Here is a 116,521-nt window from a genome sequence, read left to right on the forward strand (position 1 = left end):
CTCTGGTGGGCGAGAGAGTGAGACTCTGTCTCAAAAAATAAATAAATAGGCCGGGTGCGGTGGCTCACGCCTGTAATCCCAGCACTTTGGGAGGCCGAGGCGGGCGGATCACGAGGTCAGGAAATCGAGACCATCCTGGCTAATACGATGAAACCCCATCTCTACTAAAAAATACAAAAATTGAGCCAGGCATGGTGGCAGGCACCTGTAGTCCCAGCTACTCGGGAGGCTGAAGCAGGAGAATGGTGTGCACCCGGGAGGCGGAGCTTGCGGTGAGCAGAGATCGCGCCACTGCACTCCAGCCTGGGTGACAGAGCGAGACTCCATCTCAAAAAATAATAATAATAATAATAGTAAATAAATGAAATTTAAAAGGTACGTGGTTTTGTATGTTGCTTCATAATATTGTTGTGCTTGTTTTATGTTGATAAGACTCTGAGACAGAGTCTTGTTCTGTTGCCCAGGCTGGAGTACAGTGGTGGGATCGTGGCTCACTGCAGCCTCTACATCTTGGGCTCAAGTGAGCCTCCACATCTTGGGCTCAAGTGAGCCTCCCACCTCAGCCTCCCAAGTAGCTAGGACTACAGGCACGTGCCACGACACCTGGCCAATTTTTCATTTATTTTTTGTAGTAACAGGGTCTCCCGATGTTGCCCAGGCAGGCCTCAAACCCCAGGGCTCAAGCAATCCACCCACCCCAGCCTCCCAAAGTGCTGGGATTACAGGCATGAGCCACTGTGCCCAGCCAATAAATGTTTTAAATGACTTGGCACCAACTAAAATGGACACTCCAGGAAGATTTACTAACTACATTTACCCTATGCTTTGTGTCTTCTCACTTACTTGTTTTAGACCAGTTATCAATTCAAATACAATCTAATAAAAAAAAATACAATCTAATACACGTTGTCAAAGGCATACCTGCAAAGAAGGCAATGCATAGGGAGGAGTTAGGAAAAGTTTTACTGAGGGAATAACACGGGGTGAATCTTTGTTGTTGTTGTTCTTTTTTTTTTTTAGCTGGAGTCTTGCTTTGTCGAGCAGGCTGGAGTGTAGTGGCCTGATCTCGGCTCACTACAACCTCTGTCTCCCGGACTCAAGCAATCCTCCTGCCTCAGCCTCCTGAGCAGCTGGGACTACAGGTGTGCACCACCACACCCAGCTAATTTTTGTATTTTTAGTAAAAACAGAGTTTTGCCATGTTGCCTGGGCTGGTCTCAAACTCCTGACCTCAAATGATCTGCCCACCTCGGCCTCCCAAAGTGCTGGGATTACAGGCGTGAGCCACTGCATCCAGCCTAGGTGAATCTTAAAGGAGGATCAGAAACTGTGGAGAAGGGAGGGAGCTGGGAGTGTGGGTAGGGGCTATCTAGATAGATAGTGGAATAAACATGGACAACAACACAGATTGCCAAAACTGGTGTGTTCAAAAATAACACACAGCGTATGTGGTGACAGCATGTTGGGGGAGTAACAGATGAGTAGGAGCCTTGGAAAGTGATGGAGCCAAATTATGAAAGGCCTGGAAAGCCAAGTTGGCAGCTTTGGCTTCGTCCTATGGAAAGGGAGCCACCAGAGGGTTCTTGGTACTCTGCACAAGAGGTCAACCACACCTGAGGATGCCTTTGGTTCTGGGTGCCCTGTTGGGAAGTCATTGTGGGGAACAGTTGTAGGAACTAGGGAAGAAGACAGGTAAGATCACTGCCTTAAACAGCAAAAAGCTGCCTTGGAAAAGAGAGGAAACACTCTTATTCTGGGATGCCTCAAAGTGCAGAGCCAAGACAAAGTGAACCATAAGAAGGCAGATTTATACTGAACAAAGAAAGAGCAACAGGCCAGGCATGGTGGCTCATGCCTGTAATCCCAACACTTTGAGAGGCCGAGGCAGGCAGATCACCTGAGGTCAGGAGTTCAAGACCAGCCTGGCCAACATGGTGAAACCCCATCTCTACTAAAAATACAAAAATTAGCCGGGCATGGTGGCACATGCCTGTAATCCCAGCTACTTGAGAGGCTGAGGCAGGAAAATCGCTTGAACCCAGGAGGTGGAGGTTGCAGTGAGCCGAGATCAGGCCACTGCACTTCAGCCTGGGTGATAGAATGAGACTCTGTCTCAAAAATAACAACCAAAAAAAAGAAAGAGCAACCATCAGAGCTGTTTCCAGAATGGTAGGGAGTTCCTCATCTCTGGAGGTATGCAAGCAGAAGCTGGGTGACCATTAGACAGGAATTCCTGTCGGATCGATTCAGAGGATTAGAGCTACTCATCAGAATCCCTGGGGAGTATATTAAAAACACCCATAACCAGGTCCCACCTCCACAGATTTTGTTTGAGTTGGGCTGGTGTGGAGCCCTGATTCAGATGCAGGTGGTCTGCACACTAACATTTGGGAACTGCTCCATTTAGAAGTCCTTCCAGTTTAGCCAGGCACGGTGGCTCACACCTGTAATCCCAGCACTTTGGGAGACTGAGGCAGGCAGATCACTTGAAGCCAGAAGTTCGTGACCAGGCTGGCCAACATGACAAAACCCCATCTCCACTAAAAGTTCAAAAAGAACTCAGCCGGGTGTGATGGTACATGCCTGTAATCCTAGCTACTCAGGGGGCTGAAGCACAAGAATCACTCAAACCCAGGAGGCAGAGGTTGCGGTGAGAGGAGATCATGCCACTGCACACTGCACTCCAGCCTGGGCAACAGAGTGAGACCCTGTCTCAAAAAAAAAAAAAAGTCCTTCCAGCTCTACTGTTCTGTGATTTTAAGATGACAGTTTTCCTCAGACTCAAAGATGGTAATTTTAGTATCCTAAGAACTGTTGGCTGAGAAGAGACACCTGGATGAGGCCCTATGGAAAATGACTAGGAGCGGGGAGCAGCAGGGAGTTGAGAATCTAATCAGGGCATTTGGGATGTGCTAGAGGGGCCAGGCTTCAGCTGACTCCATCTGTCTTCCTATCCTAGTTGGTCCCTAGACAACCCCAGTGCAGCATAATGACTCAACACAGTAAGGGGCCAATTGGCGAGAAGGCCTCTAGCCATCTCTCCTTGTCCCCAGCTCAACTGGCCTGAGGGCAGACTTGAACTGAAAACCCACATGGTTTCCAAAGGCTGGTGGAAAGGGAGATTTGTCTTGGCTGTCAACAGATTCTGTGCTAAAGACTGGCCCCCACAGTCCAGACAAGAAGAGTAAATTTTCACCAGGTACGGTAGCTCATGCCTGTAATCCCAGCACTTTGGGAGGCCGAGGCGGCCACATCACCTGAGGTCAGGCGTTCGAGACCAGCCTGACCAACATGGAGAAACCCTGCCTCTACTAAAAATACAAAAATTAGGCCGGGTACGGTGGCTCACATCTGTAATCCCAGCGCTTTGGAGGCCTAGGCGGGCGGATCACAAGGTCAGGAGTTCGAGACCAGCCTGGACAACATGGTGAAACCCTGTCTCTACTAAAAATACAAAAAATTAGCTGGGCATGGTGGTGCTCACCTGTAGTCCCAGCTATTCGGGAGGCTGAGACAGGAGAATCGCTTGAACCCAGGAGGCGGAGGTTGCGGTGAGCCGAGATCGCTCCACTGTACTCCAGCCTGGGCGACAGTGTGAGACTCCATCTCAAAAAATATATATACAAAAATTAGCTGGGAGTGGTGGCTCATGCCTGTAATCCCAGTTACTCGGGAGGCTGAGGCAGGAGAATCGCTTGAACCTGGGAGGTGGAGGTTGCAGTGAGCCAGGATTGCGCCATGGCACTCCAGCCTGGGCAACAAGAGCGAAACTCCATCTCAAAAAAAGCAAAAAAAAAAAAAGAGTAAATTTTCTACCAGCTTTACTGCCATCAGAACTGTTTAGGATTTCCTGCCCTAGATCCCTAGACGCTGCCATTCATATACACCCTGTCCTAACCCCTAACCTCTTCCCTTTTTCTTGACCATTCTTTCTGATCAGAGATTTTGTTTCTCTCCTTTTTTTTTTTTTTTTTTTTGAGACAGAGTCTCACTCTGTCACCCAGGCTGGAGTGCAGTGGTGCTATCTCATCTCACCACAACTCCACCTCCTGGGTTCAAGTGATTCTCCTGCTGTAGCCTCCCAAGTAGCTGGGATTACAGGCATGCGCCACCACGCCCAGCTAATTTTTGTATTTTTTAGTAGAGATGGGGTTTTACCATATTGGACAGACTGGTCTCGAACTCCTGACCTTGTGATCCACCTGCCTCAGCCTCCCAAAGTGCTGGGATTACAGGCGTAAGCCTCTGTGCCTGGCCTGTTTCTCCTTTTAATATTTGCTCTGGAGGTGAGATTTGGAAGATAGTTAGTTAAAGGAAATAACTTACAGTAATGGCAGTAAGGAGGCAAGAAGAAGTAAAAAGTGTGGGTGGAAGTTAAAGAAAAGAGGGGTCATAGTTCCTGAAAAAGTATGGGCAGAAGTTAGACACTTCTGCCGTGCAAGTTGGCTCATATCTGTAATCCCAGCACTTTGAGAGGCCAGTGCAGGTGGATGGCTTGAGCCCAAGAGTTCTGAGACCAGCCTGGGCAACATGGTAAGACCCCATATCTACTAAAAAAAAAAAAAAAAAAGGGAGAAGAAGAAGGAGAAGGAGGAGGAGGAGAAGGAGAAGGAGAAGGAGAAGTTAGACACTTGTGTGTCTGCACATCTTTTCTTGTTTGGAAACCTATATTTCAGGCATCATCTTTTCTCTGAAGTTTTTCATTACTGCCTAATCCCAAGCAAAGTTAATTATTTCTTCCACTATTCTGTTTATGTACCTCATAGACACTATTGCCAATCTATGTATTGCTTATAACTCTGTTTATATGTTTTGCCTCTCCAACAGGCCTAAGAGTCACAAACTTAGATGCCAGTAGAGGCCAGAGAGGAAAAACAACTGGTGAAGCTGCTGAGTTTAAGACAGTGATCAGTGGACAATGCCACACTGTTGGCCACTGTATTAACCTCAGGTCTTTATCCCAGGGCTTTCTTGGGCACACCTGTGCCATTCATGTTTGCTTCCAAAGCTCCTAACACAATACCTGGCAGAGTAACCAAACCGAAGTGACCCAGAAGTGTTGAGCTCCAACTCAGCCCCTAAGGTGCTATGTAACTGTAAAGAACTCAGTCAGCATCTCTGCCCTTCAGGTTCTCCCTTTCTTTCTCTCTCCCCTCTTCAGAAAAAGGCACCTTGAAGATCATCTAGGCCAATGGGTTTTCTACTTTGTTCGTTAGAGGCCTTGGACTGAGGAGCTGATTTTGGAGGCCTTCACAGAAGGCAAGGGCACATTGAGAGAGCAGGTTGCTAGTCCTCTTTCCCTATACAATCAGACAAGTTCTACTTTTTTCTGTTTTAGAAATGTATGCTTTCTTTTGAAGAAAAGGGTCTACTGTTAGAAAAGTTTGAAAACATAACAAATGGTATAGGCAAAGTTGTTCTGCCTGGGATCAAATCCTATTCTATGACTTCCTTGTTATATGACCCTGAGCAAGTGATCTAACCTCAGTTTCCTTATCTAGAAAATGGAGATGATGATAATAGCACCTACCTCAAAGGATTGTAGTGAGGTTTAATGAGTAAATACATAGAAATTGTGCTTGGCACATCGTTTTTGTTTTTTTGGGTTTTTTTTTTTAGGCAGGGTCTTGCTCTGTCAGCCAGGCTGGAGTATAATGGCACAATCATGACTCACTGCAGCCTCAAATCCCTGGGCTCAAGTGATCCTCCCGCCTTAGCCTCCCAAGTAGCTGTAAGTACAGGCTTGCACCACCACACCTGACTAATTTTTTAACAATATTTTTGTAGAGACAGGGTCTCGCTACATTGCCCAGGCTGATCTCGAACTCCTCAGCTCAAGCAATCCTCCCACCTCAGCCTCCCAAAGTGCTGAGATTACAGGCATGAGCCACCACACCCAGCCTGGCACATAGTTCTTGATAAGTGTTGGCTACAGTGGTATAATACAAAAACATATTTGGTCTTTGTCCCTGGATCTTGGGAATTTCCTGAGCAATAGGAGTGTTTTTTCTTATTCATAAGCCCCTTCTATCACACTTGAGTTTACCCTAATGAGGTGACTTAAGTAGAGCCCCTAGATCTAGGGATGGGACTAGTCACCAGAAAGACCAAGTGATGAGAAGGTTGGAAATTTCAGTCCCACCCACTGACCTCTGAGAATGGGGGGTGGTGCTGAAGATTGAGCTATATGAAAACTCTTGAACAATGAGATTCAGAGAGCTGGGTTGGTGAATGCATCCACAGGCCAGGAGGGTGGTGCTCCCTGACTCTTCAGGGACAGAAACTCCTGCACTTGGGACTCTTCTGGACCTCACCCTGTATACTTCTTCATCTGGCTCCTCATTAGTATCCTTTAAAATAAGCAGACAAATGTAAGTAAAATGCCTTCCTGGATCCTGTGAGCCATTCTAGCAAACTATTAGAACTGAGGAGGGGATCGCAGGAACCCCCAATTTATAGCCAGTTTATCAGCAGTATAGCTGGGTGGCCAGAGACTTGTGACTGGTCTGAAGTAGGGGCAGTCTTGAAGAACTGAGTCCTTAACCTGTGGGGTCTACACTAACCCCTAATAGCTAGGGTCAGAATTGAACTGGATTGCTGGCCACCCAGTTGGTGTGAAGAATTTGGCTGATGTCAGAAAATATCCCAGAGGCTGTAATTAGTGAGCATGTTCAGTCCTCTAACTTGAAAGCAGGGAAATTATTATGTTTAACAACTCAGCTATCTTATAAGTGAACTTTCTCAGAAGCCTTTAGTGTTTTAACCCACAGAGAGACTAATGGTGGAAGACTGAAACACTGACAAGCCTTGGTTCAGGGCAGGGGAGAAAGTTCTTAACCCTCTAGAAATCTCATCACCTCAGCAGAACCTACCATGCTTCTCTCCGGGCTGACCATGCCTCTGTCTTCTCGCTCAGGAAGTGTGGATATATTCTGAATCATCTCTCTCCTTTATTTCCAAACCCTGCTTCATTCTCCCCACAGCATTTCTTTGGCCCAAGGGTTAGTCATCCTTCAAGGTGAATATTGATGTCATCCCCAGCTCCTAGCCCCTCCAACTTCTTGCCAAAGATGTTTCTATCTGTTCCTACAGTTAGGCTGTCTTCCTCCGTAGAACCCTGACTTCCAGGTGGTAAAGAGGGCACAAGATATGCTGGGCACTGAAGCAGGAACGACAGGAGTGCTGGGTGTGCAATCATTCATTTGCTACACATTTGCTGATTCCTGCCCTGATCCTAGCCCTGTAGGATGTAGAGATAATTTATGACGTAGTTGCTTAAGAGTGGAAGTATGAGAGGGCATCCTGTGTGCGTGAATTCGTCAGGGCAGCACTTGCGGGAATGAGCCAGAGGCAGAGGTTAATTCTACTGAGGTCAGACAGGCCATCCCCACTCCCACAGGACAGACTTATAAGTGAGTCAGCCAGGCCTTGGAATAGAGGTTACAGGCATGACCAGATATAGTCAAGAGCCGGCAGGGGTGGTCAGAGCCCCAGTGGGAATCCACTGTTACTATAGGAATTAAATGAGATAATGCATGTAGAAGCTTGGCTCAGAGTAAACACTCAATAAATGGTAGCTATTATTGTCTTTTTGTTATTGAGTTGCATTGTTAGCCTCACAGAGGTAACTGGCAGAGATTATATCTGGAAGAGGCCCAGCAGAGGATCTGGTAGAGAACGTTACATCTGGGCTGAGCCTTTGTGGAGGTGGTTCTATTCTTTTGTGGGAAATGGACTCTTTGGAGAACCTGACGAAAGCTGTGCCTCTCCCCAGAAAAAGGCACAGCTGCTCACATGATGCTTTGCATATTATTTCAGGGACTTCACAGACTCCTGGAAGCCTGTCTAGTCACGGAACCTGGTTGGACACAGCTGTTATTTGCCAAGCATGGCTGAGAAAATTTCCTGCTGTTCTGCCAGGCACTGTGGCTCACACCTATAATCCCAGCACTTTTGGAGGCCGAGGCAGGTGGATCGCTTGAGCCCAGGAGTTTGAGACCAGCCTGGGCAACATGGCAAAACTCTGTCTCTACAAAAAACACAAAAATTAGCCAGGCATGGTGGTACACGCCTGTAGTCCCAGCTACTTGTGAGGCTGAGGTGGGAAGATCAAATGAGCCTGGGAGGTCAAGGCTGCACTGAATTGTGATCTCTCCATTGCACTCCAGCCTGGGTGACAGAGCGAGACCCTGTCTCAAAAACAGAAAAAGAAAAGAAAAGTTCCCACTATTAGCTTATTGACCCAAGTGAAAACTTCAGCACACATAGGATATTCAACGGTGGGGATATTCTGTGTCTTTTAAAATACAAAGTGGTATCCTGCAGAATGGGTGGAAGAGGGAGACCTGTGAAGAGACCCATCTTTTTTTTTTTTTTTTTTTTTTTTGAGGTGGAGTTTTGCTCTTGTCACCCAGGCTGGAATGCAGTGGCACGATCTTGGCTCAGTGCAACCTCCGCCTCCCGTGTTCAAGTGATTTCTCCTGCCTCAGCCTCCTGAGTAGCTGGGACTACAGGCGCCTGCCACCACATCCAGCTAATTTTTGTATTTTTAGTAGAGACAGGGTTTCATCATGTTGGCCAGCCTGGTCTCAAACTCCGATCTCAGGTGATACACCCGACTCAGCCTCCCAAAGTGTAGGGATTACAGGTGTGAGCCACCACGCCCGGCCAAAGAGACCCACCTTAAAGTCCAGGGAGAAGACACAATTGGCTTCATGGGCATGTGACCTCTGCAGTCACACAGGACCCTGCATGTTTTGTTTTCTGTTCTTTGTTTTTTTGAGACACCATTTCACTCTGTCACCCAGGCTGGAGTGCAGTGGCACAATCTCAGCTCACTGCAACCTCCACCTCCTGGGTTCAAGCAATTCTCATGCCTCAACCTCCCAAGTAGCTGGGATTGCAGGCACATGCCACCACGCCCAGCTAATTTTTGTATTTTTTTAATTTTTATTTTTTGAGATGGAGTCTCACTCTGTCACTGGGCTGGAGTACAGTGGCGTGACCTTGGATCACTGCAATCTCCGTCTCCTGGGTTCAAGCGATTCCCCTGCCCCAACCTCCCTAGTAGCTGGGATTACAGGCATGCACCACCACGCCTGGATAATTTTTTGTATTTTAGTAGAGATGGGGTTTCACCATGTTGGACAGGATGGTCTCGATCTCCTGATTATCTGCCCGCCTTGGCCTCCCAAAGTGCTGGGATTACAGGTATAAGCCACCACGCCTGGCCTAATTATTGTATTTTTAGTAGAGATGGGGTTTTGCCATGTTGGCTAGGTTGATCTTGAACTCCTGACCTTAAGTGATCCACCTGCCTTGGCCTCCCAGAGTTCTGGGATTATAGCGTAAGCCACAGCGCCCGGCCCCCTGCATGTTCTTGACTTCAAGTTCTGCTGTGTTGCCATCTTGAAATTCTTAATTTTTTTTTTTTTTAGATGGAGTTTTGCTCTTGTTGCCCCAGGCTGGAGTGCAGTGGGGTGATCTCAGCTCACCACAACCTCTGCCTCCTGGGTTCAAGCAATTCTCCCACTTCAGCCTCCTGAGTAGCTGCGAATTACAGGCATGTGCCACCACATCTATCTAATTATTTTTTGTATTTTTAGTAGAGACAGGGTTTTTCCATGTTGGTCAGGCTGGTCTCGAACGCCTGACCTTGTGATCTGCCCGGGCCTCCCAAGTGCTGGGATTATAGGCATGAGCCACTGCGTCTGGCCGAAATTCTTAATTTTTTAACAAGAAGTGCTGCATCTTCATTTTGTGCTGGGCCCCCAAACTATGTAGCCAGTCCTGGAAGAAAACAGGGACACATTTATTTGCATGCTTACTATGTGAGCAGCAAACAAGTGACAGTGCTGGAACCGGGACCCAGGCTGTTTGGGTCCAAAACCACGGGTCCTAACCTACATCTTACCATAATTCCTGTCTCTCGAATCAAGAGGGCTAGTGAGAGTGGAGAGGAAGGGAAAGAGTAAGAACCTTCTGTTTCTCCCACCAGAACACTCTTCACTCCCCTGCCTCTCCTTCCTTCCTATTGTCGTCTCAGTATCAGTTTCATTTCCTCAAAGAGGTGTTTCCTGATCCCCAAACCTAAATTATGCCCCTCTCATTCTCTCTTTTCTCCCTTAGTATTTTATTTATTATTTATTTATTTTGACAGAGTTTTGCTTTTGTCGCCTAGGCTAGGGTGCAATAGCATGGTCTTGGCTCACTGCAACCTCCACCTCCCGGGTTCAAGTGATTCTCCTGCCTCAACCTCCTGAGTAGCTGGGATTACAGGTGCCTGATACCATCCCTGCCTAATTTTTGTATTTTTAGTAGAGATGGGGTTTCACCATGTTGGCCAGGCTGGTCTCGAACTCCTGAACTCAGGTGATCCACTCACTTTTGGGAGGCCGATCTCCACTCAGGTGGAGGTTGCAGTGAGCTGATTCGGCCTCCCAAAGTGCTGAAATTACAGGTGTGAGCCACCGTGCCACGTTTCTTCTTTAATATTCTTTAGAGTATTCATCAGAACTTTGTGTATTTATTTGTATATTTCCTTGTTTTAATGACAATCCCTCACTAGACTGTGTGCTCAATGAGGGCAGAGATTTTGTCGGGTTTTGTTCCCTTATCCCCAGCAGAGAACCTGGCACATAGTGGGTATTTCATAAATGTTAGTTGGAAAGTACAGTTTATAGAATGTAATGACAGATCAGATGTAATTGTAGGGAAGCCTGGAGGATGACCTAGGAAATTCCACTTGGGTGATGCTAATTGCCAAGGTGAATATAGGAAGTTAGGAGTGGGACAGGAATGATTATGTGGATTTGAGATGTGTCCAGTTCGAGGGCTTTTGGGGGTGGCTTGGAGAAGGCAATCTTCTGCTGGGAAACTTCTGACTCTGTCCCTACTGCAGCCCAGGGTAGGGGCTCCCTACCTCCACCTGGGCAGATCTCTGCCATCACCCATCTCACTGGCATGCTCTTGGGAGCCTATCTGTTCCCTGGGCGGTGCAGCTCTACGGGATTTGGAACAGTGTTGCAGGTCTCATCTCTGGCTCGCAGGGCCCCCAGGGGTGTGTATGCAGTCAGGGCTCAATAAATGCCAGTAGAAGGAAAGAAGGAAGGCGAAAAATGTGGCCAGGCACTCAGGGGAGAGGCTGGGGTGAGGAGCAGATCTGGGAACGTAAATAGAACTAGAAGTCCAAGTTGGAACCCTGGAGCGCTAGAGACAGGGTGGACAAAAAAGTGTTCCAAGCCAGGCCAGGCACAGGGCTAAGCGCTTTATTCACATGACTGCATTTCATCTTCATATCTACACTAAACAGGCATAATTATTCCTACTTTGTTCATGAGAAAACAGGTCCAGAGAGGTGACGTGATTTGCCCAAGGTCACACAGCGAGTGAGCAGCAAAGTCTGGATTTGACTCAGGGCTGTTGTCCCCTAAGCCCGCACGCACTCTTCCACTTCACTCCCTGCCTCTCCAACCCTCCACCTCCCTATCCCTCTCCCCTCCCCTCCCGCGGCTGCCCCGCCCCACCCCTCTGCCGTTCCCCCCCACTCCCTCCCTGTCGGGTGGCGGCGGCGGAGCCACGTGGTGGGGCCGAGAAGCCGCGGCCGACGAGAGCCCGGGCGTCTGCCCCAGCTGGGCAGTGCTGCTCTGCGCTGCGCCGCGCTCGGGGCTCGCTCTCCTTGCTCCGCGCTCCCCGCCAGCCGCCCCGGGGCAGGAGGCGCGCCTGACGGACGGCACGCTAGACAAAGGAGGCGCGGCTCGGCGGGGCCAGCGCGCGGACGGACGGACCATGGACTCGGAGCGCGGGCGGCCGGCCCCAGCCTTGGGGACCGGACACTCCCAGGCCCGGCCCTAGGCGCCCGGCCCCGCCGCCCGGCGCGCCCAGCGGGGAGGACGTGGAGCCCGCGCGGCGCGAGCAGGCGGCGGCCGCGGAGCAAGAAGGGCGCCGCGGCGGGCGGCCCGCGCAGCCCCCGGAGCCATGGGCAAGTGCAGCGGGCGCTGCACGCTGGTCGCCTTCTGCTGCCTGCAGCTGGTAAGCGTCGCGTGCCCAGGCAGTCGGGGCAGGGTGGGGCGCGGCGGGGCGCGGTCCCAGGGCGTGCGGGTGAGGTTGCGTGTGTCTCTGTGTGTGTGTCTGGTCCGTGTGCCCGGGCGGGGGGTGGTCTGGAGTCTCGGAGCGGTCGGGCGGAGCCTGCTCCCGCTGGCCGGGCTGTCTCTTTGTGTGCGCTTCTCGCTGCTGTGCCCGGCGCTCCTCCGGTCCCCAAGTGCGTCCTGTGCGCGAGTCCCCGGCCCGCCCGCACTGTACAAGTGGCCTCCTGTTGGGGGATGCGCTGTGGGACGGTGGCTTGCTGGGACGGGGGGTGTGTCTGAGGCTGATCTGTGGATCCGTTGAGGTCCTGCTGTGTGTTTCCCTGTAGATCCCTCGTTTGCATGGGTCTCTCCCTTCCTCTGGGTCTCTGCCTCTGATCACCACCCCTGTGTGAGCGTTTCTCACAAAGTCTCTGCTCCGGCGTGTGTCTCTCTGGGTTTCTCTTTGGTGTGTCTCTAGATCGCTGACCATTTCTGGCCCATGTTCATCTGTGTTCTGGGATCTTAGACTCCAAGAACCCTCCAATCCTTTGTGTTGTTTCTGCCTCCCTTCACCTTCCTGACCGGGCAGTCCTGGGAAAGGAGAGCCACCTCCCTGGAGAGGGTCACCAGGAGCTGCCAGATCCTGGGCCAGCCTGACCCAGCCTGGACCACACTTACTGCTTTGGTCTGGCCGCTGTGGCCATGGGGGTTCCATCAGTCATCAGTTCCACCCACCAGAGCAGCTCCTCTGCCAGGGCCAGCAACAGTGGGGGTGGGGACACTTGGGTGCCCTAGGGAGGACCAGAGCATCTGAGGACACTGTGCCTAGCCCCAGCATAGGGAACTCAGGTTCTTGTCTCAGGGAGGAGTGACTGTAGTGGACTAGAAGAAACAGCACTGCCCTTCAAATCAGGCCCTGGCAGGGGAATTTGGGAGGGTGGTTAAAGAGAGGCAGGGGTCTCCTACCTACCCTAGAGCTGAGATTGAACAACTAGGGAGGTTGAAGCTGTGCTTCTCCTCTAGGCAGAGGTGTATGGGGACCTCCATCGCCGAACCCAGGTCTGAGAGTGGGCAGCGAGGAGCCTGAGCCCCCCTCATGCTGGACTCCTTGTTCTGGGTTTCCACTCTTGCCTGCATCCATCACGCCCTCCCCACCACAGGAGCCAATGATAATGTAGAGTGAAGTTTTGAGCCTGGACGTGCAGACCTCCTCATTCGTCTTGCTTCTCTCCTCCTGGGGACACCAGCTTCAAACATGCCATCCACAGACCTGGCCTGGGCAGTGGTGGAAACAGCCCTAGCTCTGGAGACTGTAGCCCTGCTCCCAGCTGTGGGAGACTGGACAAGTGACTTCCCCCCACTGGCCGGCCTCAGTCTTCTTATCTGTAAAATGATTATCCCTGAGGATTGCAGAGGGGATTAATTAAGATCAGGTGGATTGGGAACTCCAGAAGGGCAGAGATTGTCTGTTTTTCTTTATCTACTTTGAGGAACATGAAATGCCAAGAAATGTTTAAACCTTTCAGAGGATTCTCCTGTGTTTGTTAATTTTTTAATTTTAAACTAGGGGTTTTTTTTAATTAGAAAAGTAATATACATATATTGTAAAAAATAAATACATACATAATCAAACAGGACAGATAAATAAAAAGTAAGTTTTCTAGGCCAGGCATCGTGGCTTATGCCTGTAACCCCAGCACTTTGGGAGGGCGAGATGGGCAGATCACCTGAGGTCAGGGGTTCGAGACCAGCCTGGCCAACATGAAGAAACCCCATCACTGCTGAAAATACAAAAATTAGGCATGGTGGCACGCATCTATAATCCCAGCTACTCGAGAGGCTGAGACATAAGAATCACTTGAACCCAGGAGGCGGAGGTTACAGTGAGATGAGATCACGCCGCTGCACTCCAGCCTGGACGACAGAGTGAAACTGTGTCTCAAAAAAAAAAAGAAAGTTTTCTTCTCTCTATAACTAGACCCCTCCCCAAAGGTGAACCTGTTAGCAGTTTGTCCCATGCTCATTCTCTGTTGGCGATAATAACGGTTAGCTTTGGAGAGCTCTTGACTAAGTGTCAGGTACTCTTGGAAGCACTTTTCCATGTATTAACTCATTTAATCCTAACAACCCTATGAAGTAACTTGTCCAGAATTCTACAGGAACTAGGACCCAGGCTTTGTTTTGGGGGTTTTGTTTTTGTTTTTGTTTGAGACATGGGCTCGCTCTGTCATCCAGGACAGAGTGCAGTGGTGCAATCATAGCTCACTACAGCCTTGACCTCCCAGGCTCAAACAATCCTCCCACCTCAGCCTCCTGAGTACCTGGGACTACGGGGGCACACCACCATGCCTAGCTAATTTTTTTGTGTTTTAGAGATGGGTCTCACTCTTGTTGCCCAGGCTGGTCTCAAACTCCTGTGGTCAAGCCATCCTCCCACTTCAGCCTCCCAAGTGCTGGGATTATAGGCATGAGCCACCACATCCAGCCAGGATCCAGGCTTTGAATCCAGGCAGTTGGCCAGGTCCTCTGTTGCCTTCTTAATTATAAAATAAGTAGTTCTGGCCCTGGTAAGTCTGGGGCCCCATGGGAGGAGCTCATGGCTCTAGAGAGAAATGAAGGTGGTAGAGAGTCTCTCTGCCTCCCACTTCCCTTCCTCCATAGTTCTCCCTTGCTAAGCTAACCCCACTCTTCCACTTAGAGGAGCTCACCAGCACTAGAGGCTTGAGTTAGATGAGACCTGGGTGGGATTCTGGTTCTCCCACATCCCGACTGGGTGGCTTTGGGCAGCTTGTGAAGGTTGCACGAGATCATTTGCGGGAGGGACTTGAAAATTGCTCTCTTGGCTCTGTTGCACTATCTGGGCTCATTGCAGAGTGGGCCCTCCAGTTGTCACTAACCCCCATGAGCCCCTACTGCCTGATAGCTTCCATAATGTGCCCCGGGATGTTGGAATTCACCAGCCTGAGGGGAGAAGAGAGTCTTGGTTTTCTCATCCAAGGGACTGAAGAGAAAAAAGAGGCTGTTAAATATCTTTCAGCTGAAAACTTAGGAGGAACTGTGTCATTTTTCTTTCTCAAATGGAGTTTAATCGTTACAATGAATCAGGCCAATTCGAAACATTCTTCCTCAGTTGGGATAGATGTGATTTGGGTGAGGGAGTGAGGTGTGAGGGTGCCATGGGGTTTAAGGGAAGCAGGTAGGGACTGTGCCTTTCAGATGGATAAGTGTAGGATAGTAGTTAAGGCTCTGGAGTTTGACAGGACAGACCTGGCTTTTAGACCTGGTTCTGTCACTTCCTGGCTATGCAATTTTGGGCAAGTTGCTTACCGTCTCTGAGCCACATAGTTTTGTCATCTGTTAAATAGAGAGAATATAAAACAGTTCCTAATCCTTAGGGTTGTTGTGAGGACTCAGTCCATATAATGAATTTAGCACTCTGGCAGGTACAGAGTGAGTACTCATTAAACTGTAGCTTATTGTTATTATCTTAATGATTCATATCATGGGATGTGTCTGTGGCACTGTAGCCCAAACATATCCAGGTGACCCCCTGCACTGTCCTTTGTGGACTGTCCTTTGTGGGAAGTAGCAGGTAGTTGGGCACTGAGCTGAGAGGCAAAAGACCTGGATTCAAGCCTGGCTCTGCTTCTGACATCCTGCAATTTGGGGCAGGTCTCTTCCACACTCTAGGCTTTGGTTTTTTCCATCTGTAAAATGGGAGGCATTATTGGTCTGGCTCGCTGGGATCCTGCCAGCTGTACTTGTCAGGAACTCAGGGTGATGCCTGGACTGGCATGTTTTGTTTATTTATTGTTTATTTTTTAGAGATAGGCATCTCACTGTGTTGCCCAGGCTGGAGTGCAGTGGCAATCATAACCCACTGCAGCCTCAAATTCCTGAGCTCAAGTGACCTTCCCACCTCAGCCTCTCAAATAGCTGGGACAACAGGTGCATGTCACCACACCTGGCTTTGGCATGGCAGTTTTGTTGCATCTTGATCCGGTTCCTTTCTGTAGAACATCTTGGGTCCCTTGCTTTCCAGAATTCTTTTTGGTGTATCATTTTGACAACGTTATTAACATATTCACCCTCTAATTTTTAATCCCGTGCCTTTTCTCTCTCCTGTCCAAACCCAGCACTTCCTTGTTACCTCCTTCCTGAAACCTTACAGGCCACTCTGTTCTTCCTGGAAGGGGATGAACCAGTGAGATTTGCCCTAGGGAATCCCCATCAATTTCTTCATCATCATCATTATCATTCCCATTTCAGGAGTCCTGTGCTAAGCACTTTATATGCATTACCTCATTTAACCAAATGAGCATACATATGTAAAGTGCTTGGCAAAGTGCCTGGTACATGTTAAACGATCAATAAACGTTAGCTCTTTTACTGCTTTCATCCTTCTTATTGCAATTCCACACAGTGGGATAGATGTGTTTATTATCCCCTTTTTCAGGTGAGGAAATTGAGGTGCGAAGGGGTGTGACGTTTGCCCAAGCTCACTAAGCTAGTCAGTGACAGAACCAAGATGTGAGGACTCTTCTGTCTGAACAGAGAGCCACCCTCTCAGCCCCGTGCTACTCTACTGCTCGCGTTTAACCAGTGCTTGACCCCAGACAGGTCCAAGCCTGCGTTTCCTCATCTGAAAATGAAGATGATCATATTTCGATAGCCTCATGCGTAGTGCCTGCACTGTGAGCCAGTGAGTGCCCAATAATAGATCACTTCCATGGTTGTTTCTGTCCCAGCTCTGTGTGACCTTGGACACACGCATTCACTCCTCTGGCCACAGTTTCTTCCTTTGTAAAAGAGGAAGAGTCATCTCTAGCCCACAGAGTTGTAGAAAGGGCTTCCTTGGCCAGGTGCCAGACACATAGTAGGTATTCAGAAAAATGTTGGTTTCATTCTTTTCCCTTCTAGAAAGCTCTTTGCTTTCTGGAAGGTGGGGGCGGGGGGCGGGATGTAGCTTCCAGCTGAGCTGCGAGTAATGGTGTGAAACATGGTCAACCTGATTGATGTCGTTATTAGCAATAGTGACGGCGAAGACCAAAGGGAGATGGGCTCCAGCAGGGGCCTGCACTCTGGAGCAGCTGCAGCTGCAAGCTCATGGCTTCCTCGGGAGGGCCTGGTTCTGCTTTGGGTGCTTGAGGTCCTTGGGCGGGGTATCAGAGTCAGGAGCGTGAAATTATGCAGGCCACTGGCCCCTTTTGTTCCTCATACCCCTTTGGACAGAGTTGGCAGGGATGATCAACTCCCTTTTGTGAATGAACAGACTGAAGCCAAACTGCCCTCAAGGCCCTTATGAGATGGGCGGAGCAGGGTAGAATGGAGAAGAAGGCCTCCAGGGGACCTGGGGATGGCCCTGGTTCTCCTCCTTTATAAGGGTAGGTGAGTGGATGGTTTTTAAATAAGCAGCCCATAAATGGCAGCTTCGCTGAGATCTGGCACAGGGGCTAGGAGCACTACATCTGGGATCAGGCCTTGCTTTGTGACTCCCAGGAAGTCCTGCACCCTCTCTGAGCCTCTGCCTTCTTACTTACAAAGTAGTCAGAAGAACAGCTTCTACCCCACGAACGAGCCCATGGCAGTTTGGGGAATTCGCAAGCTGATGCCGGGATAGCCAAGTATGGTCCCTGGCCTAGGAAAGTGCTCTCCAGGGCTAGCTATGATTTGCCTTGAGACTTGGACAAGTCACGTCAGCCCCATCTCTGCCTGTATTAGAGGATTTCGTGATCAGGGTCATTCCCACAAACACTCCAGCTCTTCTTTATGTGGAAAATACGGGGCTGAGTGGAAAATTAACATAATGAGAATTTCTTTTTGTTTGGTGTCTGCTATGAGCCAGGCATTGTACTAGGCATTTTACATATGTCTCTTGCTACTGTGTGGCTTATCCGTGGCCACATAAATGATAGGTACAGAATGAGTATTCAAACTCAGATCTGGGACTCCACAGCTTCTCCCTGCATGCCCCATTGCCCCCTGCTAGTATTGTGGGACGCTGGAGTGGAAGCAGGTGGAGAAATCCAAACCTTTCCTCAGCCACAGGGCTTGTTACCAGATGCCAGATCTAACTGCTTACACAGATGCCCCCTCTCCCCATTCTACCCACCCCCAAGCTCTGTGCTGGACTTAAAAGAGCTGTGATGCATGGCTGGGTGCGGTAGCTCACACCTGTAATCCCAGCACTTTGGGAGGCCGAGGCAGGCGGATCACTTGAGGTCAGGAGTTCGAAACCAGCCTGGCCAATGTGGTGAAACCGCATCTCTACTAAAAATACAAAAAATTAGCCGAGCATGGTGGTGGGCACCTGTAATTTCAGCTACTCGGGAGGCTGAGGCAGGAGAATCATTTGAACCTGGGAGGCAGAGGTTGCAGTGTGCCAGGGAGCTGTGATACAGATTGAGAAAACCAGGGAATAAACTAACCTGTATCTACAAGTGATCCATCCTCATAACAACTCTATGAGATAGGTGTGGTTTTTATACCCATTAACTGATGGACATACTGAGGCTCAGAAGAGTAAAATGACATCTCTCCAAGGAAACAGGAGATAATAGTCTGAGCCTCAGAGTAGTCATCAAGGGGAAAGGGCTTGAGAACAATTGTTATAAAATCTGGACCAAGCAGAGATAGTCAGCTCTGATCACTGGAACATGTTGTCTCCTCTAGTCAGTCCTTTTATTTTTTATTTTGTATTTTTTTATTCTATGTGGTAGGAGACTCCCAAACTACTCTTCTCTAGTATTAAGGAGAGATGGGTGACAGGAAGGCCGACTAAGGCTACAGGTGTATTTTTAAAAACTAGTTCCAGGCCAGGTGCGGTGGCTCACACCTGTAATCCCAGCATTTTGGGAAGGCAAGGTGGAAGGATCGCTTGAGCCCAGGAGTTTGAGACCAGCCTGGGGAACATAGTGAGACCTCCCCCACTCTCTCTCTCTCTCTCTCTCTCTCTCTCTCTCTCTCTCTCTCTATATATATATATATATATATATGAAGTAGGCCAGACATGGTGGCTCATGCCTGTAATCCCAGCACTCTGGGAGGCTGAGACAGGTGGATCACCTGAGGTCAGGAGTTCGAGACCAGCCTGACCAACATGGTGAAACCCTGTCTCTACTAGAAATACAAAATTAGCCAGGCATGGTAGCTCATGCCTATAATCCCAGCTACTCGGGAGGCTGAGGCAGGAGAATTGCTTGAACCTGGGAGGCAGATGTTGTGGTAAGCCAAGATCACGCCATTGCACTCCAGCCTGGGTAACAAGAGCGAAACTCCCTCTCAAAAAAAGAAAAAAAAAAAAGTAAAAAGTTAGCTGGGCATGGTAGCATGCACCTGTAGTCCCAGCTACTGAGGCAAAGGGGAGGATTGCTTTTGCCCAGGAGCTTGAGGCTGCAGTGAGCCATGATTGCACCACTGCCCTACAGCCTGGGCAACACAGTGAGATCCTGTCTCAAAAAAAATTAAAAAAAAAAAAAAAAAGCTAGTTCCAGCCAGGCACAGAGAGACAAACTTCAGATGTTCTTACTTATTTGTGCGAGCTAAAAATTAAAACAATTGAACTCGCCAGGTGCAGTGGCTCACGCTTGTAAATCCCGGCACTTTGGGAGGCCAAGGCGGGCGGATCACAAGGTCAGGAGATCGAGACCATCCTGGCTAACACTGTGAAACCCTGTCTCTACTAAAAAATACAAAAAAGTAGCCGGGCGTGATGGCGGGCGCCTGTAGTTCCAGCTACTCGGGAGGCTGAGGCAGGACAGTGGCATGAACCCAGGAGGCGGAGCTTGCAGTGAGCTGAGATGGCGCCACTGCACTCCAGCCTGGGTGACAGAGCGAGACTCCGTCTCAAAAACAACAACAACAACAACAAACAACAACAAAAACAATTGAACTCATGGAGATAGTGTGTAGAATGAGGAGGTTGGGCACTGTGGGTCACGCCTGTAATCCCAGCACTTTGGGAGGCCAAGGTGGGTGGACTGCTTGAGCTCAGGAGTTGGAGACCAGCCTGGGTAACATGGCAAGACCCTGCATCTATTAAAAAAAAAAAAAAAAAAAAAAGTAGAATAAGGATTACCAGAGGCTGGGAAAGGTAGTCGGGGAGTGGGGAGGTTGTATAAAAACATGGTTAGATAGGATGAATAAATCTTGTCTTTGATAGCACAACAGTGTGACTACAGTCAACGAAATTTACTGTACATTTAAAAATAACTGGATGGTGCAGTGGCTTCCACCTGTAATCCCAGCACTCTGGGAGGCCGAGGCGGGTGGATCACTTGAGGTCAGGAGTTTGAGACCAGCCTGGCCAACGTGGTGAAACCCCATTTGTACTAAAAATACAAAAAATTAGCTGGGCATGGTGGCGGGCACCTGTAATCCCAGCTACTCAGGAGGCTAACACAGGAGAATCACTTGAACCTGGGAGGCGGAGGTTGCAGTGAGCCAAGATCGTGCCACTACACTCCAGCCTGGGCAACAAGAGCAAAACTCCGTCTCAAAAAATAAAAATAAAAATAACCCAAAGAGTATGATTGGATTATTTGTAACACAAAGAGAGGATAAATGCTTGATTTACCCTGATGTGACGATTGCACAGTGGATGCCTATATCAAAATATCTCATGTGCCCCATAAATATATATACCTACTATGTACCCACAAAAATTAAAAATTAAAAACATTTTTTAAATTGAACACTAGATCCAGGCCATGGGGGGAGAGCTGGGTTTAGGCCCAGGAAGCCAAGTCCCAGTGCTTTGCCTGGCTTTCCTTGCCCTGGCCTGGAGAGGGATGTCGATTGATTCACAGATGAGGGAGAGCTTCAGACAGCAAAGCAAACTTCCCCTAGAGGCACTGAATGAGCACTAAGGTTTTAGAAGAGCTGTTAAGTGTGGTTGCAGGTTTTCCTGATTTACATTGGCCTCCTGGCCCCTCTCAAAGCAGCTGACAAATCCAGAGACAAGGAGGTGGACTGGGAACTGGGAAGAACCCGGGCTTTGGGGTCAGGCTGGGATTTGAGTTCCAGCTTTGCCTCTTTGTAGCTGGATGACCTTGAGCAAGAAGACACCTAACCTCTCTGAGCTTCCACTTGCACTTCTCTAAATCAGGATAATGATCATCTACTTCAGAGAGTTGTTGGGAGGCTCCTTTGAAATAAAACATGTGGAGTGGGAGCTCACAAAGGGGGTACACTCTTGAATGCCCAGGATATGAGGCTGCAGGTTCTGCAATCCGAGTACTGTGGGGTAGGAAATGAGATGACTCCCCTTTCTCAATGAATGGAAGGCTCAAGCTGGAGCAGCAGTTCTTCTTCATCTGTGTGGTCTTGGCATTGCTGGACCGTGGTCTTCTCTTCTGTAAAATGGGAATAATAATAGCACCCACCTCATAGGACTATAATGAGGGCAACCTGAGATAATGCAGGGAGAGCCATGGGCACAGGCTGCCACTCACTAAGAGGGGTTCCAAGATGAAGGCGTGGCCTCTGTGGGCCTCTCTCTTGCTCTGTATGGGGAAAAGGTTGGACTCATCATCTCAAAGGACCCTTCCAGCTCTGAGTCAGTAATGAGCTCCTTCTCTTCCCAGGTGGAGGTAAGAGGTGCTGCCTGGCCCACCTTGTTGCAGGCAGTGGTGACTGATGGAGTGTCAGGGCCTGGGGTCAGGAGGAGACTTCTGCCTCTGATGGCTTGCTCAAGACTTTACACCTGGGTGTCAGGTTGTCAGGGACTCTGGTGACCTCATCTTTCTCCTGTCTGTCTGTCTGTCTGGTGAGCTGAGATCACGCCATTGCACTCCATCCTGGGTAACAAGAGCGAAACTCCGTCTCAAAAAAAGAAAAAAAAAATGTAAAAGATTAGCTGGGCATGGTAGCATGCACCTGTCATCCCAGCTACTGAAGCAGAGGGGAGGATTGCTTTTGCCCCGGAAGTTGAGGCTGCAGTGAGCCATGATTGTACCACTGCACTACAGCCTGGGCAACACAGGCTGCACTGCTCCCACCCCAGATGCCCATGTAGCATATTTTGATTGTAAGATCAAGTCTCAAACTACAGAGATTCAGAGCTGGGAGGCTTGTGGCCCATCACTCACCTCCAGCTCACCATAGGTGAGCTTCCTGAACTACAGAAAGACTAATACTCTTGGGTCAGAGAATGAGAATTGCCTCTAGCTAACTCTACCTGGAGTTGAATCCAGCAAATATTTATCAAGCACACACAAACTGCCATGCATGATTCTAGGTGCTGAGTCACCTTAGGGTATGAAACATGCCCTCAGCTGCAAGACAGAATGCCTGGGTTCTAGTACTCACTGCTGTGCAACTTTGAGTTGGGCCTGGCCTTCTCTGGGCCTCATTTATCACAGCCTATGAAGTGGGAAATGAGAGGAGAGTACTGAACTCTGTTAGCAGCTTTCAGACCCTCCAGAGGCTCTGCAGGGGTGGGGGCTGATAACCAGGTGGTGAGTTTCCTGTCCTAGGCAGTGGGATTTATGTGTGGCCAGGCCTGGTGGCTCATACCTATAATCCCAGCACTTTGGGAGGCTGAGGCCGAAGGATGACTTGAGGCCCAGAGTTCAAGACCAGCCTGGGCAACACAGTAAGATCCCATCTCTAAAAAAAATTTTTTTTAATTAGCTGGGCATGGTGGTGCCAGCCTGTGGTCCTAGCTACTGAGGTGGCTGTGGTAGGATGATCACTTGAGCCCAGGAGGTCAAGTGTGCAGTGAGCCGAGATCATGCCGCTGCACTCCAGCCTCAAAAAAAGAAAAAAAGCAAGAAAGAATTTATGTGTAGGTCGGATGACTGCTTGGACATGTAGTGGATCTAGTGATGACCCAGATCCCTTGGAACCACTCAATGCTGGTTCTAGGTCCTGAGAGGACAGTGCTAACAGCACACAATGATATCTATAATTATGAACATTTCTGTGAGCTCACCATGTCCCCTCTCTTTAGCATACTTCTTCCCACCCCATACCTCAAATCACAGGGCCTGGTGAGCTCATGGTACAGGCAGTAGGGGAAATGGAAATCTATAGGCATTTTATCCCTTTGCCTGCTCTGGCCACCCCTTGCCCTAGAAGGACAAAAATTCTGAGATTTTCAGGATAAGGATTGGTTCCTAAGCCTGTTTTTTGGGAGGAGGTGGGCATGTTCCACAGCCCCAGCCTGAACCAGAGATGTGGGTTTTCAATTACACAATTAAATGCACAATTAGGTATAATTACCAGTGCTCAGAGCCCGAGACTGCTCATAATAGGCGTGTAATCTACTGCAGCCTCTGTTTATACTACTCAGCGCGCTCCCTAATGATGCCAGGATGCCTTCACACTGCACTGTTGCCATGGAGACAAGCCCGCCACCACCATGCAAAGCTGACAAATGGTGTTCTGGTCTTGGGCCTTTGGATTGTTTCTGAGGCTTCTAACAGCCAGCACTGGAGTGGAGGGGCTGGCCAGGGGGGCAGGAAGGTGGGGCAACCCTCCCTGGACTCTGACACACCCCACTGGTTCAGGCCAGCGTTGGAGCCACCAGGGAGGACAGGGGAGAGGAGCATCAGCCACCTCTCACCCCTAGAGTCCTCAAGCCATGAGCAGGATGGCCCGGGGCCATGAAAGGTCTTGTGGTTATCCATTCATACATCTCACGCTATCATGGAATCAAAGGTCTGGACAGGGGGTCCTGCCTACACCAGGTTCAAAGATAGGCCTGGCTCTGCTGTGAACTGGCTCTGTGACCTTGGGCAAGTCCTTGGCCCTCTTGGGGGCTGTGCTTCCCCGTATATAAAATGGACTGCAGGGTCTCTGCACATGGCATAGTCTAATAGAGAAGATTTACTGAGCACTTATGACCCACCTCATTCTGCTGTAACTGCTTTACCTGGAGTGGCTCATTCATCCTCATGGCACCCTGTGGGGTGGGCACAGCTACTACCTCTATTTCACCGAAGCAGAATCTGAGGCTGAGAGCAGTCACATCCAGCAGTGGCAGAGCTGCGCAAACCCAGGTCTTGCCCTTAACCCCAATGCCACATAGCTTCACATGTGCCACCTGAGGTCATCCTCACAACAGCCCTAGAGGTGGAACTTTGTCACACCCATTTCCGTTTCCTAGATGAGGACTCTGAGGCTCAGAGAACTGAAGTCACTTGGCCAAAGTCACGCAATGAGGCAGCGGCAGAGCACAGTGTGGCTGGTGCCAACAGCCAGGGTTCCTACCTTTGGCTTCTTAGTGGAACTCATAAAGGGGTAAAAAGATTTCCTTTGGCTGGGCACAGTGGTTCACACCTGTAATCCTAGCACTTTGGGAGGCCAGGGCAGGCAGATCACTTGAGGCCAGGAGTTTGAGAACAGCCTGGCCAACATGGTGAAATCCCGTCTCTACTAAAAATACAAAAATTAGCTGGGTGTGGTGGCGTGCACCTGTAATCCCAGCTATTCAGGAGTCTGAGGCACCAGAATCACCTTGAACCCGAGAGGCAGAGGTTGCAGTGAGACGAGATTGCAACACTGCACTCCAGCCTGGGCAACAGAGCAAGACTGTATCTCCAGAAAAAATGATTTTCTGGCCGGGTGCGGTGGCTCACGCCTGTAATCCCAGCACTTTGGGAGACGGAGGCGGGCAGATTACCTGAGGTTGGGAGTTCGAGAACAGCCTGGCTAACATGGTGAAACCCCGTCTCTACTAAATATACAAAATTAGCTGGGTGTGGTGGTGCACGCCTGTAATCCCAGCTACTCCAGAGGCCGAGGCAGGAGAATTGCTTGAACCCGGGAGGCGGAGGTTGCAGTAAACCGGGATCGTGCCACTGCACTCCAACAACCTGGGCGACAGTGAGACTCCGTCTCAAAAAAAAAAAAAAAAAGATTTTCTTCAATAAGCACATACCATGGAGCCCCGATATCCCCATCTGGCCTGGCCCCAGCCCCCGAGGAGTCAAGGAGTCCCAGGGTCCCTTAGACCCAGCACTTCACTTTGATCTTGAAGGAAATTTTGGTCTAGCTCTTCCTCTATCAGCTCACCCCCACCTTGGTCACTAGAAGTGGGGCTTGTTTTCACAGGATTTTTTTTTGCTGCATTTCTCTGTAATTCAGCACATTATTTATGGATACCTACTATGTGCCAGCCCCTGGGGACACAGATGGATCACACAGTGGGTTCAAATCCTGGCGCTTAACGTGGGATGCTGGGCAAGTTGCTTGATGTCTCTATACCTTGGTTTCTTCATCTGTAATGAAGGCGACAGCCTGTTCCTTGCAGGGTTGTTGGCAATGTTAGCAATAACAACTACCACTTATCAAGCACTATGTGCCAGGCAGTGAGCTAAACCTTTTATATTCCCTGGGTGAAGCTTCATAACATAATCTGTCATTCCCATTTAACAGATGAAGCAACTTAAGGCTCAAGAAGCATAAGTTGAGTGAGGTAAGTGGCAGAGCAGGCACCTGAGTCCAGAGCCCTTGCTCTTCCCCACCCAGTGTCCCACCAGCATGGAGGTGGCAGTCACCGAAATGTGAGTTTCTCCCACCTCTTCCCTACAGCCTCCAGCCAGCTTCTCCTGGAGGAATGAGGCATTTGAATGGAGGGGTAATCTGAGGGAGGCAGTGCCCACCTGAGAGGGGCATAGCCCAAGACTCTATCTGGCTGGATGAGTCCCCCCTGGACATCTTAAATTCTAGTTTTCTGAGAGGGGGGCTCTCACACATCACCTCCACCTTCACACTATGTAGCTGGGAAAACTGAAGTCCAGAAATGGACTATGAGGCGTGGTGGCTCGCACCTGTAATCTCAACATTTTGGGAGGCCAAGGTGGGTGGATCACTTGAGGCCAGGAGTTCAAGACCAGCCTGGCCAAGAGTGCAAACCCTGTCTCTACTAAAAATACAAAAATCAGCCAGGCATGTCGGTGGGTGCCTGTAGTCCATTCAGCTGGGTGAGGCATGAGAATCGCTTGAACCCAGGAGGCAGAGGTTGCAGTGAGCCGAGATTGTGGCACTGCACTCCAGCCTGGGCAACAGAGAAAGACTCTGTCTTTAAAAAAAAAAAAAAAAAAAAGGCCGGGCATGGTGGCGTATGCCTGTGATCCCAGCACTTTGGGAGGCTGAGGCGGGCAGATCATGAGATCAGGAGATCAAGACCATCCTGCCCAACATGGTGAAACCCCATCTCTACTAAAAATACAGAAATTAGCCAGGCGTGGTGGCGGGTGCCTGTAGTCCCAGCTACTTGGGAGGCTGAGGCAGGAGAATTGCTTGAACCCAGGAGGTGGAGCTTGCAGTGAGCCGAGATTGTGCCACTGCACTCCAGCCTGGCAACGAAGTGAGAGTCCATCTCAAAAAAAAAGAAAAGAAAAAGAAATGGGCTATGGCTTGCCCAAGACCACAGTCTAAGTCAAGGGTATTTGATCCACAAATCTCCATGTGCAGTGTCCGCTGGCTTCGGGTCCCACTCTCAACTCTACCCTTGTCAGGTGGGCACTGCCCCCCTCAGGTTGCCCCTCCATCCAAATGCCTCATCCTCCAAGAAAAGCTGGCCACCCTCCAAGAGAGGAGGCACTAGGGAAGAGGCGGGAGGAACCCACATTTGGTTGACTGTCACCTCCGTGCTGGTGGGACACCGGGTGGGGAAGAGCAAGGGCTCTGGATCCAGGTGCCTTCTCTGCCACTCACTGGCTCTGAGGCCCTGGGCAGGGCACTTACGCTTCATGAGCTTCAAGGTGCTTCATCTATTAGGAAACTTCTTGTTAACTTCCTTTTATCCCCCACCAGTCTGTTGGAGAGGGACATTTGGGGGCTGTGGTATGTTTCTGTGTTTGTATGTACAGCTAGCTGGTCCCCAGCTTACAGCTTACAGTGGTTCAACATGGTGTTTTGACTTACGATGGGTTTATTGGGGTGTGGAATGCATTTTCGATTTAGGATGGCTTGATTGGGACGTGGCCCCGTCGTAAGTCAAGGAGCATCTGTATTCGAAACTGCACACTGCTGCATGCCCCAGCATTTGTGGGGCGGACACTGGCACGTAGAGATTTGTGGATCAATAAACATCCCTTCCCGCTTCCTCCCTGTTCATGTATTCATGAACTCTGAACTCCTTGGCTCCAGAGAAACTGCCTGGAAGAAAGCAATTAGAGCATAATTAGAACCACTCCTATCATTGGCTCTCAGAGGGAGGGAAGGGGGCTGCTGGGGCATGGGGGGATGTCCCCAACCTCTGCAGCTGCCCATTCAGCTCCTACTCACCCCATGGAGCTCAGCCTCCCCAGAGTCCTGGACACTGGAAACCGCTTTACAGGGAGATGCCTCATCCCTGGAGGCATTCAAGCAATTGATAAGGCTAGGGAGGAGAGCTGTCTGTCTTGCATACTGAGTTAGAGTAGATGATCTCCAAGTCCCTTCCTTGCTGAGCTTCTTGGGTGCTGCCTGCCAGGGACTGGAACAGGCATTGCAGGAAAACTAAAAAGTATAACATAGCTCCTGCTTTCTAGAAAACATTCGTTCAGCAGATTGTAGTGAATGAAGACTACAAGGACAATAGGAAATGCAGATTACCTGGAGGAAGCAATTTACCAGGCAGGGTTCCATTCATTGCCAGGTGATTAATGGTAATAATAACAGTACCAGCAGTCGGCTGGGCGCGGTGGCTCACGCCTGTAATCCCAGCACTTTGAGAGGCCGAGGCGGGCGAATCACGAGGTCAGGAGATCGAGACCATCCTGGCTAACACGGTGAAACCCCGTCTCTACTAAAAATACAAAACATTAGCTGGGTGTGGTGGCAGGCGCCTGTAGTCCCAGCTACTTGGGAGGCTGAGGCAGGAGAATGGCGTGAACCCAGGAGGTGGAGCTTGCAGTAAGCGGAGATCGCGCCACTGCACTCCATCCAGCCTGGGCGACAGAGCGAGACTCCGTCTCAAAAACAAAACGAAACAAAACAAACAGTACCAGCAGTCAATGTTTATGGAGTATTTCTTTCTTTCTTTCTTTTTTTTTTTTTTTTTTTGAGATGGAGTCTTGCTCTGTCTCCCAGGCTGGAGTGCAGTGGAGCAATCTCAGTTCATGGCAACCTCCGCCTCCCAGGTTCAAGCAATTCTCCTGCCTCAGCCTCCCGAGCAGTTGGGATTATAAGCACCTGCCACCATGCCCAGCTAATTTTTGTATTTTAGTAGAGACAGGGTTTTGCCATGTTGGCCAGGCTGGTCTCAAACTCCTGACCTCAGGTGATCCACCCACCTCAGCCTCCCAAAGTGCTGGGATTACAGGCGTGAGCCGCCGCGCCTGGCCGTTTATGGAGCATTTCTGATCCCAGAGCTGCTGCTTTTCCCCAGCAAGTGTCCCAGCATCCAGGAGAGCAGGTGTTCCTCCCTCCCTAAAGAAAAGAGGACAAGACGCAGGGAGGTGCCAGGCACTGTGCATCTCACTTCAGATGCATTTCCTCAGTTGGTCCTGCAGTAACCCTAAGAGGTAGACACTATTATATGGATACTATCTCCCATGTACAGATGAGAAAACTGAAGCTCAGGGAGTGACAGAGCCTGCCCAACATCACACAGTATTGGTTCAGGACTCTAACCCAGGCCTTTTGGACTCCAAACTCCTTGAACTTTGCACTTCACCAGGTTTGAGGGTGCAGTTTGCTCTCTCTTCCTTTCCCCTCTCCTGAGCTTCAGTTTGGGCCTCAGTTGTTCTGAGCTTCCTTGTTGGGGAGCCTTGAAAAGCTGTTTAATGTGCTCCTCTGCATCCGTCTCCTGGTTGAAGAGGATGCATTGAGTCCTCCTGTTCCTCTTCCTCTCACCCTGCACCAGCTGAAGAAAGAATGGGAGAGTCCCACCACTGGTGACGGGTCACCACCCCCAGATGGGTCCATACCCTGCCTTGGCAAAGGAAAGTGAAGGCCTGGCAGATGACAGTCTCTGGCCTCTTGACCCTCTGTAGGACTGTGCCCCCTTTATCTGAGTGACAGGTGGTCACCCTGGCAACAGGCCCTTTGCCCAGCAGGGGTCCCTGACTTCCCAGTAGCCACTTCCCTTTCACGTGTGAAGATACACACATGTTCTGCAGCCACAGCAGCTCTGTCCAGCTGGAGGGAGTCTCCATGTCAGGCCAGCTTTCAGATGTGGGTTTTTACCAGCCCCTCACCAGACTGCCCTGGACCCAGCCTGCGCAAGCAATCTTAATAAAATGCAGTTCTGCTGGGCACAGTGGCTCACGCCTGTAATCCCAACACTGGGAGGCCGAGGCAGGTGGATTCCCTGAGGTCAGGAGTTCAAGACTAGCCTGGCCAATATGGCGAAACCCTGTCTCTACTAAAAATACAAAAATTAGCCAGGTGTGGTGGTGGGCGCCTGTAATTCCAGCTCCTCAGGAGGCTGAGGCAGGAGGATTGCTTGAACCCGGGAAGTGGAGGTTGCAGTGAGCCAAGATCGCACCACTGCACTCCAGCCTGGGTGACAGAGTGAGACTCTGTCTCAAAAAAATAAAATAAAATAAAATAAAATGCAGTTCTGATACTGCCTCGCCTCTGTTTAAACCCTACCCCTGGCCCCTTATTGCCTTCAGGATAAAGTCTAAAGCTGTGTTTCTCAAACTTTAGCATGCATCAAAAGCACTTGGAGGTTTGTTGAAATATGGATTTCCAGGTCAGGTGCAGTGGCTCATGCCTGTAATCCCAGCACTTTGGGAGGCCGAGGTGGGCAGATCATGAGGTCAAGAGATCGAGACCATCTTGGCCAACATGGTGAAACCCCGTCTCTACTAAAAATACAAAAATTAGCTGGGCTTGGTGGCGCATGCCTGTAGTCCCAGCTACTTGGGAGGCTGAGGCAGGAGAATCGCTTGAACCCGGGAGGCGGATGTTGCAGTGAGCTGAGACCGCACCACTGCACTCCAGCCTGGCGACAGAGCGAGACTCTGTCTCAAAAAATATATATATATATGGATTTCCAGGCTTCATCCCCAGAGTTTCTGATTTAGGAGGTCTGGGATGAGGGCCAAGAATGTGCATCTCTAACAAGTTCCAAAGTGATGCTGATGCTGCTAGTCCAGGGACCACACAATGAGAATTATTCGTCTAGACCAGAGAGACACTCAAAGCCTGCCCAGGCTTGCCTGCTAACCGAAACTCACCACTTCCGTGTCCCTAAACTCAGGTTGCATGGACCTAAACACCCTGGGTTGTTTCACACCTCAGAGCCTTTGCCATTTGCTGTGCCTGCCTCTCTGGAAGCTCTTTCCTTCTTTATCTCCTAGGCCTGCTAATCCATCATTTCCTCCTCGGAGCATCTCTGTACTCCCGCACCCTCACCACACTGACTTCTTCCTCTGGGCCCTGACAACTTGTCCCCTACCTCCATCACAGCAGGTATTATGCTGTTGTAATTCTGCTCTATTTCCACATCAAATCCCTCTCCCTAGACTGGGAGCTCCTTGAGGCCTGGAAGTGTCCACTGAGTGTGGACATGGAGTGTGGCCCTCAGAAGGAACTCAGTGAATGTGTGATGCTTGAATGAACCCCAAGAGCAGATGGAAGGCCCAGGTGAATAATCACAAATCACAAAGTTTCATAGTTTATCCAGTCAGTCAGATATTCACTGGATGCTTTTTTTTTTTTTGATGGAGTCTTACTCTGTCGCCAGGCTGGAGTGCAGTGGCACGATCTTGGCTCACTGCAACCTCCACCTCCCAGGTTCAAGTGATTCTCCTGCCTCAGCCTCCCAAGTAGCTGGGATTATAGGTGCATGCCACCACACCTGGCTAATTTTTATATTTTTAGTAGAGACAGGGTTTCGCCATGTTGGCCAGGCTGGTCTCAAACTCCTGACCTCAGGTAGTCCACTGGCCTCGGCTTCCCAAAGTGCCAGGATTACAGGCATGAGCCACCATGCCCGGCCACTGGGTGCTTATTCTGTGCTAGGTAGGTGCTGGGGATACGGTAGTCTGGGAGGCAATGTCCCTGCCCATGTGGACTCAGATGCTATCAGTGATCATGTTGGGACACAGATGGTGAGCGTTATACAGGAAAAGAAGATCGTAAAAGATCTGAATGTTGCCAGGTGTGGTGGCTCACGCCTGTAATCCCAGCACTTTGGGAGGGCAAGGTGGGCAGATCACCTGAGGTCAGGAGTTCGAGACCAGCCTGACCAACATGGAGAAACCCCGTCTGTACTAAAAAAAAAAAAATACAAAATTAGCTGGGCGTGGTGGCACATGCCTGTAATCCCAGCTGCTCAGGAGGCTGAGGCGTGAGAATCGCTTGAACCCGGGAGGCAGAGGTTGCAGTGAGCCGAGATCACGCCATTGCACTCCAGCCTGGGCAACAAGAACAAAACTCCATCTCAAAAAAAAAAAAAAAAAAAAAAATCTGAGTGTTCTGAAGCAGGTTTAGCAGCAGTGGCCAGGGTGGAGTTGAATAGCCTGTGCAAGCAAGGCACAAACATTTCACAGACCTTACTGCATTCATTTGCTCCTTCATACAACTCTGCTAGGCAGAAACTGTCATCCCTGTTTTACAGATGAGCAAATGGGAACCAACAGGGGAATTTGCTGGGCCACAATCACAGCCAGCACATGGCAGAGCTAGGACTTGAACCTGGATTTCCTGATCCCACGCTCTCCAAACCCTTGGGCTACTCCTGGAGTCTAGGCACCTGTATGGCCTGAGACCCTCCTTTGGGAATGTGTCTCCAGTGATGATTTACGAGTTTGCTCACAACAGACACCACAGCCCCGCTACAGGGGACCTGGGCGGTACCGGAAGCATTAGGGGGCCTTCTGTGGCCCTCCTCTGGCCATGCCCCTTTCCCCAGGGCGGGCAGTCCACAGGATCAGGGGGACATGCTCACTGGAAACCTATGCCTACGCTCCCACCCTAGACTCCACCCCAGATACTCAGGACCCCAGATTCCCCCATCCAGTCAACCCCAAGCCCACTGTCAGGGCCTGCCGGGGCTTCTCCAGAGGACAGCCTGCGCTGCCAGTGTGTGTATGTCCACCCATAGACAGCGCCAGCTGCTTGGAAGGAGGGGCAGGTATGGGCGTAGCTTACACATGTGTCCTAGGATTCAGACCTGCGTATGAGACCCCAGCCAGAAATGGGACTGCTAGCTGGGGCTGGCTTTCCCATATGCTGAAAGATGCTACTACCTTCTGGCTCAGAACTCCAAGAAGTCAGAGGAATTGAAATTCACAGCCTGGCCCACTAGACCATTAAGTCTATTAGAAGACAGAACATATATTTAGGAGGTTGTTAGTTTGGTTTGTAACTTAGATATTTAGGCATGTGAGGGGTAGACCCGCATTGGTGCTCCTGCCCTGGTCCACAAGGCCCCCAAATGTTAGAGAAGGGTCTGGACTTGAGGGCAGAATGCAGGCCAGGGCTCCCCTGGGTGTCTGATCAGCCTCGGGTGATGCCAGCTGCTCAGCCTGTCACTGCCTGTCTGCTGGTCAGCAGCCCCACGAGTCATCTGAGCGCACTGCCATCCCCAGGCTGCCGCTAGCTGTCATCCTCAAGACAGGCCACCAGAGACAGGGATCATCCACTGAACTGAGAGGCTGTCTGGGGCCCAGCCTGGGAATCACACTGTGGTTGTCGACTATGACAGGCTGGGCTGGTTGGTATCAGGGACAAGTAGGACAGGAAGTGGGGACGTGAGGAGGAGGGTACAGGGGCACAGTTTATCAAGGCCTGCTATGGCCAAATGCTTGATGCACCTGATCAACTCTCACTCTCCCAGCAGCATGAGGTGATGGTAAGATTTCCTCCCATTTTGCAGAAGAGGAAGCTGAGTGGGTGGAAATCCTGCATCTGTTACTTCCTAAAAGTGTGAACGGAGGCAAGTTGCCCAGCCTCTCTGAGCTCAGTTTCAAGTTTCTTCATCTGTAAAGTGGAGATGAGTGTACCTGCCTCTTAGAGCCATCCAGCAAATTCAGTGAGAGAATCCATGAAATGCACTCAGCACAGCAGCACCTGGCACTTAGTTAAGGCTTAGAAAATGGTAGCTGCGGCCAGGTGCGATGGCTCATGCCTGTAATCCCAGCACTTTGGAAGGCTGAGGCGGGAGGATCATGAGGTCAGGAGATCGAGACCATCCTGGCCAACATGTTGAAAACCCCATCTCTACTAAAAATACAAAAATTACCTGGGCGTGGTGGCACGTGCCTGTAATCCCAGCTACTCGGGAGGTTGAGGTGGGAGAATCGCTTGAACGCGGGAGGCGGAGTTTGCAGTGAGCCAAGATCGCACCATTGCCCTCCAGCCTGGGCAACACAGAGAGCCTCCATCTCACACACACACAAAAATACAAAAATTAGCTAGGCGCTGTGGCAGCCACCTATAATCCCAGCTACTCGGGAGGCTGAGGCAGGAGAATCACTTGAACCCCGGAGGTGGAGGTTGCAGTGAGCCGAGATGGTGCCACTGGACTCCAGCTGTCTCAATAAATAAATAAATAAATAAATAAATAAATAAATAAATAAATAAAAGTCAATGCCACAGGCGTTCCTAGGAGATCAAACCCCACTGATGATGGCCTCGCCCCTCCTTTGGAAGAAAAGTCCTCCAGCTCTCCTAGCAGGGCAGCAAGTCTGTTAAACTCATGAACATGAGCCAGGGGACCTGGTCCAAATCTTAATCTGCCATATGACCTCGGGCAAGTTACTTTTTGGTGTGCTTCGGTGCTTTCATATGCAAAGCGGGCTTGACCTTAGGCTGTACCTGGCATGTTTCTTTGAAGATTAAATGAATCAAAGTGTTCTAAACTTGGAGAGATGCTTGACATAGGGTAAGCATTAGCTATGATTCCCTCACAGTGTCATTCTGGGGATGAAAGGAAATGCCACCTGTGAAGAGCAGCGCTCGGCATAGGCACATTCAGACTAGGCCGTGAGAACCAGGCCTTCCTTGCCCTCCTCACTCCACTCCTGCTCCCACGTGCAGACGGCAATTGCTTCCTCCAGCAGATCCAACCAGCCGCCTCTGGCCCAGGGCCAGGAAATGATTGTTCCATTCCGTTCCCCCGTGCTCCTCTGCCCTCCCCTTTAATCTTCCCAGCCTGCCTGCGAGATAGAGGGAGAGAACGTCTCCTCCCAAAGCTGCAGTGGGGCCTGCAGGTATCTGCTTAAGAGCTCAGGCTCTGGGACCAGACCACTTGGGTTTACTGCAGCTGTGCCCCCACTCCAGCTCTGAGATCTTGTCCCCTTCGTAGAACAAGGGGGCAGTCGCCCATCCCTCATTTGTAGTTGTGAGAGCTGAATGACATGGGGCACAAAAAGTGCTGGCCCAGAGTCCATGTGCATATCTTAGCCATTGTTATTAGTGCTTTTATTATAGGTCAGAGCCAGGTATTCTGAAGAGAAACCCTTCTAGCATAGTCACTGGGGGTAACTCGTCAGAGATGCACCACTCATGGCCTCTGCCATGATTCCTTCTTACTGCTCCAGCAGTAACAGGCCCCAGGTGATCCCTCCCAGGGCCTTCGGTTGGGCCAGACACCCCCATCCCTCATATACGATGGATTACCAGGAAAGGGACTGAGGGGAGGGGTGGAGGAGGTGTCGTTTATTCCTTCGTGCTGCAGGAATCAGAGCAGGAGGCCTGTGCTGATAATCAGAGCCTCAGCATAGGAATGAGTAGTGCAGTGCCAGGGAAGGACACCAGACTGACAGACCCCCTACACCTGTCTGAGCCTCAGTGTCCTGGGCGGTCTGATGGGGATAACAGTCCCACATCACGGGCAGCGTAAATCACAATCTGAGTGGTGAAGCGCTGTCCAGATGTTGGTGCCTGCTGTGGTTCTCCACTGGAAAGAGAAGCGGGATGCTGGGTCGGAGCCAAGACTGGGACAGAAAGTAGGTAAGGGGGATCCCGAAGCCCTGGGTTGGGGGGAGTACTGCTGTGCAACTTTGCCCGAGGGGCTCCTGACACCCACTGCTGTTGCTAGGCAGACTTCCCCACCTGGCTTTTAGTCGGAAGGAGAAGTCAGAAGTGGTTGCTGTTGCCATAGCAGTGAGACTGGTTTTCATCAGAATTTCCTTCCTGGGAGAATCAGTACAAGGAGCTGCCGCTAAATAAGTCAGGGAATTGGATTTTTTTCTCCTCCCACGAGGTCACATGAAGAGTGGCCTCAGCCAGAACAAATGACCTCCGGGCTCCTTCCAGATGCTGACCGGGAACACTTGACTCCCCACCGTAGGTGCTTAATGCCTCCAGCATGATGTTTCGCCCTAGGGGGCACCCGGAGGGCTTAGTGTCCCATCCCAGGCTGCTTTCTCTGTTCAGGCCACAGGGCACGACGGCCCCTCCAGCCCTTCCCTTTGGTGTCCCTCCCTGGCATTCCCCCAGCTCTAGCCACCTGGGTCCTTTCCAGCGCCTGCTATTATGTCCACCTCCCTCCCTCCACAGGACCTTTGCACAGGCGCTCATCTCTGCCTGATTCTCCCTCCCTTTCCTCCTTATCCTGTTACCTCTTCCTTCAGATCACTTCCTCGCAGAAGTCTTCCTTGACCACTCTCATCATAGCTCTTGTCCTTGGCACCCTTCCTTCAGAGCACTGAGCACAACAGGGATTTTGTGCTGCACAGGTGTGCACACACATGCATGCACAAACACATGCAGACACACACATGCATGCACACATACACATATACACATACACTGAATGTAAGCTCTATGAGGCCAAGATCCGTTTCTGGTTTTTTTCTTTTTCTTTTTTTAATTTTATTGAGATATAATTCACATATCATAAAATTGTTCCATTTTAAAGTGTACAATTCAGTGGTTTTCAGTGTATTCATAAAGTTGTGCAGCCATCGCCACTATCTGATTCCTGAATATTTTCATCATCCTAAAAAGAGACCCCCAAACCCATTAGCAGTCACTCCCCACTCCCCCTTGCCACCGGCTTCTGGCAACCACTAATCCACTTTCTATTTTTCTGGATTTGCCTATGCTGGACATTTTGTATAAGTGGAATCATACAGTAGGTGATCCTTTGTGACTGTTATCCTTCACCTAGCATAATGTTTTCACGGGTCATCCATGTTGTAGCAGGTATCAATACTTCATTCTTTCTTATGGCTTAATAATATTCTGTTGTATGGATATATCACTTCTTAAATTATTTTGTTTTATTAATTAATTAATTAATTTATTTATTTTTATTTTATTATTTTTTTTGAGACAGGGGCTCACTCTGTGGTCCAGGCTGGAGTGTGGTGATGTGATCACAGCTTACTGCAGCCTCAATCTCCCAGGCTCAAGCAATCCCCATGCCTCAGCCTCCCAAGTAGCTGGGACTACAGGTGTGCACCACTACACCCAACTAATTTTTAAATTTTTTGTAGAGACAGGATCTCCCTGTATTGCCCAGGCTGGTTTTGAATTCCTGGGCTCAAGGGATCCTCCCGCTTCACCCTCCCAAAGTGCTGGGATTACAGGTGTGAGCCACTGCACCCAACTTGTGTTGCAATTTTTTATCCATCCATCAGATGATGGACATTGGGTTGTTTCCACTTTTTGGCTGCCATGAATAATGCTGCTATGAGCATTTATGTACAAGCTTTGTGCTAATTTTGTTTTCACTTCTCAGGTGTATATACCTAGGAGAAGAAATGCAGGGCCGTATGATATCTCTGTGTCCAGCTGTTGGAAGAACTAGCCCCATTTTCCACAGCAGTCGCACCATTTTACATTTCCACCAGCAACACATGAGAGTTCCAGTTTCTCTGCATCATCATTAACACTTGTTATTATCTGCCTTTTTTATTAGAGCTACCCTAGTGGGTGTGAAGTATGTCACACTTTTGATTTGCATTTTCCAAATGACTATTTTGAGCATATTTTTATGTGCTTATCAGCCACTTGTATACCTTCTTTGGAGAAATTCTTTGCAAATCCTTTTTCCATTTTTAATTGGGTTATTTATCTATTTACTGGCGAATTGCAAAAGTTCTTTATATATCCTGGATTTTGGACACTTATTAGATGTATGATTGGCAAACATTGTCTCATATTGTATGGGTTGACTTCTCACTTTCTTTTTTTTTTTTGTATCCTCAACAACTTTATCTGTACAAATTTTCACTTTCTTGATAGTACCCTTTGATATACTAATGTTTTTCAAAAAAAAAACAAAAGAAAAAGCTTTTTATTTTGTGTATTTATTTATTTATTTTTTGAGACAGGGTCTTGCTCTGTCACCTAGGCTGGAGTGCAGTGGCACAATCTTGGCTCACCACGAGCTCCATCTCCCGGCTTCACACCATTCTCCTGCCTCAGCCTCCTGAGTAGCTGGAATTACAGGCGCCTGCCACCACGCCCAGCTAACTTTTTGTATTTTTAATAGAGACAGGGTTTCACCGTAGCCAGGATGGTCTTGATCTCCTGACCTTGTGATCCGCCCACCTCGGCCTCCGAAAGTGCTGAGATTACAGGCGTGAGCCACCGCGCCTGGCCAAGCTTTTTATTTTTATGGCTGGGTGCGGTGGCTCACGTCTGTAATTCAAAAGTTTCGGGAGGCCAAGGCGGGCAGATTGCTTGAGCTCAGGAGTTCGAGACCAGTGTGGGCAACATGGTGACACCCTGTCTCTATCAAAAATCCAAAAAGTAGCCGGGTTTGGTGGTGTGTGCCTGCGGCCCCAGCCACTCTAGAGTCTGAGGTGGGAGGATCACTTGAGCCTAGGAGATGGAGGTCGCAGTGAGCAGAGATTGTGCCACTGTACTCCAGCCTGGGTGACAGAATGAGACCTTGTCTCCAAAAAAAAAAAAAAAAGAAAGAAAGAAACTATTACCTAATCCAGAGTAATACAGATTTATACCTATGGTTCCTTCCAAGGATCTTATAGTTTTAGCTCTTACATTTAGGTTTTTGACCCATTTTCAGTTAATTTTTGTATATGGTGTGAGGAAGGAGTGCACCTTTATTCTTTTGCATGTGAGTATCCAGTTGTCCCAGCAACATTTGTTGAAAAAACTATGCTTTCTCCATTGAATAGTCTTGGCACCCTTGTTGAAAATCAATTGACAATAGATGTATGGATTTGGTTTGGGACTAGTCTGTTCCATTTATCTGTATGTCTATCCTTATGCTAGTACCACACTGTCTTGATAACTGTAACTTTGTCATTGTAAGTTTTGAAATTAGGAAGTATGAGTCTTCAAACTTTGTTCTTTTTCAAGATTATTTTGTTATTTGAACTCCATATATATATTTTTTTGTTTTGTTTTGTTTTGTTTTGTTTTGTTTTGTTTTTGAGACAGAGTCTCGCTCTGTCTCCCAGGCTGGAGTGCAGTGGCGCAATCTTGGCTCATTGCAACCTCCGCCTCCTGGGTTCAAGCGATTCTCCTACCTCAGCCTCCTGAGTAGCTAGGACTACAGGCATGTGTCACCACGCCTGGCTAATGTTTTGTATTTTTAGTAGAGACGAGATTTCACTATGTTAGCCAGGCTGGACTCGAACTCAAGCAATCCACCCCCCTTGGCCTCCCAAAGTGCTGGGATTACAGGCATGAGCCACCGTGCCCAGCCAAGATTCCACATATTTCCATATGAATTTTAAGGCCAACTTATACATTCCTGAAAAAAAAAAAAGGTAGTTGGAATTTTGGTAGAGTGCATTGAATCTGTAGATCAGTTTGGGAAGTATTACCATTTTAACAATATCAAGTCTCCCAATCCATAAATTTGGGTCTTCTTTAATTTCTTCAATAATGTTTTGTTTTCAGCGTACAGGTCTTGCACTTACTTGGTTAAATTTATGCTAAGCATTTTCTTCTTTTTGATGCTATTGTAAATGAAATTGTTTTGTTAATTTTATGTTTAGATTGTTCATTGTCAATGTGTAGAAATTCAAGTGATTTTTGTATATTGATCTTGGACTCTGCAGCCTTGCTGACCTAAATTAGTAGCTCTAGTTGTTTTTTGGGGATTCTTTAGTTTATTCTACATACAAGATCATGTCATCTGCAATTAGCAAATAGTTTTACTTCTTCTTTTCCAGTGTGGATGCCTTTGATTTCTTTTTCTTGCCTAATTGTCCTGGCTAGAACCTCCAGCACGGTGTTGAATAGCAGTGATGAGAGCGGACATCCCTGTCTTGTTCCTGATCTTAGGGGGAAAGCTTTCAGTCTTTTACCATTAAGTATGATGTCAGCTGTGGCTTTTCTGTAGATGCCCTTCACCAGGTTGAGGAAGTTCCCTTCTCTTTCTATTTTGTTGCGTGTTTCTGTCAAGACAGAGGCTATGTCTGCTTTTGCCTTTGTCCACTGCTTTGTCTCCACTGTCTAGTGTTATGATTGACATCCAATAAATATTTATTAGTTGAACAAATCAGATAAGAATGGAGAGGACTCACAACAGCTGATGGAGCCCAGCCTCCCCAGGCCCTTCCTTCAGGGATTCTAAATGTCCATGTCCCTAACTTCAGGGTTGGACCCTTTCTCCTTACTCACCCCTGTCAACCTTTCCCTGGCCTGATGCACAGATGTAGGTTCTGTTAGAAATGATCTCCATTTCAGATGAGGAAACGGGCTCAGCTGTGTTGAATGACCTAATGTTAGGTTTGGTGCAAAAGAGATTGCATTTTTTGCCATTGAAAGTAATGGCAAGCCGGGTGTGGGGGCTCACGCCTGTAATCCCAGCACTTTGGGAGGCCAAGGCAGGTGGATCACCTGAGGTCAGTTGTTCGAGACTAGCCTGGCCAACGTGGTGAAACCCCGTCTCTACTAAAAATATAAAAATTAGCTGGGCATGGTGGTGGGCGCCTGTAATCCCAGCTGCTCAGGAGGCTGAGGCAGGAGAATTGCCTGAACCCAGGACACGGAGGTTGCAGTGAGCCAACATGGTGCCACTGCACTCCAGCCTGGGCAACAGAGTGAGACTCCATTAAAAAAAAAAAAAAAAGAATGGCAAAAACCACAATTACTTTTGCACCAAACCTAATAGCTTTGTGGCCCGTGGGTATGGCTGGCTTCTGAGGTTGCAGTTCTTGTACCTGCTGGCTTGGGAGAAGGAGGGCGCTGAGCCCTAAGAGATGTATTACTAAGACATAATGCATTTCTGCAAAGCATCATTCTACCCTGAATTTGGTGGGCGTGAACTAAGGAGGAGGCTGTATTTCAGAGTAGAATGCTGGATGATGTGTTGGATGATGCTGGATCAGCCATTGTGAGTCCTCTTCATTCTTATCTTTTTTTTTTTTTTTTTTTTTAATAAGACAGGGTCATACTCTGTTGCTCAGGCCGGAGTGCAGTGGCCCAACAATAGCTCACTGCAGCCTCGACCTCCTGGGCTCAAGGGATCTTCCCACCTCAGCATCCTGAGTAGCTAGGACTACAGACATGCGCCACCACACCTGGCTAACTTTCTTTTTCTTTCTTTTTAGAGACAGGGTCTCACTCTGTCACCTAGCCTGGAGGGGAGTGATGCGATCACAGCTCACTGCAGCCTTGACCTCCCAGGTTCAAGTGGTCTTCCTACCTCAGCCTCTGGAGTAGCTGGGACTACAGGCATACACCACTATGTCTGGCTACTTTTTTAATTTTTTGTAGAGACAGGGGTCTTACTATGTTGCCCAGGCTGGTCTCAAACTCCTGGGCTGAAGCAATGCTGCATCAGCTTCCTAAAACATTGGGATTACAGGCATGAGCCATCATGCCTGGCTATACGTATTCTTTTAGGATAAAAAAGAGTTCCAGGAGACTCCCTTTTTGCAGGAGACTCCCTGGAGGTGGACTCTGCTGTTGGGATTCTCAGCTGGGAGAGGGGTGGAGGCTGCACTCTGCTGGGCTGCTGGTTGTTTTTTTGTTTTGTTTTGTTTTGTTTGAGATGGAGTTTTGCTCTTGTTAGCCAGGCTGGAGTGCAGTGGCGCAATCTCGGCTCACTGCAACCTCCGTCTCCCGGGTTCAAGCGATTCTCTTGCCTCAGCCTCCCGAGTAGCTGGGACTACAGGTGCCCACCACCAAGCCCAGCTAACTTTTGTGTTTTTAGTAGAGACCAGGTTTCACCGTGTTGGTCAGGCTGGTCACGATCTCCTGACCTCAGGTGATCCACCTGCCTCGGCCTCCCAAAGTGCTGGAATTACAAGTGAGAGCCACCACTCCAGCCCTGGGCTGCATTTCTTGGCCCAGTCTTGGCCCAGTGGGATGGTCTTCCTGTTAAAGCCACGGAGGGCATCTTCCCTGTGAAGGGAGAGCTTGATGGCTCCCAGGATGTCAGTTACCCCATTGGATCCACTCCCACCCCCTGGGAGGTGAGAAGGGTAGGAGTTATATTGCCCAGTTTACAGATGAGAAAACTGAAGCCCTGGAACATCAAGTGTGATTTGCCCAAGGCCTCAGTATCACAACTCGCAGAGTCCGACAGCATGTTATAGACCCACACCAGAGTGTGGCACGGAACAGGAAGAGCCAGAGTTCCTGAAAGTCAGGAGGTTTGTGTAACGCCTCTGCTTAGACAAGGGCTGACCGCTCTCAAAGTCCGGGGCAGCTTCAAGGGAGCATTTTGAGGGAGGCCTGTGGCCTAACAAACTGTGCACTTACATCAGAGGTTTCCAGGGCCCCCCCCCCACTATGTGGGGGCCACATAGACCTTGGGTTAATTGCAGGATCCTGTGAGCTTTGGTGTCTCTGTGTCTGGGATCCCCACCCCCAGGGGTGCTGTGAAGGCAGGTAGGCTTCCCTGCTTGATAGGGTAGCAAAGGCCTGTGGGTAGGACTTCTGCATTTTCTCTTATTAGCAAGGAAGAAAGGCTTCTGGAAAGAATGGAAGAAACCTTCACGAAAGGAAGCCGGGAATGAGAAAGCTGCAGCAGAGGCGGATCTCCAACAGAACACAAGTTTCCATAAGCGGGGGGTGGAAGAAAGAATTGGACTCAGAGGAGACCAAAGAATGGCATTTGTTGGGTGCTTCTTCTGTACCAGGCATTATGCTTTGCATCCTTTAGTGTCACAGTGACTCTGAGGTTTTATTCTTTTCCTTTTTATAGATGAGGAAACGGGCTTAGGGAGATTTAAACACTTGCCAGAGGTCACACGGCTAGTAAATGATGGAGTGGGGATTTGAACAGAACACATCTCAGCCATCATCGGTGGCATGAGCGGATCCATTGGGAGAGTTTCCAGTTCCAGTAGTGCAGGGAGTCAGGCCACAGCGGTGATGCTTTGGGGGCCCAGCGGCCATCTGTGGACCAGGAGAGCTAGTGGGGAAACCTGGGGTGGTGGCAGACAGGCTCTAGAGCCTGCAGATCTGTGTTCCTGCCTCTACCGCTTCCTGACTGTGTAACCTGGGATCTGTTACTTCACCTCCCTGGGCCTCAGTATCCATGTATGTAAAATGACACTTCTCCAAGGGTTGAGAGGAGTACATGATATGGACATCAAGCAGCGTGTACAGGGCGGGCTCAGTGCAAGTCCCCAGAGGGTGGGCAGCGTCAGTTTCAGTCCTTGCCCTCTTCCTTGGGCTTGTGTAATTTGATAATTGAAGTTTGTCTGTGTCACCATAGATTTGGCACAGCTCGTGGCCAGGGCAGGGGCTGTTCCTCTTTGCACCCAGGGTCAGTGCCCATGAATGCTTCATGGGCAAAGAACAAGAGTAGGGCAGGGGGGTCAGGCAGCTGCTGGGCTGCTTGGGGATGAGTGGGGTGAAATACCACCTGGCCTCAAAGCGACCTGCACATTAGGACAACTGTGATCCTTTCTCCTTCAGTACATGAGTCCTCTGTATGAGCAACACAGGCCCAGAGTCTGCACTACAGGGAACAATCATCGTAGCTAACACTTCTATGGCTATGAACCAGGCAGTGTTCTGAACATTTGACACATATTCCCTACTTAAGCTTCACAACATTCGCTTGAAATGGGTACTGTTATCATCATCCCCATTTTTACAGTTGGCTAGTAAATGACAGAGCCGGGATTTGAAATTAAAGAACAGAGAGGTTAAGTGACTTACTGAAGGTCACACAGCTAATAAGTATTAAAGGTAGGATTCAAACCCAGATAGTTTGGCTCCTAGGCCATACTTTTAACCTCTATGGTGTACAGCTTCTTGGGGAACAAGCAGCAAGAATCTGATCTTGGTATGAAACCAAGGATTTAACAATTATCCTAATAATGGCACATGTGGGCACAGCACTACACATTTAAAAAGCACATACAGCCAGGTGGGATTACAGGATCACACTTTTAATCCCAGCACTTTGGGAGGCTGAGGCGTGTGGATCACTTGAGGTTGGGAATTCAAGACCAGCCTGGCCAACACGGCGAAACCCCATCTCTACAAAAAAATACATAAACTAGCTGAGCGTAGTGGTGCATGCCTATAGTCCCAGCTACTCAGGAGGCTGAGGTAGGAGGATCTCTTGAGGCTCAGAGGTTGGGGCTGTAGTGAGCCATGATCATGCCACTGCACTCCAGCCTGAGCAACAGAGTGAAACCCTGTGTCAGAAAAATTAAAATAGGCCAGGTGCAGTGGCTCACACCTATAATCCCTGCACTTTGGAAGGCTGAGATGGGCAAATTGCTGGAGCTCAAGAGTTTGAGACCAACCTGAGCAACATGGTGAAACCCCATCTCCACCAAAAATACAAAAAATTAGCCAGGTGTAGCGGTGTGCAACTGTGGTCCTAGTTCCTCAGGAGACTGAGGCAGGAGGATCACTTGAGCCCAGGAGGCAGAGGTTGCAGTGAGCCAAGATCACGCCACTGCATTCCAGCTTGGGCAAAACAGTGAGACCCTGTCTCAAAAAACTAAATACATAAAATAAATAAAAATTTAAAAAATAAAATAAAAATAAAAACCACATACTACTATATAACTTGCTTTCATGGTTGTGATTTACTCAGTTCTCTAACTTCTCTATGAAGAAGATAGGGCTTTATTGGCTTCTTTTTTAAAATGTTTATTTCTCATTTAAACCAGAGTTTATTTTTATTTTATTTATTTATTTATTTATTTATTTATTTTTGAGATGGAGTTTTGCTCTTGTTGCCCAGGCTGGAGTGCAGTGGTGGGATCTTAGCTCACTGCAACCTCCTCATCCCGGGTTCAAGCGATTCTCCTGCCTCAGCCTCCCAAGTAGCTGGGATTACAGGTGCCCACCACCATGCCCAGCTAATTTTTGTATTTTTAGTAGAGACGGGGGTTTCATCATATTGGTCAGGCTGGTCTCGAACTCCTGACCTCAGGTGATCCACCCACCTCAGCCTCCCAAAGTGCTGGGATTACAGATGTAAGCCACTGCACCTGGCCTAAACCGGAGAGTTTAAAATGCTTGTCTGGGCCGGGCGCGGTGGCTCATGCTTTTAATCCCAGCATTTTGGGAGGCCAAGGCAGGCCGATCACCTGAGGTCAGGAGTTCGAGACCAGCCTGACCAACATAGTGAAACCCTGTCTCTACTAAAAATGCAAAAATTAGCTGGGTGTGGTGGCACACACCTGTAATCCCAGCTACTTGGGAAGTTGAGGCAGGAGAATTGCTTACACCTGGGAGGCAGAGGTTGCGGTGAGCCAAGCCGAGATCGTGCCACTGCACTCTAGCCTGGGTGACAGAGTGAGACTCCATCTCAAAAAAAAAAAAAAAAAAAAAACGTGTCCGCTGGGTGTGGTTGCTCACGCCTGTAATCCCAGCACTTTGGGAGACTGAGGCGGGCAGATCACGAGGTCAGGAGTTTGAGACCAGTCTGGCCAACATAGTAAAACCCCATCTCTACTAAAAATACAAAAATTATCTGGGCATGGTGGGGCGTGCCCGTAGTCGTGGCTACTCAGGAGGCTAAAGCAGGAGAACGGCTTGAACCCAGAAGGCAGAGGTTGTGGTAAGCCGAGATTGTGACACTGCACTCCAGCCTAGGCAACAGAGCCAGACTCCGTCTCAAAAAACAAACAAACAAACAAACAAAAAATTAGCTGGGTGTGGTGGCAGGCACCTGTAATCCCAGCTACTCGGGAGGCTGGGGCAGGAGAATTGCATGAACCCGGGAGACAGAGGTTGCAGTGAGCCGAGATCGAGCCATTGTATTCCAGCCCGGGCGAGACTCCATCTCAAACAAAAAAAAAATTGCTCGTCCAATCCGTGATAATTTATTGAACAGTTACATGCAAAGTCATTCATTCACATTACCTCATTGAATCCTCCCACAAATCCAGGAAGTAGATATTATTGTTCCCATTTTACAGTTGAGGAAACCGAGGCATTAGGAGGTGGCTTTCCCAGATCCTACAACTTGTGAGAGCTGAGACTCACTTCCAGGCCTGCCCGAGTGCAGAGCCTGAGCTGATAATTACCGGGCTCTCCAGCAGCTTCAGTCCCATCCTGGGTAGATGTTACCTCCTGCTTGTTTTCATTCTGGCCTTCCCCCCATCACTTCCATCCCTCTAGCCACTCCTGAAATTCCGAACACTGCCTTAATTAATTCTCTCTACCTAAGTGCCCGCTTCATTAAGGTGCTTTCTGCCATGAGTTTTTGGCTTAATTATGTGGTGTTCTTCATTGTACTTAGTTGGGGAATCTGATTAATCACCATTTTATTTATCCAAATGTTCATTTATCTGCAGCCGGCGTCTCCTGGGAGAGCCTTGTTTTTGCTGAGGTTGCCCTTCCTGGATTGTCTTCCCCTTCACCCCTGTCTTAAGTGCTCCTCTTTGGAGGGCACCTTCTTTCCAGGCCTTGGCTGCCCACTCCAGAGCTTGCCGGGGTCCCGGCATCTGGGAGATGGGACTGGGGATGCCTCAGTAGTTTAGACGTGGGAACATGGGCAGAAGTAGAGTAGGAATTGACAAGAAGATGGGAGTCCTGGGAGAGTGGGACCTCAGGCATGGAGGATTCTGGGCCCTGTCTCAGCTTGCCAAGAAAGGCCTCAGCATCTCCTTCTGGTCTCCCACTTCCAGTCCATCCTCCTCCTGTAGCCAGACAGCACTGCGCCCAAAGCACCCAGCTTCCATGTCTCTATGCTCAGACCTTCCCTGCCTCCTAGGGACCAGCAGAATAAAGCCCTGGGTCCAAGGTCCAGCCACATCTCTTCCCCACCCTGCCACCCCTCATTTCATTCATCCAGAGCCACCCCAGGCCTCCAAGCTGTCCATACCCTCTCCATATCATGTGGCCAGCTTGTCCCAGTTTGCCCAGAACTTTTGGAACTTGTCCCTGAAAGTGCTGTGCTCTAAGAAACCCCATGGTCTCAGGCACACTGGGACAGTTGGTCATCCTCAGCTCAGGGTCACCCACAGTCTCAGGCAGACTCATGGGGGTGTGCTCATTTGTCGCCATCAGTTTTGTCTTTGAATGTGTTTGTTCACTTATAAAAATATTACTCATAGGCCGAGCGCAGTGGCTCACGCCTGTAATCTCAGCATTTTGGAAGGCCGAGGTGGGCTAATCACTTGAGGTCAGGAGTTCAAGACTAGCCTGGCCAACATAGTGAAACCCCATCTCTACTAAAAATACAAAAATTGGCCAGGCGTGGTGGTGGGTGCCTGTAATCCCAGCTACTCAGGAGGCTGAGGCAGGAGAATTGCTTGAACCTGGGAAGCAGAGGTTGCAGTGAGCCAAGATGGTGCCACTGCACTCCAGCCTGGGTGACAGAGCAAGACTCCGTCTCAAAAAAAAAAAAAAAAAATTACTCCTCGATGTAAAAACCTTGCAGAAATATATCTGGCTGAATCTCAAAGGCCCCCATAATCCCATTCCCTAGAGTTAACAAATTAACAGTTTGATGATTCTTTGTTTTGTTGTTATGCGTGAAAACAGCGTTGTCCTACTCAAGTGGCTCTGCAGCGCCGTTTCAAACGTGGTAGCTTGGCCCTCTTCCCACACTCCATTGTAATGGCTGCATTGTGTTGAATCGTGTGGAGGCACTGTCATTGACTGTGACCCCTTCTGAGGGACATCCACAGTGTTTTCATTATTTTTTATTTATTTTATTTTATTTTTTATTTTTTTGAGATGGAATCTCGCTCTGTCACCTAGGCCAGAGTGCAGTGGCGCAATCTCGGCTTACTGCAACCTCTGTCTCCCGGGTGCAAGTGATTCTCCTGCCTCAGCCTCCCGAGTAGCTGGGATTACAGCCACCATGCCTGTCTAATTTTTGTATTTTTTGTAGAGATGGGTTTCACCATGTTGGCCAGGCTGGTCTCGAACTCCTGACCTCAGGAGTCCGCCCACCTTGGCTTCCCAAAGTGCTGGGATTACCCGCGTGAGCCACTGCCCCTGGCCTTTTTTTTTTTTTTTTTTTTTTTTTTTTTTTTTTAAGACGGAATCTCTCTCTGTCACCAGGCTAGAGTGCAGTGGTGTGATCTCAGCTCACTGCAACCTCCACCTCCTGGGTTCAAATGATTCTCTTGCCTCAGCCTCCCGAGTAGCTGGGACTACAGGCGCACACCACCACGCCCAGCTAATTTTTATATTTTTAGTAGAGACAGGATTTCACCATGTTGGCCAGGATGGTCTCAATCTCTTGACCTCGTGATCCACCCACCTTGGCCTCCCAAAGTGCTGGGATTACAGGGGTGAGCCACTGTGCACAGCCTGATTTTTTTTTTTTTTTTTTTTTTTTTACACAGAGTCTCCTCTGTCGCCTAGGCTGGAGTGCCGTGGCACAGTCTCGGCTCACTGCAAGCTCCACCTCCTGGGTTCACACCATTCTTCTGCCTCAGCCTCCCGAGTAGCTGGGACTACAGGTGCCCACCACCACACCCGGCTAGTTTTTTGTGTTTTTAGTAGAGATGGGGTTTCACCGTGTTAGCCAGGATGGTCTCGATCTCCTGACCTCGTGATCCGCCCACCTCGGCCTCCCAAAGTGCTGGGATTACAGAGATGAATGAACCACCCTGCCTGGCCCCTGGCCTGATTTTTTTTTAGACTTCCCCTTGGTAGCACCCTGGGCCGTTTGGCCCAGGATTTATGCAAATTAATGTAGATATATGCTAATTAGATCACTGCCAGGCACTTTGTTCTAATGGAGTTGCCAGCTCAGAGGTGCAGTGGGTTGGATCTGCCCAGAAGGGGCTTGCAGAGCCCCCCAGCTGGGGAAGGGGTGGGGATGGGTCAGTGGTCACTGAGATGAGGGGATGGGGTTACCATGGAGACAGAGGCCAGGCCCCTGCTGCTGCCTCCTGACAAGACCAGGGCTGGCCCAATCAGTCGCATCCTGGGCCTCCCTAGCAGCTCCAAGCTGGTCTCTGAGGGCTAATGATGCAGAAGGTGAGCAGATGCTCCCTGGCTCCCCAGGCCCAGTGGAGGTAGAGGGCTGGGCCGCAGCAGGAGGGCGTGCAGACAGGCAGATGGCAGTCAGGGGATCGGGGGTCCAGGACCTGTCCCGAGGAGGAGGAAGATTACCCCTCCAGGGTGGAAGGCACCTCCAGCAGTGCCATAAGGGGTGAGACTCCCAAATGCTGGGGCATGCAAACAGGCTGGGCGGCCAAATCTCAAAGAGCACCGTGGTAAGAAGTGGTGGAAAAGAACAAGGGTTTGGCCCCAGACTGGTCGGAGTCAGCCGTTCTGCGTCCCCTTAGGCAAGCCTGCCACTGCTCTGGGCCTCAGTTTCCTCATTTATAAAAAGGGGTAGGATTGGCCGGGCGCGGTGGCTCACGCCTGTAATCCCTGCACTTTGGGAGGCCCAGGCGGGAGGATCACGAGGTCAGGAGATCGAGACCATCCTGGCTAACACGGTGAAACCCCGTCTCTATTAAAAATACAAAAAAAAATTAGCCGGGCATGGTGGCGGGCACCTGTAGTCCCAGCTACTTGGGAGGCTGAGGCAGGAGGATGGCGTGAACCCGGAAAGCAGAGCTTGCAGTGAGCCGAGATAGTGCCACTGCACTCCAGCCTCGGCGACAGAGAGAGACTCCGTCTCAAAAAAAAAAAAAAAAATAGGGTAGGATTAAAAGGTGTGACATGAACATGAGGTTTATAGACAATGAGTGCTCCATAAAGTATCCTAAGGTAGACCCCTTGAGAGAGGTTACTGATCTTCTGGGAGATTTGGTTTGTTTTGTTTCCTAATGGGACAGATGTTACTGGTGTCTGCTCTGAGGAGGGAAAGGGCAAGACTGTCATCCCCAAGAGGACAGGAGCTGGGTGCACTGTATTCACCACTGTGTTCTCGGGATTTAGCACACAAGAGGCACTCGAACTCCTGACCTCGTGATCCACCCGCCTTCGCCTCCCAAATTGCTGGGAGCGTGAGCCTGACCAAGATGGCGAAACCCTGTCTCTACTAAAAATACAAAAATTAGCCAGGCATGGTGGCAGTCACCTGTAATCCCAGCTACTCAGGAGGCTGAGGCAGAGAATTGCTTGAACCAGGGAGGCGGAGGTTGCAGTGAGCTGAGATCGCACCACTGCGCTCCAGCCTGGGCGACAGAGCGAGACTGTCAAAAAAAAAAAGGCACTCGAGAAATGTTTATAAGACGAATACATGTTATGTACTCAGAATACTGTCTAGATCAAATAGGAGAGAAATAAATGTGGCTGGGCACAGTGGCTCACACCTGTAATCCCAACACCTTGAGAGGCCAAGGCAGGGGAGGATCACTTGAGCTCAGGAGTTCGAGACCAGCCTGGGAAATATAGTGAGACCCTTGTCTCTACAAAAAAGTTTAAAAAATAGCCAAGTGTGGGTGGCAGCTGCCTGTAGTCCCAACTACTCAGGAGGCTGAGGTGGGAAGATCACTTGAGCCCAGGAGGCTGAGGCTGCAGTGAGCCCGGATCATGCCACTGCACTCCAGCATGAACAACAGCAAGACCCTGTCTCAAAAAAAAAAAAAAGAGAGAGGAGACTTCTGGTCCAACTTTGTTGTAAGACATTCCGGAACTATAGAAGTGCATATAGTTAAGATTCAAAGTCTCCCCATCTCCCCACTCCCTAGAAATAACATCTCATAACTGTTTATTGTTATGAGATAACTCCCTGGCTTTTGGTCCTGTGTTTACAGTCGCACGCGTTTGGTGCCTTTTGGGGGAGGTGTTTACACGAACAGAATCATGTTGCTCTGCAGCTTGCTTTTTTCACCTAACAGTGATGGCCTTGGCCATTTCCCAGTGGGATCCGGGCTGGGATAGAGAGGCAGAAAGGCTGCAAAAGCCCTGGAAGAAAGACAGGAGAGAGGGGTGTGCGTGCATGTGTGTGAATGCATGTGCGCGCATGTGTTTGTGCGTGCGTGCGCGTGTGTGCGCGTGCATGTGTGTGCGTGTGTGTGTGTTCGGGGACCAGGGAGGCATCTTCACAGGTCCCTAGGCACAGTGGAGGGGAACCTGGCAGAGAAGCCCCCATCATCAGCTCATCAGCTCCCAGAGGACAGTGGTCTGTCTCCAGACGAGCTCTCTGAGGCAGGATCCACGCCATGTTGTTCACTGCCATATGTCCAGGGCCCGGCACATTGTAGGTGCTCAAGAAATATTTGCTCAATGAATTGAGTCCTTACTGGGCCCATCTTCTTTGGCAGGGTCAAAGACCACTTGGTCTCTGTGACTGTTCCTTTTAATCTTATGTTGAGTTAAATCTCATTTCAACTCATGCTCAGATGGCAATGACCCCAGATGGACCCCTGGAGATGGGGAGATGGGGGCAGAGCTCAGGGAGAGGGAGGAGCCCCTCCCCTCAGGCACATCACTGCCCCCTCTGCTGTCAGTTTGCTCACCTCCCTAATGAGGGGGTTGGGCCAGCAGATCTCAGGGGTCCTTCCAGCTCTGTTGTCTGCGGCTTTCATCCCACTCCCTCATTTCACGGATGAGGGGTTGAGTCGAGTTTAATTTTGTCAGCTGCCTCAGAAATCCATTGGGAAAAGGGGGGTCTGAGGTTGGGGATGCAACAAAAGCTGTTGCCATATAGTCAGCACCAACTGCATGCCAGACATCCGGCTGGCTGCGAGCTTTATGGGCACTGTCTGAATCCTCAGGACATTTCACTAATGAGAAAACTGAGGCTCAGAGAGGGGGATAACTTGCTGAAGGTCACACAGTGAGTCGATGAGAACTGGGGCTGGAACTCAGGCCTCCCTGTCCTTAAATGGAGAGCTCGTCCCTCAGTGGACTAAAGTCAGTGAGAGAGACAGAACCAGGCTGGACCAAAGCTTTCTCCAGAAACTTCAAGGGTCCATCCCTCATCTTTCCCCAGACAGACTGACTTCTGTGTCGAAGGCCTATGGCGACATGGCTGGAATTTTGGCCAGGAAAGTAGTTGACTTGCCAAATTGGCTGGCAAGGGTGGGGCACGAGAGACTTCTGATGGGTTCAATGGCCCTGAGCCTGGGCCCTACGCTACCTTCTCTCCCAGCCAGCTTCCTGGAGCTAGGGTGGGCCCATCTGCATTATTCAGCCCTTGTCCCTCACTCCCCACCTTGTGTGGGCTCCTGGGGTTGGCGTCTAGACAGACAAGAGCATCCTACTGAGAACAGAGGCAGCCCTGACTCAGGGCTGAAGGTTCCTATGGCAACGGCATCCCCCTTCAGCTGGCAGCTACCTGATAAATAAATAATTAGGGGTGGGGGCGGGGAGCGAAGGGCAGGGGGAGGGGCAGCAGGGAGCCTCAGGGAGGCCCCACTCTGGAGAGCAGAAGGGCCAGTTAGGTTTGAAGTAGGGTGGAGGGCAGGGGGGTTGGCATTGCTAGGTGAGAGAAAGTGGACGGAAAAAAGTGGCCAGATATGAGAGATTTGGAAGATCCCAGAGAGCCAGGGCTTGAGGACAGGCTGCGGGGAGTGGGGGACGTGGAACAAGTGGGGAGCATGAGGGAGACTGAAACCTAAAGTTTAGGTTTCTAGCTCAAGCGGCTGGACACATCGTGGGGCCCAAAACACTGGACATGGACCAGGTTTGGGCATATGGAGTTCAAAATGAGCTGTTCACTGAGTCATTGGTTAGAATGCAGCTGGTGGCTGCACGTGAGCAGGTAGTCACTGAAGCTTGGGTGGGCATGCAGTTCCTGGGATAAGTGTGTCATGAAGAGGGCCTGGGATGTAGCTTTGGGGCACTCTAATAGTTAGGGGCCTGCTGCTCTAGAACGGGGTAGTAGCCAAGGAAGGTGGAGAATTTGGTTTTAGCACCTGGAGTGTGCCAAGCACTGCTCTCACTACTGAAAATACGGCAGTGAACCACACAAGCAGAAATTCCTGCCCTCACAAAGCTTGCCATCCACTGCAGGAGACAGACCATAACTAAATAGTGTGTAAAAGAGTGTGTTTGCCAATGATAAGCACAGGCCAGCGTGGTGGCACATGCCTGTAGTCCTAGCTACTCAGGAGGCTGAGGTGGGAGGATTGAGCCAAGGAGTTCAAGGCTGCAGTGAGCCGCGATCACACCACTGCACTCCAGCTGGGTGACAAAGCAAAAATCCTATCTCAAAAAAATAAAAATAAAAAGTAAAAAACCACCAGGTGCAGTGGCTCATGCCTGTAATCCCAACACTTTGGGAGGCCATGGTGGGCAGATCACTTGAGGTCAGGAGTTTGAGACCAGCCTGGCCAACATGGTGAAACCCCATCTCTACTAAAAATATAAAAATTAGCTGGGCTTGGTGGCAGGTGCCTGTAATCCCAGCTACTCCAGAGGCTGAGGCAGGAGAATCGCTTGAACCCGGGAGACAGAGGTTGCAGCAAGCTGAGATCGCGCCACTGCACTCCAGCCTGGGCGACGAAGCTAGACTCCATCTCAGGAAAAAAAAAAAAAAAAAAAAGGCCGGGCACGGTGGCTCATGCCTGTAATCCCAGCACTTTGGGAGGCCAAGGCGGGCAAATCACAAGGTCAGGAGTTCGAGACCAACCTGACCAACATGGTGAAACCCCATCTCTACTAAAAATACAAAAAATTAGGCCAGACGTGGTAGCTCACGCCTGTAATCCCAGCACTTTTGGAGGCTGAGGCGGGCGGATCACGAGGTCAGAAGATCGAGACCATCCTGGCTAACACGATGAAACCCCGTCTCTACTAAAAATACAAAAAATTAGCCGGGCGTGGTGGCGGGTGCCTGTAGTCCCAGCTACTCGGGAGGCTGAGGCAGGAGAATGGCATGAACCTGGGAGGCAGAGCTTGCAGTGAGCCGAGATCGTGCCACTGCACTCCAGCCTGGGCGGCAGAGTGAGACTCTGTCTCAAAAAAAAAAAAAAAAAAAAAAAAGTAAAAATCCAATCATAAGCACTGTGGAAAAAATAAAGGAAGGAGGGAGGTAGGGAGTTTTGCAGAAAAATATAATTTTAAATAATACTGACTCTTCTCGCAACCCTATGAGGAAGATACTGTGAATCATACCCATTTTGTTAACCAAAAAACAGGCACAGGAAGGTTAGTGCCGTGCCAAGAGTTGTATAATAACCAGCACACCAGGATTCTGACTCAGGCTTTGCTCCTGACCACTAGGTCATCCTGCCTCTGGGACGGTGCCATGGGGCAAAAGCCAGAAAAGAGTGCTGCTGGCAGGAGAGAGGGCAATTGAGGTCAGGTAAGATGAGGACTGAAATTCATCTGCTGAATTTATTATTTATTTATTTATTTTTGAGATGGAATCTCACTCTGTCGCCCAGGCTGGAGTGCAGTGGTGTGATCTTGGCTCACTGCAACCCCCACCTCCCGGTGGAGGTTGATTCAAGTGATTCTCCTGCCTCAGCCTCCCTAGTAGCTGGAATTACAGTTGCCCACCACCATGCCCGGCTAATTTTTCTATTTTTTTTTTTTTTTTTTTTGAGTCGGAGTCTCACTCTGTTGCCCAGGCTGGAGTGCAGTGGCACGATCTCAGCTCACTGCAGGCTCCGCCTCTTGGGTTCAAGCCATTCTCCTGTCTCAGCCTCCCGAGTAGCTGGGACTACAGGTGCCCGCCACCACGCCTGGCTAATTTTTTGTATTTTTAGTAGAGACAGGGTTTCACCGTGTTAGCCAGGATGGTCTCGATCTCCTGACCTCGTGATCCGCCCGCCTCGGCCTCCCAAAGTGCTGGGATTACAGGCGTGAGCCACCGCACCCGGCCAATTTTTGTATTTTTAGTAGAGGCGGGGTTTCACCATGTTGGCCAGGCTGGTCTCAAACTCTTGACCTCAAGTGATCCACCCATCTCGGTCTCCCAAAGTGCTGGGATTACAGGCCTGAGCCACATCACCCGGCCTTATCTGCTGAATTTAATGACAAGGAGATCGCCAGTGACCTCAGTAAGAACTGTTTCAGTGGCCAAGCAGAAAGTCACTCTGGCAGATTGAGTGGCAGGGAAGGCCATGGAGACCTTTTATGTAGTTTTGGGGGTGAGAGTGTTGAGATAGATAAGGCTGATATCAGCTGCAAGGTGGTAAGAAGCTTTTTTTTTTTTTTTTTTGAGACAGGTAGGCTATCACAGCTCACTGTAGCCTCAGCCTGCTGGGCTCAAGCAATCCTCCCGCCTCAGTCTCTCAAGTAGCTGGGACCACAGGCGTGCACCACCACGCCCGGCTGAGTTTTTGTATTTTTTGTAGAGGTGGGGCTTTATGCCATGTTGCCCAGGCTGGTCTCAAACTCCTGAGCTCAAGCAGTCTACCCACCTGGGCCTCTCAAAGTGCTGGGATTACAGGCATGAGCCATTATACCCAGACACTTTTTTTTTCTTTTTTTAATGGGAGAGTCTTTGAGCTTGTTAAGAGCCAGTGAGAAGGATCTGGGGAGAGGGAGAGGCTATGTTTACAAGAGAGAAGGGACTGTGGATGGTGTGGGCTCCTGAGAAGACAGGAGGAGCTAGATCCAGAGTGCAGGTGGCGGGGGCCAGCCGCGGCGGCAGGGCAGGGCAAGGCAAGGCAGAAAGAAAGAAAGGCCAGGCGCGGTGGCTTATGCCTGTAATTCCAGCACTTTGGGAGCCTGAGGCAGGTGGATCACCTGAGGTCGAGAGTTCAAGACCAGCCTGGCCAACATGGTGAAACCCCGTCTCCACCAAAAAATACAAAAAATTAAGCCGGGCATGGTGGCGGGTGCCTGTAATTGCAGCTACTGGGAAGGCTGAGGCAGGAGAATAGCTTGAACCCAGGAGGCGGAGGTTGCAAGTGGGCCTAGATCGCACCACTGCACTCCAGCCTGGGCAACAGAGCGAGACTCAAAAAAAAAAAAAAAAAAAAAAGGAGGAAGGAATATATAGAGAAGAGAGAGAAAGAGAAGAAAAAAAAAAAGAAAGAGTCAGGCGCGGTGGCTCACGCCTGTAATCCCAACACTTTGGGAGGCTGCGGCGGGTGGCTTATGAGGTCAGGAGTTCGAGACAAGCCATGACTAACATGGTGAAACCCCATCTCTACTGAAAATACAAGAATTAGCTGGGCATGGTGGCACTCGCCTGTAATCCCAACTACTTAGGAGGCTGAGACAGGAGAATCGCTTGAACCTGGGAGGCGGAGATTGCGGTGAGCTGAGATCCCGCCACTGCACTCCAGCCTGGGTGACAGAATGGGACTCTGTCTCAAAAAAAAAAAAAAAAAGAGAGAGAGAGAGAGAAAAGGAAGGAAGGAAAAGGAAAGGAAATGAAAAGAAAAAAGAAAGCAGGCCAGGTGCAGGGGCTCACGCCTGTAATCCCAGCACTTTGGGAGGCCGAGGCAGGCAAATCACCTGAGGTCGGGAGTTTGAGACCAGCCTGACCAACATGGAGAAACCCCGTCTCTACTAAAAATACAATAATTAGCAGGTCATGGAGGCACACACCTGTAATCCCAGCTACTCAGGAGGCTGAGGCAGGAGAATCGCTTGAACCCAGGAGGCGGAGGTTGCAGTGAGCCGAGATCACGCCATTGCACTCCAGCCTGGGTGACGAGTGAAACTCCATCAAAAAAAAAAAAAAAGGAAGGAAGGAAGGAAAGAAAAAAAAGGAAAGAAGGAAAGAAAAAGGGAAGGGAAGTGAAAGAAAAGAAAAGGAAAAAGAAAAAGCTGGGTCAGGGGAGAACAGAGATCAAAGGCAGAGAGGACTGATGGGCAGGAATGTGGGGCTTCCTCTGTGAGCATTGGCAGGTGAAGACAGAGATGTGAGGCCTGGGTGACATGTTTTCATCTGTCACTCTGGGACTACAGTCAGGGGGCTCATTCTGTGTGGCTGGGATGAGATTTGTATTTTAGAAAAAGTAACTGAGTGGGGTGGTGGCCAGCCTTCCCCTGGCGGGAGATCAGGGAGTATCCACTGTCCCCAGGAACTTTCACCCCAGCTCACTTAGGAGAGGGATTCAAGAAGCTATCTTGGCTTGGCTTGCAGCTCACTAGGTAAAAATATCTCCAAACGAAGGAAGGAATTTTTCCCCCAGTGCACATGCATTTGCAATTTTTGCAAAGGAGTAGATTGCTGTTGCCTCTGCACAGTTCCTGCCTTCTAAGTAACAAAGACACAGCAAGGCCAGTTATGATTTACAATCACCACAGCCCTCAGATTAGTGTTTCGGAGCTGACGCAACCAGGTGGGAAAGGTATTCCTCTTATTTTGTCCTTATTATTATTGTTAATTAGCTGCATGTAACTGCTACACAAGCAGAAGTCCTGTAATATTTGACTTGGTGTTTGTTTGTTTGTTTGTTTTGAGACCAAATTTCACACTATCACCCAGGCTGGAGTGCAAGGGCACGATCTCGGCTCACTGCAACCTCCACCTCCCGGGTTCAAGTAATTCTCCTGCCTCAGCCTCCTGAGTAGCTGGGATTACAGGTGCGTGCCACCACGCCCATCTAATTTTTTGTATTTTTAGTAGAGACGAGTTTTCCCCATGTTGGCTAGGCTGATCTAGAACTCCTGACCTCGAGATCCACCCACCTTGGCCTCCCAAAGTGCTGGTATTACAAGTGTGAGCCACTGCACCGGCCTTGACTTGGTTTTCTAATAAAAAATAATAACTTTAAAATTGAGATTGTTGCCAGGCGCGGTGGCTCACGCCTGTAATCCCAGCACTTTGGGAGGCTGAGGCGGGTGGATCACAAAGTCAGCAGATGGAGACCATCCTGGCTAACATGGTGAAACCCCGTCTCTACTAAATGTACAAAAAATTAGCTGGGCGTGGTGGCGGGCGCCTGTAGTCCCAGCTACTTGGGAGGCTGAGGCAGGGGAATGGTGTGAACCTGGGAGACGGAGCTTGCAGTGAGCCGAGATCACGCCACTGCACTTCAGCCTGGGAGACAGAGCGAGACTCCGTCTCAAAAAAAAAAAAAAAATAAATAAATAATAAAATAAAATTGAGATTGTTTATAAGACACTGAATCTGATTTTTTTTTTTTTAAATAGAGATGGGATCTCACTATGTTGCCAAGGCTAGTCCCAAACTCCTGGCCTCAAGCCATCCTCTGGCCTTGGCCTCCCAAAGTGTTGGGATTACAGGCATGAGTGACTATACCCAGGCTGCATCTAAATTTTTAAAAAGATATATTTAGGCCAGGCACGGTGGCTCACGCCTGTAATCCCAGCACTTTGGGAGACCAAGGTGGGTGGATCACATGAGCCCAGGAGGGTATGAGACCAGGCTGGGCAACAGGGCGAGACCCTGTTCTCTACAAAAAATACAAAAATCCACTGGGCATGGTGGGATGCGCCTGTAGTCCCAGCTACTCGGGAGGCTGAGGCAGGAGAATGGCGTGAACCCCGGAAGTGGAGCTTGCAATGAGCTGATATCACGCCACTGCACTCCAGCCTGGGCGACAGAGCGAGACTCCATCTCAAAAAAAAAAAAAAATTATTTAAATCTGCACTCACCATCGGAGGAAGAGACGGCCTTTTTCAGGCCTGGGTCACAGCCCTGAATACCCTGGTTTGTACTGATTTCCTGTCCCCTCCTCTACTAAGTGGGTCCTGAGTTCCCAAAGGGCAGGGACCCCAACTTCTTCACTTCTGCATCCCAGAGCTAGCACAAAGCCTGACATAGACTAAACGTTCTGTGAATAAATAAGTGATGAAACTTGGCTGGGTGAGGGCATGTCAGATGTGGGATGGATGGATAAATGGGTCTAGCTGGTTATAGACAAATGAGTGAATGATTGTTGGGTGTGAGGATGAAGGAAGGCCAGAGCCATGCTGAGAGTGGGAAGAACAGCCCCCACTCCATGTCAAGTGGAGAGAGCAGTGCCTGTGGGCCAGTCAGGGAGGCCTTCCTACCAAAAGAGGGAACTGAGCTACACTGTGAAAACTAAGAAGGACTTGGATAAAGCCAAAGGGAGGCCCAGCGCAGTGGCTTATGTCTGTAATCCCAGCATTTTGGGAGGCCAAGGCAAGAAGATTAATTGAGGCCAGGAGTTCAAGACTACTCAGGGCAACATAGTGAGACCCAATCTCTACAAAATATTTTAAAATTACCCAGATGCGGTGGCACATGCCTGTAGTCCCAGCTACTAGGGAGGTGAGGCAGGAGGATGCCTTAAGCCCAGGAATTTGAGGTTACAGTGAGCTGTGATCACCACATTGCACCCCAACCTGGGCAAAAGTGCAAGACTCTTTCTCAAAATAAAATATAAAATAAAAAATAAGGCAAAGGCAAATGAAGGTAGGACTTTAACTGTTGTTACAGCCTCTTGGGGGCAGGAGCTGATGGGAAATACAGGATTGAGCCAGATCCTAGTGGGCCCTCAGTGCCAAACTAAGAAGCTTAGACTGTTAAGCCTTCTATTAATTAGCCACTATGTATCAAGTCTAATTGTCTGTTAGTTTATGTGATATCTCTATATCCCCACAACAACTTCTCAAGAGAGGGATTATCTTCTCTATTTATAGTTGAAGAAATAGATTCAGAGAGGGAAAGTGACTTGCCCTAAGTCACACAGCAGAGCTGGAATTTGAATCTGAGTTTAAATGACTACAAATCTGCTACTGCTTTAAAAAAAAAAACAAAACCTCTCTCTGTTTTCTATCAATAAGGTCACAGAGAACAGAGGGGGTTTGAGTGGGTGCCACTTTGGCTGGAGATGATATCACCTCTTAGGTGGATTTTTTTTTTTTTTTTGAGACAGAGTCTTGCTCTGTCACCTAGGCTGGAGTACAGTGGCGCGATCTTGGCTCACTGCAGCCTCTGCCTCCCAGGCTCAAGCAATTCTCCTCCCTCAGCCTCCCAATCTGCTGGGAATACAGGCATGTGCCACCACGCCCAGCTAACTTTCGTATTTTCAGTAGAGATGGAGTTTCACCATGTTGGCCAGGCTGGTCTTGAGCTCCTGACCTCAAGTGGTCCGCCGACCTTGGCCTCCCAAAGTGCTGGGATTACAGGCGTGAGCCATTGCGCCCAGCCTTAGGTGGAAATATTTGGCAGGGTGCCTCCTCAGCTGCACCATGAGCCTGGATTGCTCTGTCACAGCCTCCTCCGTCCTCTGATGGAGACCTTCTCCCTTAGGGCCAGGTAACAGCTGAGTCAAGAACATCAAGCTGGACCCCAGAACACCAAGGCTCCCAAGGCCAGGCAGAGTCAGGGTGGAAGGAGGAAGAGTGGAGTAGTGGAAGTGTGGGATAGGAGCAGCAGACAGAGACCGTGGCAGAGGCCCCTGGACAAGCCTGGGGAGTTTCTCCCCCAAGGCCAGCAGCTGATGGAAGTCAAGGCTGGAAGGGCCCTTGGAGATTACCTAGTCCAGTGACTTCCATGCATGGAAGAGGAGCCCCAAACCCAGCGGGGAAAGTGGGCTGCCCAAAGTCGCCCAGGAGTCAGAGGCAGACTTCCCACCACAACTTACACCTCTTGACTCCCTTACCAGTGCCAAGATGGGAAAAGGTGGTGCCAAAATGGGACAGGTGGCTGAGAAAGGCCTATTCTGCCACCAACCTGCTGTGTGACCTTGGACAAGTCACTTCCCCTCTCTGAGCCTCATGTTCTCTTTCCTCAAAATGAAATAATGATTCCAGCTCTGCCTTTCTGCCAAGGAGCATCCAGTGAGAGTTGAGCTTTACAACCTGCAGATCCCTGGGAGGGGAGTCACCGACAAGAGGCAGGCTGGTGCCAAGTGGGTACATGCCAAGGTTGGGCCTGGCACCACCAGGCTTCCCTCACCACCTTACCCAAGCCTGCAGCTTCCTTGGTCTCTGCCCAAGCCTTGCCATCTGTGTGGTAGCATCAGCTCCACCTCCTCCTGCCTCCCTGCCTGGAAAAAGGCTTCTTATATCTTCTCACTTTATCTGAATATTCCCTCCCGCTCCCCAGCCAGACCCTCTTCTCTCCTCTTCTGTTGTAGTTAGGACTCTTTGTTGCAAATGACAAAAATCGGCAGGACAAGGAGGGAGAACCAGCTTTAGGCATGGCTGTATTCAGAGGCCTGAAAGATGGCTCAGGACATTCCCTTGTGTGTTCAGTCTTCCTCCCACACACACTCTCTCTGTACCTTAGCTATGGCTTTCTCCTCAGGCGGGCCATCCACCTGAGGTGGCCAAGGCAGCCACCAACAGCTCCAAGCTCACACCACACCCATTCAGGTATCCTGGCAGGATAGCAGCTCTGTTCCGATTGTTCCAGCAAATATCTAGGGTGATTCTCAGGGGCAGAGCATGGGGTGAGCGCCTATCCCTAAATTCATCATTGTCTTTGATTATTTGGCTAGACTTGGCTTACCTGCCCACCCCAGAAACTAGAAATGAGTCAGCCCCACTCAAGCCATGTGGACAGAGTGGTAGGAGGTGGTTCTTTAAAGCAAAATTTGGCTGGGCGCGGTGGCTCACGCCTATAATCCCAGCACTTTGGGAGGCTGAGGTGGGTGGATCATTTGAGGTCAGGAGTTCAAGACCAGCCTGGCCAACATGGTGAAACTCTGCCTGTACTAAAAATACAAAAATTAGCTGCGTATGGTGGCAGGTGCCTGTAGTCCCAGCTACTCGGGAGGCTGAGGCAGGAGAATTGCTTGAACCTGGCAGGCGGATGTTGCAGTGAGCTGAGATAGCTCCACTGCACTACAGCCTGGGCGACAGAGCGGGACTCTGTTTAAAAATAATGATAATAAATATTTAGAAATAAAAAATAAACGACCATTTTATTTAGTTCATGATTCTGTGGGTCAGCTGGGAGATTCTTCTGGTCTGGGCTATGTGTCTGTGGTCAGCTAGTGACCCAGGGTGATCTAGCATGGCCTCGCTCACATGGTTGATGGCTGATGGGCTATTAGCCGGGGTGCCTTCGCTCTCCTCCCCGTGGCTTCTCATCCTCCAGCAGGTCAGCTGGGTCTTGTTCACAAGGTGGTCTTGTTACAAGTGAAGCAAGTGGGCAAGCTCCAATGAACGCCGTTTTTTTTTTTTTCTTTTCTTTTCTTTTTTTTTTGAGACGGGGTCTCACTCTGTCGCCCAGGCTGGAGTGCAGTGACATGATCTTGGCTCACTGCAACCTCCGCCTGCTGGGCTCAAGAGATTCTCTCACCTAAGCCTCCCGAATAGCTGGGACTACAGGTGCGCACCACCACACCTGGCAATGGTTTGTATTTTTTGTTGAGACGGGGTTTCACCACGTTGCCCAGACTGGATGCATGCATTTTTCAAGCCTTTTTCAAACATGGTTTGCATCGTGTTTGCCAAAGTCCCTTTAGGCAAAGCAAGTCGCATGGGCAAGCACAGCATTAGTGTGGAAGGGCACTACTGAAGAGCATGGAAATAGGAAGAGGAGGATTCGAGGCCAATTTTGCAATCTATTCCAGCTCCTTCAGGGAAGGGGAGTGAAAAGCATTCCTTCTCTGTAGCCCAGGAATGCCATGGGCCAGGGCAAGCTCCAGATGGGGATCCTTGGAAGAGGTGACTCGGGCTCCAGGACTTCCTTGCCCTCCAAGGCTAGGGGTGGCAGTCTGGATTCTGATCCCACCATCTTCTCCACATGGAGAAGGTGCAGGAGCTTGAGCCGCTAGAGGGAAGGGCCTCCTTGGCAGGGAGGAAGGTGTTCTGAACCCTCACTCCTATCACCTTTCAGCCCACCCCAAAGTGATGATCAGGCTTAAGGACCCCCCAGCATCCCTTTGGTAGTGAAGGACTGGATTGTTCTGAGACTTATGCCTCATCACCATGGTAACTGGTGCCACCTGCTCCCCAAGGTCAAGCAGGAATCCCTGTCCTTCCCTTTCAGGGGGGTGACAGTGGCCTCAGCCTGTCTCTTCCACAGGTGGCTGCGCTGGAGCGGCAGATCTTTGACTTCCTGGGCTACCAGTGGGCTCCCATCCTAGCCAACTTCCTGCACATCATGGCAGTCATCCTGGGCATCTTTGGCACCGTGCAGTACCGCTCCCGGTACCTCATCCTGGTACGGCTCACCTAGCCCCTTCCCAAGCCAACTCCTCTCCTCACCCCTGCCCACTCCATCCCTCCCTGCTCCTCAAAACCAGAACTGCCCCCCGACACTGGGGCACTGGTCTTGGCTCCACCCAAAACAAGATGGGGTGAATGTGCACAGCCCAATGCTTCTTTGCGCAGAGGAGACAAGGGGTTTTTTTTCCTGAAGAATTTTTTAGGGAAATAATCCAAATATAAACAAAATGGATCATGTAGTGAGTGCCTGGCATGTGCCAGGCACGCTGCTAAATTTCACATGCTTCATCTCATGTCTACAATAGCCCTGTGAGGTAGACCTTAACAGCTCCATTTTCCAGATGAGGAAACTGAAGCTCAGAAAGGTTGCGAGTCTTCCTAAGGTCACACAGCTAATGAAAGCAAGGCAGGATTAGAACATCAGATCAACAGTGAAGGCTCCTGCTGCGGCACCACACGGCCTCAGGAAGGGGTGGGCGCAAGGACACAGGAGGGATGGGCTTCATCTTATTTAGTTTCTCAAGAAGCTTCAGGAAGGCTTGGCATTTGTCTCTCTTGCCCAATGTACATCAAGGATGTGTTCTGGAGCAGCTAGTGTGGCTTTGAGGTCAGTGCCTCCCTGCACTCCAGCCCCAGGAGTCTGGGTCTCTCTCCTCCTCCCCGACAGCCTCTTCCCAAGTCCTGGTCCCTGATAGTCTCTGTCAAACTCCTGCCTTCAGCTAGATTCACCCATATTCCCTGCTGTTCCTCAGTGACCTCTTCACATGGCTCTCTTGAGGGAAAAGGCTTTTCACTAGATTTACTACATACATGCTTGACACCTACAATCACAATGACATGCAATGTCATGCTGCCTCCAGAGCCCACACACACTCATTCTAGGACTTCTCTCCCCACCTCCACAGGCTCAGCTCCCAGAAGCCAGGTGAGCAGGACCCTAACAAGGCTCTCTCTCATCTGACATAAGAGAACACTTCTCTCCAGTTCTCAGGAAAGCCCCAGACACCACTGTCAACAACACTATCTGCCATGTGACAGCCACTAGAATTGCAGGCACAGGACTTGGGTAGAAGCATCCAGATCTCAAATCGACCCTAACCTCCTTTCCAGCTCACTACCGTGGGTGGAATGCTGTTCTCCCCAGAGGTGGCCACATTCGGGATGTGGGAAAACTGAGGGGCCCAGGGGCCTCAGTGCTGACCTAGCATTGCTGCTCCCAGTCCCTCCCATCCCAGCCCTCTTCTTCCAGACAGATGGAAAGATTGCTGGAGCGGGGCACATTGACCTGTGTCATTCAAGTACAATTTATAGAGCAAGGAAGGGAGGGAGGAAAGTGATGGAGTGAGGGCATCCAGGGCCCAGGCTGGACTCCCGTTCTATGCTTGGGGTCTCAGTTTGGTCTGCTCACCCCAGCCTTTCTCCAGGCCCCATCCATGATCCTGCCTCCACCTGCCCTGGTTCCCTTATACCCAGACTCCAGCCACAGCCATGTGAGAAGATGTCACACACATACTCAGGCACAAGGCTGCAGGATAACCTCCTGTCTCTTTTGGTCTAAAGTTCCCAGCATCCACTGCCCTCCAGCCTGGGTGACAGACCGAAATCTTGTCTTAAAAAAACAAAACAAAACAAAAACAAAAACACAAAAGAATTAAGACTTTTTTTTTTTTTTGAGACGGAGTTTCGCTCTTGTTGCCCAGGCTGGAGTCCAGTGGCATGATCTCAGCTTACCACAACCTCCACCTCCCAGGTTCAAGCGATTCTCCTGCCTCAGCCTTCCGAGTAGCTGGGATTACAGGTATGTGCCATCATGCCTGGCTAATTTTGTATTTTTAATAGAGACAGGGTTTGTCCATGTTGGTCAGGCTGGTCTCAAACTCCCGACCTCAGGTGATCTGCCCACCTTGGCCTCCCAAAGTGCTGGGATTACAAGCGTGAGCCACTGCGCCTGGCCTCTTTTTTTTTTTTTTTTTTTTTTAATATGGGTTTTCTCCATATTGCCCAGGCTGGTCTTGAACTCCTGAGCTCAAATGATCTGCCCACCTCAGCCTCCCAAAGTGCTAGGACTACAGGTATGAGCCACTGCACCTGGCCCATTTCCTATAGTCTTAATGGGTTCATCCAGCTATTCTGTGCTAGGCATTGGCATTGCAGTGGTGAGCCAGGCAGGCAGAGTCCTCGCCCTCTAGTGGCTTACCACCTGGAACATGTTTCTGAAAGTGTCATCTGAGTCACAATCTCCTAGGGATTGCTTAAGCAATCCCTTTTAAACATCCCTAGAAATTCAGAATCAGTAGGTCTAGAGGTAGGACCCAAGAATCTGCATTTTTGACAAACATCCTTGAATGATTCCAGTATTCTAGAGACAGCTGGTCTAGAGGATGTTGTTAGCACAGTGGATGGGATTAGCTATCAGAGAACTTGATTTGAGTGGCAGCCCTACCTCCTCCTAGCTGTGTGATCTTAGAAACCTTAAACTTCCTTTCAGCTTTAAGTTAGTTCTCTCTAAAAGAGGGCAGTGCCGACCTTGCAGGGCTGTTGTAAGGCCTGATGGGTGTGTAAATGATTTGTAAGCTACACTGTGCTCTCTGAGTGAGGTATTCTCATAATTTTCCCTGCCCAGATCTCCTCATCCCTGAGCTCTGTCTCCATTGACACTCCCCATCCCCCACTCCCCAGGCCCCACCCTGATCCCACCTCTGCTTTCCCCAGTATGCAGCCTGGCTGGTGCTCTGGGTTGGCTGGAATGCGTTTATCATCTGCTTCTACTTGGAGGTTGGACAGCTGTCCCAGGTAAGCCTCAGACCTGGCAGTGCCATAGGGCAGAGCCTGACCATTCCCATCCCCTGCCCTAAGGGTACTGTGGTATAGGACCAGAGCATCATGTCTTGAAGAAGTCTCTCTCTCCTTACATGCCCAAATAATCTGTGTGCCCCATTTCCTACCTACACAATTTATTTCTGGCTTCCTCAAACACAATGATGGAGCAGATAAGGCTGAAGAGCAGTCCATGTGAAGATGAGCCAGGGGTCCCAGTTGATCACAAGCTCAGTAAAAACCAACAGTATGTGGGAGTCCAGAAAGCTACTCTTAGGCCCCGCTAATAGAGGTAAGAGTATTCAGAGCAAGGGAGGTGAAAATGCCATGCACTTTGTAGTGCTTAGACCACAAAGATTTGGGTTAATTCTGATCAATATTTTTCAGAAGGGAAAGAGACTAGTTAGAGTTTGTTCAGGGAAGATTGAGCAGACCATAAAGTAGGACTGTTTCGCTTGAATAAGAGCAAGCCCAGAGAGACACAACTTCTATTTTTAGATATAAAGGAGGCAAAATATGTGAATTTAAGAGCATTGGCTTTGTAGTTTGACCCTGCTAGATTCAAATCCCAGCTCTAAAACCTTCTAGCTGTATTACCCTGGGCAAGTGGCTGATCCTCTCTGAGCCCCAGTTTCCTCATCTAGTAAGTGGACATAATAGCAACTGCAACTTCATGTGGTTGCTGAGGGGATAAAATAAGGTCACACATCTGAGTGCTTGGCCCCTGGTCGGCAGGCAGTGAGTATTTATCTGTTGAATGAGTGACTGCATGGATGGGCACATGGGTACACACCCTGGGTAAGAACTTCTGATCTAGGCCAGCCCCTTCTCCATTTAATAAATGTGGAGACCAAGGCCCCAAAGGAGAGGCTCGCCCAGGGTCGCACACAGGGGGAGCAGTGGAGATACTGAATGGGCTGTTAAGGGGCTGGTACTGAGGATTTCACCTGTGGCTGGGAAATTGTTAATATTCCTTCCAGCTCTGAAAATTCTGAGGCCCCTGTGAGTCCACACAAACCCCTTCCCATCTCAGTGACAAAAGAGTGAGGCCTATGTGGTCATTAAGTGCCACCTGTTGGTCAAATATGGACTTGCAGGTGCAGGCTCCCTGAATCCCTTCACCGATCAATATAGTCTTCCTGGGCTGGGGGAGTAGCTCCCCCGTCCCTCTCCCTCACACTCAGTATCCCAGGCCCCTTTGCCCCCAGGACCGGGACTTCATCATGACCTTCAACACATCCCTGCACCGCTCCTGGTGGATGGAGAATGGGCCAGGCTGCCTGGTGACACCTGTTCTGAACTCCCGCCTGGCTCTGGAGGACCACCATGTCATCTCTGTCACTGGCTGCCTGCTTGACTATCCCTACATTGAAGCCCTCAGCAGCGCCCTGCAGATCTTCCTGGCAGTAAGTCCTTCTGTCCCCCACCCTACACACACTTCCCGATCCCTTTCTTTAGCTCTGGTTGAGGGGATGGGTTGGGCGCGGTGGCTCACGCCTGCAATCCCAGCACTTTGGGAGGCCATGGCTGGTGGATCACCTGAGGTCAGCAGTTCAAGACCAGACTGACCAACATGGAGAAACCCCGTCTCTACTAAAAATACAAAATTAGCCAGGCATAGTGGCACATGCCTGTAATCCCAGCTACTCAGGAGGCTGAGGGAGGAGAATTGCTTGAACCCAGGAGGTGGAGGTTGCGGTGAGCCAAGATTGCACCATTGTACTCTAGCCTGGGCAACAAGAGCGAAACTCTGTAAAAAAAAAAAAAAAAAAAAAAAAAGAGGGAATGAACCTAGGTCTTCCGCCTGTCTGTCCTTTTGTCTGGATCTGTTTCCATATCCTGTACCGTCTTCCCTCACCGCTGCCCCAGCCCCTGTGCAGAGAGTGAACAGGTTTAGTGAGTAGGATGAGGCATCAGACTATGAATCAATCCTGGGTTTAAGTGCTCAATACACCCACTATGTGACTTTGGACAAGTCACCGGCCTTCTCGGAGCTTGTTTCCTTATTCACAAAAAAGAATGACAATACCAGCCTCAGAGTTGTGAGAATAAGAAGGTGACCCCAGTGGGCATGATGCCTCATGCCTGTGGACCCAGCTACTTGAGAGGTTGAGGCAGGAGGATCACTTGAGCCCAGGAGGTTGAAGCTGAAGTGAGCCATGATTGCAGCACTGCACTACAGCCTGGGTGACAGAGTGAGACCCTGTCTGAAAGAAAGAAGGAAAGGAAGGGAAGGGAAGGGAAGAAAAAAAAAAGAAAGAAAGAAACTCCAAGATAGGAGTAGTTCCTGTTTCTAGAAGGGCCAGCCCTGTCCTAGGCACTTTGTACCCACAAAGTCACATAATCCTCTTTCTTCTTAACAAGCCATAAGGTATTGCCCAAGTCCAAGTGGGAAAACTGAGGCTCAAAGAGGTAAAATGATTACTTGTCTCAAGTTACACTTTCAGAAGCGTTAGACCATGTATGTTTGACTTTAAGGTGAAAACATTTAATTGGAAGTTGTTACGGTTTGCCTTCATCCTGGCATGCCTCCTCCCTTGCCAGTCAGGGCATACAGGGCCCGGCAGGGGGTGGAGGAAGAGGTTCCCACTCCTCCTTCCTCCCTGACGTGTCATCTCCACTCCCAGCTGTTCGGCTTCGTGTTCGCCTGCTACGTGAGCAAAGTGTTCCTGGAGGAGGAGGACAGCTGTGAGTAAGGCGCCCCTGGGGAAGTGGGGAATCTGGCCCTGCGCCTTCAGCACCCTGGACAGAGGCCTGTGACTGGCCCCGGCGGGAGGGAGCCCAGGGTCGGCCACGGGCCCCTTTCGAGGGGAAGAGGCGGCTGGTATGGAAGGCTCTGCATACCAGCCCGTTCCAGGCTGGGGTCCAGACGTCCAGGTGCCCAGTCCCTGGCCCCAGCACCCCCTTTCCCCAACTCGCCCCACCCCTATCAGAGGTCTTGTCCCGTTTAGAGGCTCTAGCCCCGCCCCCGAGAGCCTTCTCTCCCATAGGACTGCCCGGCCTCCCAGGCCCAAGCCTTAAGGACTGGGGCCTGACCCTCAGCTGGCCCGGCCTCGCCGCCTCCAGACCCCCAGGGGCCCATCCCTCAGGGTCCAGCCGAAGCCCCGCCCCAGGCCCTGCACGGGGTCTGACCCTCGCCCCTCCCCTCCTCATGGCTTCTCTGGCTCTGCTTCCTAGGGTGGGAGTCCTGCCCTCAGATTCTTCCCCTTCAGGACCCAGTCTCCCTCTCCTCGCCCCCGCCGCCGATCCCTAACATGCGCCGCCCCTCTTCCGCAGTTGACTTCATCGGCGGCTTTGACTCCTACGGATACCAGGCGCCCCAGAAGACGTCGCATTTACAGCTGCAGCCTCTATACACGTGGGTCACGGCCCCCTGCTGGCTTGGGGCGGCCTGGGCGTCGGGGTTGCGAAAAGGAGGGGATGGAGGAGTGGGCAGGGCAACCGGGTCTCTCCGCCCCCATACTTTTGGGATCCACTCTCCCTAACCTGCCTTTGTTTCCCGCAGGTCGGGGTAGCCTCTGCCCCGCGCCCACCCCGGCGCCTCGCCCTGGGCTGACCGCAGCTGCCGCGAGCTCGGGCCAAGGCTCAGGCGCGTCCCCCTGGTGGCCCGCGCGCTCACTGCAGCCTGTGCCCAACCCCGGGTCTGCAGCTGGAGATGCGGACTTGGACGTGGATTTGGACTTGGACTTGGACTTGGACTTGGACTTGGATTTGAGCTTGGCTCTTCGCAGCCCGGACTTCGGAGGAGTGGGGCGGGGCGGGGGAGGGGCACCACGGGTTTTTTGGTTTTTGTTTGTTTGTTTTTAATCTCAGCCTTGGCGTGAGCTGGGGCCTTCCTCTCTTCTCCAGCCTCTCCCTTTCACTCTCCACCCAGCATCCTGCCCCCCTGTCCAAAAACAGCAGGACATCAGACCCATCCCATCCCACCACACTCACTCACCAGCTCTGGGGAAAGCTACTGTGAACTAAGAGCAGGATTCCTGGGTTCTAATCGCAGGTCCATCACTGACTGTGACGTCTAGCAAAGCCCTTGCCCTCTCTGAGCCTCGGTTTCCGCACCTCAAGTAATTAATCCCTTAGCAAATGGACTCTTTTAGACTTCTCATTTAACTCAATTCCCTGAGCTAGACTGGGATTAAAATTCTCATTTTGCAGTACATTAAAACTGAGGCCCAGAGATGTGATTTGCTTGAGGCCACACAGTTAGATTTTTGGTGGAAGTGGGCCTTGAACACAGTGTACTTTCTGCAGTTTCTGACTGTAAAACCCAGTGTCTGCTCTCTGAGTTCCATTTCCAAGCTCCCCTCCATCTTGGACCTATGTGGTCTCCACCATATTCACACACCACCGCCACCACTTGCCAATGCCTCTCTTAAAGCAATATACCCATTCGTTCTCTTATTGGGAACTGGATGGATGAAGCCCTAAATTCAGCCCCACCCACAGAGAAGCCTTCCTACACTCAGCCTCTGTCCACCCTTGGCAAATCTTTCAAGCTCTCTCCTCCAGGAAAGTGGGGCCCCAACTCAGTCACTCCACCCCCCTTCCAGGTCCCTGAGGCTGGTTCTACTGTATCCCCATCACCTCCACAACTCCACTCACCCCTGACGGCTCCATCCACCTCACCAGTTGGAAGGCTTGTGGTTTCAGAGAGGAGCAATGCTGGTCAGCGCTGCCCAGACTCCAGTGTTTACAGATCACCAGCATTTACAACCAATCCAATGGCCAGAAGCCTCCTCTAACAAGCCCAGAAGGAGTTCTGAAGGGGCAGATGGGGGTGTGAGTAGTCGGGGAGTCGGGATTGCCAGCACTCTCACCCTTCCTTGGGGGCAAGTAGAGGTGAGAACACTTTCCCCACCTCCCTCCACAGACACTCCTGAGGACGCTGCATCCCACGCACTGCCTGGTGCGTCCATAGAGAGAGGATCAGGTCTCAGCATTTCATCTGTGAAAGAGGCATGGCCCTGGGTTAGAAAGGAGGGCAGGAGACATGGAGGAACTGGGGGGCACCCAGATGGTGCAGATGGTTTGCACACCTGAGCCTGTCTGTGGTGACCATTCCGCTCCTCTCCCACTACCCTCCAATCTATCATTCCCTACTCTCTAAGGCCAAAATATCCTGAGCGAGGCTGACAACCCCACCCCACCATCCCAACTGCAAGCAGCCAGGCCCAGGAGTTCCTCTGGCCCCCACAGGCATGGAGCTCCCAGCTGGTGGGTACAGCTTGAGAGGGGGGCAGCTCCCTCAGGCTAAGCTACTGCCCTTCACTGGGCCAGCCCTGCCTCCAGCCCTCATCTCTCTCACCCCAACTCTCCCCCAAGCCCCTTTCTACTCAACAGGTGTAGCCACTGGTGCTTTGAAGCCTTTTGTTTTTATAAGATGGTTTTTGCAAGGGGACCAGGTTCTCTTTTCACTGGGACCTTGCAAGGAGGGGAGTGCTCTCCTGGTTTCTGTGCAGGCGGGTTGATTAAAGATGGTGTTTTCTTCTCTATCTTCCTGTCCTGCCCATTGGGTCTATAGAACTTTCTAAGTGAGAAGTCCCTGCATGAGGGCAGGCAGGAATGATTTGATGTTGATGTTATCAAATATTCCTGGGGTGGCCAGGCACGGTGGCTCATGCCTGTAATCCCAACACTTTTGAAGGCTGAGGTGGGCAGATCACGCGAGGTCAGGAGTTTGAGACCAGCCTGGCCAACATGATGAAACCCTGTCTCTACTAAAAATACAAAAATTAGGCAGGGCCGGGAGGCCGAGGAAGGAGAATCACTTGAACTTGGGATGCAGAGGTGGAGTGAGCTCAGATGGCGCCACTCTACCTCAGCCTGGGTGACAAAGCGAGACTCCGTCTCAAAAAAATAAAAAAGAAAGAAATCCTGGGGCACTGGCCTGTAACTCTGGGTGTGTAGCTTTAGGCAACTCACTCTCCCTCTCTATACTCATCCAAAAAAAAAAAAAAAAAAAAAAGCAGAGGTCAAACAAAATCAGTGGGTTCCCAAATGTGGCTTCATAATCCCTTAGAGATCTTCCTACTTATTTTCCTGATAAAATGCATTTTAAGTTTATGCTTTCAAATATCCTTTGCATCTTGGCTCTTCCTGAGAATTCAGTTCCGGGTGTGGAATGAAGTGACACACAGTGCTTTAGACATGGATTCCTGCATCCAACCTTTGATATCCTGGATACTTTTCTGGGGATACAGCGCAAGAATCAGTGTTTAGAATGTTTTAATTTGTGTGTCGGCAGGTATGTGGGTGAACGGGTAATATGTATATAAGGTACAGAAGTCAGAAGGTCCCAGTGGGATTATATACTCATACCTTTTTTTCATATCTTTCCAAGGATAGGCCTTTTTTAAATTATACAATTTTTGGTCAGGCATGATGGCTCATGCTTGTAATCCCAGCACTTTTGGAGGCAGAAGCAGGAGGACTGCTTGAGCCCAGGAGTTCCAGACTCACCTTGGGCAACATAGGGAGACCTCATTTCTTTAAAAAAAGAAAAATGTAAAAATTAGCTGAGCATCGAGTGGCACATGCCTTTAGTCCCAGCTGCTCAGGAGGCTGAGTCAGGAGGATTGCTTGAGCCCAAGAAGTTGAGGTTGCAGTGAGAGCTGAGATTGTGCCACTGCACTACAGCCTGGGAAACAGAGTAAGACTGTCTCAAAAACAAACAAACAAAATTACACATTTTTTTGTTTTTCACACAAATGGCAACATATTCTACTTACTCTTTGACCCCCTGCTTTTTTTTCCCCCCTTGAGATAGAGTCTCACTCTGTCTCCCAGGCTGAAGTGCAGTGGCGCAATCTCAGCTCACTGTAACCTCCGCCTCCTGGGTTCAAGCAATTCTCCTGCCTCTGCCTACCGAGTAGCTGGGATTACAGGTGCCTGCCATCACACCTGGCTAATGTTTGTATTTTTATTTTATTTATTTACTTATTTATTTATTTTTGAGATGGTGTCTCGTTCTGTTGCCCAGGCTGGAGTGCTGTATTTTTAGTGAAGATCGGGTTTCGCCATGTTGGCCAGGCTAGTCTCGAACTCCTGACTTCAAGTGATCCACCTGCCTTGGCCTCCTAAAATGCTGGGATTACAGGAGTAAGCCACCACACCTGGCCTCTTTCACTTAATCTTGGAACTCCTCCCCCAATAATTCCTGTGGAGCGTCCTCTTTTTCTTCCATGGTGACAGGTCTTGATGCAGCTGGCAGGTAAGAATCAGAGGTCCTTAAATAATGATGCCCCAGGTCAGTTATGCAAACCCCTGTGGACCACTCCTGACCGTGGGGTCCAGAGGAAAATAAGCCACAGACACAGAACCTCCAAGGAGCTTCTGATCTTCTGCTGATAGCGGGCAGTCAATGCTGAGGGCACAGAGTAGAGTGAAAGGCAATCATTAATAGGAGTTCAGGAGAGAGATCTGAGTGCCCCAGCAGAGGCAACAGCATGAGCAAAATGGTGGAGATAGGAAAATACATAGTGGCCAGGTAAGAATAGTTGGAGACGAATTGGTTGGAGAAGGCTTCAGTAGATAATATATTTGTTTATATTCGTTTCCTATTTCTGTTTTTCTTTTTCTTTTTTCTTTTTTTTTTTTGAGATGAGAGACAGGGTCTTGCTCTATCACCCAGGCTGGAGTGCAGTAGCATAATCATGGCTCACTGCAGCCTTGCCCTTCTAGGCTCAAGCGATCTTCCCTCTTCAGCCTCCTGAGTAGCTGGGACCACAGATGTGTGCTCAGGAGCCCAGGAGTTTAAGCCTGCAGTGAGCTCTTATCATACCACTGCACTCCAGCCTGGGTGACAGAGCAAGACCCCAACTCTCCCATCTCTCTCTCTCTCTTTTTTATTTATTTATTTATTTATTTATTTATTTTTTTTGAGACAGAGTCTCACTCTGTCACCCCAGGCTGGAGTGCAGTAGCTTGATCTTGGCTCATTGCAACCTCTGCCTCCCGGATTCAAGCAATTCTCGTGCCTCAGCCTCCCATGTAGCTGGGACTACTGGCATGTGCCACCACACCCAGCTAATTTTTGTATTTTTAGTAGAGACAGGGTTTCGCCATGTTGGCCAGGCTGGTTCTGAACTCCTGGCCTCAAGTGATCCGCCCATCTCAGCCTCCCAATGTGCTGAGATTACAGGCATTAGCCACTGCAGTTGGTAGAGACCCAATCTCAAAAAAAAGAGAGTTGTATCTAGGTTACAGCAGTCCTGATTGTTGAATCAATGCATCAGCCTGAGTGATAGCAATGGGGAACTATTGAAGGATTTCCATCACAAGCTAATCAATTAGAGCCATACTTTAGAGAGAGTGGGCAGGGCTGGAAGGTTAGGCTAGAGGAGGAAAGCAGGAAGCAATGTTCTGTCTGCAAGAGGCCTAGCGTGTCTCACTTCTGCATGTAGGCATGTGTCTCATGTGTGTGATGATGAGCACTCTGGGTATTAACTTGGGAGAGCTAGTACAGTAATAATCAGCATGAACTGCAGGAGTCAGGCAGACCTGGATCCAAATATTAAATTCCCCACTCTGGAACCAGTCGAGCTGGTCCTCCCAGGCAGTCCAGTGGATGTTCCCCCAGCTCCTGCTATCCTGAGGCCATCTTCCAACAACCTCTGCATATTAAAATAATCCAGGTAGGGCTGACCATCTTCCAATAACTGCCGAGTCATAAAGGTGCCCATGGCATTCTTTGAAGCAATGAAATGTGAATTGACCCATGGTGCATTTGACAAGCACAACAGTCTACTGGGACTTAGGGACATAATGTTTTCTTCAGTGCATTGGAATGTGAGTCTTGCAACTTTTAAACAGATTAGGGATGAAGTAGGTCCTGACACCAAGGCCTCATTCCTTTCTAAGAAGATTCATTATTCCAAAGGGCCAGGGCAGTCGTTTTCAATCTTACAGAATTTTTTTTTTCTTTTTTGGAGATGGAGTCTCACTCTGTCACACCCAGGCTGGAGTACAATGGCGTGATCTCAGCTCACTACAACCTCCACCTCCTGGGTTCAAGGAATTCTCTTCCCTCAGCCTCCCGAGTAGTTGGGATTACAGGTATGCGCCACCACGCCCAGCTAATTTTTGTATTTTTAGTAGAGATGAGGTTTCGCCATGTTGGCCAGGCTGGTCTTGAACTCCTGACTTCAGGCGATCCACCCACCTGGGCTTCCCAAAGTGCTGGGATTACAGGCATGAGCCACCACGCCTGGCCCAGTCTTGCAGAATTTAAGAATCCCTTAAAATCCAGATTCCTGAGCCCCAATTACTCTGAGACACACTGAATCCAACATCCCCTAGGCAGTGATGGGAATCTGTGCTTTTCACCAGTGCCCCAGGTGATCCAGGTTTGGGAAATCTTAGGCCCTGGTGAAGAGGCATTCAAACAGCTTTGAAACCCACCTATGTCACTGTCTTCAAGACCCTGTCAAATTATGCCTGCCAGCTCCCTCATATCAAGAGCTGGCTTTAAGAATATTTTCTCAAGCCAGGTGTGGCAGCTCACGCCTGTAATCCCAGCACTTTGGGAGGCTTATGCAGGTGGATCACAAGGTCAGGATTTTGAGACCAGCCTGGGAATTTGGTGAAACCCCATCTCTACTAAAAATACAAAAATTAGCCGGGTGTGGTGGCAGGCACCTGTAGTCCCAGTTACCCAGGAGGCTGAGGCAGAAGAATCACTTGAACCCGGGAGGCGGAGTTTGCAGTAAGCCGAGATCATGCCACTGCACTCCAGCCTGGGTGACAGAGTGAGACTCCATCTCAAAAAAAAAAAAAAAAAAGAATATTTACTCAAAGCTGGCCGGTGCAATGGCTCATTCCTCTCCCAGCACTTTGGGAGGCCAAGGCAGGCAGATCACCTGAGGTCAGGAATTTGAGGCCAGCCTGGCCAACATGGCGAAACCCAATCTCTACTGAAAATACAAAAATTAGCCAGGTGTGGTGGCACGCACCTGTTGTCCCAGATCCTTGGGAGGCTAAGGCAGGAGACTCACTAGAATCCGGGAGGTGGAGGTTGCAGTGAGCCGAGATCACGCCAGTGCACTCCAGCCGGGGCAACAGAGCGAGACTCTGTCTCACAATATAAAAATAAAATAAGAATATTTTCTCAAAGCTGAATTACATTTAAGCTTAATTTTATTTATTACTGACAATCTTAAAATTTTTAAAAATGGATTAGCCATTTCAAAGGCTATAACCCAATTCCTGAAATTGAGCATTGGTTTAACTTCACCACTAGATTAGTTTGGTCAAAGACTGGGGTCCTGGTGTAACCGCCCAATGAATTCTCCTTACCCACTGCCTAGACAGTGCCGATTTATCAAGACAGGAGAATTGCAATAGAGAAAGAGTAATTCATGCAGAGCTGGCTGTACAGGAGAACGGAGTTTTGTTACTCAAATAAGCCTCTCTGAAAATTCAGAAATGGGAGTTTTTAAGGATAATTTAGTGGGTAGGGGCTCAGGAAGTGGGGACTGCTAATTGGTCAGGTTGGAGATAAAACCAACAGGAACCATAAGGTTGAGGTGAGTTTTTCTTTCTTTTTTTTTGAGACAGAGTCTCACTCTGTTGCCCAGGCTGGAGTGCAGTGGCACGATCTCGGCTCACTGCAACCTCCGCCTTCCAGGGTCAAGCAAAATTCTCCTGCCTCAGCCTCCCAAGTATCTGGGATTACAGGCATGTGCCACCAGGCCCACCTAATTTTTTTGTAATTTTTGTAGAGACGGGGTTTCACGTTATGATCCGCCTGCCTCGGCCTCCCAAAATGCTGGGATTATAGGCGTGAGCCACCGCACCCGGACCCTATGAAGTGAGTTTTTCATGCTGTCTACTGTTTCAGGGTGAGATCAAAGAACTGGTTGAGCCAGATTATGGGTCTGGATGGCGTCAGCTGGGAACAGCAAGGTCTGCAAAATATCTCAAGCACTGATCTTAGGTTTGACAACAGTGATGTTATTCCCAGGAGCAATTTGAGGAGGTTCAGGCTCTTGCAGCCAGAGCCTGCATGGTTCTTAAACCGTAATTTTTTTTTTTTTTTTTGAGACTGAGTTTTGCTCTGTCACCCAGGCTGGAGTGCAGTAACAGGATCTCGGCTTACTGCAACCTCCGCCTCCCAGGTTCAAGCGATTCTCCTGCCTCAGCCTCCTGAGTAGCTAGGATTACAGGCGCCCACCATCATACACCCAGCTGATTTTTGTATTTTTAGTAGAGATGGGGTTTCACCATGTTGGCCAGGCTGGTCTTGAACTCCTGACCTTAGGTGATCTGCCCACCTCGGCCTCCCAATAAACCATAATTTCTAATCATGTAACTTCTTTTTTCTTTTTTTTCTGAGATGGAGTCTTGCTCTGTCACCCAGGCTGGAGTGCAGTGGCGTGATCTCAGCCTACTGCAAGCTCTGCCTTCTGGGTTCATGCCATTCTTCTGCCTCAGCCTCCCGAGTAGCTGGGACTACAGGCGCCCGCCACCGTGCCCAGCTAATTTTTTGTATTTTTAGTAGAGATGCGGTTTCACCGTGTTAGCCAGGATGGTCTCGATCTCCTGACCTCGTGATCTGCCTGCCTCGGCCTCCCAAAGTGCTGGGATTACAGGCGTGAGCCACCGTGCCCGGCCAATAATTTCTTAGTCCTATGAAGGCAGACTGGTCCCCAGGCAAGAAGGGGGTTTATTTCAGCCGGGTGCACTGGCTCACGCCTGTAATCCCAGCACTTTGGGAGGCCAAGGTGGGTGGATCACGAGGTCAGGAGATCGAGACCATCCTGGCTAACATGGTGAAACCCCATCTCTACTAAAAAAAATACAAAATTTAGCCGGACGTGGTGGCAGGCACCTGTAGTCCCAGCTACTGGGGAGGCTGAGGCAGGAGAATGGCGTGAACCTGGGAGGCAGAGCTTGCAGTGAGCTGAGATCACGCCAGTGCACTCCAGCCTGGGCGGCAGAGCAAGACTCAGTCTCAGAAAAAAAAAAAGAAGGGGGTTTATTTCGGGAAAGGGCTATTATAATTTTTGTTTCAAAGTTAAAGTATAAACTGAATTCCTTCCCAAGGTTGCTTTGGCCTACACCCAAGAATGAACAAGGGCAGCTTAGAGGTTAGAAGCAAGATGGTGTCGGTTAGGGCATCTTAGAGGTTAGAAGCAAGATGGTGTCGGTTAGGTCAGATCCCTTTCGCTGTCATAATTTCCTCAGTTACAATCTTTGCAAAGGTGGTTTCACTTGAAGGGAGGGGGTCCCACGAATGGGGAGGCAGTCTGAGCTCTCTGCCTGTCCCTCTTCCGGCCTCAGCCTCAGTCACCCGGAGGAGGTGGGGGCAGTCCCACTCTGCCCCACCCCTAACCAGGCGATGGAGGCCACGCCCTGCCTTGGGCCTCAGTTCCAGTGACTCAGCAGTTCCCCTCAGTCAGCCCTGGAATGAGACTGAGCAGGCCCAGGCCAGCTGGAGCTCCAGGGAGCCTTGTGTTGGGTATCCGACACTACTGTTGGCACTAGTTCTTTCTCTGTCAACAACCTGTGACCTTGGGGAACTACTCCCACTCTGCTCTTGGTGATGTCATCTGTGAAATGAGAGGGCTGGACTTTGCTTGCATGATATTCACTGGCTGCTTTACTGCTGACATTCTGGGATAGAGCTTCTCAACCTTCACTGTACTTGGGATGCCTTTCTAAAATATAGATACAGCTAGGCACGGTGTCTCATGCCTGTAATCCCAACACTTTGGGAGGCTGAGGTCGGCAGATCACTCGAGGCCAGGAGTTCGAGACCAGCCTGGCCAATGTGGTGAAACCCCGTCTCTACTAAAAATACAAACATTAGCCAAGCGTGGTGGCCCACACATGTAATCCCAGCTACGGGGGAGGCTGAAGCATGATAATTGCTTGGACCCGGGAGGCGGAGGTTGCAGTGAGCTGAGATCGCACCACTGCACTCCAGCCTGGGCAACAGAGCAAGACTCTGTCTCAAAAATAATTTCTAATAATAAAATAAAATATAGATTCCACTAGGCTCAGTGGGGTGCACCTGTAGTCCTAGCTACTTGGGAGGCTGAGACAAGAGGATCCCTTGAGACCAAGAGTTTGAGTCTAGCCTGGGCAACATAGTGAGATCCTGTCTCCTAAAATAAAGTTTATAAACATATATACGTATAAATTTTTTAAATAAAATACAGATTCCTGGGCTCTACCTGCGTAACAGGTTATAATTCATTGGAACCTGGAGCCCATGCATCTGAATTCATCCTTCAAATGTTTATTAAGCACCTGGTATGTGCCAGAAATTGCGAATAAGCAGTGAACTAAACAGACAGTAATCCCTGCTCTTGGTGAGGATGTCTCCTGGGAGGATGCACACCATAAATAAACAAGGGGCCTGGGGAAGTGGCTCACACCTGTAATCCCAGCACTCTGGAGGCCAAAATGGGAGGATTGCTTGAGCCCAGAAGTTCAAGGCCAGTCTAGACAACATAGCAAGATACTGTGTCTACAAAAAATTTAAAAATTAACCAGCTGTGGTTGCACATGCCTGTGGTCCCAGCTATTCAGGAGGCTGAGGCAGGAGAATCACTTGAACCTGGCAGGCAGAGGTTGCAGTGAGCCAAGATTGTGCCACTGCACTCCAGCCTGGGCAAGAGAGTGAGACTCTGCTCAAAAAAAAAAAAAAAAGAAAAGAAAAGAAAAGAAAGAAAAAGAAAAAGAAATGCTTAATGAATACCTACTATGTTCCAGGCACTGTCCTAGATACTGGGCTACAGCAGTGAACAGGACAGACAAGGCCCTAGATTTCTTTCTTACAGCTTACCTACTGGACAGAATCAACATAAATGCTCTTGTTAGTCTTCCTAACAATCCTAAGAAAGTAAGTTCTATTACCACCAGCTTATAGATGGAGAAACGAAAGCTGGCATAGATAAAGTCACTTACCCAAGTCTACACAGCTAGTAAGTGGCAGCATCCACATTCAAGTCCAGCCTCTCTGACTCCTGAGCTCAGTCTCTAACCACTGAACACATATTGTTTCACGGCAAATTCCTTTTCATTTTTTTCTTAACATTCATGGGGAATTCTGATGCCTAGCCAGAGCCATGAACCACTACCCTAAAACTTGGGGGACTCTTAATTTTTTATTGCTCGCATAGCAAATCACCCCAAAACAGTGGCTAAAACCAACAAACATTACTTCCCACAGTTTTTGTGGGTCAGAAATTCGGGAGCAGCTTAGCTGAGTGGTGCTGGCCAGAATCTTTCATGAGATTGCAGTTAAGACTTAGGAAGCTGGGTGTGGTAAAGCACACCTGTAATCCCAACAATTCAGGAGGCTGAGGTGGGAGGATCACTTGAGTCTAGGAGTTCAAGGCTGCCGTGAGCTATGATTGTACCACTGCCTCCCAGCCTAGGTGACAGAGTAGGACCGCATCTCTAAAAAATGAATTTTAAAAATTAAAAAAGGGATGGGAGTGGTGGTTCATGCCTGTAATCCCAGCACTTGGGGAGGCCGAGGTGGACGGATCACTTGAGGTCAGGAGTTCAAGACCAGCCTGACCAACATGGTGGAACCCCATCTCTACTAAAAATACAAACATTAGGCCGGACGCAGTGGCTCATGCCTGTAATCCCAGCACTTTGGCAGGCTGAAACAGGCAGATCACAAGGTCAGGAGATCGAGACCATCCTGGCCAACATGGTGAAACCCCGTCTCTAGTAAAATACAAAAAAAAAAAAAAAAAAAAAATTAGCCAGGCATGGTGGTGGGCACCTGTAATCCCAGCTACTTGGGAGGCTAAGGCAGGAGAATCGCTTGAACCTGGGAGATGGAGGTGGCAGTGAGCTGAGATCATGCCACTGCACTCCAGCCTGGGCGACAGAGACACTGTTTCAAAAATAATAATAATAAAATAAAAAATTTTAAAAGTTGGGCGCGGTGGCTCATGCCTGTAATCTCAGCACTTTGAGAAGCCAAGATAGGCACATCACTTGAGGCCAAGAGTTCAAGACCAGCCTGGCCAAAGTGGTGAAACCCCATCTCTACTAAAAATATAAAAATAATTAGCTGGGCGTGGTGGCGGGCGACTATAATCCCAGCTACTGGAAGGCTGAGGCATAAGAATCGCTTGAACTCAAGAGGTGGAGGTTGCAGGGAGTGGAGATCACACCACTGCACTCCAGCCTGGGCAACAGAGTGAGACTCTGTCTCTGTTTGTTTGTTTGTTTGTTGTTGTTTGTTGTTGTTTTGAGATGGAGTTTCCATCTATAGCCCAGGCTGGAGTGCAGTGGTGCCATCTCAGCTCATTGCAACCTCCGCCTCCCAGGTTCAAGCGATTCTCCCACCTCAGTCCCGCTGGGGTAGCTGGGATTACAGGCACATGCCAACCACACCCGGCTAATTTTTGTATTTTTAGTACTGACAGGGTTTCTCCATGTTGGCCAGTCCTTATTCCTGGGGAGAGCCCTCAGACTGGATGGGGAGAAACGTAATACAAAAAAAAATACAGAATCAATGCTCTAATGGCAGTAGGATTCCAGGGCGGGTGGAGGCTCATGGTGGAAGCACAGAAGAGGGCAATCAAGGGAGTCTTCACAGAAGAGGTGGCACCTGAACTAAGACTTGAAGGATGAAGAGGAGTGTATTTGGAAGACACGCGTGGGGAGAACAGCATTCTAAGCCAAAGTACAGCTTGTTCAAAGAGGTCAAACAGCACAGGGGTGTGATAGAGCCTAGCATGTTTTGGGAATTTCAGAATTAGAAGGAACCTGATATCGTTGAGTGGAAACCCCGTGGCATCTCCTAATAATAGTAATGGCCAGCATTTTCAGAATGCTGAAATTGCCAGCACTGTGCTAACCACTGTGATTGGACTGTCCAATTTAATCCTCACAATGTCCCAAAGAGGTAGATACTATTATTATCTGCAGTTCATAACTGAGGAAACTGAGACTCCGAGAGGTTAAGTACCATGTCCAAGGTCACACAGTAAGTTGTAGGGCTAGGACCTAAATCAAGATCTTTCTGACATAAAATCCTGTGCTTTTAACCTCTGCACTGTACTACATCTACATTGGTAAGTGGCCCTGTGACCTCAATTTGCACAACTGAAGTGACAGAAAGCCTGCCACCTCTCTGGCAAGGACACAGAGGCTGTGGGGTCTTTCACAAACATCCCAGTCCTGGAAAAGCCACCAGCCTAATTGAAGCAAGAGGTCAATAGACGAAAGACACTAACTGTGTTTTTTGGTTTGTTTGTTTGTTTTTTTGTTTTTTGAGATGGAATTTCACTCTAGTTGCTTAGGCTGGAGTGCAATGGTGCGATCTCAGCTCACTGCAACCTCCACCTCTCAGGTTCAGGCTATTCTCCTGCCTCAGCCTCCCGAGTAACTGGGATTACAGGCACCTACCACTATGCCCAGCTGATTTTTGTATTTTTAGTAGAGACATGGTTTCACCATGTTGGTGAGGCTGGTCTCAAACTCCTAACCTTAGGTGAGCCGCCTGCCTCGGCCTCCCAAAGTGCTGGGGTTACAGGCGTGAGCCACCGCGCCCAGCCCTAACTGTGTTTTAAGCCAATAAGCATTTACTGAATATACCTTCAATACCATCTGCCCAAAGAGCTCTGGTTAGAGGCAGGACAACCAGCCCTGTTAACAGCACGGCTGGTGGCTGCAGGGGCTACAGGGAGGAGCAACCTCTCCTGGGTGGGGAGTCAGGAGAGGCTTCCTGGTGTGACCCAGAGGGAAGGGCGTGCATTACTTTAGATCAGAGTTTCACAAGCTCAGCAGTGCTGCCATTTGGGGCTGGATAGTTCCTGGTTGTGAGAGGCCATCCTGTGTTACTGGAGGACGTTTAGCAGCATCCCTAGGCTCTAGCCACAACATGCACCCCCCACCCCTGGTTGTGACAACCAAAAATGTCTCCAGACATTGCCAAATGACCCTGGAGGACAACACTCACACTTGAGAACCACTGTTCTAGGCAGAGGAAAGACAGTTAGTAAAGCTACCATGAAGGAAAAGTGAGCCTTTAGATCTTGAGCCTTATTTTTCTCATCTGTAAAATGACATAATATATCAGAGCTATTGTGATAATTAAGGAGAATGCTTATAAGCCACCTGACACATAGTATGTCCCCAATAAACATTAGTTCTTTTCTGCTACAGGACAATGACAACCCCTGACCCCTGGTCTTAACAAAAACTAGACTCTGTCCTTTGAGCTTCAAACTAGGGCCTCAGTGTCTCTGCCTGTAAAATGGTGTTTGAGTTAAAGTGGAGAATGTAAACTAGATCAGCATTCCCACCTTTTTTTTTTTTTCCTGAGATGGAGTCTCGCTCTGTTACTCAGGCTGGAGTACAGTGGTGCGATCTCGGCTCACTGCAACCTCCCCCTCCTGGGTTCAAGATATTCTCCTGCCTCAGCCTCCCCAGTAGCTGGGATTACAGGTGCCTGCCACCACGCCCAGCTAATTTTTGTATTTTTAGTAGAGACAGGGTTTCGCCGTGTTGGCCAGGCTAGTCTTGAACACCTGACTTTAGATGATCCACCTGCCTCGGCCTCCCAAAGTGCTGGGATTACAGGCATGAACCACTGCACCCGGCCACTCCCACCTTTTTTTTTTTTTTGAGATAGGATTTTGCTCTCTTGCCCAGGTTGGAGTGCAGTGGCACAATCATGGCTCACTGCAGCCTCGACCTCCTGGGCTCAAGTGATCTACCTCAGCCTCCCGAGTAGCTGGAACTACAAGTGTGCACCACCACACCCAGTTAATTTTTTTCTTTCTGTAGAGATGGGGTTTCACCAGGTTGCCCAGGCTGGTCTCGACCTCCTGGGTTCAAGCAATCTTCCCATCTCGGCCTTGTTGTGCTGGGATTACACGCATGAGCCACCTTGCTCAGCTGCTCCCCACTTTCTACCGTCCACAACCAGGTCCCATTTTTAAAAACAGAGTATTGGTTAAGAGTTAATTAGTTTTCCATTTGCCAACAACAGCTGTCCCAGCAGCTCTGCTGGGCAGGACACACTATGTGGCATCCTAGAGAGCTGATGATAGCCCCAAACAGAGATTCTTCTGTGGGCCTGAGCAACCTCTTCCCATTTAACTATGGGATGGTTCTCTGGATTTCAGAAACATCACACTGGCATGAGGACCCCAGTCTGCCATCACAGGTTACCAAATATTAGATTAAGAACCACAGCTTTGGCTGGGCGTGGTGGCTCACACCTGTAATCCCAGTACTTTGGGAGGCTGAGGTGGGTGGATCACGAGGTCAGGAGATCGAGACCATCCTGGCTAACACGGTGAAACCCTGTCTCCACTAAAAATACAAAAAATTAGCTGGGCGTGGTGGCATGCGCCTGTAGTCCCAGCTACTCCAGAGGCTGAGGCAGGAGAATCGCTTGAACCTGGGAGGTGGAGGTTGCAGTGAGCTGAGATCATGCCACTGCACTCCAGCCTGGGAGACAGTGAGACTCTGTCTCAAAAAAAAAAAAAAAAAAAAAAAAAAGAATCAGAGCTTTAGTGGCCGGGCACAGTGACTCATGCCTGTAATCCCAGCACTTTGAGAGGCTGAGGTGGGTGGATCACCTGAGGCCAGGAGTTCAAGACCAGCCTCTCCAACATGGCGAAACCCTGTCTCTACTAAAAATACAAAAATTAGCTGGGCATGGTGGCAGATACCTATAATCCCAGCTACTTGGGAGACTGAGGCACAAGAATCGCTTGAACTCAAGAGGTGGAGGTTTCAGTGAGCCAAGATCATGGCATTGCACTCCAGCCTGGGCAACATGAGTGAAACTCTCTCTCAAAAAAAAAAAAAAAACACAGCTTGGGCTGGGGGTGGAGGGGTGGGGGTGACTCACACCTGTAATCCCAGCACTTTGGGAGGCTAAGGCGGTCAGATTGCTTAAGTCCAGGAATTCAAGACCAGCCTGGGCAACATGGTGAAACCCTGTCTCTCTGAAAAAATACCAAAAAATTAGCTGAGTATGGTGGCACATCCCTGTAGTCAGAGCTACTCAGGAGGCTGAGGTGGGAGAATCACCTAAGCCCGGGAGGTTGAGGCTGAAGTGAGCTGAGGTGGCGCCACTGCACTCCAGCCTGGGCAACTGGGGTGAGACCCTGTCTCAAAAAATAATAAAATAAAATAAAATAACCACAGCTTGGTTGGTGATCTGTGACGAGACAGCAGGGGTCCCAAGCCCCCAACACCAGTGCCAGCAAGCCCTGCAGCTACTGCTATTTGAATGCCCACTCTGTGCCAGACACTAGGCTGGAGTTTCACATTCGCCGCTGGCTCTTTCACTGATATCCATTTCACAGACAGGAAAACTGAGTTTTAAGCAATGATGTCACCTGCCAATGGACACCAGCTTTTTTTTTTTTTTTTTTTTTGAGACGTAGTCTTGCTTTGTTTCCCAGGCTGGAGTGCAGTGGCGCCATCTCAGCTCACTGCAACCTCCATCTCCCAAGTTCAAGCAATTCTCCTGCCTCATCCTCCCAAGCAGCTGGGACGACAGGCGCATGCCACCACACCCGGCTAACTGTTGCATTTTTAGTAGAGACGGGGTTTCACCATGTTGGCCAAGCTGGTCTCAAACTCCTGACCTCAGGCAATCCACTCGCCTAGGCTTCCCAAAGTTCTGGGATTACAGGTGTAGCCGCCACGCCTGGTCGACACTGACTTTCAAACCCTGTCACCCTCCAGAGTGAACACACCCTGAATGCATCTCTGTCCCCCTCAGTATCCTGCCCTTGTGTCCAGAGAGAGTCCTTGGTGTGACAAGAGGTCTACACAGGTGGGGGGAATAAAACTCTGGGAGCCCAGCAAGGCAGATTGTTGCTGATAGGAGGAAAATAATCAACATTAAACCCTTACCAAGTCCTTACAACATGCCAGATGGACATTAACTCTCTGAATCTTCACAGCATCCTATTTTATAAATGAGGAAACGGAGGCACAGAGAAATTAAGAAAAATAATGCCAGGCACGGTTTTAATCTCACCATTTTGGGAGGCTGAGGCAGGAGATCACTTGAGCCCAGGAACTTGAGACTTGCCTAGGCAACATTGCAAAAACCTATCTCTACAAAAATACAAAAATTAGCGCCTGCCCGTAATTTCAGCTTTTGGGGAGCCTAAGGTGGGAGGATCACCTGAGCCCGGGAAAGTCGAGGCTGCAGTGAGCTGTGATCGTGCCACTGCATTCCGGCCTGGGCAACTAAGTGAGATCCTGTCTCAGTGAGAAAAGAAAAATGACACACACACACACACACACACACACACACACACACACACACACACACACACACAAAAGAAAAATGACACAGGTGGTAAAGTTCCTAGAAAATAACCCCTGTTTGTTGAGCATCTGGCTGGGCATTTTTCCTAAGTGATATTGTTCAACCTCCCTACTATCTCCAGCAGAGGTATGGCCCGTGTTTACCATCGCTATCTCTTCCCTGTCTACACAATCTTAATCCGACTCAAATATCTCACTCTGCTCTTTCCATCAGAACACCAAAGAGAATGGGTGTCACAGCGACACCTGCTGGCTGGCGCTATATCTCCGCTGCCCCTAGACTTTTGTTTTGTTTTGTTTTCCAAAACGGAGTTTCGCTCTTGTTGCCCAGGCTGGAATGCAGTGGCGCAATCTCGGCTCACTGCAACCTCCGCCTCTCAAGTTCAAGAGGTTCTTCTGCCTCAGCCTCCTGAGTAGCTGGGATTATAGGCACCTGCCACCACACCCAGCTAATTTTTGTGTTGTTAGTAGAGACAGGGTTTCACCATGTTGGCCAGGCTGGCCTCGAACTCCTGCCCTCAGGTGATCTGCCCACCTCGGCCTCCCAAAGTGCTGGGATTACAGGTGTGAGCCACCGTGCCCAGACTTTTTTTTTTTAGAAGGAATTTCACGCTATCAGCTGGGCTGGAATGCAGTGGTGCAATCTCAGCTCACTGCAACCTCCGCCTCCCGGGTTCAAGCGATTCTCCTGCCTCAGCCTCTCAAGTAGCTGGGATTACAGGCGCCCGCCATTATGCCCAGCTAATTTTTTTGTATTTTTAGTAGAGACAGGGTTTCACCACATTGGCCAGGCTGGTCTCAAACTCCTGACCTCGTGATTCGCCTGCCTCAGCCTCCCAAAGTGCTGGGATTACAGGAGTGAACCACCACGCCCGGACTTTTTGTTTTTTTCTTTGAGACAGGGTCTCACTATATCACCCAGACTAAAGTGCAGCAGCATGACCACAGCTCACTGTAGCCTCGACCTCCCCCAGGCTCAAGCAATCCTCCCATCTTAGCTTCCTGAGTAGCTGGCACCACCGACACACACCACCACACCCGGTTTTTTTTTGTTTTGTTTTTTGTTTTTGTATTTTTAGCAGCAGCAAGGTCTTGCCATGTTGCCCAGGCTAGTCTCGAACTCCTGAGCTCAAACAATGCACTTGACTTGGCCTCCCAAAGTGCTGAGATTACAAGATTACAGGCGTGAGCCACCACATCCGGCTGCCCAGCTAATTTTTGTAGTTTTTGTAGAGACAAAACATGCAGTTTGTCTGTTTTGGACCAGGCATCTAGACTGGGAGGAAACTATCCCTCCCTGCCAGTTGACTGGCCCCAACCCCATCCCCAGCACCTCCCCCGTGCATCCCCCCCCACCCGCCCCAGGAAGTTCAAGTCCTCCTGCATGTGTGATCATCCTTCTGCCTAACCAGAGCCCGCCGTCTCCCTCTCCATTTTTGGTCTTGGCCCCTGAAAGGTCATGGGCTTTGGACTAGACCAGGGGGAGTTCATATCCCAGCTCTGCCAATTGCTAACTGGGTAATCTTGGGCAACTCATAATTTCTCAGAAGCTCAATTACTTCATTTGCAAACTGCCTCACCAGGCAAGGTTCTAGGAGGATCACAGCAGGTAATAGATGTAAAATTCCCTTTCTCTAGCATCCAGGCATTTGTGGGGTTTCTTCATTGTTGTTTGTTTTTTTTTTTTGAGACAGAGTCTCACTCTGTCGCCCAGGCTGGAGTGCAGTGATGCAATCTCGGCTCACTGCAACCTCCGCCTCCCGGGTTCACGCGATTCTCCTGCCTCAGCCTCCTGAGTAGCTGGGACTACAGGCGTGTGCCACCACGCCCAGCTAATTTTTGTATTTTCAGTAGAGATGGGGTTTACACCATGTTGGCCAGGCTGGTCTTGATCTCTGGACCTCATGATGCGCCCACCTCAGGCTCCCAAAGTGCTGGGATTACAGGCATGAGCCACCACGTCTGGCCCGGCATTTGTGCTTTAACAACGCCTGAATTGAAGACCGTCTTAATGGTGGGGCATAAGGCCTTGAGTTTGTGGAAGGGGCTGAGGAAGGAAGAGGAAAAACTTGGGGACATGAATGTCCTTTTTTCCTGCCCAGAGCCAGAGTGTGATACAGTAGGATTTGCCTCCAGACTACCTCCAAATCTTTGACTTTCTCAAGTCCCTTACCTCCTCTTGAAAGGTAACAGCTCAGCCAGGCACAGTGGCTCACACCTGTAATCCCAGCACTTTGGGAGGCCAGGGTGGTTAGATCACTTGAGGTCAGGAGTTCATGACCAGCCTGGCCAACATGGTGAAATCCCGTCTCTACTAAAAATACAAAAATTAGCCAGGCGAGCCGGGCATGGTGGCGCATGCCTGTAATCCCAACTACTCGGGAGGCTAAGGCAAGAGAATCGCTTGAACCCAGGAGGCGGAGGTTGCAGTGAGCCAAGGTCGTGCCACTGCACTCCAGCAGTGAGACTCTGTCTCAAAAAAAAAAAAAAAAAAAAAAAAAAAAAATTTAACAGCTCCTGGATTACCATGGATGGGGATCGGGAGGTTTCAAGCCTCCAGGAGAGTTTAGGTTGGGGAAAGGTCAGTGGGGAGATGGAAGGAGTGGGGATGGGCTAGAGCCCTGGGAGTGACCCAGATGCTGAGTTTTGTCTCTGCTGAATGGCTCACTTTAGGCAGGTTAGCCTGATATTCTTAGCCTCAATACTCCCACCTGTAAAATGGCCTGAATAATGTGTACCTCAGAGTCATAGAGGGTAAGGGTAAGAGCTTTGAAAATTGTAAACAGTTGTGCACATGGGAAGACCCCTTATTATATTTTGGATGGCCTGAGACCCCCTTATCAGACCATACCCTAGAGCAGGCCTAGAGGGACTTGAGTCTGGGCTCTGACTCGCAATGGGGCTTACAGAGGTTTCTCCAGCCTGGGGCATCTCTGGAGGCTGCTTAGACTATTTTGCCAGCTCCAGCCTCTCTCCATTTGCCTCTGCAGCACTCGTCTGCCCACTTGTGATGGCCTATCCCACCGACAGAGCCTGGCCTGAGAAACAGCCACTATTTCCTTCTGCCTTCTCTCTACCACGTGATCTGCTTGTCTCCCTGTGGCCTTTGCCTTTATGAAGCATCTCCAAGCCTCCACCACGATAAGCACTCCCATTCCCCAGAATTTAACGTGTAGCCTCCACTGCTACTGTGCCATGGCCTGCACAGGGCTCAGGACTTGGGTTTAGCTGTGCAAGGGCTCAGGACAGCTTCAAGGAATTTAGGAGACATAGTCCCCAAGACTGCTTTTTTAATGCTGGAGCCGTTGGGAAGTACACTCTCTCTTCAGGGACCCAGAGCTATAAAGTCAATGAAAGCCTAAAACTGCTTGTAGCCACAGTCATCTTTCTGTTTTCTTTTCTTTCTTTCTTTCTTTCTTTCTTTTTTTTTTTTGAGACACGGTCTCACTCTATTGCCCAGGGTAGAGTGCAGTGGCACAATCATAGCTCACTGTAGCCTCGAATTCCTGGGCTCAAGGAGGGATCCTCTCACCTTAATCTCCTGAGCAGCTGGAACTACAAGTGCAAACCATCATGCTCAACTAATTTTTTTCTTATTATCTTTTGTAGAAATGGGGTCTTGCTATGTTGCCCAGGCTGATTTCAAACTCTCAGCCTCAAGCGATCCCCCCACCTTAGCCTCCCAAAGTGCTAGGATTTACAGGTGTGAACCACTGCACCTGGCCCTAGAACGGCTAGTAGCCATCTTGCTTGGCTGCCTATAAGAGAGAATTGAGGGATAACGAGAGACATGGAGCTGTGAAACCTTCTCTTGAGTCCCTGAGATCCAGCCATACTTAACATACTTCAAAACATACTTCCGGCCAGGCACGGTGGCTCATGTCTGTAATCCCAGCACTTTGGGAGGCCGAGATGGGTGGATCATGAGGTCAGGAGATCGAGATACCTGGCTAACACGGTGAAACCCCGTCTCTACTAAAAATACAAAACATTAGCCAGGCATGGTGGCAGGCGCCTATAGTCCCAGCTACTCGGGAGGCTGAGGCAGGAGAATGGCGTGAACCCGGGAGATGGAGCTTGCAGTGAGCCGAGATCGCGCCACCGCACTCCAAGCTGGGTGACAGAGTGAGGCTCTGTCTCAAAAAAACAAACAAGCAAACAAACAAAAACATACTTCCAGAGTTTGTCAGTAAATCTTCCCCTCCCTGCTCCAATCCTCTCACCTCAGCCTCCCAGTAGCTGGGACTACAGGCATGTAATGTCACCCCTCACCCTGGCTTTTTTTTTCTTTTTGGCAGAGATGAGGGGTCTCGCTATGTTGCCCAGGCTGCTTCTTAAACTCCTGGGCTCAAGCTATCCCTGTAGGCCTCCCAAAGCCTGGAATTACAGGGAAATTTACTACAACAGGTCTGTGTTATGTTTCTGTTACTTGCAACTGCTAGAATCCTGGTTAATACAATGTTTGAAATAAGTCTGATCTAGATCTTAGGTGGACTGGAGACCAGAGCCAAATCTTAAATGGTTTAGCATAGAACCTGGCACATAATAATAAGCACTGGCTGCTCAGAAAACACTGCTCCTGTAGTTCCCTGTACTTCTCCACTAAGGTGCATATGATAATTTTTTTTTAGACAGAGTCTCACTCTGTCACCCAGGCTGGAATGCAGTGGCACGAACTCAGCTCACTGCAACCTCCGCCCCCCCAGGTTCAAGCGATTCTCCTGCCTCAGCCTCCCGAGTAGCTGGGATTACAGGCACCCACCACTATGCCCAGCTAATTTTTTGTATTTTTTTAGTAGAGACAGGGTTTCGCCATGTTGGCCAGGCTGGTCTCAAGCTCCTGACCTTGTGATTTGCCCGCCTCTGCCTCCCAGAGTGCTGGGATTACAGGCATGAGCCACCGTGCCCGGCCACATATCACAATTTTAATTGAATAACGATTCATATTGTTAATTGTTCAGTCTTTCAACCAGCCTGCAAGCTTATTTGTGTAGGAACTGTAACTTGTTCACTGTATTCCTCAGCACATGACCTAGCAGAGTGGGTGTTTCACCATGTTGGCCAAGCTGGTCTTGAACTCCTGACCTCAGGTGATCCGCCTCCCAAAGTGTTGGGATTACAGACGTGAGCCACCGCACCCGGCCGAGACAAAATTATGAGAAATTTAGTATAAAAATATCAGTTGGCTTTATTTGCGATTCCACAATTGGGCAGCACCTCATTCTATAAAATAGAATAAGTATGTCAATGATCTGAGCAGAAGAGCTTGGCTTTATAGACACAGAAGGGTTAAAGAAAGCATTGGCAAAGAATAAAGAGTATATTAGGCCCAGAGCCCTGGATCACACCTGTAATCCCAGTGATTCAGGAGGCTGGGATGGGAGGATCCCTTGGGCCAGGAGTTTCAGGCCAGCCTGGCCAACATGGTGATACCCTGTCTCTACAAAAATTTTAAAAATGGGCCAGGTGAGGTGGCTCCCTGGAGGCCGAGGTGAGCGGACCACCTGAGGTGAGGAGTTCCGGACCAGCCTGGCCAAGATGGTGAAACCCTGTCTTTACCAAAAATTCAAAAATTAGGCCGGGCATGGTGGCTCACACCTGTAATCCCAGCACTTTGGGAGGCCGAGGTGGGTGGATCATGAGGTCAGGAGATCAAGACCACCCCGGCTAACATGGTGAAACCCCGTCCCTACTAAAAATACAAAAAATTAGCTGGGTGTGGTGGCAGGCACCTGTAGTCCCAGCTACTCGGGAGACGGAGGCAGGAGAATGGCGTGAACCCAGGAGGTGGAACTTGCAGGGAGCCGAGATGGCACCACTGCACTCCAGCCTGGGGACAGAGCGAGACTCTGTCTCAAAAAAATAAAAAATAAAAAATTATCCGGGTGTGGTGGAATTTTTTTTTTTTTTTTTTTTTTAATGGCCAGGTGCAGTGGCTCACGCTTGTAATCCCAGCACTTTGGGAGGCTGAGGCAGGTGGATCACTTGAGGTCAGGAGTTCGAGACCAGCCTGGCCAACATGAAGAGACTGTGTCTCTACTAAAAATACAAAAATTAGCAGGGCATGTGGTGCACGCCTGTTATCCCAGCTACTCAGGAGGATGAGGCACAAGAATCGCTTGAACCTGGGAGACAAGAGGTTGCAGTGAGCTAAGTAGCACCACTGCACTCCAACTCCAGCCTAGGCAACAGAGTGAGACTCCATCTCAAAAAAAAAAAAAAAGGCCAGGTGCGGTGGCTCACACTTGTAATCCTAGCACTTTGGGAGGCCGAGGCAGGCGATCACCTGAGGTCAGGAGTTCGAGACCAGCCTGGCCAACATGGCAAAACCCTGTCTCTATTAAAAATACAAAAAAATTAGCCAGGCGTGGTGGCATGTGCCTGTAATCCCAACTACTTGGGAGGCTGAGACAGGAGAATTGCTTGAACCCAGGAGGCGGACATTGCAGTGAGCCGAGATGGCGCAAGACTCCATCTCAAATAAAAAAAAAAATTAAAAATAAGCAGAGCGTGGAGGTGTCCACCTGTGGTCCCAGGTACTCAGGAGGCTGAGGCAGGAGGATCGCTTGAGCCCAGGAAGTCAAAGCTTCAGTGAGCTGGGTTTATGCCACTATGCCACTGCACTCCAGCCTGGGTGACAAAGCTAGACCCTGTATCTTAGAAAAAAGAAAAATTTTTAAAAAAGGCCAGACACAGTGGGTTATGCCTGTAATCTTAGCACCTTGTGAGTTCTAAGCGGGTGGAACACTTGAGCTCAGGAGTTCGAGACCAGCCTGGCCAAAATGGTGAAACCCTGTCTCTACTTAAAAAAAAAATCAGCTGGGCGTGGTGGTGTGCACCTGTGATCCCACTTACTTGGGAGGCTGAGGCAGGAGAATCGCTGGAACCCGGGAAGCAGAGGTTGCAGTGAGCCGAGATTGCACCACTGCACTCCAGTCTGGGCAACAGAGCGAGACTCTATCTCAAAAAAAAAAAAAGAGTATATTAGTTATTTTTCAAAGTTACTTTTACTTTTCTTGTAAGGCAGGACAGACCAATAGAATAATAACCGAGTGGTTACTATCAGGTTCTTTCAGGCCACCTTTTTTTGCGTAGGATTAAAGCAGGGACATGTGATGTTGATTGAGGATTTAAACCGGCCTGTTTGGGAAATTGGCTGTTGTCTCTTGATTTCTCCCCAGGTTAGATGGCAACTCAGTTTCCATTTGGTAATGTGGAACTTTAGCATGGGTGACTCTTTTGATTTTTAGTCTGGTCGGCTGGGGCCTGGTGCAGAAACTTAGTCCAAAACAGTGGCCTCCTATAATGTTTATTTAACGGTAGGAAACACATGTTAGTTAAGGTGATGGTGAAGCCTTCCTCTTCACTTCCATTCTCTCAACCCACTCTCCCAGGGCCCTGCAAAACAAGAAGGGCCATCGTCATCTCACAGAAGCGGAAACAAGACCCACGCAGGGAAGGACTTGCTCCAGGGCTCGGCGGGGAGCCGCACAGCCTGGGACCTGCGGGTTCTCAGGACAGACGTGTGGCGGGGCCAACAGTGCGGCGCTCAGGGATAGTGCGGCGCGGCCCAAAGCGGGTGGGGCGCGCAGACTCCACGTGGCCCCGGCGCCGCCCTCTGCGCCCCCTCCCGGCCTCTCCCGGGCCACCCGCGGATTCCCCCAGATAGGATCGCGCCCTGAACCCGCCGCCCCCGGCTCCTGAGGCCAGGCCTCGCCTCCATTCCTGCCCCGCGCCCTCCCCCTCTCCGGGGCCAGGGGGCCCTCTAAGCTTCCGGGTCTCCAGCCCCCAAAAAGGGCCCCGCTCTAGCGGCGACTCCCCGCCCGCCTCTCCCGGGACTCGGGTCCCGCCTCCAGCACCCACTTTAGCCTCCCCCAGATAAGTCCCGCCAGACCCCCACACCCCCAACCCCCACACCCCCAGCCCCTTCCCAACTCCCCTCGTCCCCACCGCCGGCCCCGCGCCCGCGCCCGATCCTTCACGGACTCGTTCCGAAGATCCAGCCTCGCCCTGCCCCGCCCAGGGCCCGGCCGCTCCCCGCCCTCGTCCCCCGGCCCAGGCTCCGCCCCTCCCTCGACTCCGGCCCCGCCCCTCCCCCCCGCTCCCTCCGGTCCCCGGATCGGGCCCCGCCCCCGCCCCCGCCCCAAGGACTCTCTTTGTTCCGGAGTCAACCGGCCTCGGTCCTGGGATCGCTGATTCCACGGAGGAGAGCCAGACCTGGGCGTCTCCACCCCCCACCCCACTGTCTCTGGAGACCAAGGCCGGCGCCGGGGGAGGCGGGTGTGCGGGCGCGCGAGCCGAGCCCTTTGTTCAGGAGAACATTCCTCAGCGCCAGCCTCCCCACCTGGAGAGCCTGTGGTTCCTGTTTCAGGCTTTGCCTTGGAGAAACTCTCGCCGAGTATGCAGCTCTCAAGCCTGGCTTCTGGCGCATCCTACTTCATGGCCTTCAACGGGTCCTTTGACCTCCCTGAACCTCAATTTTCTCACTTGTAGAATGGGAACCAAAATTCTGACGTCGAATGATCGCTGTGAAAACAAATTAAATGCTAAAACACAAATGTAGAGTATCTGCAGGCATAAGGTGAATGTTAGATATTGCGTTTGGAAGACCTTCACCGAAAGAAGCTAACATTTTTGTATTGAGTTCACCCTACTCCCCCATCCCGCTTTGTATGGGCAATTTGTAGTCCTCCCAAATCTTTGAAATCTCACTTTCTTAGTAAAGACTTTCCCTGATTTCTGGGGCACACCCTCATGGAGTCACCCTCTGGCATATTTCCATAGCATGCTGTAACGTCTATTAAAATATTTGCAATTACTTTTTTTTTTAATTGAGACTTAATTTGCATTCAGTGAAATACACACAACTTGGCCGGGCGCGGTGGCTGGCGCCTGTAATCCCAGCACTTTGGGAGGCCGAGGCGGGCAGATCACCTGAGGTCAGGAGTTTTGAGACCAGCCTGGCCAACATGGCGAAACCCCATCTCTACTAAAAATACAAAAATTAGCCGGGCCTGGTGGTGCGTACCTCTAATCCCAGCTACTCAGGAGGCTGAGACAGGAGAATCACTTGAATCCAGGAGACGGAGGTTGCAATGAGCCGAGATTGGGCCATTGCACTCCAGCCTGGACGACAGAGCAAGACTCTGTCTCACAAAAAAAAAAAAAAGAAAAGAAAGAAAAAAAGAAACTGCCAAACAGTCCTCTCAAGTTATATAGTTATATCCTTTTACATTCCATTCTTTACATGCGTTTTTTTTTTTTTTTTTTTTTTTTTTTTTGAGACAAGGCCTCACTCTGTCACCCAGGCTGGAGTGCAGTGGTGTGATCATAGTGATCACAGCTCAGCAGCCTCGACCTCCCGTGCTCAAGCCATCCTCCCGCCTCAGCCTCCCAAAGTACTGGGATTACTAGCTTGAGACTCTTTGCCCAGCCCCATTTTCCATTCTCACCAGCAGTTATAAGCATTCCAGTTGCTCCACATCCTCTTGAGCATTTGACATTGCCAAACATTTTACTTTTAGCCATTGGAATGGGTGTAGTGTATCTCATTATGACATTACTTTTTAAAAATGAGTAATACAAGTATTCAGTTCTAAAGGTACAAAAGCCTATTAGTCTGTTTAATTTTTCTCCCTGAAAAGTATGTTTCATGAGTGGCTTGTGTCTCCATTTACACTGACATTTCTTTTTGACTATCTGTCTTTTTTCCACTAGAATATAAGCCCCAGGAGGAGAGAGACTGCCTATGGTGATCATAGCTGTCATCTCAGCTCCTTTCTAAAGCTAGTAAAAGCCTAATAAATATTGGTGAATGAATGCCCAGCACTATTCTTCTAGACAAGTCGCATAATCTATTACATTATCACATTTTGAGTCAAGAGAGTAGCAGTTTCCTTTGGGACTAAGTGTGGAACTGAGTGATATCAATACAAAGTTGTGGCGGGGCGCGGTGGCTCACACCTGTAATCCCAGCACTTTAGGAGGCCGAGGTGGGTGGATCACGAGGTCAGGAGATCGAGATGAGCCTGGCCAACATCATGAAACCCCATCTCTACTAAAAATACAAAAATTAGCTGGGCGTGGTGGTGTGTGCCTGTAATCCCACCTACTCCGGAGGCTGAGGCAGGAGAATCGCTTGAACGAGGGAGTCAGAGGTTGTGGTGAGCTGAGATCGCGCCAGTGCACTCCAGCCTGGCGACAGAGCAAGACTCTGTTTTCAAAAAAAAAAAAAAAGCTCTCCCTCTCCCTCTCCTCCCTCTCCTCCCTCTCCTCCCTCTCCTCCCTCTCCCCCCTCTCCCCCTCCCTCTCTTTCCACGGTCTCCCTCTGATGCCTAGCCGAAGTTGGACTGTACTGCTGCCATCTCGGCTCACTGCAACCCCCCTGCCTGATTCTCCTGCCTCAGCCTGCCGAGTGCCTGCGATTGCAGGCGCGCGCCGCCACGCCTGACTGGTTTTCGTATTTTTTTGGTGGAGACGGGGTTTCGCTGTGTTGGCGGGGCTGGTCTCCAGCTCCTAACCGCGAGTGATCCGCCAGCCTCGGCCTCCCGAGGTGCCGGGATTGCAGACGGAGCCTCGTTCACTCAGTGCTCAATGGTGCCCAGGCTGGAGTGCAGTGGCGTGATCTCGGCTCACTACAACCACCTCCCAGCTGCCTGCCTTGGCCTTCCAAAGAGCCGAGATTGCAGTCTCTGCCCGGCTGCCACCCCGTCTGGGAAGTGAGGAGCGTCTCTGCCTGGCCGCCCATCGTCTGGGATGTGAGGAGCCCCTCTGCCTGGCTGCCCAGTCTGGAAAGTGAGGAGCGTCTCTGCCCGGCCGCCATCCCATCTAGGAAGTGAGGAGCGCCTCTTCCTCGCCGCCATCCCATCTAGGAAGTGAGGAGCGTCTCTGCCTGGCCACCCATCGTCTGAGATGTGGGGAGCGCCTCTGCCCCGCCGCCCCGTCTGGGATGTGAGGAGCGCCTCTGCCCGGCCGCGACCCAGACTGGGAGGTGAGGAGCGTCTCTGCCCGGCCACCCCGTCTGAGAAGTGAGGAGACCCTCTGCCTGGCAACCGCCCGGTCTGAGAAGTGAGGAGCCCCTCCGTCCGGCAGCCACCCAGTCTGGGAAGTGAGGAGCGTCTCCGCCCGGCAGCCACCCCGTCCGGGAGGGAGGTGGGGGTCAGCCTCCGCTAGGCCAGCCGCCCTGTCCGGGAGGGAGGTGGGAGGGTCAGCCCCCAGCCCGACCAGCCGCCCCGCCCTGGAGGGAGGTGGGGGGGTCAGCCCCCCGCCCGGCCAGCCACCCCGTCCGGGAGGTGAGGGGCGCCTCTGCCCGGCCGCCCCTACTGGGAAGTGAGGAGCCCCTCTACCCGGCCAGCCGCCCCGTCAGGGAGGGAGGTGGGGGAGTCAGCCCCCCGCCCGGCCAGCCGCCCCGGGAGGGAGGTGGGGGGGTCAGCCCCCCCACCCAGCCAGCCACCCCGTCCGGGAGGTGAGGGGCGCCTCTGCCCGGCCGCCCCTACTGGGAAGTGAGGAGCCCTTCTGCCCGGCCACCACCCCGTCTGGGAGGTGTACCCAACAGCTCATTGAGAACGGGCCATGATGACAATGGCGGTTTTGTGGAATAGAGAGGGGGGAAATGTGGGGAAAAGATTGAGAAATCGGATGGTTGCCGTGTCTGTGTAGAAAGAAGTAGACATGGGAGACTTTTCGTTTTGTTCTGTACTAAGAAAAATTATTCTGCCTTGGGATCCTGTTGATCTGTGACCTTACCCCCAACCCTGTGCTCTCTGAAACATGAGCTGTGTCCACTCAGGGTTAAATGGATTAAGGGCAGTGCAAGATGTGCTTTGTTAAACAGATGCTTGAAGGCAGCATGCTCGTTAAGAGTCATCACCACTCCCTAATCTTAAGTACCCAGGGACACAAACACTGCGGAAGGCCGCAGGGTCCTCTGCCTAGGAAAACCAGAGACCTTTGTTCACTTGTTTATCTGCTGACCTTCCCTCCACTATTGTCCTATGACCCTGCCAAATCCCCCTCTGCGAGAAACACCCAAGAATGATCAATAAATAAATAAATAAATTAATTAATTAATTAAAAAAAAGAAAGTAAGATGGAATTCATGCCCTGCTGAAAATAAGAACTCAGATGAGAGCATTCACCAGATGGTTTCAGTTTTCTCTGTAGGGCATAAGTTTTGGAAAGAGTTCAAACAAGAGGGCTTAAGAGAAGAAGAGATATGAATAATCACTTGGATAGTATGTATAAGGGAGATAAATGAATGAATAAAATGAGTTATTTAGAGATGAATAAAAATAACTGATTTCACAGAAATACTGGTTAGATTGGAGAACAATTTACCTGCTGGTGTCAACTCACACAGATACAGAATTGAGGATAAAGTGTTCTGTGAGAATGAGAAATTATTAAGTGGCAATAGAGGAGAACAGGGAAATCCAGCCCATCATTCTTTCAAAAAACATTTATGGATATCTACTTATCTACTAAGTGAGCCTCTATATTAGGGCCTGGATATTCCCAGATGAATAGAGCATGAGCTTGCCCCTAGGAAATTCATACACAACTGCAAGAAGTTTGATACTGAGTCCTTATGGTATTTGGCAACTTCAATTTTTTAAAGGCAATTTTTAAACTGTTTTCTTCTCTAGCATTACGTATTTATAATATTTGTGTTATATGAATTATGAACCATAAAAATAAATGCACATTTGTACCCCACCACCCAAAATAAATAAATAAATAAATATAAAAAAAATACAAAGTTGGCCGGGCACGGTGGCTCACGCCTGTAATCCTAGCACTTTGGGAGGCCGAGACGGGCGGATCACGAGGTCAGGAGATCGAGACCATCTTGGCTAACACGGTGAAACCCCGTTTCTACTAAAATTACAAAAAATTAGCCGGGCGTGTTGGCGGGCGCCTGTAGTCCCAGCTACTTGGGAGGCTGAGGCAGGAGAATGGCGTGAACCCGGGAGGCGGAGCTTGCAGTGAGCCGAGATCGCGCCACTGCACTCCAACCTGGGAGACACAGCGAGACTCCGTCTCAAAAAAAAAAAAAAAAAAAAAAATACAAAGTTGTAAAATGAATGAATGTTGATGAAGGAGCTCTCGGGGTGTTCCTGCATGCAGTGCAAGCTGGCTTTTTGAAAACAACAACATCTATATGTTAAGTGCTATGCAAACTTTGAAAATAAACATCTGTTACTTCTGCTGCCCAGCATTACTTCACCCTTCTAGTAACAGGACACCAATTTTTCTCTGGGAAATTGTCCTCCTCCACTTAGTCCACACCTCCATCAGCTTCAGGGCATGTGACTCAACCCCAACTAATCAGAGCATCTCAGCCCCTTGACAACTGTGATTGGTTCAGGGATGTGCCCACCCAATTTGGACCAATGAAAGCCAGCCCTGTCTTGTTGGGCAAGAAAGCTCGTTTTCCTGCAGGAGTTGCAATTGTGGTGATGAAAGACTAGGAGAAATGAGATCAAGGGGAATCGAGCTATTAATGAAGTGATGGAGGGAACATCCCTGGTATTAGGAAGAACAAGAAGAAGGCCACTGCAGTACAGGGAAAAAGGAGAGAGGTAGAGGATGAGAGGATGAGTTCAGGGGCAGGCAGAGGCCAGATCTTTTTTTTTTTTTCAGACAGAGTCTTGCTCTGTTCCCCAGGCTGGCTTGCAGTGGCGCGATCTCAGCTCACTGCAACCTCCGCCTCCTGGGTTCAAGCGTTTCTCCTGCCTCAGTCTCCTGAGTAGCTGGGATTACAGGCACGTGCCACCATGCCCAGGTAGTTTTTGTATTTTTAGTAGAAACGGGGTTTTGCCATGGTGGCCAGACTGGTCTTAAAATCCTGGAGAGGCCAGATTTTGAGGGGCCTCAAGGAAGATCCTCAAGGATCATGGGAAGGATTTGGAGTTTACCTTTTTTTTTTTTTTTTTTTTGAGACAGAGTCTTGCTCTGTCACCCAGGCTGGAGTGCAGTGACGCGATCTCAGCTCACGGCAACCTTCACCTTGTAGCTCACTTGCAAGCAAAGTTGCAAGCTCACTGCAACCTGGGCTCAAGCAATTGAGCCCGAGCAGCTAGGGTTACAGGTGCCTGCCACCACACCCGGCTAATTTTTATATTTTTAGTAGAGACAGGGTTTCACCATGTTGGCCAGGCTGGTCTCAAACTCCTGACCTCAAGTGATCCACCTGCCTTGGCCTCCCAAAGTGCTGGGATTACAGGGGTGAGCCACGGCACCCAGCCTGGAGTTTACCTTGAGAAGCTATTAGAAGAATTTGAGCAGAAGAGTCAATGATCTCATTAACTTTTTTTTGCGACCAAGTCTTGCTTTGTCACTCAGGCTGGAGTGCAGTGACACAGTCATTGCTCACTACTGCAACCTCAACCTCTTAGGCTCAAGGGATCCTACTGCCTCAGCCTCCTGAGTGGCTGAGACCATGGGTACGTGTCACCATGCTCAGCTAATTTTTAAAAATTTTTTTGTAGAGATGGGGACTTGATACGTTATTCAGGTTGGTCTTCAACTCTCCTATCTCTGCCTCTCGAAGTGCTGGGATTACAGGTGTGAACTACTGCACTGGTCAAAAAGTATTTCAGTGACATATCAATACAGGAAAACACATAGCTTGTAGCTCATCCTTTAAAACCAGAATAGCCAAGTGAAAAGTCAGTACAGCTTCTTATTTTTACTTTAAAAAAGACATCAGCCCAGGAGCAATGGCTCACGCCTGTAATCCCAGCACTTTGAGAGGCCAAGACGGGCAAATCACCTGAGGTCAGGAGTTCCGAACCAGCCTGGCCAACATGGCAAAAACCCATCTCTACTAAAAAAAAAAAAATTAGCTGGGCATGGTGGCAGACGCCTGCAATCCCAGCCACTCGGGAGGCTGAGGCAGGAGAATCACTTGAACCCAGGAGACGGAGGTTGCAGTGAGCCGAGATCATGCCACTGCACTCTAGCCTGGGCAAAAGAGAGAGACTCTATCTCAAAAAAAAAATTCAAAGGTACGCATTGGGAATTGAACTACTATGTTTTTTCTTCTTCCTAGAGATGTGACATACATGTTTTCTGGTAAGTAACATTCTACCAAATATTGTCTTAAACCAAAGCAGAGAGATGACCAGTGAAGCTTCTTACTACCCCCTACTTACTAAGGTAGGAGGATTGCTTGAGCCCAAAAGTTCAAGGCTGCAGTGAGCAGAGATGGTGCCACTGCACTCCAGCCTGTCCATCACAGTGAGACCCTGTCTCAGAAAAAACACAGGATACTTTTTAGGCTATTTCTAGAACACAGTATACATGCATTGGTGCCCAGTAAAATAGGAACCACCACCAATGTAGAAGGTATTTTTGCCTTCATAACACTAACAACTAAAAAGCACAGGGCATGTGATAATTTGATTTTTTTTTTTTTGAGACAGAGTCTCGTTCTGTCACCCAGGCTGGAGTACAGTGGTGCGATCTCAGCTCACTGCATCCTCTGCCTCCCAGATTCAAGCGATTCTCTGCCTCAGCCTCCAGCATACCTGGGACTACAGGCGCACACCACCCCGCCTGGTTAATCTTTGTATTTTTAGTAGAGACAGGGTTTCGCCATCTTGGCCAGTCTGGTCTCGAACTCCTGACCTTGTGATCTGCCCACCTGGGCCTCCCAAAGTGGTAGGATTACAGGTGTGAGCCACTGCGCCCAGCCTTTTTGTTTGTTTGTTTGTTTTGTTAGACGTAGTTTCCCTCTTGTTGCCCAGGCTGGAGTGCAATGGCATGATCTCAGCTCACTGCAACCTCCGCCTCCTGGGTTCAGGTGATACCCCTGCCTCAGCCTCCCAAGTAGCTGGGATTACAGGCATGTGCCACCACACCCGGCTAATTTTGTATGTTTAGTAGAGACAGGGTTTCTCCATGTTGGTCAGGCTGGTCTTAAACTCCCAACCTCAGATGATCCACTCGTCTCGGCCTCCCAAAGTGCTGGGATTACAGGCGTGAACCACTGCACCCAGCCTGATATTTTGATCTTTAAGTGGGTAATCATGGGTGTTTCCAGATTATATCCACTAGGTTAGCTGGAGTATTCGTCTATAATATATATTCTCAAATATTATGCTTACAGCCAGATGCTGTGGCTCTTGCCCATAATCCCAGGGTTTTGGGAGACCAAGGCAGGAGGATCACTTGCGACTAGGAGTTCAAAATCAGCCTGTGCAACACAGGGAGACCCCATCTCTATTTATAATTTTTAAAAATTAAAATTAAAAATAATAATAGTTAAAAGAGACTTCTAGAGGTTGGGTGCAGTGGCTCATGCCTGTAATCCCAGCACTTTGGGAGGCCGAGGCAGGTGGATCACCTGAGGTCAGGAGTTCAAGACCAGCCTGGCCAACGTGGTGAAACCTGGTCTCTACTAAAAATACAAAAATTAGCCAGGCGTGGTGGCAGGCACCTGTAATCCCAGCTACTCAGGAGGCTGCGGCAGGAGAATTGCTTGAACCCGGGAAGCGGAGGTTGCAGTGAGCGGAGATGGCGCCATTGCACTCCAGCCTGGGCAACAAGAGTGAAATTCCATCTCAAAAAAAAAAAAGAGACTTCTAGAAAGAGTGAGATTACATCAGAACCAGCAGAAAACATAGTGATATAAGGACTGCAAATGTAAAACTAGGAGTGGAGTTTCACATATAGCTTTTAGGTAAAGTAAAGGACATCTTTTTCAGTTAATTCCTAAAGACAAGACAAGGTGTGATCATAGGAGATTCAGAAACCTCAAGATGGGAAGCTGGTTTGAGGAACATCCTAGATAAATATTAAAAAACCCCAATGAGGCCAGGTGTGGTGGCTCAGGCTTGTAATCTCAGCACTTTGGCAGGCCAAGGCAGGAGGATCACCTGAGATCAGGAATTTGAAATCAGCCTGGCCAACATGGTGAAACCCCATCTCTACTAAAAATACAAAAATTAGCCAGGCATGCTGACAGACGCCTGTAATCCCAGCTACTCTGGAGGCTGAGGTGGGAGAATCACTTGAACCCGGGAGGCAGAGTTTGCAGTGAGCGGAGATCGTGCCACTGCACTCCAGCCTGGGCGACAGAATGAGACTCCATCTCAAAACAAAAAAAATTAATTTCATATAACCTTAGATCAAATAATTCTACTTCTATAAATCTGACTTACCAGATATACTTGTACATGTACACAAAGATATACAAAGAATATTCATTGCAATCTTGTTTGTTAGAGTACAGACTGGATACAATTAAAATGTTCTTCAATAAGGGAATGCTTAAATAAAGTCAAGCCTATCCATGTAATATAATATTATGCAATCACTGAAAAGAATGAGGATTATCTAAATGTATCGCCATGGTACCATCTTCAGGATGTGAAATAAGGAAAGTAAGAAACAATATGGATAATATGCTACTATTGTTTGTTTTGTTTTTTAGAGAAGATAGGAAATAATATGTACATACTTTTTTTTTCTTTTCTTTCTTTCCTTTTTTTAAGACAAGATGTCTCTGTCACCTAGGCTGGAGTGCAGTGGCACAAACACAGCTCATTTTCCAGGCTCAAGCCTTGACTTTCCAGGCTCAACTGCTCCTCCTACTTCAGCCTCCTGAGTAACTGGGACTAAAGGCCGATACTACCAGGCCCAACTAATTTTTAAATTTTTTATGGAGACGGGATCTCACTATATTGCCCAGGTTGTTTTCAAACTCCTGGGCTCAAGTGATTCTCCTGCCCCAACCTCTCAAAGTGCTGGGATTGCAGGCGTGAGCCACTGTGCCCAGCCTACACATAATTTTTTTTTTTAGACAGAGTTTCTCTCTTGTTGCCCAGGCTGGAGTGCATGGTGCAATCTCGGCTCACTGCAACCTCCGCCTCGCGGGTTCAAGCTCTTCTCCTTCTTCAGCCTCCCGAGTAGCTGGGATTACAGGCATGTGCCACCATGCCTGGCTAATTTTGTATTTTTAGTAGAGATGGGGTTTCTCCATGTTGGTCAGGCTGGTCTCAAACTCCCGACCTCAGGTGATCCGCCTGCCCTGGCCTCCCCAAGTGCTAGGATTACAGGTGTGAGCCACTGTGCCCGGCCTCATACATACTTTTACAGGCATAGAATATCTCTGGAAACATAGTCCTTCTGAGGCAAAGCAACAAGGGCTAGGTTTTTTTTTGAGACGGAGTCTTGTTTTGTTGCCAGGCTGGAGTGCAGTGGCGCGATCTCGACTCACTGCAACCTCTGCCTCCCAGGTTCTAAGCGATTCTCTTGCCTCAGCTTCCAGAGTAACTGGGACTACAGGTGTGGACCACAACACCCAGTTAATTTTTTTGTATTTTTAGTAGACACGGGGTTTCACTATGTGGGCCAGGATGGTATTGATCTCTTGACCTCGTGATCCGCTCGCCTCGGCCTCCCAAAGTGCTGGGATTAAAGGTGTGAGCCACTGTGCCTGGCCGCTTAATAGGTAATTTAACATACTACCTATTAATTTTTTTTTTCCAACCAGCAGCCCTTGTGGCAGCTCTGCCTATGGCGTAGCCGTTTTTTTTTTGTTTTTTTGTTTTGAGACGGAGTCGCTCTGTTGCCCAGGTTGGAGAGCAATGGCGCCATCTCAGCTCACTGCAATCTCCACCTCCCGGGTTCAAGTGATTCTCCTGCTTCAGCCTCCTAAGTAGGTGGCATTACAGGCACGTGCCACCGTGCCTGGCTAATTTTTGTATTTTTAGTAGAGACGGGGTTTCACCATGTTGGTCAGGCTGGTCTCGAACTCCTGATCTCGTGATCCACCCGCCTCGGCCTCCCAAAGTGGAGACTGTTGATGCTCAATCCAGATTCCCTTGGATCTCTTCTTATCATTTCTGTGTGCTCGTTTCCTAGTTTCAGAGCTGGTGCCTTAGTTTCCAGTGGATCACGTGGACCTTGTTCAGAAGACTGTTCAGCTACTGGAGCTACCCCGTCTTGGCAATAGTACTTGGAAGTACCTGGAAATTTTGCTCTCTCCTCCTCCCCACATCCTGCCCTCTGGACATGCTTTGGCCAATGATTGAGCAGAATAGAAATGAACACCAGCACTCTTACCTCAGGACAGGCAGTAGTTCCCCCGGCCCCGCCACCCAACCTGGAATTGCCAGGTCGGGCCAGGCTGGCAATGCACACCTCTGGGAATTTTGTCTGAAATCACACCCTTGTTTGTCTTCTTCCCCTTCACCTTTCTGCTTCCCCACTGCCTTACCAGTTTCTCCGTAGAGCCCTCCTTAATTAAGCACTCGTGCAAGAATTCCCATGTTGGGGTCCGCTTTTGAAAAACCAACCTGTGGGCCAGGCGTGGCAGCTCACGCCAGTAATCCCAGCACTTTGGGAGGCTGAGGCAGGTGGATCACCTGAGCTCAGGAGTTCAAGACCAGCCTGGCCAACATGGTGAAACCCCATCTCTACTAAAAATACAAAAAATTAGTTGGGCGTGGTGGCGGACGCCTGTAATTCCAGCTACTTGGGAGGTTACAGCAGGAGAATCACTTGAACCCGGGAGGCAGAGTTTGCAATGAGCTGAGATCGTGCTACTGCACTCCAGCCTGGGCAACAAGAGCAAAATCCTGTTTCAAAAAAAAAAAAAAAACAAAGAAAAATGAAAAAGAAAAACCAACCTATTTGTTTATTTGCTTTTATTAAAACAGAATTTATGTATTTATTTCGTCATTTATTTAATTACGCAAGTAATACAGGCATTTACTATCATTGCAAAATCCAAGCAAAATTCAGCACAAAGCAATGTTAAATTTCACAAATTCCAAGTCCTCTGCTCCTCAAGAGGGTAAATTGTGTTATTAGTTATCTGTATGTCCTTTTAGACCTTTAACTGTGTGTTTTCACTCAGACCTGTATTTTGTTTGGTTGTGTTTTCATAACTAGGATAGCTCTGTTTCATTTGGCAACCAGCTTCTTTTCTTTGAGAGTCTGTCTTGAGTGTTTTTCCATGTCAGCACATATGGACCTGCCTCCAGGGTGACCTTCCTAAACCGTTTGTGACATCGGGCTGCTCCCCTCCTTAAAGGCCTTGAAGTTGAGAAAAGAAAAATGCACAGAGCAGCCTGAGCTCAGTGAGATATGCAAAATGTATCAAGCCCAGAGAGACATAAGCATGGGACTTCAGTCATGCCTCTCCACTCATGCCCAGGGGCAATTGTTTAAAAGCATTTTGTTTCTAACTAGCTACCTCACCCATTATCTTCACGTTCCAGGAATTTGTGATACAAAGAACAATGTATAGCCAATCAATAGCTTATGTTGTTTTCATGTAAATTCCTGGTAAACAGCTTAGGAATTGCCTTCTCTTTTCCTTTATTTATTTTTTATTTTTTATTTATTTTTTTTGAGACAGAGTCTTGCTCTGTCGCCCAGGCTGGAAAGCAATGGCATCATCTGGGCTCACTGCAACCTCTGCCTCCTGGGTTCAAGTGATTCTCGTGCCTCAGCCTCCCGAGTAACTGGAATTACAGGTGCACACCATCATGCCCGGCTAATTTTTTGTTGTTGTTGTTGTTGCTTTGAGACAGAGTCTTGCTCTGTCTCCCAGGCTACGGTGCAATGGCGCAATCTCAGCTCACTGCAACCTCTGCCTCCCAGGTTCAAGTGATTCTCCTGCCTCAGCCTCCTGAGTAGCTGGGATTACAGGTGTGCACCACCATGCCTTGTTAATTTTTGTATTTTTAGTAGAGACGGGGTTTCACCATGTTGGTCAGGCTGGTCTTGAACTCCTGACCTTGTGATCCACCCACCTCAGCCTCCCAAAGTGCTGGGATTACAGGCGTGAGCCACCATGCCCAGCCTGTATTTTTTTTTTTTTTTTTTTGAGGCAGAGTCTTGCTCTGTCACCCAGGCTAGAGTGCAGTGGCTTGATTTCGGCTCACTGAAAATTCCGCCTCCCGGGTTCAAGCAACTCTCCTGCCTCAGCCTCCTGAGTAGCTGGGATTACAGATGCCCGCCACCGCGCCCAGCTAATTTTTGTATTTTTTAGTAGAGACGGGGTTTCACCATCTTGGCCAGGCTGGTCTTGAACTCCTGACCTCATGATCCACCCACCTCGGCCTCCCAAAGTGCTGGAATTACAGGCATGAGCCACCGTGCCTGGCCCCGGCCTGTATTTTTAATAGAGATGGGGTTTCAACATCTTGGCCGGTCAGGTCTCGAACTCCTGAGTTCAGGCAATCTGCCTGCCTCACCCTCCTAAAGTGCTAGGATTACAGGCGTCAGCCACTATGCCTGGCCTCTTTTCCTTTAAAAACCTCATTTGTAACTGTCACTAATCGGAGTGTATATTCGGGACAACTTGAATCTATGCTGTTGGGTTGCAGCCCTCAAATTTGGCCAAAATAAACTCTCTACTTCTAAGTTTGCCTCATTTTTTCCCTTTAGGTTGACATAGTAGTGCTTCCCATTGCATTTGGAATAAAATCCAAATGCTTTCACAGTACAGCAAGAGTGGCCTGATCTGGTCCTGCCCAGTGGCTTATTTCTTATCTCCTCTTGCTCACTCCAGCCATACCAGCCTTCCCCTAGTTACTTGAATGTGCCATACTCTTTAGTATTACACCAAGGCCTTTGCACACCCTATTTCTTTTTCTTTTTCTTTTTCTTTTTTTTTCTTTTTGAGATGGGGTTTCGCTCTTGTTGCCCCGGCTGGAATGCAATGGCGCGATCTTGGCTCACTGCAACCTCTGCCTCCCAGGTTCAAGCGATTCTCCTGCCTCAGCCTCCTGAGTAGCTGGGATTACAGGCATGTACCACCACGCCTGGCTAATTTTGTATTTTTAGTAGAGACAGGGTTTCTCCATATTGGTCAGGCTGGTCTCAAACTCCTGATCTCAGGTGATCCGCCCTCTTTGGCCTCCCAAAGTGCTGGGATTACAGGCATGAGCCACCGCACCCAGCCTGCATACCCTATTTCTTATCCTTTTTTTTTTTTTTTTTGGAGACAGAATCTCGCTCTGTCACCTAGGCGGGAATGCAGTGGCAAGATCTCAGATCACTGCAACTTCTGCCTCCTGGATTCAAGTGATTCTCATGCGTCAGCCTCCCAAGTAGCTGGGATTACAGGTGTGAGCCACCATGCTCGGCCCCTATTTCTTCTTTCTACAATATTCTTTCCTCTTGCTCTTTGTCTGGCTAGCTCCTACTTATCCTGGAGGTCCCAGCAGAAAATTATTCCCTGAGACCCCAGGCTGGGTGACATCCCATGTCATATGTCTTTTCAATTTTGTTATAAGTCTTTATTTTATTTATTTATTTATTTATTCATTTATTTATTTATTTTGAGTCTGTCTGTTGCCCAGGCTGGAGTGCAGTGGCACGATTATGGCTCACTGCAGCCTTGAACTCCCAGGTTCAAGTGATCTTCCTAAATTAGCCTCCCAAGTGGCTGGGACTACAGAGTTTCCCTCTTGTTGCCCAGGCTGGAGTGCAATGGTGCGATCTCGGCTCACTGCAACCTCCGCCTCCCAGGTTCAAGCGATTCTCCTGTCTCAGCCTCTGGAGTAACTGGGATTACAGGCATGCGCCACCATGCCCGGCTAATTTTGTATTTTTAGTAGAGATGGGGTTTCTCCATGTTGTAGAGGCTGGTCTCAAACTCCCGACCTCAGGTGATCCGTCCACCTCAGCCTCCCAAAGTGTTGGGATTATAGGCGTGAGCCACCACGCCCGGCCTGTTGTTGTTTTTTTTAATGGAAATGGGGTGTCTCACTGTGTTTCCCAAGCTGGTCTTAAGCTCCTGGGCTCAAGCAATCCCACCTGGGCCTCCCAAAATACTGGGATTACAGGTGTGAGTTACCATACCCAGCCCTAAGTTGTTTTTGTTGTTGTTGTTTGAGAAGGAGTCTTACTCTGTCACTCAGGCTGAAGTGCAGTGGCAGGATCTCGACTCACTGCAACCTCCGCCTTCTGGGTTCAAGTGATTCTCCTGCCTCAGCCTCCTGACAGTAGCTGGGACTACAGGCGTGTGTCATAACACCCAGCTAATTTTTGTATTTTTAGTAGAGATGGGGTTTCACCATGTTGGCCAGGCTCATCTCAAATGGCTGACCTCAAGTGATCCACCCACCTTGGCCTCCCAAAGTGCTGGGATTACAGGTGTGAGCCACCATGCCCAGCCTTTTTTTTTTTTTTAATATGTCTTTAGAGTACACTCTATTTTACCTTTGGAGCACTTACAAATAATTAGTCTTGTCATGAATTCACATCTGTAATTATGACTCTGGAGATGTCCTCCCAGAGTTAACAAGAATTCCGGACAGATATACAGTTATAATTGAGCATTAACAAGGCTGCACTTTGACCCACTTCCTTGTGATCAAAAGTCAAGTAACACCAGATAATGACCATTTGTGTCTTCACAGTTCCTCTAGATAGGATTTCTGACTTAAAATCATAAGGCTTTCTTTAAGAATTGCTTAAGCAGGGCAGGACGCGGTGGCTGACGCCTGTAATCCCATCACTTTGGGAAGCCGAGGCAGGTGGATCACTTGAAGTCAGGAGTTGGAGACCAGCCTGACCAACATGGTGAAATCCTGTCTCTATTAAAAATACAAAAAAATTAGCTGGGCATGGTGGTGGGCGCCTGTAATCCCAGCTACTTGGGAGGCTGAGGCAGGAGAATCGCATGAATTTGGGAGGCAGAGTTTTCAGTGAGCCAAGATCATGCCATTGCACTCCAGCCTGAGCAACAAGAGCAAAACTCTGTCTCAAAAAAAAAAAAAAAAAAAAAGAATTGCAGGGCTGGGCGCGGTGGCTCACACCTGTAATCCCAGCACTTTGGGAGGCCGAGGCAGGCGGATCACGAGGTCAGGAGATCAAGACCATCCTGGCTAACACAGTGAAACCCCATCTCTACTAAAAATATGAAAAATTAGCTGGGCATGGTGGCAAGCACCCGTAGCCCCAGCTACTCAGGAGGCTGAGACAGGAGAATGGCATGAACCCGGGAGGCAGAGCTTGCAGTGAGCCGAGATTGTGCCACTGCACTCCAGCCTGGGCAACAGAGCGAGACTCCATCTCAAAAAAAAAAAAAAGAATTGCTTAAGGAGAACCTAAATTCCAGAGGAACAGCTGACCAACCAGTTTAAAGACCCTCACCAGCCGGGCATGGTGGCTCATGCCTGTAATCCCAGCTCTTTGGGAGGCCGAAGTGGCTAGATCACCTGAGGTCGGGAGTTCAAGACCAGCCTGACCAACATGGAGAAATTCCATCTCTACTAAAAATACAAAATTAGCCGGGCATGATGGCACATGCCTATAATCTCAGCTACTCAGGAGGCTGAGGCAAGAGAATTGCTTGAACCCAGGAGGCGGAGGTTGCAGTGAGTCGAGATCGTGCCACTGTACTCCAGCCTGGGCGACAAGAGCTAAACTCTGTCTCAAAAAAAAAAAAAAAAAAAAAGCCAGAAAACAAAAAAAGCCCTCACCAAGGAACTGAACCAGCATGAGAATGCCATTTCCACATCTCCCTGTCCTATCACTTCACCCTGCACTCTTTGACCAGTGATCTCTACACTTCGGCCCACTCCAAAACCTTTAAAAACCCTAGCCCCAAACTCGTCAGGGAGACTGATGTGAGGTCTCCTCTCCTCTCCTCCTTTGATAGTCTTGTGATTAAACCTCTTTCTCTGCTGCAACCTGGTGTCTTGGCATATTAACTTGCCGTATGCATTGGGCAATGGCACTATTAGAGTTACAATTCTAATAAACGAAATCATAGGCTGGGCGCGGTGGCTCACCCCTATAATCTCAGCACATTAGGAGGCTGAGGTGGGCAGATCATTTGAGGCCAGGAGTTCAAGACCAGCCTGGGCAACACGGCAAAACCCCGTCTCTACTAAAAATACGGAAATTAGTCAGTTGTGGTTGTGTAAGCCTGTAATCCCAGCTACCTGGGAGGCTGAGGCAGGAGAATAGCTTGAACCTGGGAGGCAGAGGTTGTAATGAGCCAAGATCGTGCCACTGCACTCCAGTCTGAATGACCGAGCAAAATCCTGTTTCTCTCTTGTTGCCCAGGCTGGAGTGCAATGGTGCGATCTCAGCTCACCGCAACCTCCGCCTCCTGGGTTCAGGTGATAACCCTGCTTCAGCCTCCCGAGTAGCTGGGATTACAGGCATGTGCCACCACACCCAACTAATTTTGTATTTTTAGTAGAGACAGGGTTTCTCCATGTTGGTCAGGTTGGTCTTGAACTCCGGACGTCAGGTGATCTACCTGCCTCGGCCTGCCAAAGTCCTGGGATTAAAGATGTGAGCCACCGCACCCGGCCTAAAAAAAAATTCTAATTAATGAAATCATTATCCATGCAGCTATGTATTTCACTATTTCTCCCCCACTGGAGTGTGTGTGCCAAAAGGGGAAGGCCCTCTTCAGTCTTGTTCATCCATATAAATAATGACTTGCACAGTTAGAAGCAAGGAAGAGAGGCTCAATAAATGGTTGCTACGTGAATGAAAGGAAGGACTGGAAAACTGTTAGCTTCTCTCTGTCTCCCTCTCTCTGAGGCAATGCTGTCTTTTGTCTCTCCTTTGCCCTTGGGCCTTCTGGATTCTTCTCTCTGTCTATATCTATCTATTTATCTATCTATCTACAGATAGATATATAGATTTTTTTTTTTTTTTTAGATGGAGTCTCGCTCTGTCTCCCAGGCCAGAGTGCAATGGTGTGATCTTGGCTCACTGCAACCTCCGCCTCCCGGGTTCAAACAATTCTCCTGCCTCAGCCTCCTGAGTAGCTGGGACTACAGGCGCCCGCCACCCCGCCAGGCTAATTTTTTTGTGTTTTTTTTTCTCGTAGAGATGGGGTTTCACCATGTTAGCCAGGATGGTCTCGATCTGACCTCGTGATCCGCCCGCTTCGGCCTCCCAAAGTGCTGGGATTACAGGCATGAGCCACCACACCCGGCTCTGTCTATATTTTTAAATCATGTTTCTTTGTCTGTTTTGTTTTTTCTTTTGTTTTGTTTTGTTTTGTTTTTGAGACTGAGTCTTGCTCTGTTGCCCAGGCTGGAGTGCAGTGGCGCCATCTCGGCTCACTGCAACCTCCGCCTCCTGGGTTCAAGCAATTCTCCTGCCTCAACCTCCGGAGTAGCTGGGATTACAGGCACGTGCCACCATGCCTGGCTAATTTTTTTGTATTTTTAGTAGAGACGGGGTTTCCCCATGTTGGCCAGGCTGGTCTCAAACTCCTGGCCTTGTGATCTGCCTGCCTCGGCCTCCCAAAGTGCTGGGATTACAGGCATAAGCCACCAAGTCCAGCTGTAAATCATGTTTTTAATTAAAAAGAACTTTTGTGCTGGGCGCGGTGGCTCACGCCTGTAATCCTAACACTTTGGGAGGCCAAAGTAGGTGGATCACCTGAGGTTGGGAGTTCGAGACCAGCCTGACCAACATGGAGAAACTCCATCTCTACTAAAAATACAAAATTAGCCAGCAAGGGGGCGCATGCCTGTAATCTCAGCTACTTGGGAGGCTGAGGCAAGAGAATCACTTGAACCTGGGAGGTGGAGGTTGTGGTGAGCTGAGATTGAGCCATTGCACTCCAGCCTGGGCAACAAGAGCGAAACTCTGTCTCAAAAAAAAGTTTGGCTGGGTGCGGTAGCTTGCGCCTGTAATCCCAACACTTTGGAAGGCCAAGGCAGGAGGATCATTGAGTCTAGGAGTTTGAGACCAGTCTGGGCAACATGGCGAATCCTTGTCTCTACAAAAAATACAAAAATTAGCTGGGCATGGTGGTGTCAGAAGCATTTGGACCAGAGCAACTCCATCTTGAATAGGGGCTGGGTAAAATAAGGCAGAGACCAGGGCTGCATTCCTGAACAGTTAAGGCATTCCCGGACAGTTAAGTCACAGGGTGAGACAGGAGATCGGCACAAGATACAGGTCATAAAGACCTTGCTGATAAAACAGATTGCAGTAAAGAAGTTGGCTAAATCCCACGAAAACCAAGATGGCGACAAGAGTGACCTCTGGTCGTCCTCACTGCTACACTCCCACCAGTGCCATGACAGTTTACAAATGCCATGGCAACAGCAGGAAGTTACCCGATATGGTCTAAAAAGGGGAGGCATGAGTGATCTATATCCATTACTTAGCATATAGAAATAAAAATAAACCATAAAAATGGGCAACTATCACCCCTCAGGGCTGCCTTGTCTATGGAGTAGCCATTTTTTATTCCTTTACTTTCTTAAATAAACTTGCTTTCGGCTGGGTGCGGTGGCTCCTGCCTGTAATCCCAGCACTTTGGGAGGCCGAGGCGGGGAATCACGAGGTCAGGAGATCAAGACCATCCTGGCTAACACGGTGAAACCCCGTCTCTACTAAAAATACAAAAAATTAGCCAGGCGTGGTGGCACACGCCTGTAGTCTCAGCTACTCCGGAGGCTGAGGCAGGAAAATCACCTGAACCCACGAGTCAGAGGTTGCAGTGAGCTGCGATCATGCCACTGGCACTCCAGCCTGGGCAACAGAGCAAGACTTCTTCTCCAAAAAAAAGATAATAATAATAATAATAAACTTGCGGCCGGGCGCGGTGGCTAACGCCTGTAATCCCAGCACTTTGGGAGGCCGAGGCGGGTGGATCACGAGGTCAGGAGATCGAGACCATCCTGGCTAACACGGTGAAACCCCGTCTCTACTAAAAATACAAAAAATTAGCCGGGCGTGGTAGCGGGCGCCTGTAGTCCCAGCTACTCGGGAGGCTGAGGCAGGAGAATGGCGTGAACCCGGGAGGCGGAGCTTGCAGTGAGCCGAGATCGCGCCACTGCACTCCAGCCTGGGCGACAGAGCGAGACTCCGTCTCAAAAAAAAAAAAATAATAATAATAATAAAAATAATAATAATAATAAACTTGCTTTCACTTTATTCTATGGGCTCTCCCTGTATTCTTTCTTGCACGAGATCCAAGAACCCTCACTTGCGGTCTGGATCAGAACCCTTTTCCAGTAACAGTGGCACAAGCCTATAGTCCCAGCTACTAGAGAGGATGAGGTGGGAGGATCACTTGAACCCAGGAAATCAAGGCTACAGTGAGCTATGATGAGGCCACTGCACTCCAGCCTGGGCAACAGAGTGAGATCCTGTCTTAAATAAAAACCTTAAACATTTATTTATTTTTTAAATTTAATTTATTATTATTATTATTATTATTTTGAGACAGGATCTTGCTCTGTTATCCAGGTTGGAGTACAGTGGCACAATCTCAGCTCACTGCAAACTCCCCCTCCCGGGTTCAAGTGATTCTCGTGCCTCAGCCTCCCAAGTAGCTGAGATTACAGGAGTACACCAACACGCCCGGCTGATTTTTATATTTTTAGTAGAGACAGGGTTATTCCATGTTGGCCAGGCTTGTTTTGAACTCCTGGCTTCAAGTGATCCACCCACCTCGGCCTTCCAAAGTGCTGGGATTAAAGGTGTCAGCTGCCATACCCGGCCTATTATTGTTTTTTTATAAAGCCAGGTTTCTCCATGTTACCCAAGCTGGTCTTGAACTCCTCCTCTCAAGTGATCAGCCTCCTGAAGTTCTGGGATTATAGGCATGAGCCACCATGCCAGACCAAAAAAACCCATTTTTTTTGTTTTTGTTTTTTTGGTTTTTATTTTGAGACGGAGTTTCCCTCTTATTGCCCAGGCTGGAGTACAATGGTGTGATCTCGGCTCACTGCAACTTCCGCCTCCTGGGTTCAAGTGATTCTCCTGCCTCAGTCTCCTGGGTAGCTGGGACTACAAGTGGGCACCACCATGCCTGACTAATTTTTCTATTTTTAGTAGAAACGGGGTTTCACCATGTTGGCCAGGCTGGTCTCGAACTCCTGACCTTGTGATCCACCTGTCTCAGCCTCCCAAAGTGCTGGGATTACAGGCATGAGCCACTGTGCCCAGCCAAAAAAAACTTTTTTAGAGATGGGGGTCTCACTCCATTTCCCAGGCTGGAATGTAGAGGCTATTCACAGGTGTGATCATGGTATACTGGAACCTCAAACTCCTGACTTTAAGCAGGGATAGTTTCCTTGACCCCTTCGCAGGACTTGGGAAGGGGTGGGCTTATTTACTCACCCCAAAGCTCTGAAACCCTCACAGGAGGGGGGACATGCAGGTGAGCAGGTGCAGGGTCCAGATGAGTGTTTTTGGGCACTGGCAGGAGCAGAACTCCATGTGTCCCTGCAGCAGTTTCTGGGGGGCGGGGTGGATACTCACAATCCCCAGAGCCCCAGAGGGCTTGTGTTACGTGTGTTCTTTTAGCTTTGCCATCCACGGATGGCTTAAGTGTTTTTGTTTTGTTTTGTTTGAGATACAGTCTCACTCTGTGGCCCAGGGTGGAGTTCAGTGGCATGATCTCAGCTCATTGCAATCTCCATCTTCTGGGTTCAAGCAATTCTTGTGCCTCAGCCTCCCAACAGAGCTGGGATTACAGGAATGTGCCACCAAGCCCAGCTGATTTTTGTAATTTTAATAGATATGGGGTTTCACCATGTTGGCCAGGCTGGTCTTGAACTCCTGGCCTCAAGCAATCCACCCGCCTCGGCCTCCCCAAATGCTGAGATTATAGGCATGAGCCACTGTGCCTGACTGACTTACATGTTTAACAGCTCAGTGGAGGCTCAGGGTGACAGTCTTTTGCACCCACCCTCTTGGTACCTGAGTTCTTGTCCAGCATCCAGGAAGAATCAGGTCACATGAATGAATTGAAGGGTGGTGAATGTGGAGGATTTTATTGAGCAGTGGAAGTGGCTCTCAGTGGGATGGGGAGCAGGAAAGGGGATGGAGTGGGAAGGTGGCCAAAGTCCCACTGTCAAGCCATCCTGCTGAAGTCAAGCTGCTTCTCTTTAAGGGTCTGGCTGCTGCTTCTCTTCTCTCCTTCTCTGCCACTCCACTCTTCCACTCAGCTGCTCTGCCGCTCTGCTGCCCCTCTGCCATTGGAGCCTGGGGTTTTTATGGGTACAGGATCGGGGGTGGGGCAGGCCAAAAACAACATATGAACAGGAAAACAGGAATGCATGTTCTTACTTTGGGCTGCTGTCCCAGGCTTGAGGGTGTGGCCCTCACTGGGGACTGCCCTCTTCTACCCAGTATTTCCCTGCCTCCTGTCCATTTCAATCCTGTCTCAGCCTCCCAAGTAGCTAGGGGTATAGGCACAATTCCCAAGCTGGGCTCTCTTCTCTCTATAGACCAACTTACAACACTCGAAGTTAGTTGCTGCTCTCCCAACACTTTGGCCTCCCTGAAGTTCGGGCTTGCCCCTGGGCCCACCGTGGTCCTGACTGTATATGAGGGCCTTTCTGCTCTAGAGCCAGCTGCCAACTGACCACACCCTTTGGGTCTCTTTGCTTAAATTCTTAGAAAAGACTGGGCATGGTGGCTCACGCCTGTTATCCAAACACTTTGGGAGGCCGAGGCAGGTGGATCACCTGAGATCCGGAGTTTGAGACCAGCCTGGCCAACATGGCTAAACCTCATCTCTACTAAAAATACAAAAATTAGCCAGGCATGGTGGCACGTGCCTGTAATCCCAGCTTCTTGGGAGGCTGGGGCCGGAGAATTGCTTGAACCTGGGAGGCAGAGGTTGCAGTGAGCCGAGATCGCATCACTGCACTCCAGCCTGGGCAACAGAGTGCGACTCTGTCTCAAAAGAAAAAAAAAAAATTATTGGGAAAGAGTCTCCATCACCTCAATCCAACAAAAGGATTAGTTTCCCTTGGGCCAGGAATCCACCCTGGCCATTTCTCTCTGGCAAGGATAATAGCACGAGAGAGTGAGGGAACCGGGCTAGGTCAAGCCAGGAGGGGAAATTGAATGTGGCCAGAATCTGACTGGCATTTTTGCCACAAATGTAAAAGGAACCAATATATAGTACTTTTTTTCTTTGAGATGGAGTCTTGCTCTGTTGCCCAGGCTGTAGTGCAGTGGCACAGTGTCGGCTCACTGCAGCCTCTGCCTCCTGGGTTCAAATGATTCTCCTGTCTCGGCCTCCCAAGTAGCTGGGATTACAGGCGCCTGCCACCATGCCTGGCTAATTTTTTTGTTTTGTTTTTGAGACGGAGTCTCACTGTGTCACCCAGGCTGGAATGCAGTGGTGTGATCTTAGCTCACTGCAACCTCCCAGGTTCAAGCGATTCTCCTGCCTCTGCCTCCCAAGTAGCTGGCATTACAGGCACATGACACCAAGCCTAGCTAATTTTGTACTTTTAGTAGAGACATGGTTTCGCCATGTT

The 116,521-nt window shown here is 49.6% G+C and overlaps 1 protein-coding gene across 4 annotated transcripts; it reads left to right on the plus strand.

Annotated features, from left to right (window-relative positions):
* The first annotated feature begins 11,877 nt into the window (after positions 1-11,877).
* Positions 11,878-70,501, plus strand: NKAIN1 (sodium/potassium transporting ATPase interacting 1). 4 transcript variants are annotated; one of them, XM_003828116.7, is made up of 7 exons: positions 11,900-12,030; positions 62,050-62,187; positions 64,905-64,985; positions 66,218-66,415; positions 67,637-67,697; positions 68,286-68,367; positions 68,515-70,501. In XM_003828116.7, the coding sequence occupies exons 1-7, from the start codon at positions 11,977-11,979 to the stop codon at positions 68,522-68,524; spliced, it is 624 nt and encodes a 207-aa protein (XP_003828164.2). In that variant the 5' UTR covers positions 11,900-11,976; the 3' UTR covers positions 68,525-70,501. The 4 variants fall into 4 exon arrangements, with proteins under 4 accessions (XP_024782360.2, XP_034815776.1, XP_003828164.2 ...); XM_024926592.2 differs by lacking the exon at positions 64,905-64,985 and having other exon boundaries at positions 11,878-12,030; XM_063593368.1 differs by lacking the exon at positions 11,900-12,030 and having other exon boundaries at positions 62,066-62,187; positions 64,872-64,985.
* The last annotated feature ends 46,020 nt before the right edge of the window (positions 70,502-116,521 follow it).

The sequence above is a fragment of the Pan paniscus genome, chromosome 1, assembly GCF_029289425.2.
Source record: "Pan paniscus chromosome 1, NHGRI_mPanPan1-v2.0_pri, whole genome shotgun sequence".
Taxonomy (NCBI): Eukaryota; Metazoa; Chordata; class Mammalia; order Primates; family Hominidae; genus Pan; species Pan paniscus.

Excerpts from the sequence above, each read along its gene's own strand:
- NKAIN1 (XM_003828116.7), top strand. The coding sequence starts at position 11,977 with ATGGGCAAGTGCAGCGGGCGCTGCACGCTGGTCGCCTTCTGCTGCCTG. Across the intron at positions 12,031-62,049 it reads CCTTCTGCTGCCTGCAGCTG|GTGGCTGCGCTGGAGCGGCA; the intron begins GTAAGCGTCGCG and ends TCTCTTCCACAG. Across the intron at positions 67,698-68,285 it reads CCTGGAGGAGGAGGACAGCT|TTGACTTCATCGGCGGCTTT; the intron begins GTGAGTAAGGCG and ends CCTCTTCCGCAG.